Raw genomic sequence first — 144,179 nt, 5'->3', positions numbered from 1 at the left:
AACATAGACAAAGTACGTAGGTAGACTAAACCCATTACGAAGGTGAATTTCGCACCAATATATATATCATACCATATATAAATTCCATGAAGAAGGAAATGCTTTTAAAGCTTGTGGTGGCCTATGACCGTTTAACTCAAATACAATTTACTAGACAAAACGTATTTCAGAAAGAAGAAAATAAATTAGAATTCATGTCGCCAGATGAAACTGACATCAATGACAGCAATATAGGTAGTTTTACATAGCATTCAAGAGCATATTCCAGATGATCTGAGAGGGGAACAATTTTCTTTTCTATATAGAAAATATTAAAATACAATCGGGACACAACTAAGACACAACACAAGACACAACTCGCAGAGAGAAAGCACTGCTGATGTTCAACGCAGTGCAGTTCATAGTAACAGTAAAACCAATACCAGTGTAGAAGACTAATTTAACAACGTTTCGCTAGAAGAAACTAATATATGATATACTGATCATTAATTAACTTTAATATTTCATGACAATGATGCTTTTACTTTTTTCTAATGGGAATTGTTTTGTTTCCGATGGTACTGAAATCAAACTACATTAATTCTACAACGTTACTTTACTTATTTTCTCGTAAAGACAAAGATTCTTCAGAATCTATTCTGGATAAACATTATCAACATTATCAAAAAATTGAAAAAACAACAAAGAAAAGAAAAGAAAAGAAAAGAAATATAGAAAGGTGTGTGCAATCAAAGTTACATCAAAGACATGGAAATAGACTCAGCTTGAAAAAATAGAAGCAATTGATAACCAGGAAAAAGAAAAACAAAGAATGAAAGAAGAACGATTAGAAAAGAAAAAAACAAGCCGAGAAATTAAAAGAAGAAAAGCTATTGAAAAAAGAAAGAAAAACAGAAAAATGAAAAGGAAAAGGAGAAAGAAAAGCAAGACGAAGAGAAGGAGAAATGTAAAACTCAAACTAAAAATAAAAATAAAGTTAAGAACGTGAAAAGAAAATAATAAATAATATTATTGTGTTGTTTTTACAGGGTGAATGTAGTAACTGAACCAGGTGGTTATGACTATGCAACATTTTTATTAGCATCTTTTTCAAACTCCACTTGGAACAACACTGTACGTATGTATGTATGGGATTATCAGGAACCGTGTTTGTTCGTTAATCGGCACACTCGTATTTATTTCGTTAAACACAGTCACACCTACTACGTACTTTTCTTCAATCTTTCTCTCTTCCGTGCTGTCTTTTCTCGCTTTCTGGGTTATTCACCCATCAGCTGTTCGGCCGTACGCTCGCCGCGTGTTGACGGCTTTTTCGGCGGTAACCGTCTTCGCTCGTGCAAGCTCGTGGACAGCGAACGATTCGCTGTTCGACCAAAAATTCGTGCGCGATTTAATAATTTTCAACTGCACGGTTCCCTACATACAGGGTGTTCGGCCATCCATGGGAAAAATTTTAATGGGGGATTCTAGAGGTCAAAATAAGACGAAAATCAAGAATACCAATTTGTTGATGGAGGCACTGTTAAAAAGTTATTAATGTTTAAAGTTCCGCTCGTACTGAATTTTTTTCTCGAAAATGCGCAAGATTACGGGGGTATGTCTATACATAAAAAATGATTGTCACCGACCCTCGCAACTGAAAATAATTTTTCACAGAACGATTTGAAATCTTTCTTTTTCATCGAAAAATATAGGCACCCGATTAGATTTTCGGTAAGGAATTTTTTTCTCGAAAGTGCGTAGGATTTCGGGGGTATGTGTAATGACCAAAAATGATTGTAATTGACCCCTGTAACCGAAAATAATTTTTTTAGAACGATTTGAAAAATTTGTTTTTCGCCGAAAAATATCAACACATACTCGAATTTTTTTCTCGAAACTGAGTAGGATTCCGAATATATGTCTATTCACTAAAAATGCTTGTAATTGACCTCCGCAGCCGAAAATAATTTTTCTGGAACGATTTGAAATTTTTGAATCAAATTGTTAATAACTTTTTAACGAAGCCTCCATCAACAAATTGGTATTCTTGATTTTCGTCTTAGTTTGGCCTCTAGAATATCCTATTAAAATGTTTCTCAGGGCTGGCCGAACACCCTCTATACTACTATGTTTACTAGATCCTGGGTTTTTCTCGGGTTTGAATCACGTAGTAATGTGGTACCACACAGAAACAGTCCATTAAACCCGGATTCGGACAGTATTTTGGAGGATAACACTGGTTAGGCTTGGGTTTCGTCTGGGTTATGTCCGCACCTGGCTCATGATTTTGCCATCTTCGCATACTTGTTGGCCAGATCCTGGGTATTTTCCGTGTTTGAATCACGTAGTAATGTGGTAGCACACTGAAGCAGTCAATTAAACCTGGTTTCGATCAATATTTCAGAGGATAACGCCGGTTAGGTCTGGGTTAGGTCTGGGTTATGCCCGCACCTGGCTCATGATTTTGCCTTCTTCGCATACTTGTTGTCCAGATCCTGGGTTTTTTTCGTGTTTGAATCACGTAGTAATGTGGTAACACACTGAAGCAGTCAATTAAACCTCGTTTCGCTCAGTATTTTAGAGGATAACACCGGTTAGGTCTGGGTTAGGTCTGGGTTATGCCCGCATCTGGCTCATGATTTTGCCTTTTTCGCAAACTTGTTGGCCAGATCCTGGGTTTTTTCCGTGTTTGAATCACGTAGTAATGTTGTAGCACACTGAAGCAGTCAATTCAACCTGGTTTCGATCAATATTTTAGAGGATAACACCGGTTAGGTCTGGGTTAGGTCTGGGATATACGCGCATCTGGCTTATACTTTCGCCTTTTTCGCAAACTTGTTGGCCAGATCCTGGGTTTTTTTCGTGTTGGAATCACGTAGTAATGTGGTAACACACTGAAGCAGTCAATTAAACCTGGTTTCGATCAATATTTTAGAGGATAACACCGGTTAGGTCTGGGTTAGGTCTGGGTTATGCCCGCATCTGGCTCATGATTTTGCCTTGTTCGCATACTTGTTAGCCAGATCCTGGGTTTTTTTCGTGTTTGAATCACGTAGTAATGTTGTACCACACTGAGGCAGTCATTTAAACCTGGTTTCGATCCATATTTCAGAGGATAACACTGGTTAGGTCTGGGATAGGTCCGGGAAATGCACGCATCTGGCTCATGATTTCGCCTTTTTCGCAAACTTGTTGGCCAGATCCTGGGTTTTTTCCGTGTTTGAATCACGTAGTAATGTGGTAATACACTGAAACAGTCAATTAAACCTGGTTCCGATCAATATTTTAGAGGATAACACCGGTTAGGTCTGTGTTAGGTCTGGGATATGCGCGTATCTGGCTTACACTTTCGCCATTTTCGCAAACTTGTTGCCCAGATCCTGGGTTTTTTCCGTGTTTGAATCACGTAGTAATGTGGTAACACAATGAAGCAGTCAATTAAACCTGGTTTCGATTAATATTTTAGAGGATAACACCGGTTAGGTCTGGGTTAGGTCTGGGATATACGCGCATCTGGCTTATACTTTCGCCTTTTTCGCAAACTTGTTGGCCAGATCCTGGGTTTTTTTCGTGTTGGAATGACGTAGTAATGTGGTAACACACTGAAGCAGTCAATTAAACCTGGTTTCGATCCATATTTTAGAGGATAACACCGGTTAGGTCTGGGTTAGGTCTGGGTTATGCCCGCATCTGGCTCATGATTTTGCCTTCTTCGCATACTTGTTGGCCAGATCCTGGGTTTTTTTCGTGTTTGAATCACGTAGTAATGTGGTAACACACTGAAGCAGTCAATTAAACCTGGTTCCGATCAATATTTTAGAGGATAACACCGGTTAGGTCTGGGTTAGGTCTGGGTTATGCCCGCATATGGCAAATGATTTTGCGTTCTTCGCATACTTGTTGGCCAGATCCTGGGTTTTTTTCGTGTTTGAATCACGTAGTAATGTGGTAACACACTGAAGCAGTCAATTGAACCTGGTTTCGATCAATATTTTAGAGGATAACACCGGTTAGGTCTGGGTTAGGTCTGGGATATACGCGCATCTGGCTTATACTTTCGCCTTTTTCGCAAACTTGTTGGCCAGATCCTGGGTTTTTTTCGTGTTGGAATCACGTAGTAATGTGGTAACACACTGAAGCAGTCAATTAAACCTGGTTTCGATCAATATTTTAGAGGATAACACCGGTTAGGTCAGGGTTAGGTCTGGGTTATGCCCGCATCTGGCTCATGATTTTGCCTTCTTCGCATACTTGTTGGCCAGATCCTGGGTTTTTTTCGTGTTAGAATCACGTATTAATGTGGTAACACAATGAAGCAGTCAACTAACCCAGGTTTCGATCAATATTTTGGAGGATAACACCGGTTAGGTCTGGGTTAGGTCTGGGTTATGCCCGCATCTGGCTCATGATTTTGCCTTTTTCGCAAACTTGTTGGCCAGATCCTGGGTTTTTTCCGTGTTTGAATCACGTAGTAATGTTGTAGCACACTGAAGCAGTCAATTAAACCTGGTTTCGATCAATATTTTAGAGGATAACACCGGTTAGGTCTGGGTTAGGTCTGGGTTATGCCCGCATCTGGCTCATGATTTTGCCTTCTTCGCATACTTGTTGGCCAGATCCTGGGTTTTTTCCGTGTTTGAATCACGTAGTAATGTGGTAACACACTGAAGCAGTCAATTAAACCTCGTTTCGATCAATATTTTAGAGGATAACACCGGTTAGGTCTGGGTTAGGTCTGGGTTATGCCCGCATCTGGCTCATGATTTTGCCTTCTTCGCATACTTGTTGGCCAGATCCTGGGTTTTTTTCGTGTTTGAATCACGTAGTAATGTGGTAACACACTGAAGCAGTCAATTAAACCTGGTTTCGATCAATATTTTAGAGGATAACACCGGTTAGGTCTGTGTTAGGTCTGGGATATGCGCGTATCTGGCTTACACTTTCGCCATTTTCGCAAACTTGTTGCCCAGATCCTGGATTTTTTCCGTGTTTGAATCACGTAGTAATGTTGTACCACACTGAGGCAGTCAATTAAACCTGGTTTCGATCCATATTTTAGAGGATAACACCGGTTAGGTCTGGGTTAGGTCTGGGTTATGCCCGCATCTGGCCCATGATTTCGCCTTTTTCGCAAACTTGTTGGCCAGTTCCTGGGTTTTTTCCGTGTTTGAATCACGTAGTAATGTGGTAACACAATGAAGCAGTCAATTAAACCTGGTTTCGATTAATATTTTAGAGGATAACACCGGTTAGGTCTGGGTTAGGTCTGGGATATACGCGCATCTGGCTTATGCTTTCGCCTTTTTCGCAAACTTGTTGGCCAGATCCTGGGTTTTTTGCGTGTTGGAATCACGTAGTAATGTGGTAACACACTGAAGCAGTCAATTAAACCTGGTTTCGATCAATATTTTAGAGGATAACACCGGTTAGGTCTGGGTTAGGTCTGGGTTATGCCCGCATCTGGCTCATGATTTTGCCTTCTTCGCATACTTGTTGGCCAGATCCTGGGTTTTTTTCGTGTTTGAATCACGTAGTAATGTGGTAACACAATGAAGCAGTCAATTAAACCTGGTTTCGATTAATATTTTAGAGGATAACACCGGTTAGGTCTGGGTTAGGTCTGGGATATACGCGCATCTGGCTTATGCTTTCGCCTTTTTCGCAAACTTGTTGGCCAGATCCTGGGTTTTTTGCGTGTTGGAATCACGTAGTAATGTGGTAACACACTGAAGCAGTCAATTAAACCTGGTTTCGATCAATATTTTAGAGGATAACACCGGTTAGGTCTGGGTTAGGTCTGGGTTATGCCCGCATCTGGCCCATGATTTCGCCTTTTTCGCAAACTTGTTGGCCAGTTCCTGGGTTTTTTCCGTGTTTGAATCACGTAGTAATGTGGTAACACAATGAAGCAGTCAATTAAACCTGGTTTCGATTAATATTTTAGAGGATAACACCGGTTAGGTCTGGGTTAGGTCTGGGTTATGCCCGCATATGGCAAATGATTTTGCGTTCTTCGCATACTTGTTGGCCAGATCCTGGGTTTTTTTCGTGTTTGAATCACGTAGTAATGTGGTAACACACTGAAGCAGTCAATTGAACCTGGTTTCGATCAATATTTTAGAGGATAACACCGGTTAGGTCTGGGTTAGGTCTGGGTTATGCCCGCATCTGGCTCATGATTTTGCCTTCTTCGCATACTTGTTGGCCAGATCCTGGGTTTTTTTCGTGTTTGAATCACGTAGTAATGTGGTAACACACTGAAGCAGTCAATTAAACCTGGTTTCGATCAATATTTTAGAGGATAACACAGGTTAGGTCTGGGTTAGGTCTGGGATATGCGCGTATCTGGCTTACACTTTCGCCATTTTCGCAAACTTGTTGCCCAGATCCTGGGTTTTTTCCGTGTTTGAATCACGTAGTAATGTTGTACCACACTGAGGCAGCCAATTAAACCTGGTTTCGATCCATATTTCAGAGGATAACACCGGTTAGGTCTGGGATAGGTCCGGGAAATGCACGCATCTGGCTCATGATTTCGCCTTTTTCGCAAACTTGTTGGCCAGATCCTGGGTTTTTTCCGTGTTTGAATCACGTAGTAATGTGGTAATACACTGAAGCAGTCAATTAAACCTGGTTTCGATCAGTACTTTAGAGGATAACACCGGTTAGGTCTGGGTTAGGTCTGGGTTATGCCCGCATCTGGCGCATGATTTTGCCTTCTTCGCATACTTGTTGGCCAGATCCTGGGTTTTTTTCGTGTTTGAATCACGTAGTAATGTGGTAACACACTGAAGCAGTCAATTAAACCTGGTTTCGATCAATTTTTTTAGAGGATGACACCGGATAGGTCTGGGTTAGGTCTGGGTTATGCGCGCATCTGGCTCATGATTTTGCCTTTTTCGCAAACTTGTTGGCCAGATCCTGGGTTTTTTTTGTGTTTGAATCACGTAGTAATGTTGTAGCACACTGATGCAGTCAATTAAACCTGGTTTCGATCAATATTCTAGAGGATAACACCGGTTAGGTCCGGGTTAGGTCTGGGATATACGCGCATCTGGCTTATACTTTCGCCTTTTTCGCAAACTTGTTAGCCAGATCCTGGGTTTTTTCCGTGTTTGAATCACGTAGTAATGTGGTAACACACTGAAGCAGCCAATTAAACCTGGTTTCGATCAATATTTTAGAGGATAACACCGGTTAGGTCTGGGTTAGGTCTGGGTTATGCCCGCATCTGGCGCATGATTTTGCCTTCTTCGCATACTTGTTGGCCAGATCCTGGGTTTTTTCCGCGTTTGAATCACGTAGTAATGTGGTAATACACTGAAGCAGTCAATTAAACCTGGTTTCGATCAATATTTTAGAGGATAACACCGGTTAGGTCTGGGTTAGGTCCGGGAAACGCACGCATCTGGCTTATACTTTCGCCTTTTTCGCAAACTTGTTAGCCAGATCCTGGGTTTTTTCCGTGTTTGAATCACGTAGTAATGTGGTAACACACTGAAGCAGCCAATTAAACCTGGTTTCGATCAATATTTTAGAGGATAACACCGGTTAGGTCTGGGTTAGGACTGGGATATGCGCGCATCTGGCTTATACTTTCGCCTTTTTCGCAAACTTGTTGGCAAGCTCCTGGGTTTTTTCCGCGTTTGAATCACGTAGCAATGTGGTAATACACTGAAGCAGTCAATTAAACCTGGTTTCGATCAATATTTTAGAGGATAACACCGGTTAGGTCTGGGTTAGGTCCGGGAAACGCACGCATCTGGCTTATGATTTCGCCTTTTTCGCAAACTTGTTGACCAGATCCTGGGTTTTTTCCGTGTTTGAATCACGTAGTAATGTGGTACCACACTGAGGCAGTCAATTAAACCTGGTTTCGATCAATATTTTAGAGTATAACACCGGTTAGGTCTGGGCTAGGTCTGAGTTATGCCCGCATCTGGCTCATGATTTTACCTTCTTCGCATACTTGTGGGCCAGATCCTGGGTTTTTTTCGTGTTTGAATCACGTAGTAATGTGGTAACACACTGAAGCAGTCAATTAAACCTGGTTCCGATCAATATTTTAGAGGATAACACCGGTGAGGTCTGGGTTAGGTCTGGGAAACGCACGCATCTGGCTTATACTTTCGCCTTTTTCGCAAACTTGTTAGCCAGATCCTGGGTTTTTTCCGTGTTTGAATCACGTAGTAATGTGGTAACACACTGAAGCAGCCAATTAAACCTGGTTTCGATCAATATTTTAGAGGATAACACCGGTTAGGTCTGGGTTAGGACTGGGATATGCGCGCATCTGGCTTATACTTTCGCCTTTTTCGCAAACTTGTTGGCAAGCTCCTGGGTTTTTTCCGCGTTTGAATCACGTAGCAATGTGGTAATACACTGAAGCAGTCAATTAAACCTGGTTTCGATCAATATTTTAGAGGATAACACCGGTTAGGTCTGGGTTAGGTCCGGGAAACGCACGCATCTGGCTTATGATTTCGCCTTTTTCGCAAACTTGTTGACCAGATCCTGGGTTTTTTCCGTGTTTGAATCACGTAGTAATGTGGTACCACACTGAGGCAGTCAATTAAACCTGGTTTCGATCAATATTTTAGAGTATAACACCGGTTAGGTCTGGGCTAGGTCTGAGTTATGCCCGCATCTGGCTCATGATTTTACCTTCTTCGCATACTTGTGGGCCAGATCCTGGGTTTTTTTCGTGTTTGAATCACGTAGTAATGTGGTAACACACTGAAGCAGTCAATTAAACCTGGTTCCGATCAATATTTTAGAGGATAACACCGGTGAGGTCTGGGTTAGGTCTGGGCTATGCCCGCATCTGGCTCATGATTTTGCCTTCTTCGCATACTTGTTGGCCAGATCCTGGGTTTTTTTCGTGTTTGAATCACGTAGTAATGTGGTAACACACTGAAGCAGTTAATTAAACCTGGTTTCGATCAATATTTTAGAGGATAACACCGGTTAGGTCTGGGTTAGGTCTGGGATATGCGCGCATCTGGCTTATACTTTCGCCTTTTTCGCAAACTTGTTGGCCAGATCCTGGGTTTTTTCCGTGTTTGAATCACGTAGTAATGTGGTAATACACTGGAGCAGTCAATTAAACCTGGTTTCGATCAATATTTTAGTGGATAACACCGGTTAGGTCTGGGTTAGGTCCGGGAAATGCACGCATCTGGTTTATGATTTCGCCTTTTTCGCACACTTGTTGACCAGATCCTGGGTTTTTTCCGTGTTTGAATCACGTAGTAATGTGGTACCACACTGAGGCAGTCAATTAAACCTGGTTTCGATCAATATTTTAGAGTATAACACCGGTTATGTCTGGGCTAGGTCTGAGTTATGCCCGCATCTGGCTCATGATTTTACCTTCTTCGCATACTTGTTGGCCAGATCCTGGATTTTTTTCGTGTTTGAATCACGTAGTAATGTGGTAACACACTGAAGCAGTCAATTAAACCTGGTTTCGATCAATTTTTTTAGAGGATGACACCGGTTAGGTCTGGGTTAGGTCTGGGTTACGCCCGCATCTGGCTCATGATTTTCCCTTTTTCGCAAACTTGTTGGCCAGATGCTGGGTTTTTCCGTGTTTGAATAACGTAGTAATGTGGTAACACACTGAAGCAGTCAATTAAACCTGGTTTCGATCAATATTTCACAGGATAACACCGGTTAGGTCTGGGTTAGGTCTGGGTTATGCCCGCATCTGGCTCATGATTTTGCCTTTTTCGCAAACTTGTTGGCCAGATCCTGGGTTTTTTCCGTGTTTGAATCACGTAGTAATGTTCAAGCACACTGAAGCAGTCAATTAAACCTGGTTTCGATCAATATTTTAGAGGATAACACCGGTTAGGTCTGGGTTAGGTCTGGGATATACGCGCATCTGGCTTATACTTTCGCCTTTTTCGCAAACTTGTTGGCCAGATCCTGGGTTTTTTGCGTGTTGGAATCACGTAGTAATGTGGTAACACACTGAAGCAGTCAATTAAACCTGGTTTCGATCAATATTTTAGAGGATAACACCGGTTAGGTCTGGGTTAGGTCTGGGTTATGCCCGCATCTGGCTCATGATTTTGCCTTGTTCGCATACTTGTTAGCCAGATCCTGGGTTTTTTTCGTGTTTGAATCACGTAGTAATGTGGTAACACACTGAAGCAGTCAATTAAACCTGGTTTCGATCAATATTTCAGAGGATAACACCGGTTAGGTCTGGGTTAGGTCTGGGTTATGCCCGCATCTGGCTCATGATTGTGCCTCTCTCGCAAACTTGTTGGCCAGATCCTGGGTTTTTTCCGTGTTTGAATCACGTAGTAATGTTGTAGCACACTGAAGCAGTCAATTAAACCTGGTTTCGATCAATATTTTAGAGGATAACACCGGTTAGGTCTGGGTTAGGTCTGGGTTATGCCCGCATCTCGCTCATGATTTTGCCTTCTTCGCATACTTGTTGGCCAGATCCTGGGTTTTTTTCGTGTTTGAATCACGTAGTAATCTGGTAGCACACTGAAGCAGTCAATTAAACCTGGTTTCGATCAATATTTTAGAGGATAACACAGATTAGGTCTGGGTTAGGTCTAAGTTATGCCCGCATCTGGCTCATGATTTCGCCTTTTTCGCAAACTTGTTGGCCAGATCCTGGGTTTTTTCCGTGTTTGAATCACGTAGTAATGTGGTAATACACTGAAGCAGTCAATTAAACCTGGTTTCGATCAGTACTTTAGAGGATAACACCGGTTAGGTCTGGGTTAGGTCTGGGTTATGCCCGCATCTGGCGCATGATTTTGCCTTCTTCGCATACTTGTTGGCCAGATCCTGGGTTTTTTTCGTGTTTGAATCACGTAGTAATGTGGTAACACACTGAAGCAGTCAATTAAACCTGGTTTCGATCAATTTTTTTAGAGGATGACACCGGTTAGGTCTGGGTTAGGTCTGGGTTATGCGCGCATCTGGCTCATGATTTTGCCTTTTTCGCAAACTTGTTAGCCAGATCCTGGGTTTTTTCCGTGTTTGAATCACGTAGTAATGTGGTAACACACTGAAGCAGCCAATTAAACCTGGTTTCGATCAATATTTTAGAGGATAACACCGGTTAGGTCTGGGATAGGTCCGGGAAATGCACGCATCTGGCTCATGATTTCGCCTTTTTCGCAAACTTGTTGGCCAGATCCTGGGTTTTTTCCGTGTTTGAATCACGTAGTAATGTGGTAATACACTGAAACAGTCAATTAAACCTGGTTCCGATCAATATTTTAGAGGATAACACCGGTTAGGTCTGGGTTAGGTCTGGGATATACGCGCATCTGGCTTATACTTTCGCCTTTTTCGCAAACTTGTTGGCCAGATCCTGGGTTTTTTTCGTGTTGGAATCACGTAGTAATGTGGTAACACACTGAAGCAGTCAATTAAACCTGGTTTCTATCAATATTTTAGAGGATAACACCGGTTAGGTCTGGGTTAGGTCTGGGTTATGCCCGCATATGGCTAATGATTTTGCCTTGTTCGCATACTTGTTAGCCAGATCCTGGGTTTTTTTCGTGTTTGAATGACGTAGTAATGTGGTAACACACTGAAGCAGTCAATTAAACCTGGTTTCGATCCATATTTTAGAGGATAACACCGGTTAGGTCTGGGTTAGGTCTGGGTTATGCCCGCATCTGGCTCATGATTTTGCCTTCTTCGCATACTTGTTGGCAGATCCTGGGTTTTTTTCGTGTTTGAATCACGTAGTAATGTGGTAACACACTGAAGCAGTCAATTAAACCTGGTTTCGATCAATATTTCACAGGATAACACCGGTTAGGTCTGGGTTAGGTCTGGGTTATGCCCGCATCTGGCTCATGATTTTGCCTTTTTCGCAAACTTGTTGGCCAGATCCTGGGTTTTTTCCGTGTTTGAATCACGTAGTAATGTTCAAGCACACTGAAGCAGTCAATTAAACCTGGTTTCGATCAATATTTTAGAGGATAACACCGGTTAGGTCTGGGTTAGGTCTGGGATATACGCGCATCTGGCTTATACTTTCGCCTTTTTCGCAAACTTGTTGGCCAGATCCTGGGTTTTTTGCGTGTTGGAATCACGTAGTAATGTGGTAACACACTGAAGCAGTCAATTAAACCTGGTTTCGATCAATATTTTAGAGGATAACACCGGTTAGGTCTGGGTTAGGTCTGGGTTATGCCCGCATCTGGCTCATGATTTTGCCTTGTTCGCATACTTGTTAGCCAGATCCTGGGTTTTTTTCGTGTTTGAATCACGTAGTAATGTGGTAACACACTGAAGCAGTCAATTAAACCTGGTTTCGATCAATATTTCAGAGGATAACACCGGTTAGGTCTGGGTTAGGTCTGGGTTATGCCCGCATCTGGCTCATGATTGTGCCTCTCTCGCAAACTTGTTGGCCAGATCCTGGGTTTTTTCCGTGTTTGAATCACGTAGTAATGTTGTAGCACACTGAAGCAGTCAATTAAACCTGGTTTCGATCAATATTTTAGAGGATAACACCGGTTAGGTCTGTGTTAGGTCTGGGATATGCGCGTATCTGGCTTACACTTTCGCCATTTTCGCAAACTTGTTGCCCAGATCCTGGATTTTTTCCGTGTTTGAATCACGTAGTAATGTTGTACCACACTGAGGCAGTCAATTAAACCTGGTTTCGATCCATATTTTAGAGGATAACACCGGTTAGGTCTGGGTTAGGTCTGGGTTATGCCCGCATCTGGCCCATGATTTCGCCTTTTTCGCAAACTTGTTGGCCAGTTCCTGGGTTTTTTCCGTGTTTGAATCACGTAGTAATGTGGTAACACAATGAAGCAGTCAATTAAACCTGGTTTCGATTAATATTTTAGAGGATAACACCGGTTAGGTCTGGGTTAGGTCTGGGATATACGCGCATCTGGCTTATGCTTTCGCCTTTTTCGCAAACTTGTTGGCCAGATCCTGGGTTTTTTGCGTGTTGGAATCACGTAGTAATGTGGTAACACAATGAAGCAGTCAATTAAACCTGGTTTCGATTAATATTTTAGAGGATAACACCGGTTAGGTCTGGGTTAGGTCTGGGATATACGCGCATCTGGCTTATGCTTTCGCCTTTTTCGCAAACTTGTTGGCCAGATCCTGGGTTTTTTCCGTGTTTGAATCACGTAGTAATGTGGTAACACAATGAAGCAGTCAATTAAACCTGGTTTCGATTAATATTTTAGAGGATAACACCGGTTAGGTCTGGGTTAGGTCTGGGATATACGCGCATCTGGCTTATACTTTCGCCTTTTTCGCAAACTTGTTGGCCAGATCCTGGGTTTTTTTCGTGTTGGAATCACGTAGTAATGTGGTAACACACTGAAGCAGTCAATTAAACCTGGTTTCTATCAATATTTTAGAGGATAACACCGGTTAGGTCTGGGTTAGGTCTGGGTTATGCCCGCATATGGCTAATGATTTTGCCTTGTTCGCATACTTGTTAGCCAGATCCTGGGTTTTTTTCGTGTTTGAATGACGTAGTAATGTGGTAACACACTGAAGCAGTCAATTAAACCTGGTTTCGATCCATATTTTAGAGAATAACACCGGTTAGGTCTGGGTTAGGTCTGGGTTATGCCCGCATCTGGCTCATGATTTTGCCTTCTTCGCATACTTGTTGGCCAGATCCTGGGTTTTTTTCGTGTTTGAATCACGTAGTAATGTGGTAACACACTGAAGCAGTCAATTAAACCTGGTTCCGATCAATATTTTAGAGGATACCACCGGTTAGGTCTGGGTTAGGTCTGGGTTATGCCCGCATATGGCAAATGATTTTGCGTTCTTCGCATACTTGTTGGCCAGATCCTGGGTTTTTTTCGTGTTTGAATCACGTAGTAATGTGGTAACACACTGAAGCAGTCAATTGAACCTGGTTTCGATCAATATTTTAGAGGATAACACCGGTTAGGTCTGGGTTAGGTCTGGGATATACGCGCATCTGGCTTATACTTTCGCCTTTTTCGCAAACTTGTTGGCCAGATCCTGGGTTTTTTTCGTGTTGGAATCACGTAGTAATGTGGTAACACACTGAAGCAGTCAATTAAACCTGGTTTCGATCAATATTTTAGAGGATAACACCGGTTAGGTCAGGGTTAGGTCTGGGTTATGCCCGCATCTGGCTCATGATTTTGCCTTCTTCGCATACTTGTTGGCCAGATCCTGGGCTTTTTCGTGTTAGAATCACGTATTAATGTGGTAACACAATGAAGCAGTCAACTAACCCAGGTTTCGATCAATATTTTGGAGGATAACACCGGTTAGGTCTGGGTTAGGTCTGGGTTATGCCCGCATCTGGCTCATGATTTTGCCTTTTTCGCAAACTTGTTGGCCAGATCCTGGGTTTTTTCCGTGTTTGAATCACGTAGTAATGTTGTAGCACACTGAAGCAGTCAATTAAACCTGGTTTCGATCAATATTTTAGAGGATAACACCGGTTAGGTCTGGGTTAGGTCTGGGTTATGCCCGCATCTGGCTCATGATTTTGCCTTCTTCGCATACTTGTTGGCCAGATCCTGGGTTTTTTCCGTGTTTGAATCACGTAGTAATGTGGTAACACACTGAAGCAGTCAATTAAACCTCGTTTCGATCAATATTTTAGAGGATAACACCGGTTAGGTCTGGGTTAGGTCTGGGTTATGCCCGCATCTGGCTCATGATTTTGCCTTCTTCGCATACTTGTTGGCCAGATCCTGGGTATTTTTCGTGTTTGAATCACGTAGTAATGTGGTAACACACTGAAGCAGTCAATTAAACCTGGTTTCGATCAATATTTTAGAGGATAACACCGGTTAGGTCTGTGTTAGGTCTGGGATATGCGCGTATCTGGCTTACACTTTCGCCATTTTCGCAAACTTGTTGCCCAGATCCTGGATTTTTTCCGTGTTTGAATCACGTAGTAATGTTGTACCACACTGAGGCAGTCAATTAAACCTGGTTTCGATCCATATTTTAGAGGATAACACCGGTTAGGTCTGGGTTAGGTCTGGGTTATGCCCGCATCTGGCCCATGATTTCGCCTTTTTCGCAAACTTGTTGGCCAGTTCCTGGGTTTTTTCCGTGTTTGAATCACGTAGTAATGTGGTAACACAATGAAGCAGTCAATTAAACCTGGTTTCGATTAATATTTTAGAGGATAACACCGGTTAGGTCTGGGTTAGGTCTGGGATATACGCGCATCTGGCTTATGCTTTCGCCTTTTTCGCAAACTTGTTGGCCAGATCCTGGGTTTTTTGCGTGTTGGAATCACGTAGTAATGTGGTAACACACTGAAGCAGTCAATTAAACCTGGTTTCGATCAATATTTTAGAGGATAACACCGGTTAGGTCTGGGTTAGGTCTGGGTTATGCCCGCATCTGGCCCATGATTTCGCCTTTTTCGCAAACTTGTTGGCCAGTTCCTGGGTTTTTTCCGTGTTTGAATCACGTAGTAATGTGGTAACACAATGAAGCAGTCAATTAAACCTGGTTTCGATTAATATTTTAGAGGATAACACCGGTTAGGTCTGGGTTAGGTCTGGGTTATGCCCGCATATGGCAAATGATTTTGCGTTCTTCGCATACTTGTTGGCCAGATCCTGGGTTTTTTTCGTGTTTGAATCACGTAGTAACGTGGTAACACACTGAAGCAGTCAATTGAACCTGGTTTCGATCAATATTTTAGAGGATAACACCGGTTAGGTCTGGGTTAGGTCTGGGTTATGCCCGCATCTGGCTCATGATTTTGCCTTCTTCGCATACTTGTTGGCCAGATCCTGGGTTTTTTTCGTGTTTGAATCACGTAGTAATGTGGTAACACACTGAAGCAGTCAATTAAACCTGGTTTCGATCAATATTTTAGAGGATAACACAGGTTAGGTCTGGGTTAGGTCTGGGATATGCGCGTATCTGGCTTACACTTTCGCCATTTTCGCAAACTTGTTGCCCAGATCCTGGGTTTTTTCCGTGTTTGAATCACGTAGTAATGTTGTACCACACTGAGGCAGCCAATTAAACCTGGTTTCGATCCATATTTCAGAGGATAACACCGGTTAGGTCTGGGATAGGTCCGGGAAATGCACGCATCTGGCTCATGATTTCGCCTTTTTCGCAAACTTGTTGGCCAGATCCTGGGTTTTTTCCGTGTTTGAATCACGTAGTAATGTGGTAATACACTGAAGCAGTCAATTAAACCTGGTTTCGATCAGTACTTTAGAGGATAACACCGGTTAGGTCTGGGTTAGGTCTGGGTTATGCCCGCATCTGGCGCATGATTTTGCCTTCTTCGCATACTTGTTGGCCAGATCCTGGGTTTTTTTCGTGTTTGAATCACGTAGTAATGTGGTAACACACTGAAGCAGTCAATTAAACCTGGTTTCGATCAATTTTTTTAGAGGATGACACCGGTTAGGTCTGGGTTAGGTCTGGGTTATGCCCGCATCTGGCTCATGATTTTGCCTTCTTCGCATACTTGTTGGCCAGATCCTGGGTTTTTTCCGCGTTTGAATCACGTAGTAATGTGGTAATACACTGAAGCAGTCAATTAAACCTGGTTTCGATCAATATTTTAGAGGATAACACCGGTTAGGTCTGGGTTAGGTCCGGGAAACGCACGCATCTGGCTTATACTTTCGCCTTTTTCGCAAACTTGTTAGCCAGATCCTGGGTTTTTTCCGTGTTTGAATCACGTAGTAATGTGGTAACACACTGAAGCAGCCAATTAAACCTGGTTTCGATCAATATTTTAGAGGATAACACCGGTTAGGTCTGGGTTAGGACTGGGATATGCGCGCATCTGGCTTATACTTTCGCCTTTTTCGCAAACTTGTTGGCAAGCTCCTGGGTTTTTTCCGCGTTTGAATCACGTAGCAATGTGGTAATACACTGAAGCAGTCAATTAAACCTGGTTTCGATCAATATTTTAGAGGATAACACCGGTTAGGTCTGGGTTAGGTCCGGGAAACGCACGCATCTGGCTTATGATTTCGCCTTTTTCGCAAACTTGTTGACCAGATCCTGGGTTTTTTCCGTGTTTGAATCACGTAGTAATGTGGTACCACACTGAGGCAGTCAATTAAACCTGGTTTCGATCAATATTTTAGAGTATAACACCGGTTAGGTCTGGGCTAGGTCTGAGTTATGCCCGCATCTGGCTCATGATTTTACCTTCTTCGCATACTTGTGGGCCAGATCCTGGGTTTTTTTCGTGTTTGAATCACGTAGTAATGTGGTAACACACTGAAGCAGTCAATTAAACCTGGTTCCGATCAATATTTTAGAGGATAACACCGGTTAGGTCTGGGTTAGGTCTGGGTTATGCCCGCATATGGCAAATGATTTTGCGTTCTTCGCATACTTGTTGGCCAGATCCTGGGTTTTTTTCGTGTTTGAATCACGTAGTAATGTGGTAACACACTGAAGCAGTCAATTGAACCTGGTTTCGATCAATATTTTAGAGGATAACACCGGTTAGGTCTGGGTTAGGTCTGGGATATACGCGCATCTGGCTTATACTTTCGCCTTTTTCGCAAACTTGTTGGCCAGATCCTGGGTTTTTTTCGTGTTGGAATCACGTAGTAATGTGGTAACACACTGAAGCAGCCAATTAAACCTGGTTTCGATCAATATTTTAGAGGATAACACCGGTTAGGTCAGGGTTAGGTCTGGGTTATGCCCGCATCTGGCGCATGATTTTGCCTTCTTCGCATACTTGTTGGCCAGATCCTGGGTTTTTTTCGTGTTTGAATCACGTAGTAATGTGGTAACACACTGAAGCAGTCAATTAAACCTGGTTTCGATCAATTTTTTTAGAGGATGACACCGGTTATGTCTGGGTTAGGTCTGGGTTATGCGCGCATCTGGCTCATGATTTTGCCTTTTTCGCAAACTTGTTAGCCAGATCCTGGGTTTTTTCCGTGTTTGAATCACGTAGTAATGTGGTAACACACTGAAGCAGCCAATTAAACCTGGTTTCGATCAATATTTTAGAGGATAACACCGGTTAGGTCTGGGATAGGTCCGGGAAATGCACGCATCTGGCTCATGATTTCGCCTTTTTCGCAAACTTGTTGGCCAGATCCTGGGTTTTTTCCGTGTTTGAATCACGTAGTAATGTGGTAATACACTGAAACAGTCAATTAAACCTGGTTCCGATCAATATTTTAGAGGATAACACCGGTTAGGTCTGTGTTAGGTCTGGGATATGCGCGTATCTGGCTTACACTTTCGCCATTTTCGCAAACTTGTTGCCCAGATCCTGGGTTTTTTCCGTGTTTGAATCACGTAGTAATGTGGTAACACAATGAAGCAGTCAATTAAACCTGGTTTCGATTAATATTTTAGAGGATAACACCGGTTAGGTCTGGGTTAGGTCTGGGATATACGCGCATCTGGCTTATACTTTCGCCTTTTTCGCAAACTTGTTGGCCAGATCCTGGGTTTTTTTCGTGTTGGAATCACGTAGTAATGTGGTAACACACTGAAGCAGTCAATTAAACCTGGTTTCTATCAATATTTTAGAGGATAACACCGGTTAGGTCTGGGTTAGGTCTGGGTTATGCCCGCATATGGCTAATGATTTTGCCTTGTTCGCATACTTGTTAGCCAGATCCTGGGTTTTTTTCGTGTTTGAATGACGTAGTAATGTGGTAACACACTGAAGCAGTCAATTAAACCTGGTTTCGATCCATATTTTAGAGGATAACACCGGTTAGGTCTGGGTTAGGTCTGGGTTATGCCCGCATCTGGCTCATGATTTTGCCTTCTTCGCATACTTGTTGGCCAGATCCTGGGTTTTTTTCGTGTTTGAATCACGTAGTAATGTGGTAACACACTGAAGCAGTCAATTAAACCTGGTTCCGATCAATATTTTAGAGGATAACACCGGTTAGGTCTGGGTTAGGTCTGGGTTATGCCCGCATATGGCAAATGATTTTGCGTTCTTCGCATACTTGTTGGCCAGATCCTGGGTTTTTTTCGTGTTTGAATCACGTAGTAATGTGGTAACACACTGAAGCAGTCAATTGAACCTGGTTTCGATCAATATTTTAGAGGATAACACCGGTTAGGTCTGGGTTAGGTCTGGGATATACGCGCATCTGGCTTATACTTTCGCCTTTTTCGCAAACTTGTTGGCCAGATCCTGGGTTTTTTTCGTGTTGGAATCACGTAGTAATGTGGTAACACACTGAAGCAGTCAATTAAACCTGGTTTCGATCAATATTTTAGAGGATAACACCGGTTAGGTCAGGGTTAGGTCTGGGTTATGCCCGCATCTGGCTCATGATTTTGCCTTCTTCGCATACTTGTTGGCCAGATCCTGGGTTTTTTTCGTGTTAGAATCACGTATTAATGTGGTAACACAATGAAGCAGTCAACTAACCCAGGTTTCGATCAATATTTTGGAGGATAACACCGGTTAGGTCTGGGTTAGGTCTGGGTTATGCCCGCATCTGGCTCATGATTTTGCCTTTTTCGCAAACTTGTTGGCCAGATCCTGGGTTTTTTCCGTGTTTGAATCACGTAGTAATGTTGTAGCACACTGAAGCAGTCAATTAAACCTGGTTTCGATCAATATTTTAGAGGATAACACCGGTTAGGTCTGGGTTAGGTCTGGGTTATGCCCGCATCTGGCTCATGATTTTGCCTTCTTCGCATACTTGTTGGCCAGATCCTGGGTTTTTTCCGTGTTTGAATCACGTAGTAATGTGGTAACACACTGAAGCAGTCAATTAAACCTCGTTTCGATCAATATTTTAGAGGATAACACCGGTTAGGTCTGGGTTAGGTCTGGGTTATGCCCGCATCTGGCTCATGATTTTGCCTTCTTCGCATACTTGTTGGCCAGATCCTGGGTTTTTTTCGTGTTTGAATCACGTAGTAATGTGGTAACACACTGAAGCAGTCAATTAAACCTGGTTTCGATCAATATTTTAGAGGATAACACCGGTTAGGTCTGTGTTAGGTCTGGGATATGCGCGTATCTGGCTTACACTTTCGCCATTTTCGCAAACTTGTTGCCCAGATCCTGGATTTTTTCCGTGTTTGAATCACGTAGTAATGTTGTACCACACTGAGGCAGTCAATTAAACCTGGTTTCGATCCATATTTTAGAGGATAACACCGGTTAGGTCTGGGTTAGGTCTGGGTTATGCCCGCATCTGGCCCTTGATTTCGCCTTTTTCGCAAACTTGTTGGCCAGTTCCTGGGTTTTTTCCGTGTTTGAATCACGTAGTAATGTGGTAACACAATGAAGCAGTCAATTAAACCTGGTTTCGATTAATATTTTAGAGGATAACACCGGTTAGGTCTGGGTTAGGTCTGGGATATACGCGCATCTGGCTTATGCTTTCGCCTTTTTCGCAAACTTGTTGGCCAGATCCTGGGTTTTTTGCGTGTTGGAATCACGTAGTAATGTGGTAACACAATGAAGCAGTCAATTAAACCTGGTTTCGATTAATATTTTAGAGGATAACACCGGTTAGGTCTGGGTTAGGTCTGGGATATACGCGCATCTGGCTTATGCTTTCGCCTTTTTCGCAAACTTGTTGGCCAGATCCTGGGTTTTTTGCGTGTTGGAATCACGTAGTAATGTGGTAACACACTGAAGCAGTCAATTAAACCTGGTTTCGATCAATATTTTAGAGGATAACACCGGTTAGGTCTGGGTTAGGTCTGGGTTATGCCCGCATCTGGCCCATGATTTCGCCTTTTTCGCAAACTTGTTGGCCAGTTCCTGGGTTTTTTCCGTGTTTGAATCACGTAGTAATGTGGTAACACAATGAAGAAGTCAATTAAACCTGGTTTCGATTAATATTTTAGAGGATAACACCGGTTAGGTCTGGGTTAGGTCTGGGTTATGCCCGCATATGGCAAATGATTTTGCGTTCTTCGCATACTTGTTGGCCAGATCCTGGGTTTTTTTCGTGTTTGAATCACGTAGTAATGTGGTAACACACTGAAGCAGTCAATTGAACCTGGTTTCGATCAATATTTTAGAGGATAACACCGGTTAGGTCTGGGTTAGGTCTGGGTTATGCCCGCATCTGGCTCATGATTTTGCCTTCTTCGCATACTTGTTGGCCAGATCCTGGGTTTTTTTCGTGTTTGAATCACGTAGTAATGTGGTAACACACTGAAGCAGTCAATTAAACCTGGTTTCGATCAATATTTTAGAGGATAACACAGGTTAGGTCTGGGTTAGGTCTGGGATATGCGCGTATCTGGCTTACACTTTCGCCATTTTCGCAAACTTGTTGCCCAGATCCTGGGTTTTTTCCGTGTTTGAATCACGTAGTAATGTTGTACCACACTGAGGCAGCCAATTAAACCTGGTTTCGATCCATATTTCAGAGGATAACACCGGTTAGGTCTGGTATAGGTCCGGGAAATGCACGCATCTGGCTCATGATTTCGCCTTTTTCGCAAACTTGTTGGCCAGATCCTGGGCTTTTCCGTGTTTGAATCACGTAGTAATGTGGTAATACACTGAAGCAGTCAATTAAACCTGGTTTCGATCAGTACTTTAGAGGATAACACCGGTTAGGTCTGGGTTAGGTCTGGGTTATGCCCGCATCTGGCGCATGATTTTGCCTTCTTCGCATACTTGTTGGCCAGATCCTGGGTTTTTTTCGTGTTTGAATCACGTAGTAATGTGGTAACACACTGAAGCAGTCAATTAAACCTGGTTTCGATCAATTTTTTTAGAGGATGACACCGGTTAGGTCTGGGTTAGGTCTGGGTTATGCGCGCATCTGGCTCATGATTTTGCCTTTTTCGCAAACTTGTTGGCCAGATCCTGGGTTTTTTTTGTGTTTGAATCACGTAGTAATGTTGTAGCACACTGATGCAGTCAATTAAACCTGGTTTCGATCAATATTCTAGAGGATAACACCGGTTAGGTCCGGGTTAGGTCTGGGATATACGCGCATCTGGCTTATACTTTCGCCTTTTTCGCAAACTTGTTAGCCAGATCCTGGGTTTTTTCCGTGTTTGAATCACGTAGTAATGTGGTAACACACTGAAGCAGCCAATTAAACCTGGTTTCGATCAATATTTTAGAGGATAACACCGGTTAGGTCTGGGTTAGGTCTGGGTTATGCCCGCATCTGGCGCATGATTTTGCCTTCTTCGCATACTTGTTGGCCAGATCCTGGGTTTTTTCCGCGTTTGAATCACGTAGTAATGTGGTAATACACTGAAGCAGTCAATTAAACCTGGTTTCGATCAATATTTTAGAGGATAACACCGGTTAGGTCTGGGTTAGGTCCGGGAAACGCACGCATCTGGCTTATACTTTCGCCTTTTTCGCAAACTTGTTAGCCAGATCCTGGGTTTTTTCCGTGTTTGAATCACGTAGTAATGTGGTAACACACTGAAGCAGCCAATTAAACCTGGTTTCGATCAATATTTTAGAGGATAACACCGGTTAGGTCTGGGTTAGGACTGGGATATGCGCGCATCTGGCTTATACTTTCGCCTTTTTCGCAAACTTGTTGGCAAGCTCCTGGGTTTTTTCCGCGTTTGAATCACGTAGCAATGTGGTAATACACTGAAGCAGTCAATTAAACCTGGTTTCGATCAATATTTTAGAGGATAACACCGGTTAGGTCTGGGTTAGGTCCGGGAAACGCACGCATCTGGCCTATGATTTCGCCTTTTTCGCAAACTTGTTGACCAGATCCTGGGTTTTTTCCGTGTTTGAATCACGTAGTAATGTGGTACCACACTGAGGCAGTCAATTAAACCTGGTTTCGATCAATATTTTAGAGTATAACACCGGTTAGGTCTGGGCTAGGTCTGAGTTATGCCCGCATCTGGCTCATGATTTTACCTTCTTCGCATACTTGTGGGCCAGATCCTGGGTTTTTTTCGTGTTTGAATCACGTAGTAATGTGGTAACACACTGAAGCAGTCAATTAAACCTGGTTCCGATCAATATTTTAGAGGATAACACCGGTGAGGTCTGGGTTAGGTCTGGGCTATGCCCGCATCTGGCTCATGATTTTGCCTTCTTCGCATACTTGTTGGCCAGATCCTGGGTTTTTTTCGTGTTTGAATCACGTAGTAATGTGGTAACACACTGAAGCAGTTAATTAAACCTGGTTTCGATCAATATTTTAGAGGATAACACCGGTTAGGTCTGGGTTAGGTCTGGGATATGCGCGCATCTGGCTTATACTTTCGCCTTTTTCGCAAACTTGTTGGCCAGATCCTGGGTTTTTTCCGTGTTTGAATCACGTAGTAATGTGGTAATACACTGGAGCAGTCAATTAAACCTGGTTTCGATCAATATTTTAGTGGATAACACCGGTTAGGTCTGGGTTAGGTCCGGGAAATGCACGCATCTGGTTTATGATTTCGCCTTTTTCGCACACTTGTTGACCAGATCCTGGGTTTTTTCCGTGTTTGAATCACGTAGTAATGTGGTACCACACTGAGGCAGTCAATTAAACCTGGTTTCGATCAATATTTTAGAGTATAACACCGGTTATGTCTGGGCTAGGTCTGAGTTATGCCCGCATCTGGCTCATGATTTTACCTTCTTCGCATACTTGTTGGCCAGATCCTGGATTTTTTTCGTGTTTGAATCACGTAGTAATGTGGTAACACACTGAAGCAGTCAATTAAACCTGGTTTCGATCAATTTTTTTAGAGGATGACACCGGTTAGGTCTGGGTTAGGTCTGGGTTACGCCCGCATCTGGCTCATGATTTTCCCTTTTTCGCAAACTTGTTGGCCAGATGCTGGGTTTTTCCGTGTTTGAATCACGTAGTAATGTGGTAACACACTGAAGCAGTCAATTAAACCTGGTTTCGATCAATATTTCACAGGATAACACCGGTTAGGTCTGGGTTAGGTCTGGGTTATGCCCGCATCTGGCTCATGATTTTGCCTTTTTCGCAAACTTGTTGGCCAGATCCTGGGTTTTTTCCGTGTTTGAATCACGTAGTAATGTTCTAGCACACTGAAGCAGTCAATTAAACCTGGTTTCGATCAATATTTTAGAGGATAACACCGGTTAGGTCTGGGTTAGGTCTGGGATATACGCGCATCTGGCTTATACTTTCGCCTTTTTCGCAAACTTGTTGGCCAGATCCTGGGTTTTTTGCGTGTTGGAATCACGTAGTAATGTGGTAACACACTGAAGCAGTCAATTAAACCTGGTTTCGATCAATATTTTAGAGGATAACACCGGTTAGGTCTGGGTTAGGTCTGGGTTATGCCCGCATCTGGCTCATGATTTTGCCTTGTTCGCATACTTGTTAGCCAGATCCTGGGTTTTTTTCGTGTTTGAATCACGTAGTAATGTGGTAACACACTGAAGCAGTCAATTAAACCTGGTTTCGATCAATATTTCAGAGGATAACACCGGTTAGGTCTGGGTTAGGTCTGGGTTATGCCCGCATCTGGCTCATGATTGTGCCTCTCTCGCAAACTTGTTGGCCAGATCCTGGGTTTTTTCCGTGTTTGAATCACGTAGTAATGTTGTAGCACACTGAAGCAGTCAATTAAACCTGGTTTCGATCAATATTTTAGAGGATAACACCGGTTAGGTCTGGGTTAGGTCTGGGTTATGCCCGCATCTCGCTCATGATTTTGCCTTCTTCGCATACTTGTTGGCCAGATCCTGGGTTTTTTTCGTGTTTGAATCACGTAGTAATCTGGTAGCACACTGAAGCAGTCAATTAAACCTGGTTTCGATCAATATTTTAGAGGATAACACAGATTAGGTCTGGGTTAGGTCTAAGTTATGCCCGCATCTGGCTCATGATTTCGCCTTTTTCGCAAACTTGTTGGCCAGATCCTGGGTTTTTTCCGTGTTTGAATCACGTAGTAATGTGGTAATACACTGAAGCAGTCAATTAAACCTGGTTTCGATCAATATTTTAGAGGATAACACCGGTTAGGTCTGGGTCAGGTCCGGGAAACGCACGCATCTGGCTTATGATTTCGCCTTTTTCGCAAACTTGTTGGCCAGATCCTGGGTTTTTTGCGTGTTGGAATCACGTAGTAATGTGGTAACACACTGAAGCAGTCAATTAAACCTGGTTTCGATCAATATTTTAGAGGATAACACCGGTTAGGTCTGGGTTAGGTCTGGGTTATGCCCGCATCTGGCGCATGATTTTGCCTTCTTCGCATACTTGTTGGCCAGATCCTGGGTTTTTTCCGCGTTTGAATCACGTAGTAATGTGGTAATACACTGAAGCAGTCAATTAAACCTGGTTTCGATCAATATTTTAGAGGATAACACCGGTTAGGTCTGGGTTAGGTCTGGGATATGCGCGCATCTGGCTTATACTTTCGCCTTTTTCGCAAACTTGTTGACCAGATCCTGGGTTTTTTCCGTGTTTGATTCACGTAGTAATGTTGTAGCACACTGAAGCAGCCAATTAAACCTGGTTTCGATTAATATTTTAGAGGATAACACCGGTTAGGTCTGGGTTAGGTCTGGGATATGCGCGCATCTGGCTTATACTTTCGCCTTTTTCGCAAACTTGTTGGCAAGCTCCTGGGTTTTTTCCGCGTTTGAATCACGTAGTAATGTGGTAATACACTGAAGCAGTCAATTAAACCTGGTTTCGATCAATATTTTAGAGGATAACACCGGTTAGGTCTGGGTTAGGTCCGGGAAACGCACGCATCTGGCTTATGATTTCGCCTTTTTCGCAAACTTGTTGGCCAGATCCTGGGTTTTTTTTGTGTTTGAATCACGTAGTAATGTTGTAGCACACTGATGCAGTCAATTAAACCTGGTTTCGATCAATATTCTAGAGGATAACACCGGTTAGGTCTGGGTTAGGTCTGGGTTATGCCCGCATCTGGCGCATGATTTTGCCTTCTTCGCATACTTGTTGGCCAGATCCTGGGTTTTTTTCGTGTTTGAATCACGTAGTAATGTGGTAACACACTGAAGCAGTCAATTAAACCTGGTTTCGATCAATTTTTTTAGAGGATGACACCGGTTAGGTCTGGGTTAGGTCTGGGTTATACGCGCATCTGGCTCATGATATTGCCTTTTTCGCAAACTTGTTGGCCAGATCCTGGGTTTTTTTTGTGTTTGAATCACGTAGTAATGTTGTAGCACACTGAAGCAGCCAATTAAACCTGGTTTCGATTAATATTTTAGAGGATAACACCGGTTAGGTCTGGGTTAGGTCTGGGATATGCGCGCATCTGGCTTATACTTTCGCCTTTTTCGCAAACTTGTTGGCAAGCTCCTGGGTTTTTTCCGCGTTTGAATCACGTAGTAATGTGGTAATACACTGAAGCAGTCAATTAAACCTGGTTTCGATCAATATTTTAGAGGATAACACCGGTTAGGTCTGGGTTAGGTCCGGGAAACGCACGCATCTGGCTTATGATTTCGCCTTTTTCGCAAACTTGTTGACCAGATCCTGGTTTTTTTCCGTGTTTGAATCACGTAGTAATGTGGTACCACACTGAGGCAGTCAATTAAACCTGGTTTCGATCAATATTTTAGAGTATAACACCGGTTAGGTCTGGGCTAGGTCTGAGTTATGCCCGCATCTGGCTCATGATTTTACCTTCTTCGCATACTTGTGGGCCAGATCCTGGGTTTTTTTCGTGTTTGAATCACGTAGTAATGTGGTAACACACTGAAGCAGCCAATTAAACCTGGTTCCGATCAATATTTTAGAGGATAACACCGGTTAGGTCTGGGTTAGGTCTGGGCTATGCCCGCATCTGGCTCATGATTTTGCCTTCTTCGCATACTTGTTGGCCAGATCCTGGGTTTTTTTCGTGTTTGAATCACGTAGTAATGTGGTAACACACTGAAGCAGTCAATTAAACCTGGTTTCGATCAATATTTTAGAGGATAACACCGGTTAGGTCTGGGTTAGGTCTGGGATATGCGCGCATCTGGCTTATACTTTCGCCTTTTTCGCAAACTTGTTGGCCAGATCCTGGGTTTTTTCCGTGTTTGAATCACGTAGTAATGTGGTAATACACTGGAGCAGTCAATTAAACCTGGTTTCGATCAATATTTTAGTGGATAACACCGGTTAGGTCTGGGTTAGGTCCGGGAAATGCACGCATCTGGTTTATGATTTCGCCTTTTTCGCACACTTGTTGACCAGATCCTGGGTTTTTTCCGTGTTTGAATCACGTAGTAATGTGGTACCACACTGAGGCAGTCAATTAAACCTGGTTTCGATCAATATTTTAGAGTATAACACCGGTTATGTCTGGGCTAGGTCTGAGTTATGCCCGCATCTGGCTCATGATTTTACCTTCTTCGCATACTTGTTGGCCAGATCCTGGATTTTTTTCGTGTTTGAATCACGTAGTAATGTGGTAACACACTGAAGCAGTCAATTAAACCTGGTTTCGATCAATTTTTTTAGAGGATGACACCGGTTAGGTCTGGGTTAGGTCTGGGTTACGCCCGCATCTGGCTCATGATTTTCCCTTTTTCGCAAACTTGTTGGCCAGATGCTGGGTTTTTCCGTGTTTGAATCACGTAGTAATGTGGTAACACACTGAAGCAGTCAATTAAACCTGGTTTCGATCAATATTTCACAGGATAACACCGGTTAGGTCTGGGTTAGGTCTGGGTTATGCCCGCATCTCGCTCATGATTTTGCCTTCTTCGCATACTTGTTGGCCAGATCCTGGGTTTTTTTCGTGTTTGAATCACGTAGTAATCTGGTAGCACACTGAAGCAGTCAATTAAACCTGGTTTCGATCAATATTTCAGAGGATAACACCGGTTATGTCTGGGTTAGGTCTGGGTTATGCCCGCATCTGGCTCATGATTTTGCCTTTCTCGCAAACTTGTTGGCCAGATCCCGGGTTTTTTCCGTGTTTGAATCACGTAGTAATGTTGTAGCACACTGAAGCAGTCAATTAAACCTGGTTTCGATCAATATTTTAGAGGATAACACCGGTTAGGTCTGGGTTAGGTCTGGGTTATGCCCGCATCTCGCTCATGATTTTGCCTTCTTCGCATACTTGTTGGCCAGATCCTGGGTTTTTTTCGTGTTTGAATCACGTAGTAATGTGGTAACACACTGAAGCAGTCAATTAAACCTGGTTTCGATCAATATTTTAGAGGATAACACCGGTTAGGTCTGGGTTAGGTCTGGGTTATGCCCGCATCTGGCTCATGATTGTGCCTTTCTCGCAAACTTGTTGGCCAGATCCTGGGTTTTTTCCGTGTTTGAATCACGTAGTAATGTTGTAGCACACTGAAGCAGTCAATTAAACCTGGTTTCGATCAATATTTTAGAGGATAACACCGGTTAGGTCTGGGTTAGGTCTGGGTTATGCCCGCATCTCGCTCATGATTTTGCCATCTTCGCATACTTGTTGGCCAGATCCTGGGTTTTTTTCGTGTTTGAATCACGTAGTAATCTGGTAGCACACTGAAGCAGTCAATTAAACCTGGTTTCGATCAATATTTTAGAGGATAACACAGATTAGGTCTGGGTTAGGTCTGAGTTATGCCCGCATCTGGCTCATGATTTCGCCTTTTTCGCAAACTTGTTGGCCAGATCCTGGGTTTTTTCCGTGTTTGAATCACGTAGTAATGTGGTAATACACTGAAGCAGTCAATTAAACCTGGTTTCGATCAGTACTTTAGAGGATAACACCGGTTAGGTCTGGGTTAGGTCTGGGTTATGCCCGCATCTGGCGCATGATTTTGCCTTCTTCGCATACTTGTTGGCCAGATCCTGGGTTTTTTTCGTGTTTGAATCACGTATTAATGTGGTAACACACTGAAGCAGTCAATTAAACCTGGTTTCGATCAATTTTTTTAGAGGATGACACCGGTTAGGTCTGGGTTAGGTCTGGGTTATGCGCGCATCTGGCTCATGATTTTGCCTTTTTCGCAAACTTGTTGGCCAGATCCTGGGTTTTTTTTGTGTTTGAATCACGTAGTAATGTTGTAGCACACTGATGCAGTCAATTAAACCTGGTTTCGATCAATATTCTAGAGGATAACACCGGTTAGGTCCGGGTTAGGTCTGGGATATACGCGCATCTGGCTTATACTTTCGCCTTTTTCGCAAACTTGTTAGCCAGATCCTGGGTTTTTTCCGTGTTTGAATCACGTAGTAATGTGGTAACACACTGAAGCAGCCAATTAAACCTGGTTTCGATCAATATTTTAGAGGATAACACCGGTTAGGTCTGGGTTAGGTCTGGGTTATGCCCGCATCTGGCGCATGATTTTGCCTTCTTCGCATACTTGTTGGCCAGATCCTGGGTTTTTTCCGTGTTTGAATCACGTAGTAATGTGGTAACACACTGAAGCAGCCAATTAAACCTGGTTTCGATTAATATTTTAGAGGATAACACCGGTTAGGTCTGGGTTAGGTCTGGGATATGCGCGCATCTGGCTTATACTTTCGCCTTTTTCGCAAACTTGTTGGCAAGCTCCTGGGTTTTTTCCGCGTTTGAATCACGTAGTAATGTGGTAATACACTGAAGCAGTCAATTAAACCTGGTTTCGATCAATATTTTAGAGGATAACACCGGTTAGGTCTGGGTTAGGTCCGGGAAACGCACGCATCTGGCTCATGATTTTGCCTTTCTCGCAAACTTGTTGGCCAGATCCCGGGTTTTTTCCGTGTTTGAATCACGTAGTAATGTTGTAGCACACTGAAGCAGTCAATTAAACCTGGTTTCGATCAATATTTTAGAGGATAACACCGGTTAGGTCTGGGTTAGGTCTGGGTTATGCCCGCATCTCGCTCATGATTTTGCCTTCTTCGCATACTTGTTGGCCAGATCCTGGGTTTTTTTCGTGTTTGAATCACGTAGTAATGTGGTACCACACTGAGGCAGTCAATTAAACCTGGTTTCGATCAATATTTTAGAGTATAACACCGGTTAGGTCTGGGCTAGGTCTGAGTTATGCCCGCATCTGGCTCATGATTTTACCTTCTTCGCATACTTGTGGGCCAGATCCTGGGTTTTTTTCGTGTTTGAATCACGTAGTAATGTGGTAACACACTGAAGCAGTCAATTAAACCTGGTTCCGATCAATATTTTAGAGGATAACACCGGTTAGGTCTGGGTTAGGTCTGGGCTATGCCCGCATCTGGCTCATGATTTTGCCTTCTTCGCATACTTGTTGGCCAGATCCTGGGTTTTTTTCGTGTTTGAATCACGTAGTAATGTGGTAACACACTGAAGCAGTCAATTAAACCTGGTTTCGATCAATATTTTAGAGGATAACACCGGTTAGGTCTGGGTTAGGTCTGGGATATGCGCGCATCTGGCTTATACTTTCGCCTTTTTCGCAAACTTGTTGGCCAGATCCTGGGTTTTTTCCGTGTTTGAATCACGTAGTAATGTGGTAATACACTGGAGCAGTCAATTAAACCTGGTTTCGATCAATATTTTATTGGATAACACCGGTTAGTTCTGGGTTAGGTCCGGGAAATGCACGCATCTGGTTTATGATTTCGCCTTTTTCGCACACTTGTTGACCAGATCCTGGCTTTTTCCGTGTTTGAATCACGTAGTAATGTGGTACCACACTGAGGCAGTCAATTAAACCTGGTTTCGATCAATTTTTTTAGAGGATGACACCGGTTAAGTCTGGGTTAGGTCTGGGTTACGCCCGCATCTGGCTCATGATTTTCCCTTTTTCGCAAACTTGTTGGCCAGATGCTGGGTTTTTCCGTGTTTGAATCACGTAGTAATGTGGTAACACACTGAAGCAGTCAATTAAACCTGGTTTCGATCAATATTTCACAGGATAACACCGGTTAGGTCTGGGTTAGGTCTGGGTTATGCCCGCATCTGGCTCATGATTTTGCCTTTTTCGCAAACTTGTTGGCCAGATCCTGGGTTTTTTCCGTGTTTGAATCACGTAGTAATGTTCTAGCACACTGAAGCAGTCAATTAAACCTGGTTTCGATCAATATTTTAGAGGATAACACCGGTTAGGTCTGGGTTAGGTCCGGGAAATGCACGCATCTGGCTCATGATTTCGCCTTTTTCGCAAACTTGTTGGCCAGATCCTGGGTTTTTTCCGTGTTTGAATCACGTAGTAATGTGGTAATTCACTGAAGTAGTCAATTAAACCTGGTTTCGATCAATATTTTCGAGGATAACACCGGTTAGGTCTGGGGTAGGTTTTTGTTATGCCCACATCTGGCTCATGATTTTGCCTTTTTCGCAAACTTGTTGGCCAGATCCTGGGTTTTTTCGCGTTTGAATCACGTAGTAATGTGGTAACACACTGAAGCAGTCAATTAAACCTGGTTTCGATCAATATTTTAGAGGATAACACCGGTTAGGTCTGGGTTAGGTCTGGGATATGCGCGCATCTGGCTTATACATTCGCCTTTTTCGCAAACTTGTTGGCCAGATCCTGGGTTTTTTCCGTGTTTGAATCACGTAGTAATGTGGTAATACACTGGAGCAGTCAATTAAACCTGGTTTCGATCAATATTTTAGAGGATAACACCGGTTAGGTCTGGGTTAGGTCTGGGTTATGCCCGCATCTCGCTCATGATTTTGCCTTCTTTGCATACTTGTTGGCCAGATCCTGGGTTTTTTTCGTGTTTGAATCACGTAGTAATCTGGTAGCACACTGAAGCAGTCAATTAAACCTGGTTTCGATCAATATTTTAGAGGATAACACAGATTAGGTCTGGGTTAGGTCTGAGTTATGCCCGCATCTGGCTCATGATTTTGCCTTCTTCGCATACTTGTTGGCCAGATCCTGGGTTTTTTTCGTGTTTGAATCACGTAGTAATGTGGTAACACACTGAAGGAGTCAATTAAACCAGGTTTCGATCAATATTTTAGAGGATAACACCGGTTAGGTCTGGGTTAGGTCTGGGTTAGGTTTGGGTTATGCCCGCATCTGGCTCATGATTTTGCCTTCTTCGCATACTTGTTGGCCAGATCCTGGGTTTTTTTCGTGTTTGAATCACGTAGTAATGTGGTAACACACTGAAGCAGTCAATTAAACCTGGTTTCGATCAATATTTTAGAGGATAACACCGGTTAGGTCTGGGTTAGGTCTGGGTTAGGTTTGGGTTATGCCCGCATCTGGCTCATGATTTTGCCTTCTTCGCATACTTGTTGGCCAGATCCTGGGTTTTTTTCGTGTTTGAATCACGTAGTAATCTGGTAGCACACTGAAGCAGTCAATTAAACCTGGTTTCGATCAATATTTTAGAGGATAACACCGGTTAGGTCAGGGTTAGGTCTGGGTTATGCCCGCATCTGGCTCATGATTTTGCCTTCTTCGCATACTTGTTGGCCAGATCCTGGGTTTTTTTCGTGTTAGAATCACGTATTAATGTGGTAACACAATGAAGCAGTCAACTAACCCAGGTTTCGATCAATATTTTGGAGGATAACACCGGTTAGGTCTGGGTTAGGTCTGGGTTATGCCCGCATCTGGCTCATGATTTTGCCTTTTTCGCAAACTTGTTGGCCAGATCCTGGGTTTTTTCCGTGTTTGAATCACGTAGTAATGTTGTAGCACACTGAAGCAGTCAATTAAACCTGGTTTCGATCAATATTTTAGAGGATAACACCGGTTAGGTCTGGGTTAGGTCTGGGTTATGCCCGCATCTGGCTCATGATTTTGCCTTCTTCGCATACTTGTTGGCCAGATCCTGGGTTTTTTCCGTGTTTGAATCACGTAGTAATGTGGTAACACACTGAAGCAGTCAATTAAACCTCGTTTCGATCAATATTTTAGAGGATAACACCGGTTAGGTCTGGGTTAGGTCTGGGTTATGCCCGCATCTGGCTCATGATTTTGCCTTCTTCGCATACTTGTTGGCCAGATCCTGGGTTTTTTTCGTGTTTGAATCACGTAGTAATGTGGTAACACACTGAAGCAGTCAATTAAACCTGGTTTCGATCAATATTTTAGAGGATAACACCGGTTAGGTCTGTGTTAGGTCTGGGATATGCGCGTATCTGGCTTACACTTTCGCCATTTTCGCAAACTTGTTGCCCAGATCCTGGATTTTTTCCGTGTTTGAATCACGTAGTAATGTTGTACCACACTGAGGCAGTCAATTAAACCTGGTTTCGATCCATATTTTAGAGGATAACACCGGTTAGGTCTGGGTTAGGTCTGGGTTATGCCCGCATCTGGCCCATGATTTCGCCTTTTTCGCAAACTTGTTGGCCAGTTCCTGGGTTTTTTCCGTGTTTGAATCACGTAGTAATGTGGTAACACAATGAAGCAGTCAATTAAACCTGGTTTCGATTAATATTTTAGAGGATAACACCGGTTAGGTCTGGGTTAGGTCTGGGATATACGCGCATCTGGCTTATGCTTTCGCCTTTTTCGCAAACTTGTTGGCCAGATCCTGGGTTTTTTGCGTGTTGGAATCACGTAGTAATGTGGTAACACACTGAAGCAGTCAATTAAACCTGGTTTCGATCAATATTTTAGAGGATAACACCGGTTAGGTCTGGGTTAGGTCTGGGTTATGCCCGCATCTGGCTCATGATTTTGCCTTCTTCGCATACTTGTTGGCCAGATCCTGGGTTTTTTTCGTGTTTGAATCACGTAGTAATGAGGTAACACAATGAAGCAGTCAATTAAACCTGGTTTCGATTAATATTTTAGAGGATAACACCGGTTAGGTCTGGGTTAGGTCTGGGATATACGCGCATCTGGCTTATGCTTTCGCCTTTTTCGCAAACTTGTTGGCCAGATCCTGGGTTTTTTGCGTGTTGGAATCACGTAGTAATGTGGTAACACACTGAAGCAGTCAATTAAACCTGGTTTCGATCAATATTTTAGAGGATAACACCGGTTAGGTCTGGGTTAGGTCTGGGTTATGCCCGCATCTGGCCCATGATTTCGCCTTTTTCGCAAACTTGTTGGCCAGTTCCTGGGTTTTTTCCGTGTTTGAATCACGTAGTAATGTGGTAACACAATGAAGCAGTCAATTAAACCTGGTTTCGATTAATATTTTAGAGGATAACACCGGTTAGGTCTGGGTTAGGTCTGGGTTATGCCCGCATATGGCAAATGATTTTGCGTTCTTCGCATACTTGTTGGCCAGATCCTGGGTTTTTTTCGTGTTTGAATCACGTAGTAATGTGATAACACACTGAAGCAGTCAATTGAACCTGGTTTCGATCAATATTTTAGAGGATAACACCGGTTAGGTCTGGGTTAGGTCTGGGTTATGCCCGCATCTGGCTCATGATTTTGCCTTCTTCGCATACTTGTTGGCCAGATCCTGGGTTTTTTTCGTGTTTGAATCACGTAGTAATGTGGTAACACACTGAAGCAGTCAATTAAACCTGGTTTCGATCAATATTTTAGAGGATAACACAGGTTAGGTCTGGGTTAGGTCTGGGATATGCGCGTATCTGGCTTACACTTTCGCCATTTTCGCAAACTTGTTGCCCAGATCCTGGGTTTTTTCCGTGTTTGAATCACGTAGTAATGTTGTACCACACTGAGGCAGCCAATTAAACGTGGTTTCGATCCATATTTCAGAGGATAACACCGGTTAGGTCTGGGATAGGTCCGGGAAATGCACGCATCTGGCTCATGATTTCGCCTTTTTCGCAAACTTGTTGGCCAGATCCTGGGTTTTTTCCGTGTTTGAATCACGTAGTAATGTGGTAATACACTGAAGCAGTCAATTAAACCTGGTTTCGATCAGTACTTTAGAGGATAACACCGGTTAGGTCTGGGTTAGGTCTGGGTTATGCCCGTATCTGGCGCATGATTTTGCCTTCTTCGCATACTTGTTGGCCAGATCCTGGGTTTTTTTCGTGTTTGAATCACGTAGTAATGTGGTAACACACTGAAGCAGTCAATTAAACCTGGTTTCGATCAATTTTTTTAGAGGATGACACCGGTTAGGTCTGGGTTAGGTCTGGGTTATGCGCGCATCTGGCTCATGATTTTGCCTTTTTCGCAAACTTGTTGGCCAGATCCTGGGTTTTTTTTGTGTTTGAATCACGTAGTAATGTTGTAGCACACTGATGCAGTCAATTAAACCTGGTTTCGATCAATATTCTAGAGGATAACACCTGTTAGGTCCGGGTTAGGTCTGGGATATACGCGCATCTGGCTTATACTTTCGCCTTTTTCGCAAACTTGTTAGCCAGATCCTGGGTTTTTTCCGTGTTTGAATCACGTAGTAATGTGGTAACACACTGAAGCAGCCAATTAAACCTGGTTTCGATCAATATTTTAGAGGATAACACCGGTTAGGTCTGGGTTAGATCTGGGTTATGCCCGCATCTGGCGCATGATTTTGCCTTCTTCGCATACTTGTTGGCCAGATCCTGGGTTTTTTCCGTGTTTGAATCACGTAGTAATGTGGTAACACACTGAAGCAGCCAATTAAACCTGGTTTCGATCAATATTTTAGAGTATAACACCGGTTAGGTCTGGGCTAGGTCTGAGTTATGCCCGCATCTGGCTCATGATTTTACCTTCTTCGCATACTTGTGGGCCAGATCCTGGGTTTTTTCCGTGTTTGAATCACGTAGTAATGTGGTAACACACTGAAGCAGCCAATTAAACCTGGTTTCGATTAATATTTTAGAGGATAACACCGGTTAGGTCTGGGTTAGGACTGGGATATGCGCGCATCTGGCTTATACTTTCGCCTTTTTCGCAAACTTGTTGGCAAGCTCCTGGGTTTTTTCCGCGTTTGAATCACGTAGTAATGTGGTAATACACTGAAGCAGTCAATTAAACCTGGTTTCGATCAATATTTTAGAGGATAACACCGGTTAGGTCTGGGTTAGGTCCGGGAAACGCACGCATCTGGCTTATGATTTCGCCTTTTTCGCAAACTTGTTGACCAGATCCTGGGTTTTTTCCGTGTTTGAATCACGTAGTAATGTGGTACCACACTGAGGCAGTCAATTAAACCTGGTTTCGATCAATATTTTAGAGTATAACACCGGTTAGGTCTGGGCTAGGTCTGAGTTATGCCCGCATCTGGCTCATGATTTTACCTTCTTCGCATACTTGTGGGCCAGATCCTGGGTTTTTTTCGTGTTTGAATCACGTAGTAATGTGGTAACACACTGAAGCAGTCAATTAAACCTGGTTCCGATCAATATTTTAGAGGATAACACCGGTGAGGTCTGGGTTAGGTCTGGGCTATGCCCGCATCTGGCTCATGATTTTGCCTTCTTCGCATACTTGTTGGCCAGATCCTGGGTTTTTTTCGTGTTTGAATCACGTAGTAATGTGGTAACACACTGAAGCAGTTAATAAAACCTGGTTTCGATCAATATTTTAGAGGATAACACCGGTTAGGTCTGGGTTAGGTCTGGGATATGCGCGCATCTGGCTTATACTTTCGCCTTTTTCGCAAACTTGTTGGCCAGATCCTGGGTTTTTTCCGTGTTTGAATCACGTAGTAATGTGGTAATACACTGGAGCAGTCAATTAAACCTGGTTTCGATCAATATTTTAGTGGATAACACCGGTTAGGTCTGGGTTAGGTCCGGGAAATGCACGCATCTGGTTTATGATTTCGCCTTTTTCGCACACTTGTTGACCAGATCCTGGGTTTTTTCCGTGTTTGATCACGTAGTAATGTGGTACCACACTGAGGCAGTCAATTAAACCTGGTTTCGATCAATATTTTAGAGTATAACACCGGTTATGTCTGGGCTAGGTCTGAGTTATGCCCGCATCTGGCTCATGATTTTACCTTCTTCGCATACTTGTTGGCCAGATCCTGGATTTTTTTCGTGTTTGAATCACGTAGTAATGTGGTAACACACTGAAGCAGTCAATTAAACCTGGTTTCGATCAATTTTTTTTGAGGATGACACCGGTTAGGTCTGGGTTAGGTCTGGGTTACGCCCGCATCTGGCTCATGATTTTCCCTTTTTCGCAAACTTGTTGGCCAGATGCTGGGTTTTTCCGTGTTTGAATCACGTAGTAATGTGGTAACACACTGAAGCAGTCAATTAAACCTGGTTTCGATCAATATTTCACAGGATAACACCGGTTAGGTCTGGGTTAGGTCTGGGTTATGCCCGCATCTGGCTCATGATTTTGCCTTTTTCGCAAACTTGTTGGCCAGATCCTGGGTTTTTTCCGTGTTTGAATCACGTAGTAATGTTCTAGCACACTGAAGCAGTCAATTAAACCTGGTTTCGATCAATATTTTAGAGGATAACACCGGTTAGGTCTGGGTTAGGTCTGGGATATACGCGCATCTGGCTTATACTTTCGCCTTTTTCGCAAACTTGTTGGCCAGATCCTGGGTTTTTTGCGTGTTGGAATCACGTAGTAATGTGGTAACACACTGAAGCAGTCAATTAAACCTGGTTTCGATCAATATTTTAGAGGATAACACCGGTTAGGTCTGGGTTAGGTCTGGGTTATGCCCGCATCTGGCTCATGATTTTGCCTTGTTCACATACTTGTTAGCCAGATCCTGGGTTTTTTTCGTGTTTGAATCACGTAGTAATGTGGTAACACACTGAAGCAGTCAATTAAACCTGGTTTCGATCAATATTTCAGAGGATAACACCGGTTAGGTCTGGGTTAGGTCTGGGTTATGCCCGCATCTGGCTCATGATTGTGCCTCTCTCGCAAACTTGTTGGCCAGATCCTGGGTTTTTTCCGTGTTTGAATCACGTAGTAATGTTGTAGCACACTGAAGCAGTCAATTAAACCTGGTTTCGATCAATATTTTAGAGGATAACACAGATTAGGTCTGGGTTAGGTCTAAGTTATGCCCGCATCTGGCTCATGATTTCGCCTTTTTCGCAAACTTGTTGGCCAGATCCTGGGTTTTTTCCGTGTTTGAATCACGTAGTAATGTGGTAATACACTGAAGCAGTCAATTAAACCTGGTTTCGATCAGTACTTTAGAGGATAACACCGGTTAGGTCTGGGTTAGGTCTGGGTTATGCCCGCATCTGGCGCATGATTTTGCCTTCTTCGCATACTTGTTGGCCAGATCCTGGGTTTTTTTCGTGTTTGAATCACGTAGTAATGTGGTAACACACTGAAGCAGTCAATTAAACCTGGTTTCGATCAATTTTTTTAGAGGATGACACCGGTTAGGTCTGGGTTAGGTCTGGGTTATGCGCGCATCTGGCTCATGATTTTGCCTTTTTCGCAAACTTGTTAGCCAGATCCTGGGTTTTTTCCGTGTTTGAATCACGTAGTAATGTGGTAACACACTGAAGCAGCCAATTAAACCTGGTTTCGATCAATATTTTAGAGGATAACAGCGGTTAGGTCTGGGTTAGGTCTGGGTTATGCCCGCATCTGGCGCATGATTTTGCCTTCTTCGCATACTTGTTGGCCAGATCCTGGGTTTTTTCCGTGTTTGAATCACGTAGTAATGTGGTAACACACTGAAGCAGCCAATTAAACCTGGTTTCGATTAATATTTTAGAGGATAACACCGGTTAGGTCTGGGTTAGGTCTGGGATATGCGCGCATCTGGCTTATACTTTCGCCTTTTTCGCAAACTTGTTGGCCAGATCCTGGGTTTTTTCCGTGTTTGAATCACGTAGTAATGTGGTAACACACTGAAGCAGTCAATTAAACCTGGTTCCGATCAATATTTTAGAGGATAACACCGGTTAGGTCTGGGTTAGGTCTGGGTTATGCCCGCATATGGCAAATGATTTTGCGTTCTTCGCATACTTGTTGGCCAGATCCTGGGTTTTTTTCGTGTTTGAATCACGTAGTAATGTGGTAACACACTGAAGCAGTCAATTGAACCTGGTTTCGATCAATATTTTAGAGGATAACACCGGTTAGGTCTGGGTTAGGTCTGGGTTATGCCCGCATCTGGCTCATGATTTTGCCTTCTTCGCATACTTGTTGGCCAGATCCTGGGTTTTTTTCGTGTTTGAATCACGTAGTAATGTGGTAACACACTGAAGCAGTCAATTAAACCTGGTTTCGATCAATATTTTAGAGGATAACACAGGTTAGGTCTGGGTTAGGTCTGGGATATGCGCGTATCTGGCTTACACTTTCGCCATTTTCGCAAACTTGTTGCCCAGATCCTAGGTTTTTTCCGTGTTTGAATCACGTAGTAATGTTGTACCACACTGAGGCAGCCAATTAAACCTGGTTTCGATCCATATTTCAGAGGATAACACCGGTTAGGTCTGGGATAGGTCCGGGAAATGCACGCATCTGGCTCATGATTTCGCCTTTTTCGCAAACTTGTTGGCCAGATCCTGGGTTTTTTCCGTGTTTGAATCACGTAGTAATGTGGTAATACACTGAAGCAGTCAATTAAACCTGGTTTCGATCAGTACTTTAGAGGATAACACCGGTTAGGTCTGGGTTAGGTCTGGGTTATGCCCGCATCTGGCGCATGATTTTGCCTTCTTCGCATACTTGTTGGCCAGATCCTGGGTTTTTTTCGTGTTTGAATCACGTAGTAATGTGGTAACACACTGAAGCAGTCAATTAAACCTGGTTTCGATCAATTTTTTTAGAGGATGACACCGGTTAGGTCTGGGTTAGGTCTGGGTTATGCGCGCATCTGGCTCATGATTTTGCCTTTTTCGCAAACTTGTTGGCCAGATCCTGGGTTTTTTTTGTGTTTGAATCACGTAGTAATGTGGTAACACACTGAAGCAGTCAATTAAACCTGGTTCCGATCAATATTTTAGAGGATAACACCGGTTAGGTCTGGGTTAGGTCTGGGCTATGCCCGCATCTGGCTCATGATTTTGCCTTCTTCGCATACTTGTTGGCCAGATCCTGGGTTTTTTTCGTGTTTGAATCACGTAGTAATGTGGTAACACACTGAAGCAGTCAATTAAACCTGGTTTCGATCAATATTTTAGAGGATAACACCGGTTAGGTCTGGGTTAGGTCCGGGAAACGCACGCATCTGGCTTATGATTTCGCCTTTTTCGCAAACTTGTTGACCAGATCCTGGGTTTTTTCCGTGTTTGAATCACGTAGTAATGTGGTACCACACTGAGGCAGTCAATTAAACCTGGTTTCGATCAATATTTTAGAGTATAACACCGGTTAGGTCTGGGCTAGGTCTGAGTTATGCCCGCATCTGGCTCATGATTTTACCTTCTTCGCATACTTGTGGGCCAGATCCTGGGTTTTTTTCGTGTTTGAATCACGTAGTAATGTGGTAACACACTGAAGCAGTCAATTAAACCTGGTTCCGATCAATATTTTAGAGGATAACACCGGTTAGGTCTGGGTTAGGTCTGGGCTATGCCCGCATCTGGCTCATGATTTTGCCTTCTTCGCATACTTGTTGGCCAGATCCTGGGTTTTTTTCGTGTTTGAATCACGTAGTAATGTGGTAACACACTGAAGCAGTCAATTAAACCTGGTTTCGATCAATATTTTAGAGGATAACACCGGTTAGGTCTGGGTTAGGTCTGGGATATGCGCGCATCTGGCTTATACTTTCGCCTTTTTCGCAAACTTGTTGGCCAGATCCTGGGTTTTTTCCGTGTTTGAATCACGTAGTAATGTGGTAATACACTGGAGCAGTCAATTAAACCTGGTTTCGATCAATATTTTAGTGGATAACACCGGTTAGGTCTGGGTTAGGTCCGGGAAATGCACGCATCTGGTTTATGATTTCGCCTTTTTCGCACACTTGTTGACCAGATCCTGGGTTTTTTCCGTGTTTGAATCACGTAGTAATGTGGTACCACACTGAGGCAGTCAATTAAACCTGGTTTCGATCAATATTTTAGAGTATAACACCGGCTATGTCTGGGCTAGGTCTGAGTTATGCCAGCATCTGGCTCATGATTTTACCTTCTTCGCATACTTGTTGGCCAGATCCTGGATTTTTTTCGTGTTTGAATCACGTAGTAATGTGGTAACACACTGAAGCAGTCAATTAAACCTGGTTTCGATCAATTTTTTTAGAGGATGACACCGGTTAGGTCTGGGTTAGGTCTGGGTTACGCCCGCATCTGGCTCATGATTTTCCCTTTTTCGCAAACTTGTTGGCCAGATGCTGGGTTTTTCCGTGTTTGAATCACGTAGTAATGTGGTAACACACTGAAGCAGTCAATTAAACCTGGTTTCGATCAATATTTCACAGGATAACACCGGTTAGGTCTGGGTTAGGTCTGGGTTATGCCCGCATCTGGCTCATGATTTTGCCTTTTTCGCAAACTTGTTGGCCAGATCCTGGGTTTTTTCCGTGTTTGAATCACGTAGTAATGTTCTAGCACACTGAAGCAGTCAATTAAACCTGGTTTCGATCAATATTTTAGAGGATAACACCGGTTAGGTCTGGGTTAGGTCTGGGATATACGCGCATCTGGCTTATACTTTCGCCTTTTTCGCAAACTTGTTGGCCAGATCCTGGGTTTTTTGCGTGTTGGAATCACGTAGTAATGTGGTAACACACTGAAGCAGTCAATTAAACCTGGTGTCGATCAATATTTTAGAGGATAACACCGGTTAGGTCTGGGTTAGGTCTGGGTTATGCCCGCATCTGGCTCATGATTTTGCCTTGTTCGCATACTTGTTAGCCAGATCCTGGGTTTTTTTCGTGTTTGAATCACGTAGTAATGTGGTAACACACTGAAGCAGTCAATTAAACCTGGTTTCGATCAATATTTTAGAGGATAACACCGGTTAGGTCTGGGTTAGGTCTGGGTTATGCCCGCATCTGGCTCATGATTGTGCCTTTCTCGCAAACTTGTTGGCCAGATCCTGGGTATTTTTCCGTGTTTGAATCACGTAGTAATGTTGTAGCACACTGAAGCAGTCAATTAAACCTGGTTTCGATCAATATTTTAGAGGATAACACCGGTTAGGTCTGGGTTAGGTCTGGGTTATGCCCGCATCTCGCTCATGATTTTGCCTTCTTCGCATACTTGTTGGCCAGATCCTGGGTTTTTTTCGTGTTTGAATCACGTAGTAATCTGGTAGCACACTGAAGCAGTCAATTAAACCTGGTTTCGATCAATATTTTAGAGGATAACACAGATTAGGTCTGGGTTAGGTCTGAGTTATGCCCGCATCTGGCTCATGATTTCGCCTTTTTCGCAAACTTGTTGGCCAGATCCTGGGTTTTTTCCGTGTATGAATCACGTAGTAATGTGGTAATACACTGAAGCAGTCAATTAAACCTGGTTTCGATCAGTACTTTAGAGGATAACACCGGTTAGGTCTGGGTTAGGTCTGGGTTATGCCCGCATCTGGCGCATGATTTTGCCTTCTTCGCATACTTGTTGGCCAGATCCTGGGTTTTTTTCGTGTTTGAATCACGTAGTAATGTGGTAACACACTGAAGCAGTCAATTAAACCTGGTTTCGATCAATTTTTTTAGAGGATGACACCGGTTAGGTCTGGGTTAGGTCTGGGTTATGCGCGCATCTGGCTCATGATTTTGCCTTTTTCGCAAACTTGTTGGCCAGATCCTGGGTTTTTTTTGTGTTTGAATCACGTAGTAATGTTGTAGCACACTGATGCAGTCAATTAAACCTGGTTTCGATCAATATTCTAGAGGATAACACCGGTTAGGTCCGGGTTAGGTCTGGGATATACGCGCATCTGGCTTATACTTTCGCTTTTTTCGCAAACTTGTTAGCCAGATCCTGGGTTTTTTCCGTGTTTGAATCACGTAGTAATGTGGTAACACACTGAAGCAGCCAATTAAACCTGGTTTCGATCAATATTTTAGAGGATAACACCGGTTAGGTCTGGGTTAGGTCTGGGTTATGCCCGCATCTGGCGCATGATTTTGCCTTCTTCGCATACTTGTTGGCCAGATCCTGGGTTTTTTCCGTGTTTGAATCACGTAGTAATGTGGTAACAGACTGAAGCAGCCAATTAAACCTGGTTTCGATTAATATTTTAGAGGATAACACCGGTTAGGTCTGGGTTAGGTCTGGGATATGCGCGCATCTGGCTTATACTTTCGCCTTTTTCGCAAACTTGTTGGCAAGCTCCTGGGTTTTTTCCGCGTTTGAATCACGTAGTAATGTGGTAATACACTGAAGCAGTCAATTAAACCTGGTTTCGATCAATATTTTAGAGGATAACACCGGTTAGGTCTGGGTTAGGTCCGGGAAACGCACGCATCTGGCTTATGATTTCGCCTTTTTCGCAAACTTGTTGACCAGATCCTGGGTTTTTTCCGTGTTTGAATCACGTAGTAATGTGGTACCACACTGAGGCAGTCAATTAAACCTGGTTTCGATCAATATTTTAGAGTATAACACCGGTTAGGTCTGGGCTAGGTCTGAGTTATGCCCGCATCTGGCTCATGATTTTACCTTCTTCGCATACTTGTGGGCCAGATCCTGGGTTTTTTTCGTGTTTGAATCACGTAGTAATGTGGTAACACACTGAAGCAGTCAATTAAACCTGGTTCCGATCAATATTTTAGAGGATAACACCGGTTAGGTCTGGGTTAGGTCTGGGCTATGCCCGCATCTGGCTCATGATTTTGCCTTCTTCGCATACTTGTTGGCCAGATCCTGGGTTTTTTTCGTGTTTGAATCACGTAGTAATGTGGTAACACACTGAAGCAGTCAATTAAACCTGGTTTCGATCAATATTTTAGAGGATAACACCGGTTAGGTCTGGGTTAGGTCTGGGATACGCGCGCATCTGGCTTATACTTTCGCCTTTTTCGCAAACTTGTTGGCCAGATCCTGGGTTTTTTCCGTGTTTGAATCACGTAGTAATGTGGTAATACACTGGAGCAGTCAATTAAACCTGGTTTCGATCAATATTTTAGTGGATAACACCGGTTAGGTCTGGGTTAGGTCCGGGAAATGCACGCATCTGGTTTATGATTTCGCCTTTTTCGCACACTTGTTGACCAGATCCTGGGTTTTTTCCGTGTTTGAATCACGTAGTAATGTGGTACCACACTGAGGCAGTCAATTAAACCTGGTTTCGATCAATTTTTTTAGAGGATGACACCGGTTAGGTCTGGGTTAGGTCTGGGTTACGCCCGCATCTGGCTCATGATTTTCCCTTTTTCGCAAACTTGTTGGCCAGATGCTGGGTTTTTCCGTGTTTGAATCACGTAGTAATGTGGTAACACACTGAAGCAGTCAATTAAACCTGGTTTCGATCAATATTTCACAGGATAACACCGGTTAGGTCTGGGTTAGGTCTGGGTTATGCCCGCATCTGGCTCATGATTTTGCCTTTTTCGCAAACTTGTTGGCCAGATCCTGGGTTTTTTCCGTGTTTGAATCACGTAGTAATGTTCTAGCACACTGAAGCAGTCAATTAAACCTGGTTTCGATCAATATTTTAGAGGATAACACCGGTTAGGTCTGGGTTAGGTCTGGGATATACGCGCATCTGGCTTATACTTTCGCCTTTTTCGCAAACTTGTTGGCCAGATCCTGGGTTTTTTGCGTGTTGGAATCACGTAGTAATGTGGTAACACACTGAAGCAGTCAATTAAACCTGGATTCGATCAATATTTTAGAGGATAACACCGGTTAGGTCTGGGTTAGGTCTGGGTTATGCCCGCATCTCGCTCATGATTTTGCCTTCTTCGCATACTTGTTGGCCAGATCCTGGGTTTTTTTCGTGTTTGAATCACGTAGTAATCTGGTAGCACACTGAAGCAGTCAATTAAACCTGGTTTCGATCAATATTTCAGAGGATAACACCGGTTAGGTCTGGGTTAGGTCTGGGTTATGCCCGCATCTGGCTCATGATTTTGCCTTTCTCGCAAACTTGTTGGCCAGATCCTGGGTTTTTTCCGTGTTTGAATCACGTAGTAATGTTGTAGCACACTGAAGCAGTCAATTAAACCTGGTTTCGATCAATATTTTAGAGGATAACACCGGTTAGGTCTGGGTTAGGTCTGGGTTATGCCCGCATCTCGCTCATGATTTTGCCTTCTTCGCATACTTGTTGGCCAGATCCTGGGTTTTTTTCGTGTTTGAATCACGTAGTAATCTGGTAGCACACTGAAGCAGTCAATTAAACCTGGTTTCGATCAATATTTTAGAGGATAACACAGATTAGGTCTGGGTTAGGTCTGAGTTATGCCCGCATCTGGCTCATGATTTTGCCTTCTTCGCATACTTGTTGGCCAGATCCTGGGTTTTTTCCGAGTTTGAATCACGTAGTAATGTTCTAGCACACCGAAGCAGTCAATTAAACCTGGTTTCGATCAATATTTTAGAGGATAACACCGTTTAGGTCTGGGTTAGGTTTGGGTTATGCCCGCATCTGGCTCATGATTTCGCCATTTTCGCAAACTTGTTGGCCAGATCCTGGGTTTTTTTCGTGTTTGAATCACGTAGTAATGTTGTACCACACTGAGGCAGTCAATTAAACCTGGTTTCGATCAATATTTCAGAGGATAACACCGGTTAGGTCTGGGTTAGGTCCGGGAAATGCACGCATCTGGCTCATGATTTCGCCTTTTTCGCAAACTTGATGGCCAGATCCTGGGTTTTTTCCGTGTTTGAATCACGTAGTAATGTGGTAATTCACTGAAGTAGTCAATTAAACCTGGTTTCGATCAATATTTTCGAGGATAACACCGGTTAGGTCTGGGGTAGGTTTTTGTTATGCCCACATCTGGCTCATGATTTTGCCTTCTTCGCAAACTTGTTGGCCAGATCCTGGGTTTTTTCGCGTTTGAATCACGTAGTAATGTGGTAACACACTGAAGCAGTCAATTAAACCTGGTTTCGATCAATATTTTAGAGGATAACACAGGTTAGGTCTGGGTTAGGTCTGGGATATGCGCGCATCTGGCTTATACTTTCGCCTTTTTCGCAAACTTGTTGGCCAGATCCTGGGTTTTTTCCGTGTTTGAATCACGTAGTAATGTGGTACCACACTGAGGTAGTCAATTAAACCTGGTTTCGATCAATATTTTGGAGGATAACACCGGTTAGGTCTGGGTTAGGTCTGGGTTATGCCCGCATCTGGCTCATGATTTTGCCTTCTTCGCATACTTGTTGGCCAGATCCTGGGTTTTTTTCGTGTTTGAATCACGTAGTAATGTGGTAACACACTGAAGGAGTCAATTAAACCAGGTTTCGATGAATATTTTAGAGGATAACACCGGTTAGGTCTGGGTTAGGTCTGGGTTAGGTTTGGGTTATGCCCGCATCTGGCTCATGATTTTGCCTTCTTCGCAAACTTGTTGGCCAGATCCTGGGCTTTTTCCGTGTTTGAATCACGTAGTAATGTGGTAATACACTGAAGCAGTCAATCAAACCTGGTTTCGATCAATATTTCAGAGGATAACGCCGGTTAGGTCTGGGTTAGGTCTGGGTTATGCCCGCACCTGGCTCATGATTTTGCCTTCTTCGCATACTTGTTGGCCAGATCCTGGGTTTTTTTCGTGTTTGAATCACGTAGTAATGTGGTACCACACTGAGGTAGTCAATTAAACCTGGTTTCGATCAATATTTTGGAGGATAACACCGGTTAGGTCTGGGTTAGGTCTGGGTTAGGTCTGGGTTATGCCCGCATCTGGCTCATGATTTTGCCTTCTTCGCATACTTGTTGGCCAGATCCTGGGTTTTTTTCGTGTTTGAATCACGTAGTAATGTGGTAACACACTGAAGGAGTCAATTAAACCAGGTTTCGATGAATATTTTAGAGGATAACACCGGTTAGGTCTGGGTTAGGTCTGGGTTAGGTTTGGGTTATGCCCGCATCTGGCTCATGATTTTGCCTTCTTCGCAAACTTGTTGGCCAGATCCTGGGCTTTTTCCGTGTTTGAATCACGTAGTAATGTGGTGATATACTGAAGCAGTCAATCAAACCTGGTTTCGATCAATATTTCAGAGGATAACGCCGGTTGGGTCTGGGTTAGGTCTGGGTTATGCCCGCACCTGGCTCATGATTTTGCCTTCTTCGCATACTTGTTGGCCAGATCCTGGGTTTTTTTCGTGTTTGAATCACGTAGTAATGTGGTAACACACTGAAGCAGTCAATTAAACCACGTTTCGCTCAGTATTTTAGAGGATAACACCGGTTAGGTCTGGGTTAGGTCTGGGTTATGCCCGCATCTGGCTCATGATTTTGCCTTCTTCGCATACTTGTTGGCCAGATCCTGGGTTTTTTCCGTGTTTGAATCACGTAGTAATGTGGTAACACACTGAAGCAGTCAATTAAACCTGGTTTCGATCAATATTTTAGAGGATAACACCGGTTAGGTCTCGGTTTCGTCTGGGTTATGCCCGCATCTGGCTCATGATTTTGCCTTCTTCGCATACTAGTTGGCCAGATCCTGGGTTTTTTTCGTGTTTGAATCACGTAGTAATGTGGTAACATACTGAAGCAGTCAATTAAACCTGGTTTCGATCAATATTTTAGAGGATAACACCGGTTAGGTCTGGGTTAGGTCTGGGTTATGCCCGCATCTGGCTCATGATTTTGCCTTCTTCGCATACTTGTTGGCCAGATCCTGGGTTTTTTTCGTGTTTGAATCACGTAGTAATGTGGTAACACACTGAAGCAGTCAATTAAACCTGGTTTCGACGAATATTTTAGAGGATAACACCGGTTAGGTCTGGGATATGCGCGCTTCTGGCTTATACTTTCGCCTTTTTCGCAAACTTGTTGGCCAGATCCTGGGTTTTTTCCGTGTTTGAATCACGTAGTAATGTGGTAACACACTGAAGCAGTCAATTAAACCTGGTTTCGATCAATATTTCAGAGGATAACGCCGGTTAGGTCTGGGTTAGGTCTGGGTTATGCCCGCATCTGGCTCATGATTTTGCCTTCTTCGCATACTTGTTGGCCAGATCCTCGGTTTTTTTCGTGTTTGAATCACGTAGTAATGTGGTAACACACTGAAGCAGTCAATTAAACCTGGTTTCGACGAATATTTTAGAGGATAACACCGGTTAGGTCTGGGATATGCGCGCTTCTGGCTTATACTTTCGCCTTTTTCGCAAACTTGTTGGCCAGATCCTGGGTTTTTTCCGTGTTTGAATCACGTAGTAATGTGGTAACACACTGAAGCAGTCAATTAAACCTGGTTTCGATCAATATTTCAGAGGATAACGCCGGTTAGGTCTGGGTTAGGTCTGGGTTATGCCCGCATCTGGCTCATGATTTTCCCTTTTTCGCAAACTTGTTGGCCAGATGCTGGGTTTTTCCGTGTTTGAATCACGTAGTAATGTGGTAACACACTGAAGCAGTCAATTAAACCTGGTTTCGATCAATATTTCACAGGATAACACCGGTTAGGTCTGGGTTAGGTCTGGGTTATGCCCGCATCTGGCTCATGATTTTGCCTTTTTCGCAAACTTGTTGGCCAGATCCTGGGTTTTTTCCGTGTTTGAATCACGTAGTAATGTTCTAGCACACTGAAGCAGTCAATTAAACCTGGTTTCGATCAATATTTTAGAGGATAACACCGGTTAGGTCTGGGTTAGGTCTGGGATATACGCGCATCTGGCTTATACTTTCGCCTTTTTCGCAAACTTGTTGGCCAGATCCTGGGTTTTTTGCGTGTTGGAATCACGTAGTAATGTGGTAACACACTGAAGCAGTCAATTAAACCTGGATTCGATCAATATTTTAGAGGATAACACCGGTTAGGTCTGGGTTAGGTCTGGGTTATGCCCGCATCTCGCTCATGATTTTGCCTTCTTCGCATACTTGTTGGCCAGATCCTGGGTTTTTTTCGTGTTTGAATCACGTAGTAATCTGGTAGCACACTGAAGCAGTCAATTAAACCTGGTTTCGATCAATATTTCAGAGGATAACACCGGTTAGGTCTGGGTTAGGTCTGGGTTATGCCCGCATCTGGCTCATGATTTTGCCTTTCTCGCAAACTTGTTGGCCAGATCCTGGGTTTTTTCCGTGTTTGAATCACGTAGTAATGTTGTAGCACACTGAAGCAGTCAATTAAACCTGGTTTCGATCAATATTTTAGAGGATAACACCGGTTAGGTCTGGGTTAGGTCTGGGTTATGCCCGCATCTCGCTCATGATTTTGCCTTCTTCGCATACTTGTTGGCCAGATCCTGGGTTTTTTTCGTGTTTGAATCACGTAGTAATCTGGTAGCACACTGAAGCAGTCAATTAAACCTGGTTTCGATCAATATTTTAGAGGATAACACAGATTAGGTCTGGGTTAGGTCTGAGTTATGCCCGCATCTGGCTCATGATTTTGCCTTCTTCGCATACTTGTTGGCCAGATCCTGGGTTTTTTCCGAGTTTGAATCACGTAGTAATGTTCTAGCACACCGAAGCAGTCAATTAAACCTGGTTTCGATCAATATTTTAGAGGATAACACCGTTTAGGTCTGGGTTAGGTTTGGGTTATGCCCGCATCTGGCTCATGATTTCGCCATTTTCGCAAACTTGTTGGCCAGATCCTGGGTTTTTTTCGTGTTTGAATCACGTAGTAATGTTGTACCACACTGAGGCAGTCAATTAAACCTGGTTTCGATCAATATTTCAGAGGATAACACCGGTTAGGTCTGGGTTAGGTCCGGGAAATGCACGCATCTGGCTCATGATTTCGCCTTTTTCGCAAACTTGTTGGCCAGATCCTGGGTTTTTTCCGTGTTTGAATCACGTAGTAATGTGGTAATTCACTGAAGTAGTCAATTAAACCTGGTTTCGATCAATATTTTCGAGGATAACACCGGTTAGGTCTGGGGTAGGTTTTTGTTATGCCCACATCTGGCTCATGATTTTGCCTTCTTCGCAAACTTGTTGGCCAGATCCTGGGTTTTTTCGCGTTTGAATCACGTAGTAATGTGGTAACACACTGAAGCAGTCAATTAAACCTGGTTTCGATCAATATTTTAGAGGATAACACAGGTTAGGTCTGGGTTAGGTCTGGGATATGCGCGCATCTGGCTTATACTTTCGCCTTTTTCGCAAACTTGTTGGCCAGATCCTGGGTTTTTTCCGTGTTTGAATCACGTAGTAATGTGGTACCACACTGAGGTAGTCAATTAAACCTGGTTTCGATCAATATTTTGGAGGATAACACCGGTTAGGTCTGGGTTAGGTCTGGGTTATGCCCGCATCTGGCTCATGATTTTGCCTTCTTCGCAAACTTGTTGGCCAGATCCTGGGCTTTTTCCGTGTTTGAATCACGTAGTAATGTGGTGATATACTGAAGCAGTCAATCAAACCTGGTTTCGATCAATATTTCAGAGGATAACGCCGGTTGGGTCTGGGTTAGGTCTGGGTTATGCCCGCACCTGGCTCATGATTTTGCCTTCTTCGCATACTTGTTGGCCAGATCCTGGGTTTTTTTCGTGTTTGAATCACGTAGTAATGTGGTAACACACTGAAGCAGTCAATTAAACCACGTTTCGCTCAGTATTTTAGAGGATAACACCGGTTAGGTCTGGGTTAGGTCTGGGTTATGCCCGCATCTGGCTCATGATTTTGCCTTCTTCGCATACTTGTTGGCCAGATCCTGGGTTTTTTCCGTGTTTGAATCACGTAGTAATGTGGTAACACACTGAAGCAGTCAATTAAACCTGGTTTCGATCAATATTTTAGAGGATAACACCGGTTAGGTCTCGGTTTCGTCTGGGTTATGCCCGCATCTGGCTCATGATTTTGCCTTCTTCGCATACTAGTTGGCCAGATCCTGGGTTTTTTTCGTGTTTGAATCACGTAGTAATGTGGTAACATACTGAAGCAGTCAATTAAACCTGGTTTCGATCAATATTTTAGAGGATAACACCGGTTAGGTCTGGGTTAGGTCTGGGTTATGCCCGCATCTGGCTCATGATTTTGCCTTCTTCGCATACTTGTTGGCCAGATCCTGGGTTTTTTTCGTGTTTGAATCACGTAGTAATGTGGTAACACACTGAAGCAGTCAATTAAACCTGGTTTCGACGAATATTTTAGAGGATAACACCGGTTAGGTCTGGGATATGCGCGCTTCTGGCTTATACTTTCGCCTTTTTCGCAAACTTGTTGGCCAGATCCTGGGTTTTTTCCGTGTTTGAATCACGTAGTAATGTGGTAACACACTGAAGCAGTCAATTAAACCTGGTTTCGATCAATATTTCAGAGGATAACGCCGGTTAGGTCTGGGTTAGGTCTGGGTTATGCCCGCATCTGGCTCATGATTTTGCCTTCTTCGCATACTTGTTGGCCAGATCCTGGGTTTTTTTCGTGTTTGAATCACGTAGTAATGTGGTAACACACTGAAGCAGTCAATTAAACCTGGTTTCGATCAATATTTTAGAGGATAACACCGGTTAGGTCTGGGTTAGGTCTGGGTTATGCCCGCATCTGGCTCATGATTTTGCCTTCTTCGCATACGTGTTGGCCACGTGTTGACGATAAAACTGTAAGATATAGGATGAATTAAGTTCCATGTCCCTAAAATTTTCCAAATCATAGATTTAAAAATGATTTAGATATTTAGATGATTTTAGTGTGGGTATTTATACAAGTATGTAAATCTCTATTTATGCATAACATGTTACCCCTAAATGGGCAAGTTAATGAATTATATACATGTTAATTGTATAATAATAACCCTTTGTTCCTCATAAAAATTCATAACTGAATTGCTATCATTCTAAAAAAATCCATCCCAAAATATATTGTCAAAACTAGTAATAAATTATTTGAACAAGGTGATAACAGATTTGAAATATTTAATAAAATTTAGATACCAGTAGTATTAATAAAAGATAATATTAATACTATTTTGACACTGTTATTTGATTTTAATATTAATTATAGATACTTTGATTATTGATTTATTAAAACATAAAGTTAATGAAGTCCCAGTAGATTATAAATATTTTAAAGAGCATGAATTAGCATAGAATTTCATAAAAAATTTGATGAGTGATAGAAGTAACTTGAATAATCTGAATTTTGTAGCTTTTACTATATCTTTGGATATGGAATCACAGATTCATTTTATTAATAAAAATAGAGATAGTACTGATGATTTACTCAGACTCGTTAAAGTAAGTGGGCCAAGTGGGAAGAATATTAAGATAGGTAGATAGATATTGGTAAAAGTATTCCTCTTGTCCTTATATAGGAAATCTTTAATATTACAAATAAACTCTTTCTGTAAAATCTTGAACTTATCATTACAATTTATAGAATTAAAGTCAACGCATCTAATAATGAAAGTAGAAACTGACTTTAAAATCTTGTCTATTGGATAACATAGAGTTAGATTCTTTTATCGATGAATTATGAACAAACTGAACTGAAGTATTTTATAGACTTGTCAAGAACGTTTTTTGGTATATTCCTAGCAAACGACGCGTTCAACGATCGGGATGAGTTATACGTAATTCGATTCGTCTAATTCAGTATATTATTTCATTAGTATATGCATTTCATTATCTGCGGAAATTCGGTATTTTTACAAAGTAACTAAGTATTTTAAATATATTCTGACAGGTTCACAGGTGGAAACAAGTGACTGTCGTTACCTGTGTTCAAAATGCCAGCTAGTCAAATGCTAATTTGTTAACAATAACATTTATTGAATGAAATTTCTGCTATTTCTGCAAATATCTCATTGAATAAATCACCATCTTTCTATTATATATACATTTACTAAATACATAATGGCTCAGGTATCCAATGAAGTTACTCTTATTGAAAATATAAAATATTGATAGTATTATATGTTAGAAAAAAGTGGTTTCTTCAATTTAATTCATGTAAGCATCAGTAATGAGATCTTGAAAATTGACGCTGTGATTAATTTTCAAATGGCCTCTGTGCCATTATTTCTACAACAAAATGTTGATTCATCAGTCTCTATCTACTCTACCCTTCCACAATTGCTGCGCAGTATTTTTATTTAATGTTAGTTATATAATATCACGACATTGCTCATAATTATATGTTAGCATATATGGTAATTTTAAAACAATATCTGTAACTGAGTTTGTTTTTAGAAAACCACGTTCTTTGCTTTTCAAATATCTTTATATAATGCAATGGCTTTTAAAAAATAAGGGTATAAACATCTCACCGTAAACCGTAAATAGTTTACATTTTAAAGATCCAGAAACAGGCGCTCATACGAATAAAACAGAAACTACGTGGAAGCATAGTAAACACTTTTTGCCTGAATATTGTCGGTTAGTATTTGCAGTTCCACACGTTTTTTAATATGTTTTTCTAACATATAATACAAAATAATAAATATTATATTTTCTATTTTCAGCAAAAAAGATAATTTCATTGGGTACTTAAGCCATTACGTGTTTTATAAACCTTCCAAGCAAGGAAAGGATGATTTATTTAATCAGTTCTTAAAAGAAATTTCAGAAATTTCATTTGATGATGATCGATTCTGTAAAAAATCAAAATATACCAGACTTAGATGATAATGAAATTTAATAATAAAAACAAGTTAAACCAACGTACTGCGTACAATAGTAATTTACTATATATTGTAAACACTGTCAGCGACGGGGAGACATTTTTTACTGTTGCTGCATGTACTGTCTACATACCTGGTTTTAATACTGTCCACCTGACCGACTCGTGGAAGTTCTATGCCTAAAAAAATGATTTTTATGCATCATACAAATTCTTCTACAAATTCCCATTTGACAATGTAGAATAGATCCAATTAGATAAATTATTTATAATTTTTAAAATGAACATAGCAACGATGGTCACTAGTTTCTATCTGTGAACCTGTCAAAAAATCTACTTGACCTTACTTTTTTACTGTAACTTTTTATAATAACTGTTAAAATACTGTTTATATTATTTATTATAATGAATCTTGTTACAAAACAAACACACTTATTTTCCATTGTGAAAAGAAAACTTAAAAACTAAAAGAACATTCCTCTACATGTGCTTCTTTCACACACACACACACACACACACCACACTACCCCTCTTATCTGAAACGGTAAACTCCTAAACACTAAAGAAACTAACGAATTTTAAGTCATATTTCTAACACGCCTTCTTGACTTAAAATTTATCAAAACAACAACAAAAATTTTGCCTTTCCTAACGATTTAGTCAGTACATCTGCAATTTGATCGTCCGTAGTCACACTTATTAGTCCCTTTTTTCATAATCATAAACAAAATGATAACTTATATCTATATGCTTGGAATTTTTTGAAAATTTTCCATTTTTTGATAAGGCTATCGCTCCAATATTGTCTTCATATATTTTTACTGGATTGTCATTCTTCACGTCAAAAACAGATAAAATGCCCTTAATTGGAATGATTTCTTCTACACAATCAGCAAGAGCGTAGTATTCAGCATGCGTTGAGGCTCTGGAGACAATTTTTTGTTTTTGCGATTTCCATAGTACTACATTTCCAAAAACTCGTATGATTATCCCTGTAGTCGATTTTCTGTCCGTAGTGTCTGCAGCCCAATCAGCGTCAACAAATGCATCCATTATTTCCTGAGTAGTTGAGTTATAAACAAGATTTATGGAACGAGTGTGATACAAGTATTTTAGAACACGTGTGCTGTCATAGCTATTTTGGAATCGACTTAGGTAATTGACCGCAAATGAAATGTCTGGGCGAGTACCATTTGCAATATACAATAATGCTCCAATTAAATTCCTATATTTCAGTTCTTCATCCACTATATCAGCAGGTTCAATTTTTCGATTCATTTCCATAGGTGTATCGAACCTTTTACTATTTATTATTCCGTACTTATGACTAAGATTTTCAATATATTTTTCTTGATTCAAGTATATTTCCTCTTTACTTTGGTTACGTTGTACTTCAATTCCCAAGTATTGCTTTATTTGTCCCAAGTCTTTCATGCGAAATCGTTTATTAAGCATGATCTTAACTTCATCTATAGCCATTTCATTTATACCACTGATTAATATATCATCCACATATAAAATAATATATATTTTTGTGTCGTTTATCTCTCCAGTATACAGACAGTAATCATAATCAGATCTTTTAAAATGCAAGCTTATCATGTAATTATGAAAACAATCATACCAGTCACGTGGACTTTCTCTCAATCCATAAAGCGCCTTCTTAAGTAAACAAACCTTATCTGACTGTATATTACTACCATCAGGAGGGTAGATGTAAACTTCAGACTTGATATTTCCGTTTAAAAAAGCTGTTTGAACATCCATTTGTTCTATTTTTAAATTTTTAACACATGCAATTGACAGCAACACCTTTAGCGTGCTCATTCTTGCAACCGGTGAATAAACTTCTTCATCGCTTTGGTACAACTGTTGGAAATGCGACTTTGGCGACAATGCGCGCTTTGCATACTCCATCTGTCTTAATTCTATATATCCACTTTACTTCAATTATTTTCTTATTTATTGGAACGTTGACCAAATCCCATGTGTCGTTTTCTTTTAAACCATCAAGTTCTTGTTTCATAGCCGCTTTCCATTTTCTTGACTCTTCGCAGTTCAATGGTTCTTGGTAGTTTTCAGGTATCAAAGCATTGCAATAGTTTGTATATACGACATGATCATCAAATTTCACACATTATGTTACGCTTGGGGCGTGTATCTTATTTAACTTCCTCAGTTTTGCTGCATTGATAATCGTCAGTTTTATTTTCTTTTATTTTCAAAACTCTTTCTTCTTCTTCTTCTTCTTCTTTTGGCGTTTCCCCTTCGTATTTTTCTTCGTTATCAGTATTTCTATAAATGGTATATCTTGCACGTGACGACTTACAACTATTTTGTCATTAACCAATATCTGTATACCCTATTAATATTAATTCCTTTTTCGGCCTTTGGATTTAGCTTTGAATATCTGCATGCCTCGGGAATTCGTACAAAAGCAGTGCTTCCATATAAGTGTAAGTTTGAAACATCAGCCCTTTTATTAAAAAATATTTCATATGGTGTTTTTCTTATTCTTGTGTTTGCTAATAGGCGATTTCCAATGTAGGCAGCCGTGTAAATACATTCTGGCCAATAAAACTTGTCGACATTTGCCTCTGACAGCAAGCAGCGTGCACGATCCATTATCGTTCTGTTGTGCCTTTCGGCGACTCCGTTCAATTCGTGTGTGTATGCTGGTCCTGGTTTCAAATAAATACCTTCTCGTTTCGCTAATTCATCAAAGTTTTTGTTAAGATATGATTCTCTTCCATTGTCACATCGAATTTCTTTAATACTTTTTCCAGTTTGATTTTTTACTAATTTCCTAATATACCTAATGAAGCAATAAAAAACATCACTTTTTTGTTTTATGCAATACACAACAGCAATTTTACTGAAATCATCTATAAAAGACACAAAGTATTTCTCACCATTATGACCTGTCTGAGTTATTGGACCATGGACATCTGTATGGACTATTTGTAACAAATCATTTGCTCTTGTACGTTTGTTTTTAAATTTCAAATTTGTCATTTTATTCTCCGGACAAACTTCGCATTTTATAAATTCGTTTTCGAGTTTCACCGGTGTTCCATTTAGCAGCTGAGCTTCACACAAATATTTTAAATCTCTAAAATTTGTGTGACAAGGTATATATCTATGCCATTTTTCTATATTTGAAATTCCCATTGAACTAGTGTACGTACTTGTTTTCTTATTCTCAAGTCTGGCAACTTCTCCATTTAATTCAAAGAGTTTATTTCTTTTAACAGCAATAGCAATGAGTTTTTCTTTCGAATTACAAATTTTATTGTAATTCATTGTCTTTCTCAAACATTATTTTTAATTGTTTTGATTTACAAATACAAGAGACACTTAGTAAGTTTTGTTTCATTTCTGGTACATAGTATATACATTTTTAATCTTTATTTCCTCCGACTTATCATTAATGTTAATCATTACATTACCAATTTTTCCAGATATTAGTTTAAAACCATCACCAACTTTAATATCAACCGGGTTTTGTAGATTTTTGGATTCATAAAAGTACTCATCTGTGTTTATTATGTGATCTGAGCAACCACTATCTAGTAGCCATTTAATATTTCTACTTCTTCTATTTTGCTACTTTTCATTACTTCAACCTTGAATGAATTGTAATTTCTACTGTCATCTAGACTCGAATTTCCAGCCACTTTTCTATCGTGTCTATTTTGTATATGTTTGAAAAGGTTGCATTTTGTAATAATTATTAAAGTTTTCTGGGCAGTAACGTTGGATGTGCCCTGACTTATTACACTGACTTAACATACCGCTTCAGTAGTCGTTGCACTGCTATGCTGATTATCCTTTGAATTGAGATACTTGTTCTGATTGCGTTGTACGTGTCGAAACCTATGACCTCTAGGATTTTTAGTTAAATTTGAACTAAAAGTGCAAGTGTAATTTCTGCTGTACTCAAAGTAGTAACTCTTACCGTTTCTCTTTTGATACTCTAACAGTAATTTAGATTTTACATACTCAACTGTTTTCTCCTTCGTTGGCAGTGCATCAATAATATCAACAATACGTGAGAAGTTAACGTTAATAACAGATAATTCAATTTATCCTCTTCATTCACAGTCTCACCAGTATTTTTGAGCCTATTTATATGCGTTTCAAATTCGTTAAAGAAGTCACTTGGATTTTCACCTTCTTTCAGTTTTAATTCTAACAATCTTCTTTTACACAATAGCTTTACTGCACTGTTTTTAACTAGATAAATTTCGTCAAGCTTTGCAATCATATTTTTCGCAGTCGTTTCTGATATTATTAATTCTAACTGAGTGTTTGAAATACTGTTTACGATGTAACTTTTTGCTTTAATTTCCTTTTTTATTCCAATCTTCGACTCTTATTTCAGCCGGTCTTTCATCATGTAGAATAACCTCGTTACAGTCTTTCATTTCTAAAAATAAATTTAGCCTGAATTTCCAGTTCCATAAAATATTTGTAACATGAAATCGTCCTTTTTTTCACTTGCCATGCTTCAAACTTAGGTTATCTTCCTTTCACAACTAAATTTCTTTTCTTTACTGTTAACGAACAAACCACGGACCTCTGCTACCATGTTAAAATACTGTTTATATTATTTATTATAATGAATCTTGTTACAAAACAAACACACTTATTTTCCATTGTGAAAAGAAAACTTAGAAACTAAAAGAACATTCCTCGACGTGTGCTTCTCTCACAAACACACACACAAACACACATGCGCGCGCACACACTCCTAAACACTAAAGAAACTAACGAATTTTAAGTCATATTTCTAACAATAACAGTAACAGTTTATAAAAAAATAACGAATTTCCACAGATGCATAGAAATGCATATCAATAATGTACTGAATTAGGCGAATCGAATAATGTATAACTCACCCCGATCCGTGAACGGGCCTAGCGTTTGCTAGGAATATAATGTTCCATAACTTTTCAACAAAGTCTAAAATTTTTCCCAAGGGTTTTTGAATACCTATACACTGTATAGATATCCTGTTTCCTTCAACCGAACGACACGTGTCCCTAAAAAATATATTTATAAAGTAAGTCGGTCAAGTAGGAAGAATATTCAGATATTTAAGAATATGAATATATTGGTAAAAATATCCATTCCTCTTACCTTTATGTCCTGTGTATTGGATAATATAGATTTACATACTTTTACCGCTGAATTCGAAATTCTGAACTAAACATAGGTACAGGACTCGTAAAAACCGTTTTTTATTCTTTTTATAGTTTTATCTGTTTTCCAAAAAACAACCAATTAAATTAAGTTGCAAGAATGCAAAAGCGATAAAACTTACAGAGGCTTTAATAGAAAATTATAAAACAAAATGTTTACTTAAGACTTTACCTTTTGTAAAAACCGGCGATATTGACTGTGTGTGTGTAAATCGTCGTACGTTCGTGCCCGGTGCAGTAAAACACGTGCATCGATCTAGGTTACGTACGTTCCTCACGTGCCACTTTCTCAATCTATACTTTTACATAAAAATTACTTAGAAAATCACTCCTACTCCTCATTTGGACAGAATTTTTACTTTCATGATTTTAGCGAAAAGTCGTTTTCCTGCTCGGGGAACACATATGTACAGGGTGTTCGGCCACCCCTGGGAAAAATTTTAATGGGGGATTCTAGATGCCAAAATACGAAAATACAGACGAAAATCAAGAATACCAATTTGTTGATAGAGGCTACGTTGAAAAGTTATTAACAATTAAACTCAAAAATTTCAAATCGTTCTGGAAAAATTGTTATCGGTTGCGGGGGTCAATTGCAATCATTTTTGGTGAATACACATACCTCCGAAATCTTACCCACTTTCGAGATAAAAATTCGAGAATGTGTGAAATTTTTTCGATGGAAAAGAAAAATTTCAAATCGTTTTGGAAAAATTGTTATCGGTTGCGGGGGTTACTTACAACCATTTTGGGTGAATCGTCATACCCCCCTAATCATGCGCATTTTCGAGAAAGAAATTCAGTACGGGCGGAACTTTAAACGTTAATAACTTTTTAATAAAGCCTCCATTAACAAATTGGTATTCTTGATTTTCGTCTTACTTTGGTCTCTAGAATCCCCTGGGAGAAATTGTAATGGGAGATTCTAGAGGTTAAAGTAGGATGAAAATCAAGAATACCAATTTGTTGATGGAGTAATACGATACTAAACAAGTTATTGACGTTTAAAGTTCCGCTCTTACTTTCGAATGTTTTTCTCGAAAATGCGCAGGATTTCGTATGTGGTATGTCTATTCACCGAAAATAATTGTAATTGACCCCCGAAACCGAAAGTAATTTTTTCAGAACGATTTGAAATTTTCTTTTTCTTTCGTCGAAAAATTTAGGCACTGTCTGTCGATTTTTCTTAAAAATTCCTTTCTGATTTTTATTCAGTTTGTAAAATAGTTGTTTAATAATACTCTTTGTGTAGGTACCCATGAGCTCTACTCGCGAAAAAAAACGTTTCATTGGAATATATTCACTATTCACTATATCAGTAGGAGTTGCGGGGGCTGTTTGAAAATTTGACCAGTTATATGGGATTTTTCTCACTTTACGGGGTCAAGGAACAACTTTTCCAACATCTCTACATATTCTCCATTAAAATATGCGTTGTGTTGCTGTTTGAAACATTAAAATCGTTCAATCCGGCTGTCGACCAAAAAAAAAAAATGCTTGTAACTGACCCCTGCAACGAAAACTAATTCTTCCAAGACGATTCGAAATTCTTTTTTACTTGAATTTTTTTTGTCGAAACTGAGTAGGATTTCGGGGGTACGATTCTAACTGACCTCCGCGACCAAAAATAATTTTTTCAGAACGATTTGAAATTTTTTTATTTAATGTTATTAATAACTACTTTTTAACGAAACCTCAGTCGAAAAATTGATATTCTTAATTTTCGTCTTATTTTGGCTTCTAGAATCTCCCATTAAAATTTTTCCCAGGGGTGGCCAAACACCCTGTATATATTAAATCAATATTAATGAAATTACACCTTGACCGAATTCATTTCAATCCCCCCACACTAATACATATATTGTGTGTAGCCCATAAATGGTTGAGAATGGAGTCACCTTTCCTATACTGGTATTATTAGATGGTCGCAGGTCCTGCATAAATTTCAATTTACATAATTTTTGTTTTGAGTAAACTCATTTTACTTTTTTGTATATTACCTAATGCAACTCATATTTTCCAGCCATGCGATGTAGGAATATTTAGACGATTAAAAGTTGCATGGCGAAAGGTAGTACAGGAACATAGACAAAGTACGTAGGTAGACTAAACCCATTACGAAGGTGAATTTCGCACCAATATATATATCATACCATATATAAATTCCATGAAGAAGGAAATGCTTTTAAAGCTTGTGGTGGCCTATGACCGTTTAACTCAAATACAATTTACTAGACAAAACGTATTTCAGAAAGAAGAAAATAAATTAGAATTCATGTCGCCAGATGAAACTGACATCAATGACAGCAATATAGGTAGTTTTACATAGCATTCAAGAGCATATTCCAGATGATCTGAGAGGGGAACAATTTTCTTTTCTATATAGAAAATATTAAAATACAATCGGGACACAACTAAGACACAACACAAGACACAACTCGCAGAGAGAAAGCACTGCTGATGTTCAACGCAGTGCAGTTCATAGTAACAGTAAAACCAATACCAGTGTAGAAGACTAATTTAACAACGTTTCGCTAGAAGAAACTAATATATGATATACTGATCATTAATTAACTTTAATATTTCATGACAATGATGCTTTTACTTTTTTCTAATGGGAATTGTTTTGTTTCCGATGGTACTGAAATCAAACTACATTAATTCTACAACGTTACTTTACTTATTTTCTCGTAAAGACAAAGATTCTTCAGAATCTATTCTGGATAAACATTATCAACATTATCAAAAAATTGAAAAAACAACAAAGAAAAGAAAAGAAAAGAAAAGTAATATAGAAAGGTGTGTGCAATCAAAATTACATCAAAGACATGGAAATAGACTCAGCTTGAAAAAATAGAAGCAATTGATAACCAGGAAAAAGAAAAACAAAGAATGAAAGAAGAACGATTAGAAAAGAAAAAAACAAGCCGAGAAATTAAAAGAAGAAAAGCTATTGAAAAAAGAAAGAAAAACAGAAAAATGAAAAGGAAAAGGAGAAAGAAAAGCAAGACGAAGAGAAGGAGAAATGTAAAACTCAAACTAAAAATAAAAATAAAGTTAAGAACGTGAAAAGAAAATAATAAATAATATTATTGTGTTGTTTTTACAGGGTGAATGTAGTAACTGAACCAGGTGGTTATGACTATGCAACATTTTTATTAGCATCTTTTTCAAACTCCACTTGGAACAACACTGTACGTATGTATGTATGGGATTATCAGGAACCGTGTTTGTTCGTTAATCGGCACACTCGTATTTATTTCGTTAAACACAGTCACACCTACTACGTACTTTTCTTCAATCTTTCTCTCTTCCGTGCTGTCTTTTCTCGCTTTCTGGGTTATTCACCCATCAGCTGTTCGGCCGTACGCTCGCCGCGTGTTGACGGCTTTTTCGGCGGTAACCGTCTTCGCTCGTGCAAGCTCGTGGACAGCGAACGATTCGCTGTTCGACCAAAAATTCGTGCGCGATTTAATAATTTTCAACTGCACGGTTCCCTACATACAGGGTGTTCGGCCATCCATGGGAAAAATTTTAATGGGGGATTCTAGAGGTCAAAATAAGACGAAAATCAAGAATACCAATTTGTTGATGGAGGCACTGTTAAAAAGTTATTAATGTTTAAAGTTCCGCTCGTACTGAATTTTTTTCTCGAAAATGCGCAAGATTACGGGGGTATGTCTATACATAAAAAATGATTGTCACCGACCCTCGCAACTGAAAATAATTTTTCACAGAACGATTTGAAATCTTTCTTTTTCATCGAAAAATATAGGCACCCGATTAGATTTTCGGTAAGGAATTTTTTTCTCGAAAGTGCGTAGGATTTCGGGGGTATGTGTAATGACCAAAAATGATTGTAATTGACCCCTGTAACCGAAAATAATTTTTTTAGAACGATTTGAAAAATTTGTTTTTCGCCGAAAAATATCAACACATACTCGAATTTTTTTCTCGAAACTGAGTAGGATTCCGAATATATGTCTATTCACTAAAAATGCTTGTAATTGACCTCCGCAGCCGAAAATAATTTTTCTGGAACGATTTGAAATTTTTGAATCAAACTGTTAATAACTTTTTAACGAAGCCTCCATCAACAAATTGGTATTCTTGATTTTCGTCTTAGTTTGGCCTCTAGAATATCCTATTAAAATGTTTCTCAGGGCTGGCCGAACACCCTCTATACTACTATGTTTACTAGATCCTGGGTTTTTCTCGGGTTTGAATCACGTAGTAATGTGGTACCACACAGAAACAGTCCATTAAACCCGGATTCGGACAGTATTTTGGAGGATAACACTGGTGAGGCTTGGGTTTCGTCTGGGTTATGTCCGCACCTGGCTCATGATTTTGCCATCTTCGCATACTTGTTGGCCAGATCCTGGGGTTTTTTCGTGTTTGAATCACGTAGTAATGTGGTAACAAACTGAAGCAGTCAATAAAACCTGGTTTCGATCAATATTTTAGAGGATAACACCGGTTAGGTCTGGGTTAGGTCCGGGATATGCCCGCATCTGGCTCATGATTTTGCCTTCTTCGCATACTTGTTGGCCAGATCCTGGGTTTTTTTCGGGTTTGAATAACGCAGTAATGTGATACCACACTAAAGCAGTCAATAAAACCTGGTTTCGATCAATATTTTAGAGGATAACACCGGTTAGGTCTGGGTTAGGTCTGGGTTATGCCCGCATCTGGCTCATGATTTTGCCTTCTTCGCATACTAGTTGGCCAGATCCTGGGTTTTTTTCGTGTTTGAATCACGTAGTAATGTGGTAACATACTGAAGCAGTCAATTAAACCTGGTTTCGATCAATATTTTAGAGGATAACACCGGTTAGGTCTGGGTTAGGTCTGGGATATGCGCGCATCTGGCTTATACTTTCGCGTTTTTCGCAAACTTTTTGGCCAGATCCTGGGTTTTTTCCGTGTTTGAATCACGTAGTAATGTGGTACCACACTGAGGTAGTCAACTAACCCAGGTTTCGATCAATATTTTAGAGGATAACACCGGTTAGGTCTCGGTTTCGTCTGGGTTATGCCCGCATCTGGCTCATGATTTTGCCTTCTTCGCATACTAGTTGGCCAGATCCTGGGTTTTTTTCGTGTTTGAATCACGTAGTAATGTGGTAACATACTGAAGCAGTCAATTAAACCTGGTTTCGATCAATATTTTAGAGGATAACACCGGTTAGGTCTGGGTTAGGTCTGGGTTATGCCCGCATCTGGCTCATGATTTCGCCTTTTTCGCAAACTTGTTGGCCAGATCCTGGGTTTTTTCCGTGTTAGAATCACGTATTAATGTGGTAACACAATGAAGCAGTCAACTAACCCAGGTTTCGATCAATATTTTGGAGGATAACACCGGTTAGGTCTGGGTTTGGTCTGGGTTATGCCCGCATCTGGCTCATGATTTTGCCTTTTTCGCAAACTTGTTGGCCAGATCCTGGGTTTTTTCCGTGTTTGAATCACGTAGTAATGTGGTACCACACTGAGGTAGTCAACTAACCCAGGTTTCGATCAATATTTTAGAGGATAACACCGGTTAGGTCTCGGTTTCGTCTGGGTTATGCCCGCATCTGGCTCATGATTTTGCCTTCTTCGCATACTAGTTGGCCAGATCCTGGGTTTTTTTCGTGTTTGAATCACGTAGTAATGTGGTAACATACTGAAGCAGTCAATTAAACCTGGTTTCGATCAATATTTTAGAGGATAACACCGGTTAGGTCTGGGTTAGGTCTGGGATATGCGCGCATCTGGCTTATACTTTCGCGTTTTTCGCAAACTTTTTGGCCAGATCCTGGGTTTTTTCCGTGTTTGAATCACGTAGTAATGTGGTACCACACTGAGGTAGTCAACTAACCCAGGTTTCGATCAATATTTTAGAGGATAACACCGGTTAGGTCTCGGTTTCGTCTGGGTTATGCCCGCATCTGGCTCATGATTTTGCCTTCTTCGCGTACTAGTTGGCCAGATCCTGGGTTTTTTTCGTGTTTGAATCACGTAGTAATGTGGTAACATACTGAAGCAGTCAATTAAACCTGTTTTCGATCAATATTTTAGAGGATAACACCGGTTAGGTCTGGGTTAGGTCTGGGTTATGCCCGCATCTGGCTCATGATTTTGCCTTCTTCGCATACTTGTTGGCCAGATCCTGGGTTTTTTCCGTGTTTGAATCACGTAGTAATGTGGTAACACACTGAAGCAGTCAATTAAACCTCGTTTCGATCAATATTTTAGAGGATAACACCGGTTAGGTCTCGGTTTCGTCTGGGTTATGCCCGCATCTGGCTCATGATTTTGCCTTTTTCGCAAACTTGTTGGCCAGATCCTGGGTTTTTTCCGTGTTTGAATCACGTAGTAATGTTGAAGCACACTGAAGCAGTCAATTCAACCTGGTTTCGATCAATATTTTAGAGGATAACACCGGTTAGGTCTGGGTTAGGTCTGGGATATACGCGCATCTGGCTTATACTTTCGCCTTTTTCGCAAACTTGTTGGCCAGATCCTGGGTTTTTTTCGTGTTGGAATCACGTAGTAATGTGGTAACACACTGAAGCAGTCAATTAAACCTGGTTTCGATCAATATTTTAGAGGATAACACCGGTTAGGTCTGGGTTAGGTCTGGGTTATGCCCGCATCTGGCTCATGATTTTGCCTTGTTCGCATACTTGTTAGCCAGATCCTGGGTTTTTTTCGTGTTTGAATCACGTAGTAATGTTGTACCACACTGAGGCAGTCATTTAAACCTGGTTTCGATCCATATTTCAGAGGATGACACCGGTTAGGTCTGGGATAGGTCCGGGAAATGCACGCATCTGGCTCATGATTTCGCCTTTTTCGCAAACTTGTTGGCCAGATCCTGGGTTTTTTCCGTGTTTGAATCACGTAGTAATGTGGTAATACACTGAAACAGTCAATTAAACCTGGTTTCGATCAATATTTTAGAGGATAACACCGGTTAGGTCTGGGTTAGGTCTGGGTTATGCCCGCATCTGGCTCATGATTTTGCCTTCTTCGCATACTTGTTGGCCAGATCCTGGGTTTTTTTCGTGTTTGAATCACGAAGTAATGTGGTAACATACTGAGGCAGTCAATTAAACCTGGTTTCGATCAATATTTTAGAGGATAACACCGGTTAGGTCTGTGTTAGGTCTGGGATATGCGCGTATCTGGCTTACACTTTCGCCATTTTCGCAAACTTGTTGCCCAGATCCTGGATTTTTTCCGTGTTTGAATCACGTAGTAATGTTGTACCACACTGAGGCAGTCAATTAAACCTGGTTTCGATCCATATTTTAGAGGATAACACCGGTTAGGTCTGGGTTAGGTCTGGGTTATGCCCGCATCTGGCTCATGATTTCGCCCTTTTCGCAAACTTGTTGGCCAGTTCCTGGGTTTTTTCCGTGTTTGAATCACGTAGTAATGTGGTAACACAATGAAGCAGTCAATTAAACCTGGTTTCGATTAATATTTTAGAGGATAACACCGGTTAGGTCTGGGTTAGGTCTGGGATATACGCGCATCTGGCTTATACTTTCGCCTTTTTCGCAAACTTGTTGGCCAGATCCTGGGTTTTTTTCGTGTTGGAATCACGTAGTAATGTGGTAACACACTGAAGCAGTCAATTAAACCTGGTTTCTATCAATATTTTAGAGGATAACACCGGTTAGGTCTGGGTTAGGTCTGGGTTATGCCCGCATATGGCTAATGATTTTGCCTTGTTCGCATCCTTGTTAGCCAGATCCTGGGTTTTTTTCGTGTTTGAATGACGTAGTAATGTGGTAACACACTGAAGCAGTCAAGTAAACCTGGTTTCGATCCATATTTTAGAGGATAACACCGGTTAGGTCTGGGTTAGGTCTGGGTTATGCCCGCATCTGGCTCATGATTTTGCCTTCTTCGCATACTTGTTGGCCAGATCCTGGGTTTTTTTCGTGTTTGAATCACGTAGTAATGTGGTAACACACTGAAGCAGTCAATTAAACCTGGTTCCGACCAATATTTTAGAGGATAACACCGGTTAGGTCTGGGTTAGGTCTGGGTTATGCCCGCATATGGCTAATGATTTTGCGTTCTTCGCATACTTGTTGGCCAGATCCTGGGTTTTTTTCGTGTTTGAATCACGTAGTAATGTGGTAACACACTGAAGCAGTCAATTGAACCTGGTTTCGATCAATATTTTAGAGGATAACACCGGTTAGGTCTGGGTTAGGTCTGGGATATACGCGCATCTGGCTTATACTTTCGCCTTTTCCGCAAACTTGTTGGCCAGATCCTGGGTTTTTTTCGTGTTGGAATCACGTAGTAATGTGGTAACACACTGAAGCAGTCAATTAAACCTGGTTTCGATCAATATTTTAGAGGATAACACCGGTTAGGTCTGGGTTAGGTCTGGGTTATGCCCGCATCTGGCTCATGATTTTGCCTTCTTCGCATACTTGTTGGCCAGATCCTGGGTTTTTTCCGTGTTTGAATCACGTAGTAATGTGGTAACACACTGAAGCAGTCAATTAAACCTGGCTTCGATCAATATTTTAGGGGATAACACCGGTTAGGTCTGTGTTAGGTCTGGGATATGCGCGTATCTGGCTTCCACTTTCGCCTTTTTCGCAAACTTGTTGGCCAGATCCTGGGTCTTTTCCGTGTTTGAATCACGTAGTAATGTGGTAACACACTGAAGCAGTCAATTAAACCTGGTTTCGATCAATATTTTAGAGGATAACACCGGTTAGGTCTGGGTTAGGTCTGGGTTATGCCCGCATCTGGCTCATGATTTTGCCTTCTTCGCATACTTGTTGGCCAGATCCTGGGTTTTTTCCGTGTTTGAATCACGTAGTAATGTGGTAACACACTGAAGCAGTCAATTAAACCTGGTTTCGATCAATATTTTAGAGGATAACACCGGTTAGGTCTGGGTTAGGTCTGGGATATACGCGCATCTGGCTTATGCTTTCGCCTTTTTCGCAAACTTGTTGGCCAGATCCTGGGTTTTTTCCGTGTTTGAATCACGTAGTAATGTGGTAACACACTGAAGCAGTCAATTAAACCTGGTTTCTATCAATATTTTAGAGGATAACACCGGTTAGGTCTGGGTTAGGTCTGGGTTATGCCCGCATCTGGCTCATGATTTTGCCTTCTTCGCATACTTGTTGGCCAGATCCTGGGTTTTTTTCGTGTTTGAATCACGTAGTAATGTGGTAACACACTGAAGCAGTCAATTAAACCTGGTTCCGATCAATATTTTAGAGGATAACACCGGTTAGGTCTGGGTTAGGTCTGGGTTATGCCCGCATATGGCAAATGATTTTGCGTTCTTCGCATACTTGTTGGCCAGATCCTGGGTTTTTTTCGTGTTTGAATCACGTAGTAATGTGGTAACACACTGAAGCAGTCAATTGAACCTGGTTTCGATCAGTACTTTAGAGGATAACACCGGTTAGGTCTGGGTTAGGTCTGGGTTATGCCCGCATCTGGCGCATGATTTTGCCTTCTTCGCATACTTATTGGCCAGATCCTGGGTTTTTTTCGTGTTTGAATCACGTAGTAATGTGGTAACACACTGAAGCAGTCAATTAAACCTGGTTTCGATCAATTTTTTTAGAGGATGACACCGGTTAGGTCTGGGTTAGGTCTGGGTTATGCGCGCATCTGGCTCATGATTTTGCCTTTTTCGCAAACTTGTTGGCCAGATCCTGGGTTTTTTTTGTGTTTGAATCACGTAGTAATGTTGTAGCACACTGATGCAGTCAATTAAACCTGGTTTCGATCAATATTCTAGAGGATAACACCGGTTAGGTCCGGGTTAGGTCTGGGATATACGCGCATCTGGCTTATACTTTCGCCTTTTTCGCAAACTTGATGGCCAGATCCTGGGTTTTTTCCGTGTTTGAATCACGTAGTAATGTGGTAACACACTGAAGCAGCCAATTAAACCTGGTTTCGATCAATATTTTAGAGGATAACACCGGTTAGGTCTGGGTTAGGTCTGGGTTATGCCCGCATCTGGCGCATGATTTTGCCTTCTTCGCATACTTGTTGGCCAGATCCTGGGTTTTTTCCGTGTTTGAATCACGTAGTAATGTGGTAACACACTGAAGCAGCCAATTAAACCTGGTTTCGATTAATATTTTAGAGGATAACACCGGTTAGGTCTGGGTTAGGTCTGGGATATGCGCGCATCTGGCTTATACTTTCGCCTTTTTCGCAAACTTGTTGGCAAGCTCCTGGGTTTTTTCCGCGTTTGAATCACGTAGTAATGTGGTAATACACTGAAGCAGTCAATTAAACCTGGTTTCGATCAATATTTTAGAGGATAACACCGGTTAGGTCTGGGTTAGGTCCGGGAAACGCACGCATCTGGCTTATGATTTCGCCTTTTTCGCAAACTTGTTGACCAGATCCTGGGTTTTTTCCGTGTTTGAATCACGTAGTAATGTGGTACCACACTGAGGCAGTCAATTAAACCTGGTTTCGATCAATATTTTAGAGTATAACACCGGTTAGGTCTGGGCTAGGTCTGAGTTATGCCCGCATCTGGCTCATGATTTTACCTTCTTCGCATACTTGTGGGCCAGATCCTGGGTTTTTTTCGTGTTTGTATCACGTAGTAATGTGGTAACACACTGAAGCAGTCAATTAAACCTGGTTCCGATCAATATTTTAGAGGATAACACCGGTTAGGTTTGGGTTAGGTCTGGGCTATGCCCGCATCTGGCTCATGATTTTGCCTTCTTCGCATACTTGTTGGCCAAATCCTGGGTTTTTTTCGCGTTTGAATCACGTAGTAATGTGGTAACACACTGAAGCAGTCAATTAAACCTGGTTTCGATCAATATTTTAGAGGATAACACCGGTTAGGTCTGGGTTAGGTCTGGGATATGCGCGCATCTGGCTTATACTTTCGCCTTTTTCGCAAACTTGTTGGCCAGATCCTGGGTTTTTTCCGTGTTTGAATCACGTAGTAATGTGGTAATACACTGGAGCAGTCAATTAAACCTGGTTTCGATCAATATTTTAGTGGATAACACCGGTTAGGTCTGGGTTAGGTCCGGGAAATGCACGCATCTGGTTTATGATTTCGCCTTTTTCGCACACTTGTTGACCAGATCCTGGGTTTTTTCCGTGTTTGAATCACGTAGTAATGTGGTACCACACTGAGGCAGTCAATTAAACCTGGTTTCGATCAATATTTTAGAGGATAACACAGATTAGGTCTGGGTTAGGTCTGAGTTATGCCCGCATCTGGCTCATGATTTTGCCTTCTTCGCATACTTGTTGGCCAGATCCTGGGTTTTTTCCGAGTTTGAATCACGTAGTAATGTTCTAGCACACTGAAGCAGTCAATTAAACCTGGTTTCGATCAATATTTTAGAGGATAACACCGGTTAGGTCTGGGTTAGGTCTGGGTTATGCCCGCATCTCGCTCATGATTTTGCCTTCTTCGCATACTTGTTGGCCAGATCCTGGGTTTTTTTCGTGTTTGAATCACGTAGTAATCTGGTAGCACACTGAAGCAGTCAATTAAACCTGGTTTCGATCAATATTTTAGGGGATAACACAGATTAGGTCTGGGTTAGGTCTGAGTTATGCCCGCATCTGGCTCATGATTTTGCCTTCTTCGCATACTTGTTGGCCAGATCCTGGGTTTTTTCCGAGTTTGAATCACGTAGTAATGTTCTAGCACACTGAAGCAGTCAATTAAACCTGGTTTCGATCAATATTTTAGAGGATAACACCGGTTAGGTCTGGGTTAGGTTTGGATTATGCCCGCATCTGGCTCATGATTTCGCCATTTTCGCAAACTTGTTGGCCAGATCCTGGGTTTTTTTCGTGTTTGAATCACGTAGTAATGTTGTACCACACTGAGGCAGTCAATTAAACCTGGTTTCGATCAATATTTCAGAGGATAACACCGGTTAGGTCTGGGTTAGGTCCGGGAAATGCACGCATCTGGCTCATGATTTCGCCTTTTTCGCAAACTTGTTGGCCAGATCCTGGGTTTTTTCCGTGTTTGAATCACGTAGTAATGTGGTAATTCACTGAAGTAGTCAATTAAACCTGGTTTCGATCAATATTTTCGAGGATAACACCGGTTAGGTCTGGGGTAGGTTTTTGTTATGCCCACATCTGGCTCATGATTTTGCGCTCTTCGCAAACTTGTTGGCCAGATCCTGGGCTTTTTCCGTGTTTGAATCACGTAGTAATGTGGTAATACACTGAAGCAGTCAATCAAACCTGGTTTCGATCAATATTTTAGAGGATAACACCGGTTAGGTCTGGGTTAGGTCTGGGTTATGCCCGCATCTGGCTCATGATTTTGCCTTCTTCGCATACTTGTTGGCCAGATCCTGGGTTTTTTTCGTGTTGGAATCACGTAGTAATGTGGTAACACACTGAAGCAGTCAATTAAACCTGGTTCCGATCAATATTTTAGAGGATAACACCGGTTAGGTCTGGGTTAGGTCTGGGTTATGCCCGCATCTGGCTCATGATTTTGCCTTCTTCGCATACTTGTTGGCCAGATCCTGGGTTTTTTTCGTGTTTGAATCACGTAGTAATGTGGTAACACACTGAAGCAGTCAATTAAACCTGGTTTCGATCAATATTTTAGAGGATAACACCGGTTAGGTCTGGGTTAGGTCTGGGATATGCGCGCATCTGGCTTATACTTTCGCGTTTTTCGCAAACTTTTTGGCCAGATCCGGGGTTTTTTCCGTGTTTGAATCACGTAGTAATGTGGTACCACACTGAGGTAGTCAATTAAACCTGGTTTCGATCAATATTTTGGAGGATAACACCGGTTAGGTCTGGGTTAGGTCTGGGTTATGCCCGCATCTGGCTCATGATTTTGCCTTCTTCGCAAACTTGTTGGCCAGATCCTGGGCTTTTTCCGTGTTTGAATCACGTAGTAATGTGGTAATACACTGAAGCAGTCAATCAAACCTGGTTTCGATCAATATTTTAGAGGATAACACCGGTTAGGTCTGGGTTAGGTCTGGGATATGCGCGCATCTGGCTTATACTTTCGCGTTTTTCGCAAACTTTTTGGCCAGATCCTGGGTTTTTTCCGTGTTTGAATCACGTAGTAATGTGGTACCACACTGAGGTAGTCAATTAAACCTGGTTTCGATCAATATTTTGGAGGATAACACCGGTTAGGTCTGGGTTAGGTCTGGGTTATGCCCGCATCTGGCTCATGATTTTGCCTTCTCCGCATACTTGTTGGCCAGATCCTGGGTTTTTTTCGTGTTTGAATCACGTAGTAATGTGGTACCACACTGAGGTAGTCAATTAAACCTGGTTTCGATCAATATTTTGGAGGATAACACCGGTTAGGTCTGGGTTAGGTCTGGGTTATGCCCGCATCTGGCTCATGATTTTGCCTTCTTCGCATACTTGTTGGCCAGATCCTGGGTTTTTTTCGTGTTTGAATCACGTAGTAATGTGGTAACACACTGAAGGAGTCACTTAAACCAGGTTTCGATCAATATTTTAGAGGATAACACCGGTTAGGTCTGGGTTAGGTCTGGGTTAGGTTTGGGTTATGCCCGCATCTGGCTCATGATTTTGCCTTCTTCGCAAACTTGTTGGCCAGATCCTGGGCTTTTTCCGTGTTTGAATCACGTAGTAATGTGGTAATACACTGAAGCAGTCAATCAAACCTGGTTTCGATCAATATTTCAGAGGATAACGCCGGTTAGGTCTGGGTTAGGTCTGGGTTATGCCCGCACCTGGCTCATGATTTTGCCTTCTTCGCATACTTGTTGGCCAGATCCTGGGTTTTTTTCGTGTTTGAATCACGTAGTAATGTGGTACCACACTGAGGTAGTCAATTAAACCTGGTTTCGATCAATATTTTGGAGGATAACACCGGTTAGGTCTGGGTTAGGTCTGGGTTAGGTCTGGGTTATGCCCGCATCTGGCTCATGATTTTGCCTTCTTCGCATACTTGTTGGCCAGATCCTGGGTTTTTTTCGTGTTTGAATCACGTAGTAATGTGGTAACACACTGAAGGAGTCAATTAAACCAGGTTTCGATCAATATTTTAGAGGATAACACCGGTTAGGTCTGGGTTAGGTCTGGGTTAGGTTTGGGTTATGCCCGCATCTGGCTCATGATTTTGCCTTCTTCGCAAACTTGTTGGCCAGATCCTGGGCTTTTTCCGTGTTTGAATCACGTAGTAATGTGGTAATACACTGAAGCAGTCAATCAAACCTGGTTTCGATCAATATTTCAGAGGATAACGCCGGTTAGGTCTGGGTTAGGTCTGGGTTATGCCCGCACCTGGCTCATGATTTTGCCTTCTTCGCATACTTGTTGGCCAGATCCTGGGTTTTTTTCGTGTTTGAATCACGTAGTAATGTGGTAACACACTGAAGCAGTCAATTAAACCTCGTTTCGCTCAGTATTTTAGAGGATAACGCCGGTTAGGTCTGGGTTAGGTCTGGGTTATGCCCGCATCTGGCTCATGATTTTGCCTTCTTCGCATACTTGTTGGCCAGATCCTGGGTTTTTTCCGTGTTTGAATCACGTAGTAATGTGGTAACACACTGGAGCAGTCAATTAAACCTGGTTTCGATCAATATTTTAGAGGATAACACCGGTTAGGTCTCGGTTTCGTCTGGGTTATGCCCGCATCTGGCTCATGATTTTGCCTTCTTCGCATACTAGTTGGCCAGATCCTGGGTTTTTTTCGTGTTTGAATCACGTAGTAATGTGGTAACATACTGAAGCAGTCAATTAAACCTGGTTTCGATCAATATTTTAGAGGATAACACCGGTTAGGTCTGGGTTAGGTCTGGGTTATGCCCGCATCTTGCTCATGATTTTGCCTTCTTCGCATACTTGTTGGCCAGATCCTGGGTTTTTTTCGTGTTTGAATCACGTAGTAATGTGGTAACACACTGAAGCAGTCAATTAAACCTGGTTTCGACGAATATTTTAGAGGATAACACCGGTTAGGTCTGGGATATGCGCGCTTCTGGCTTATACTTTCGCCTTTTTCGCAAACTTGTTGGCCAGATCCTGGGTTTTTTCCGTGTTTGAATCACGTAGTAATGTGGTAACACACTGAAGCAGTCAATTAAACCTGGTTTCGATCAATATTTCAGAGGATAACACCGGTTAGGTCTGGGTTAGGTCTGGGTTATGCCCGCATCTGGCTCATGATTTTGCCTTCTTCGCATACTTGTTGGCCAGATCCTGGGTTTTTTCCGTGTTTGAATCACGTAGTAATGTGGTAACACACTGAAGCAGTCAATTAAACCTGGTTTCGATCAATATTTCAGAGGATAACGCCGGTTAGGTCTGGGTTAGGTCTGGGTTATGCCCGCACCTGGCTCATGATTTTGCCTTCTTCGCATACTTGTTGGCCAGATCCTGGGTTTTTTTCGTGTTTGAATCACGTAGTAATGTGGTAACACACTGAAGCAGTCAATTAAACCTCGTTTCGCTCAGTATTTTAGAGGATAACACCGGTTAGGTCTGGGTTAGGTCTGGGTTATGCCCGCATCTGGCTCATGATTTTGCCTTCTTCGCATACTTGTTGGCCAGATCCTGGGCTTTTTCCGTGTTTGAATCACGTAGTAATGTGGTAATACACTGAAGCAGTCAATTAAACCTGGTTTCGATCAATATTTCAGAGGATAACACCGGTTAGGTCTGGGTTAGGTCTGGGTTATGCCCGCATCTGGCTTATACTTTCGCGTTTTTCGCAAACTTTTTGGCCAGATCCTGGGTTTTTTCCGTGTTTGAATCACGTAGTAATGTGGTACCACACTGAGGTAGTCAATTAAACCTGGTTTCGATCAATATTTTGGAGGATAACACCGGTTAGGTCTGGGTTAGGTCTGGGTTATGCCCGCATCTGGCTCATGATTTTGCCTTCTCCGCATACTTGTTGGCCAGATCCTGGGTTTTTTTCGTGTTTGAATCACGTAGTAATGTGGTACCACACTGAGGTAGTCAATTAAACCTGGTTTCGATCAATATTTTGGAGGATAACACCGGTTAGGTCTGGGTTAGGTCTGGGTTATGCCCGCATCTGGCTCATGATTTTGCCTTCTTCGCATACTTGTTGGCCAGATCCTGGGTTTTTTTCGTGTTTGAATCACGTAGTAATGTGGTAACACACTGAAGGAGTCACTTAAACCAGGTTTCGATCAATATTTTAGAGGATAACACCGGTTAGGTCTGGGTTAGGTCTGGGTTAGGTTTGGGTTATGCCCGCATCTGGCTCATGATTTTGCCTTCTTCGCAAACTTGTTGGCCAGATCCTGGGCTTTTTCCGTGTTTGAATCACGTAGTAATGTGGTAATACACTGAAGCAGTCAATCAAACCTGGTTTCGATCAATATTTCAGAGGATAACGCCGGTTAGGTCTGGGTTAGGTCTGGGTTATGCCCGCACCTGGCTCATGATTTTGCCTTCTTCGCATACTTGTTGGCCAGATCCTGGGTTTTTTTCGTGTTTGAATCACGTAGTAATGTGGTACCACACTGAGGTAGTCAATTAAACCTGGTTTCGATCAATATTTTGGAGGATAACACCGGTTAGGTCTGGGTTAGGTCTGGGTTAGGTCTGGGTTATGCCCGCATCTGGCTCATGATTTTGCCTTCTTCGCATACTTGTTGGCCAGATCCTGGGTTTTTTTCGTGTTTGAATCACGTAGTAATGTGGTAACACACTGAAGGAGTCAATTAAACCAGGTTTCGATCAATATTTTAGAGGATAACACCGGTTAGGTCTGGGTTAGGTCTGGGTTAGGTTTGGGTTATGCCCGCATCTGGCTCATGATTTTGCCTTCTTCGCAAACTTGTTGGCCAGATCCTGGGCTTTTTCCGTGTTTGAATCACGTAGTAATGTGGTAATACACTGAAGCAGTCAATCAAACCTGGTTTCGATCAATATTTCAGAGGATAACGCCGGTTAGGTCTGGGTTAGGTCTGGGTTATGCCCGCACCTGGCTCATGATTTTGCCTTCTTCGCATACTTGTTGGCCAGATCCTGGGTTTTTTTCGTGTTTGAATCACGTAGTAATGTGGTAACACACTGAAGCAGTCAATTAAACCTCGTTTCGCTCAGTATTTTAGAGGATAACACCGGTTAGGTCTGGGTTAGGTCTGGGTTATGCCCGCATCTGGCTCATGATTTTGCCTTCTTCGCATACTTGTTGGCCAGATCCTGGGTTTTTTCCGTGTTTGAATCACGTAGTAATGTGGTAACACACTGGAGCAGTCAATTAAACCTGGTTTCGATCAATATTTTAGAGGATAACACCGGTTAGGTCTCGGTTTCGTCTGGGTTATGCCCGCATCTGGCTCATGATTTTGCCTTCTTCGCATACTAGTTGGCCAGATCCTGGGTTTTTTTCGTGTTTGAATCACGTAGTAATGTGGTAACATACTGAAGCAGTCAATTAAACCTGGTTTCGATCAATATTTTAGAGGATAACACCGGTTAGGTCTGGGTTAGGTCTGGGTTATGCCCGCATCTTGCTCATGATTTTGCCTTCTTCGCATACTTGTTGGCCAGATCCTGGGTTTTTTTCGTGTTTGAATCACGTAGTAATGTGGTAACACACTGAAGCAGTCAATTAAACCTGGTTTCGACGAATATTTTAGAGGATAACACCGGTTAGGTCTGGGATATGCGCGCTTCTGGCTTATACTTTCGCCTTTTTCGCAAACTTGTTGGCCAGATCCTGGGTTTTTTCCGTGTTTGAATCACGTAGTAATGTGGTAACACACTGAAGCAGTCAATTAAACCTGGTTTCGATCAATATTTCAGAGGATAACACCGGTTAGGTCTGGGTTAGGTCTGGGTTATGCCCGCATCTGGCTCATGATTTTGCCTTCTTCGCATACTTGTTGGCCAGATCCTGGGTTTTTTCCGTGTTTGAATCACGTAGTAATGTGGTAACACACTGAAGCAGTCAATTAAACCTGGTTTCGATCAATATTTCAGAGGATAACGCCGGTTAGGTCTGGGTTAGGTCTGGGTTATGCCCGCACCTGGCTCATGATTTTGCCTTCTTCGCATACTTGTTGGCCAGATCCTGGGTTTTTTTCGTGTTTGAATCACGTAGTAATGTGGTAACACACTGAAGCAGTCAATTAAACCTCGTTTCGCTCAGTATTTTAGAGGATAACACCGGTTAGGTCTGGGTTAGGTCTGGGTTATGCCCGCATCTGGCTCATGATTTTGCCTTCTTCGCATACTTGTTGGCCAGATCCTGGGCTTTTTCCGTGTTTGAATCACGTAGTAATGTGGTAATACACTGAAGCAGTCAATTAAACCTGGTTTCGATCAATATTTCAGAGGATAACACCGGTTAGGTCTGGGTTAGGTCTGGGTTATGCCCGCATCTGGCTCATGATTTTGCCTTCTTCGCATACGTGTTGGCCACGTGTTGACGATAAAACTGTAAGATATAGGATGAATTAAGTTCCATGGCCCTAAAATTTTCCAAATCATAGATTTAAAAATGATTTAGATATTTAGATGATTTTAGTGTGGGTATTTATACAAGTATGTAAATCTCTATTTATGCATAACATGTTACCCCTAAATGGGCAAGTTAATGAATTATATACATGTTAATTGTATAATAATAACCCTTTGTTCCTCATAAAAATTCACAACTGAATTGCTATCATTCTAAAAAAATCCATCCCAAAATATATTGTCAAAACTAGTAATAAATTATTTGAACAAGGTGATAACAGATTTGAAATATTTAATAAAATTTAGATACCAGTAGTATTAATAAAAGATAATATTAATACTATTTTGACACTGTTATTTGATTTTAATATTAATTATAGATACTTTGATTATTGATTTATTAAAACATAAAGTTAATGAAGTCCCAGTAGATTATAAATATTTTAAAGAGCATGAATTAGCATAGAATTTCATAAAAAATTTGATGAGTGATAGAAGTAACTTGAATAATCTGAATTTTGTAGCTTTTACTATATCTTTGGATATGGAATCACAGATTCATTTTATTAATAAAAATAGAGATAGTACTGATGATTTACTCAGACTCGTTAAAGTAAGTGGGCCAAGTGGGAAGAATATTAAGATAGGTAGATAGATATTGGTAAAAGTATTCCTCTTGTCCTTATATAGGAAATCTTTAATATTACAAATAAACTCTTTCTGTAAAATCTTGAACTTATCATTACAATTTATAGAATTAAAGTCAACGCATCTAATAATGAAAGTAGAAACTGACTTTAAAATCTTGTCTATTGGATAACATAGAGTTAGATTCTTTTATCGATGAATTATGAACAAACTGAACTGAAGTATTTTATAGACTTGTCAAGAACGTTTTTTGGTATATTCCTAGCAAACGACGCGTTCAACGATCGGGATGAGTTATACGTAATTCGATTCGTCTAATTCAGTATATTATTTCATTAGTATATGCATTTCATTATCTGCGGAAATTCGGTATTTTTACAAAGTAACTAAGTATTTTAAATATATTCTGACAGGTTCACAGGTGGAAACAAGTGACTGTCGTTACCTGTGTTCAAAATGCCAGCTAGTCAAATGCTAATTTGTTAACAATAACATTTATTGAATGAAATTTCTGCTATTTCTGCAAATATCTCATTGAATAAATCACCATCTTTCTATTATATATACATTTACTAAATACATAATGGCTCAGGTATCCAATGAAGTTACTCTTATTGAAAATATAAAATATTGATAGTATTATATGTTAGAAAAAAGTGGTTTCTTCAATTTAATTCATGTAAGCATCAGTAATGAGATCTTGAAAATTGACGCTGTGATTAATTTTCAAATGGCCTCTGTGCCATTATTTCTACAACAAAATGTTGATTCATCAGTCTCTATCTACTCTACCCTTCCACAATTGCTGCGCAGTATTTTTATTTAATGTTAGTTATATAATATCACGACATTGCTCATAATTATATGTTAGCATATATGGTAATTTTAAAACAATATCTGTAACTGAGTTTGTTTTTAGAAAACCACGTTCTTTGCTTTTCAAATATCTTTATATAATGCAATGGCTTTTAAAAAATAAGGGTATAAACATCTCACCGTAAACCGTAAATAGTTTACATTTTAAAGATCCAGAAACAGGCGCTCATACGAATAAAACAGAAACTACGTGGAAGCATAGTAAACACTTTTTGCCTGAATATTGTCGGTTAGTATTTGCAGTTCCACACGTTTTTTAATATGTTTTTCTAACATATAATACAAAATAATAAATATTATATTTTCTATTTTCAGCAAAAAAGATAATTTCATTGGGTACTTAAGCCATTACGTGTTTTATAAACCTTCCAAGCAAGGAAAGGATGATTTATTTAATCAGTTCTTAAAAGAAATTTCAGAAATTTCATTTGATGATGATCGATTCTGTAAAAAATCAAAATATACCAGACTTAGATGATAATGAAATTTAATAATAAAAACAAGTTAAACCAACGTACTGCGTACAATAGTAATTTACTATATATTGTAAACACTGTCAGCGACGGGGAGACATTTTTTACTGTTGCTGCATGTACTGTCTACATACCTGGTTTTAATACTGTCCACCTGACCGACTCGTGGAAGTTCTATGCCTAAAAAAATGATTTTTATGCATCATACAAATTCTTCTACAAATTCCCATTTGACAATGTAGAATAGATCCAATTAGATAAATTATTTATAATTTTTAAAATGAACATAGCAACGATGGTCACTAGTTTCTATCTGTGAACCTGTCAAAAAATCTACTTGACCTTACTTTTTTACTGTAACTTTTTATAATAACTGTTAAAATACTGTTTATATTATTTATTATAATGAATCTTGTTACAAAACAAACACACTTATTTTCCATTGTGAAAAGAAAACTTAAAAACTAAAAGAACATTCCTCTACATGTGCTTCTTTCACACACACACACACACACACACCACACTACCCCTCTTATCTGAAACGGTAAACTCCTAAACACTAAAGAAACTAACGAATTTTAAGTCATATTTCTAACACGCCTTCTTGACTTAAAATTTATCAAAACAACAACAAAAATTTTGCCTTTCCTAACGATTTAGTCAGTACATCTGCAATTTGATCGTCCGTAGTCACACTTATTAGTCCCTTTTTTCATAATCATAAACAAAATGATAACTTATATCTATATGCTTGGAATTTTTTGAAAATTTTCCATTTTTTGATAAGGCTATCGCTCCAATATTGTCTTCATATATTTTTACTGGATTGTCATTCTTCACGTCAAAAACAGATAAAATGCCCTTAATTGGAATGATTTCTTCTACACAATCAGCAAGAGCGTAGTATTCAGCATGCGTTGAGGCTCTGGAGACAATTTTTTGTTTTTGCGATTTCCATAGTACTACATTTCCAAAAACTCGTATGATTATCCCTGTAGTCGATTTTCTGTCCGTAGTGTCTGCAGCCCAATCAGCGTCAACAAATGCATCCATTATTTCCTGAGTAGTTGAGTTATAAACAAGATTTATGGAACGAGTGTGATACAAGTATTTTAGAACACGTGTGCTGTCATAGCTATTTTGGAATCGACTTAGGTAATTGACCGCAAATGAAATGTCTGGGCGAGTACCATTTGCAATATACAATAATGCTCCAATTAAATTCCTATATTTCAGTTCTTCATCCACTATATCAGCAGGTTCAATTTTTCGATTCATTTCCATAGGTGTATCGAACCTTTTACTATTTATTATTCCGTACTTATGACTAAGATTTTCAATATATTTTTCTTGATTCAAGTATATTTCCTCTTTACTTTGGTTACGTTGTACTTCAATTCCCAAGTATTGCTTTATTTATTTTCCGGGCATGGCAGCTTCGGAAGATACCTGTGCCGGATAGGGAAGGAGCCGACGGCGCGTTGCTGCCACTGCGACGCTGAGCAGGACACGGCGGATCATACCCTGGAGGTATGCCCCGCGTGGGAGGGGGAGCGCCGTGTCCTGGTCGGCGTCGTCGGGCGGGATGTCTCGCTGCCGGGCGTGGTGCGCGCCATGCTCGGCAGCGAGGAGAAGTGGAGGGCCGTGGCCTCCTTCTGCGAGAACGTAATGTTGCAGAAGGAGGCCGCGGGGAGGGAGCGCGAGCTTCAGCGGCGCGCTGAAGCTCGCGCTCGTGCGGTGGCCCGAGGTCGTCGCCCGGTCGCGAGGCGTCGCGGGCGGCCGCCTCGGCGTGGCGGATGACCTAGGCTGGGAGGGGGGTCCTGAGGGGACCCTCCTCCCACCAGGCGGCGCCGGGTCGGACCGGTTGGGGGTAGAAGTGCCTCCCCCTACCGGTCCGACGCAAGGGGAGGCACCCTCGGCGGTCTGGTGCGGCCATGAACGCCCGGCCGCCGAGGGGTGGAAACGGGGTCGCGGGCGGTTGCGAGTTGGGGCTCGCAGCCGCCACTAAACGCGGCCCCGGGACGGATAGCGGCGGGATGGAGTGGCCCTGTCCCGCCGCTATGAGGCAGTGTGTCTACTGGGGGGACCGATTGTCCCCCCGGGGGATGGGCGCGAAAGCGCGGGCACGGGGAGGATACCGGAAGAATGCTTCGAGCGATTCCCGGTATCCTCCCAAAGCGTGCCGAAGGGTCACCGTGGGGTTTTTAGTGGGTAGGTCCCGCGCCTGTCGTTGTACGGGCGCGGGGAATCCCACACACCCCTCCCACCTCTCCCCAAGGAGGTGGGAGGGAGTCTTTCGAAGATTTTCCCCACGACAAAAAAAAAAAAAAAAAAAAAAAAAAAAAAAGTATTGCTTTATTTGTCCCAAGTCTTTCATGCGAAATCGTTTATTAAGCATGATCTTAACTTCATCTATAGCCATTTCATTTATACCACTGATTAATATATCATCCACATATAAAATAATATATATTTTTGTGTCGTTTATCTCTCCAGTATACAGACAGTAATCATAATCAGATCTTTTAAAATGCAAGCTTATCATGTAATTATGAAAACAATCATACCAGTCACGTGGACTTTCTCTCAATCCATAAAGCGCCTTCTTAAGTAAACAAACCTTATCTGACTGTATATTACTACCATCAGGAGGGTAGATGTAAACTTCAGACTTGATATTTCCGTTTAAAAAAGCTGTTTGAACATCCATTTGTTCTATTTTTAAATTTTTAACACATGCAATTGACAGCAACACCTTTAGCGTGCTCATTCTTGCAACCGGTGAATAAACTTCTTCATCGCTTTGGTACAACTGTTGGAAATGCGACTTTGGCGACAATGCGCGCTTTGCATACTCCATCTGTCTTAATTCTATATATCCACTTTACTTCAATTATTTTCTTATTTATTGGAACGTTGACCAAATCCCATGTGTCGTTTTCTTTTAAACCATCAAGTTCTTGTTTCATAGCCGCTTTCCATTTTCTTGACTCTTCGCAGTTCAATGGTTCTTGGTAGTTTTCAGGTATCAAAGCATTGCAATAGTTTGTATATACGACATGATCATCAAATTTCACACATTATGTTACGCTTGGGGCGTGTATCTTATTTAACTTCCTCAGTTTTGCTGCATTGATAATCGTCAGTTTTATTTTCTTTTATTTTCAAAACTCTTTCTTCTTCTTCTTCTTCTTCTTTTGGCGTTTCCCCTTCGTATTTTTCTTCGTTATCAGTATTTCTATAAATGGTATATCTTGCACGTGACGACTTACAACTATTTTGTCATTAACCAATATCTGTATACCCTATTAATATTAATTCCTTTTTCGGCCTTTGGATTTAGCTTTGAATATCTGCATGCCTCGGGAATTCGTACAAAAGCAGTGCTTCCATATAAGTGTAAGTTTGAAACATCAGCCCTTTTATTAAAAAATATTTCATATGGTGTTTTTCTTATTCTTGTGTTTGCTAATAGGCGATTTCCAATGTAGGCAGCCGTGTAAATACATTCTGGCCAATAAAACTTGTCGACATTTGCCTCTGACAGCAAGCAGCGTGCACGATCCATTATCGTTCTGTTGTGCCTTTCGGCGACTCCGTTCAATTCGTGTGTGTATGCTGGTCCTGGTTTCAAATAAATACCTTCTCGTTTCGCTAATTCATCAAAGTTTTTGTTAAGATATGATTCTCTTCCATTGTCACATCGAATTTCTTTAATACTTTTTCCAGTTTGATTTTTTACTAATTTCCTAATATACCTAATGAAGCAATAAAAAACATCACTTTTTTGTTTTATGCAATACACAACAGCAATTTTACTGAAATCATCTATAAAAGACACAAAGTATTTCTCACCATTATGACCTGTCTGAGTTATTGGACCATGGACATCTGTATGGACTATTTGTAACAAATCATTTGCTCTTGTACGTTTGTTTTTAAATTTCAAATTTGTCATTTTATTCTCCGGACAAACTTCGCATTTTATAAATTCGTTTTCGAGTTTCACCGGTGTTCCATTTAGCAGCTGAGCTTCACACAAATATTTTAAATCTCTAAAATTTGTGTGACAAGGTATATATCTATGCCATTTTTCTATATTTGAAATTCCCATTGAACTAGTGTACGTACTTGTTTTCTTATTCTCAAGTCTGGCAACTTCTCCATTTAATTCAAAGAGTTTATTTCTTTTAACAGCAATAGCAATGAGTTTTTCTTTCGAATTACAAATTTTATTGTAATTCATTGTCTTTCTCAAACATTATTTTTAATTGTTTTGATTTACAAATACAAGAGACACTTAGTAAGTTTTGTTTCATTTCTGGTACATAGTATATACATTTTTAATCTTTATTTCCTCCGACTTATCATAAATGTTAATCATTACATTACCAATTTTTCCAGATATTAGTTTAAAACCATCACCAACTTTAATATCAACCGGGTTTTGTAGATTTTTGGATTCATAAAAGTACTCATCTGTGTTTATTATGTGATCTGAGCAACCACTATCTAGTAGCCATTTAATATTTCTACTTCTTCTATTTTGCTACTTTTCATTACTTCAACCTTGAATGAATTGTAATTTCTACTGTCATCTAGACTCGAATTTCCAGCCACTTTTCTATCGTGTCTATTTTGTATATGTTTGAAAAGGTTGCATTTTGTAATAATTATTAAAGTTTTCTGGGCAGTAACGTTGGATGTGCCCTGACTTATTACACTGACTTAACATACCGCTTCAGTAGTCGTTGCACTGCTATGCTGATTATCCTTTGAATTGAGATACTTGTTCTGATTGCGTTGTACGTGTCGAAACCTATGACCTCTAGGATTTTTAGTTAAATTTGAACTAAAAGTGCAAGTGTAATTTCTGCTGTACTCAAAGTAGTAACTCTTACCGTTTCTCTTTTGATACTCTAACAGTAATTTAGATTTTACATACTCAACTGTTTTCTCCTTCGTTGGCAGTGCATCAATAATATCAACAATACGTGAGAAGTTAACGTTAATAACAGATAATTCAATTTATCCTCTTCATTCACAGTCTCACCAGTATTTTTGAGCCTATTTATATGCGTTTCAAATTCGTTAAAGAAGTCACTTGGATTTTCACCTTCTTTCAGTTTTAATTCTAACAATCTTCTTTTACACAATAGCTTTACTGCACTGTTTTTAACTAGATAAATTTCGTCAAGCTTTGCAATCATATTTTTCGCAGTCGTTTCTGATATTATTAATTCTAACTGAGTGTTTGAAATACTGTTTACGATGTAACTTTTTGCTTTAATTTCCTTTTTTATTCCAATCTTCGACTCTTATTTCAGCCGGTCTTTCATCATGTAGAATAACCTCGTTACAGTCTTTCATTTCTAAAAATAAATTTAGCCTGAATTTCCAGTTCCATAAAATATTTGTAACATGAAATCGTCCTTTTTTTCACTTGCCATGCTTCAAACTTAGGTTATCTTCCTTTCACAACTAAATTTCTTTTCTTTACTGTTAACGAACAAACCACGGACCTCTGCTACCATGTTAAAATACCGTTTATATTATTTATTATAATGAATCTTGTTACAAAACAAACACACTTATTTTCCATTGTGAAAAGAAAACTTAAAAACTAAAAGAACATTCCTCGACGTGTGCTTCTCTCACAAACACACACACACTCCTAAACACTAAAGAAACTAACGAATTTTAAGTCATATTTCTAACAATAACAGTAACAGTTTATAAAAAAATAACGAATTTCCACAGATGCATAGAAATGCATATCAATAATGTACTGAATTAGGCGAATCGAATAATGTATAACTCACCCCGATCCGTGAACGGGCCTAGCGTTTGCTAGGAATGTTCCATAACTTTTCAACAAAGTCTAAAATTTTTCCCAAGGATTTTTGAATACCTATACACTGTATAGATATCCTGTTTCCTTCAACCGAACGACACGTGTCCCTAAAAAATATATTTATAAAGTAAGTCGGTCAAGTAGGAAGAATATTCAGATATTTAAGAATATGAATATATTGGTAAAAATATCCATTCCTCTTACCTTTATGTCCTGTGTATTGGATAATATAGATTTACATACTTTTACCGCTGAATTCGAAATTCTGAACTAAACATAGGTACAGGACTCGTCAAAACCGTTTTTCATTCTTTTTATAGTTTTATCTGTTTTCCAAAAAACAACCAATTAAATTAAGTTGCAAGAATGCAAAAGCGATAAAACTTACAGAGGCTTTAATAGAAAATTATAAAACAAAATGTTTACTTAAGACTTTACCTTTTGTAAAAACCGGCGATATTGACTGTGTGTGTGTAAATCGTCGTACGTTCGTGCCCGGTGCAGTAAAACACGTGCATCGATCTAGGTTACGTACGTTCCTCACGTGCCACTTTCTCAATCTATACTTTTACATAAAAATTACTTAGAAAATCACTCCTACTCCTCATTTGGACAGAATTTTTACTTTCATGATTTTAGCGAAAAGTCGTTTTCCTGCTCGGGGAACACATATGTACAGGGTGTTCGGCCACCCCTGGGAAAAATTTTAATGGGGGATTCTAGATGCCAAAATACGAAAATACAGACGAAAATCAAGAATACCAATTTGTTGATAGAGGCTACGTTGAAAAGTTATTAACAATTAAACTCAAAAATTTCAAATCGTTCTGGAAAAATTGTTATCGGTTGCGGGGGTCAATTGCAATCATTTTTGGTGAATACACATACCTCCGAAATCTTACCCACTTTCGAGATAAAAATTCGAGAATGTGTGAAATTTTTTCGATGGAAAAGAAAAATTTCAAATCGTTTTGGAAAAATTGTTATCGGTTGCGGGGGTTACTTACAACCATTTTGGGTGAATCGTCATACCCCCCTAATCATGCGCATTTTCGAGAAAGAAATTCAGTACGGGCGGAACTTTAAACGTTAATAACTTTTTAATAAAGCCTCCATTAACAAATTGGTATTCTTGATTTTCGTCTTACTTTGGTCTCTAGAATCCCCTGGGAGAAATTGTAATGGGAGATTCTAGAGGTTAAAGTAGGATGAAAATCAAGAATACCAATTTGTTGATGGAGTAATACGATACTAAACAAGTTATTGACGTTTAAAGTTCCGCTCTTACTTTCGAATGTTTTTCTCGAAAATGCGCAGGATTTCGTATGTGGTATGTCTATTCACCGAAAATAATTGTAATTGACCCCCGAAACCGAAAGTAATTTTTTCAGAACGATTTGAAATTTTCTTTTTCTTTCGTCGAAAAATTTAGGCACTGCCTGTCGATTTTTCTTAAAAATTCCTTTCTGATTTTTATTCAGTTTGTAAAATAGTTGTTTAATAATACTCTTTGTGTAGGTACCCATGAGCTCTACTCGCGAAAAAAAACGTTTCATTGGAATATATTCACTATTCACTATATCAGTAGGAGTTGCGGGGGCTGTTTGAAAATTTGACCAGTTATATGGGATTTTTCTCACTTTACGGGGTCAAGGAACAACTTTTCCAACATCTCTACATATTCTCCATTAAAATATGCGTTGTGTTGCTGTTTGAAACATTAAAATCGTTCAATCCGGCTGTCGACCAAAAAAAAAAAATGCTTGTAACTGACCCCTGCAACGAAAACTAATTCTTCCAAGACGATTCGAAATTCTTTTTTACTTGAATTTTTTTTGTCGAAACTGAGTAGGATTTCGGGGGTACGATTCTAACTGACCTCCGCGACCAAAAATAATTTTTTCAGAACGATTTGAAATTTTTTTATTTAATGTTATTAATAACTACTTTTTAACGAAACCTCAGTCGAAAAATTGATATTCTTAATTTTCGTCTTATTTTGGCTTCTAGAATCTCCCATTAAAATTTTTCCCAGGGGTGGCCAAACACCCTGTATATATTAAATCAATATTAATGAAATTACACCTTGACCGAATTCATTTCAATCCCCCCACACTAATACATATATTGTGTGTAGCCCATAAATGGTTGAGAATGGAGTCACCTTTCCTATACTGGTATTATTAGATGGTCGCAGGTCCTGCATAAATTTCAATTTACATAATTTTTGTTTTGAGTAAACTCATTTTACTTTTTTGTATATTACCTCATGCAACTCATATTTTCCAGCCATGCGATGTAGGAATATTTAGACGATTAAAAGTTGCATGGCGAAAGGTAGTACAGGAACATAGACAAAGTACGTAGGTAGACTAAACCCATTACGAAGGTGAATTTCGCACCAATATATATATCATACCATATATAAATTCCATGAAGAAGGAAATGCTTTTAAAGCTTGTGGTGGCCTATGACCGTTTAACTCAAATACAATTTACTAGACAAAACGTATTTCAGAAAGAAGAAAATAAATTAGAATTCATGTCGCCAGATGAAACTGACATCAATGACAGCAATATAGGTAGTTTTACATAGCATTCAAGAGCATATTCCAGATGATCTGAGAGGGGAACAATTTTCTTTTCTATATAGAAAATATTAAAATACAATCGGGACACAACTAAGACACAACACAAGACACAACTCGCAGAGAGAAAGCACTGCTGATGTTCAACGCAGTGCAGTTCATAGTAACAGTAAAACCAATACCAGTGTAGAAGACTAATTTAACAACGTTTCGCTAGAAGAAACTAATATATGATATACTGATCATTAATTAACTTTAATATTTCATGACAATGATGCTTTTACTTTTTTCTAATGGGAATTGTTTTGTTTCCGATGGTACTGAAATCAAACTACATTAATTCTACAACGTTACTTTACTTATTTTCTCGTAAAGACAAAGATTCTTCAGAATCTATTCTGGATAAACATTATCAACATTATCAAAAAATTGAAAAAACAACAAAGAAAAGAAAAGAAAAGAAAAGAAATATAGAAAGGTGTGTGCAATCAAAGTTACATCAAAGACATGGAAATAGACTCAGCTTGAAAAAATAGAAGCAATTGATAACCAGGAAAAAGAAAAACAAAGAATGAAAGAAGAACGATTAGAAAAGAAAAAAACAAGCCGAGAAATTAAAAGAAGAAAAGCTATTGAAAAAAGAAAGAAAAACAGAAAAATGAAAAGGAAAAGGAGAAAGAAAAGCAAGACGAAGAGAAGGAGAAATGTAAAACTCAAACTAAAAATAAAAATAAAGTTAAGAACGTGAAAAGAAAATAATAAATAATATTATTGTGTTGTTTTTACAGGGTGAATGTAGTAACTGAACCAGGTGGTTATGACTATGCAACATTTTTATTAGCATCTTTTTCAAACTCCACTTGGAACAACACTGTACGTATGTATGTATGGGATTATCAGGAACCGTGTTTGTTCGTTAATCGGCACACTCGTATTTATTTCGTTAAACACAGTCACACCTACTACGTACTTTTCTTCAATCTTTCTCTCTTCCGTGCTGTCTTTTCTCGCTTTCTGGGTTATTCACCCATCAGCTGTTCGGCCGTACGCTCGCCGCGTGTTGACGGCTTTTTCGGCGGTAACCGTCTTCGCTCGTGCAAGCTCGTGGACAGCGAACGATTCGCTGTACGGCCAAAAATTCGTGCGCGATTTAATAATTTTCAACTGCACGGTTCCCTACATACAGGGTGTTCGGCCATCCATGGGAAAAATTTTAATGGGGGATTCTAGAGGTAAAAATAAGACGAAAATCAAGAATACCAATTTGTTGATGGAGGCACTGTTAAAAAGTTATTAATGTTTAAAGTTCCGCTCGTACTGAATTTTTTTCTCGAAAATGCGCAAGATTTCGGGGGTATGTCTATACATAAAAAATGATTGTCACCGACCCTCGCAACTGAAAATAATTTTTCACAGAACGATTTGAAATCTTTTTTTTTCATCGAAAAATATAGGCACCCGATTAGATTTTCGGTAAGGAATTTTTTCCTCGAAAGTGCGTAGGATTTCGGGGGTATGTGTAATGACCAAAAATGATTGTAATTGACCCCTGTAACCGAAAATAATTTTTTTAGAAAAATTTTTGAAAAATTTGTTTTTCGCCGAAAAATATCAACACATACTCGAATTTTTTTCTCGAAACTGAGTAGGATTTCGAATATATGTCTATTCACTGAAAATGCTTGTAATTGACCTCCGCAGCCGAAAATAATTTTTCCGGAACGATTTGAAATTTTTGAATTTAATTGTTAATAACTTTTTAACGAAGCCTCCATCAACAAATTGGTATTCTTGATTTTCGTCTTAGTTTGGCCTCTAGAATATCCTATTAAAATGTTTCTCAGGGCTGGCCGAACACCCTCTATACTACTATGTTTACTAGATCTTGGGTTTTTTTCGGGTTTGAATCACGTAGTAATGTGGTACCACACAGAAACAGTCCATTAAACCTGGATTCGGACAGTATTTTGGAGGATAACACTGGTTAGGCTTGGGTTTCGTCTGGGTTATGTCCGCACCTGGCTCATGATTTTGCCTTCTTCGCATACTTGTTGGCCAGATCCTGGGTTTTTTTCGAGTTTGAATGACGTAGTAATGTGGTAACAAACTGAAGCAGTCAATAAAACCTGGTTTCGATCAATATTTTAGAGGATAACACCGGTTAGGTCTGGGTTAGGTCTGGGTTATGCCCGCATCTGGCTCATGATTTTGCCTTCTTCGCATACTTGTTGGCCAGATCCTGGGTTTTTTCCGTGTTTGAATCACGTAGTAATGTGGTAACACACTGAAGCAGTCAATTAAACCTGGTTTCGATCAATATTTTAGAGGATAACACCGGTTAGGTCTGGGTTAGGTCTGGGTTATGCCCGCATCTGGCTCATGATTTTGCCTTCTTCGCATACTTGTTGGCCAGATCCTGGGTTTTTTCCGTGTTTGAATCACGTAGTAATGTGGTACCACACTGAGGCAGTCAATTAAACCTGGTTTCGATCAATATTTCAGAGGATAACACCGGTTAGGTCTGGGTTAGGTCCGGGATATGCCCGCATCTGCCTCATGATTTTGCCTTCTTCGCATACTTGTTGGCCAGATCCTGGGTTTTTTCCGTGTTTGAAACACGTAGTAATGTGGTACCACACTGAGGTAGTCAATTAAACCTGGTTTCGATCAATATTTTAGAGGATAACACCGGTTAGGTCTGGGTTAGGTCCGGGAAATGCACGCATCTGGCTTATGATTTCGCCTTTTTCGCAAACTTGTTGACCAGATCCTGGGTTTTTTCCGTGTTTGAATCACGTAGTAATGTGGTACCACACTGAGGCAGTCAATTAAACCTGGTTTCGATCAATATTTTAGAGGATAACACCGGTTAGGTCTGGGTTAGGTCTGGGATATGCGCGCATCTGGCTTGTACTTTCGCCTTTTTCGCAAACTTGTTGGCCAGATCCTGGGTTTTTTCCGTGTTTGAATCACGTAGTAATGTGATAATACACTGAAGCAGTCAATTAAACCTGGTTTCGATCAATATTTTAGAGGATAACACCGGTTAGGTCTGGGTTAGGTCTGGGTTATGCCCGCATCTGCCTCATGATTTTGCCTTCTTCGCATACTTGTTGGCCAGATCCTGGGTTTTTTTCGTGTTTGAATCACGTAGTAATGTGGTAACACACTGAAGCAGTCAATTAAACCAGGTTGCGATCAATATTTTAGAGGATAACACCGGTTAGGTCTGGGTTAGGTCTGGGATATGCGCGCATCTGGCTTATACTTTCGCCTTTTTCGCAAACTTGTTGGCCAGATCCTGGTTTTTTTCCGTGTTTGAAACACGTAGTAATGTGGTACCACACTGAGGCAGTCAATTAAACCTGCTTTCGATCAATATTTCACAGGATAACACCGGTTAGGTCTGGGTTAGGTCCGGGATATGCCCGCATCTGGCTCATGATTTTGCCTTCTTCGCATTGTTACGTATGTCGAACGTTTCGTTCCTCAAATTTTTCTTGTCTCTTGCGTGCATTATGAAATCGCCCTGCTACTTATCTAACCTTTGAAATGGGGGTCACTTCCGTCGCGATGCAGCAGCCCGTTAATTAATACAATTCGGAGAATAGAGCAGCCCGTTAATTAATACAATTCGGAGAATAGTGCACACGGTGATTTCTAACGTACTTTTGAATCCGCCCCACACAGATTTTTTGGTATATAAACCCTGTGATTTCATTACTCGGGGGATCATAATCGTACCGTCACGTTAGAGTCAACGTCACGTCTCTTGTCACGCGTATACGATTTGATAGTCAGTTGTATCTTGCGAGATCGGGCTACCGTACCCTTTAGTATCAAACCATATAGAATCCGTGAACCGGCATAAATTCTATTGCGGCCTTTATTTCCAACTGACATACCCCCGCATCGCCAGTGCGTCAACACCGTGCAAGGTCATTTTAGGTAAATATACTCATTCTTTGATCGCGACATAAGATACACGAAACAATTGTATTTTATTTGTTGATTTAAGAATATATCTACTTTTATTATCAAATCAGAGTTACCCAACTTCTTTAACCCACAATTATATAAAGCGATTATTATTAGTTAAACGTTCCCATAATAATATAACCTTACCGCTCGGGTTATATTATATTTAATAATTCACAGTTACGAGTTCAATTAACACATCCCCAAATCCAAATACAACCTCTTACAACCTAGTGGCTCCTCGATTACGCATCGAGTTCGTCCACGCAATCTATTACCATCCTAGCGGCTCCCTGGTTTCGCACCAGGTTCGTCCGTACGTGACTCCATCCCAGAGGCTCCCTGATTTCGCATCAGGTTCGTCCTCGTTATCAACTATCCTAGCGGCTCCCCGATTTCGCATCGGGTTCGTCCGTGTACCTAACTAACAAATTGATACCGTATTCCATACTCTCTCTCGCACTCGCAGGCCACGCGCGCTGCACGGCCCTGGCTCGTAACAGAAACTGGTGACAGCGGTGGGATTTAACTATTTTAGAATCGCTACGTAATTTTTGGGTTTCTTGAGAAGTTGAAATTTCTCTTCTTGAATTTAGACGATATACTAGTTTTCGCTAGTTAAGTCAACCAGTTAACTCTTGTTAAGAATATACTAGTTTTCGCTAGTTAATACACATTGTTAATTGGATTTAAATATACTAGTTTTCTCTAGTTGAATTAAAATAAATTATTAAAAATGACAAGTTCACAAGCAAATATTTCGTCGAACGATATTATGAACTTGACATTATCGCTTGCAAATTCAATGTCACTTTTGACACAAAAGACATGCATACAAAACGTTACATCGACGATACCGACTTTCGACGGAGAAACTCCATCTTTATCGCGTTTTGCACAAAGTGTGGAGGATGGGTTAACATTGATACCTGAGGGTTCGGAAGCCGATTATCTGGCGATTGTTCTGACTAAACTCATAGGTCCCGCACGAAGGTGCACCTTAGAGCATAAATTCGTGAGTGTTAGCGAATTGATTAAACATTTAAAAAAGAGATTCGCGCCGGGAAAAAGTTTGTCGTATTTCCAAGTAGACATCGCGAGTTTACGTATTCGCGAGGGTGAAAGTTTGCGACAGTACGTCGACAGGACTAGTCACCTGGTTTATTGCGCGCGCGGAGCCATTCGAGAAAGATACCGGGACAACGCCGAAGATTTCATCAAGGAGATGGAACGAGATGTTTTGGAAAATTTCATCGAAGGCTTACCGGATCGTATTTCTTGGAAGGTGTCGGCACAATTTAGAGACATACGGACTCTTGAAGATGCTTACGACGCCGTGCTGCATATAGACAGGAAACTAAGGAATCGAAGACAAATGCCCCGGAACGAATCACCTGCACGGTGGTCACGAAAGGATCGTGGAACCGAAGATTATCGCCACCGCGACAATCAAGTGTCGTACCCTGGCTCGCCGAGTCGTTATGACCGAGGGCGGCATGCTAGAACATACGAAGGTCAAGAGGATCGAGAGGAACAACCACATGCGTCGGCATGGCCCGTGCGACAAAGGAGCCCCTCGATTTCCCCTTCGAGGCGTTCTTACGATTTTGCTAAGGATGAAGGAAATCATTATTCCATATTAAAAAATTCCGAAAGATATCGCGAACCGAAATTATATTGTTGGTATTGTGAAACTACGGGACACGACGGGAAATCCTGTAGGAAAAATCCGCGTAATCCAAAAACCCGACGCGACTCGCGGGACTCGTCAGCCGAATCGAACGGGTCTTTAAACTTCAATCGCGCTCACCGTACCGGCGACACGATGAGCGGCAACGAAACCCGTCGTCAAAGAACAGTACACTTCGAAAACGACTCCTTATCAAAGAAACACCTGCCCCACGTCTCGAAACCAAAGTCCCAGAACTGGAATTAGGAAAGGGAACATTTTTAATCGATTGCGGTGCAGCCATCAACTTAGTACGTCTCGATGTTTTAGGAACAAAAGCAATAATAAATTCTCGCGAAGAAATAGAAATAACAGGATTAACCACAACTCCAATTTACACGTTAGGAACCACAATTCTCCATATTCACGATACACCCGCATTTTTCTATATAGTAAGAACTCTTGCAATAGACGCTGATGGACTCATCGGAAGCCCATTTTTAATGCAAGAGGGTGCCGAAATTTCTTATTATCATGGGACCATGGTATTAAGGGACAAACCTATTAGACCATTACGTTTTTCAAACCGCAATGATTTGTTTTCATCTTTAAACTCGCAAACTCCGACTAAACACAGGCTCGAAGCTCGTACGATACAACAAATCGCGGTAAAAATAGCAAACCCGACAGTAAAGGAAGGATATTTACCACGTATTAAAACTCACGATCAACTGTACGTAGGGGAAGCAGCTGTAACAAATAACAACGGAAAATGTCACGTCTTAGCAACGAACACCAGCAGCGAAGACCTCGATGTAGAGATAGAACCACAGATAATAGAACCGTACGATTTTCTAAGCACATCGGACGAAGACCTTTGCTCATATGCAGAACAGCCAACAAAATTCAGGACCACCGAAGATAGGATAGAAAAACTCGTAAATACACTAAATACCAATCATTTAAACAGGGAAGAACGAGCATCCGTCACTGATTTAATAAAAGAATTTCCAGACCGATTTTTTCTGCTTGGAGACAAATTAGGAAAAGCAGCCGATTTTAATCATTCGATTCACACCATAGACGAAATACCAGTAAACACAAGACAATATCGATATCCGCCTGTGCATCAGGACGAAATACAAAAACAGGTTAGCGCATTATTATCACAAGGCATAATTACTCCGTCAAAATCACCCTACAACTCACCTTTATGGATCGTACCGAAGAAAGCTGACTCACAGGGAAACAAACGTTGGCGCATGGTAATAGACTTTCGCGCATTAAACGAAAAGACAATCTCCGACAAATATCCATTACCACAAATCACAGAAATTTTTGACCGATTAGGAGGAGCAAAATATTTTTCCGTTTTTGATCTCGCCAGTGGATTTCACCAGATAGAAATGAATCCAAGGGATAAGCAAAAAACAGCATTCACCACACCGCATGGACATTACGAATTTTCAAGAATGCCTTTTGGCTTAAAGAACGCTCCACCTACATTTCAACGCCTCATGGATCAAGTTCTCACCGGATTACAAGGAACAGACCTCTTCGTTTACCTGGACGACATTGTCGTTTACGCTTCATCATTGCAAGAACATAATATCAAAGTTAAAAAATTATTGAACCGCCTTCGGGAACAGGGCTTAACCCTTCAAACTGACAAATGCGAATTTCTACGCAAAGAAGTTGCATATTTAGGACATATAATTTCCGAAAAGGGGGTAAGACCGGATCCAAGAAAATTAAAAGCTGTGCAAGACTTTCCCACACCGAAAACGCAGAAGAATATTCAACAATTTTTGGGCTTAGCAGGATATTACAGAAGATTTATACCAGATTTCACCGTGAAGTCAAAACCATTGATCAATTTACTAGGAAAGGGCATTAAATTTAAATGGACAGAAGAACAAGATCAAAGTTTTAATCAATTACGTAAAGAACTTTGTCAACAACCTATATTGCAGTATCCGGATTTCACCAAACCCTTCATCGTGACTACAGACGCATCCGAATACGCCATAGGAGCTGTACTTAGCCAGGGGGAAATAGGAAAGGATTTACCGATAGCATATGCATCTCGAAGCCTTAATAAACCTGAAAAGAATTATTCGGCAACAGAGAAGGAATGTCTCGCAATGGTTTACGCAGTAAAGTATTTCCGACCCTATATTTATGGAACAAAATTCACCCTTGTCACAGATCACCGTCCCTTAGTCTGGCTACATTCAGTTAAGGACCCGACCTCCAGGCTAATAAAATGGAAATTACGACTTTCGGAATACGAGTATCAGGTTATCCACAAGTGTGGAAAAACGAACATGAACGCGGACGCGTTATCGCGCAACCCTCCATCAGTCTGTCTACCGCTCATTCCGCGGGAGTCAAAAGACGATCCCGACTTCCGGGCTCAAGTACCACCGACTACCGATAAGCAATTCATAGGTCACCGTATACAACAGTTACGTCGAGATAGGGAAAACCGACCCAAATACCGGGAGGCTAGTAGTAGCTCGGACGAAGAACAAGGCCCCTCTTATGGAAAAATTCAACACTCGCCGATAATAGCTAGACACCGAACTCTACCCAGCTTATCGCACGAAGTAACATTGCCAGACGAATCTCAGGAAATCATAAACAACTTACTGCCAGCAGCAAACTCCACAAGGAACACACTACCGGAGGAAGATAACAATTTACCCGATGACCTAATGTCCTTTGAAGAACCACTTGAAATTACCAATAATGAAAATACAATTATGGAAAATCCTCGTAAAAATGTATTCAGTACTCCACAGGTAACACCGCATGTTACAGACGAAATTTTACAACCAGCCATAATTCATCCACCTGCAAGGGTTGCAACCGAAGCAAGTGCAGAACGGCTACCTGACGCCTTTGACCACACGCCTGACCCTTACCTACCATACGCATCCGACACAGATGTTTTAACCGACGAAAACGAGCACCGATACACTGCGTCAAAACAATCTTATAAAATAACTGTTTCTTCGAACACCCTCGCTGCGGAAAACGGACATTACGCGCACTTCATATCAGCAGATTGCAACCTAATATCCACCGTAGGAAAAGTATTACTGGACACCGAAATAATTAATAAACCGGATCTTTTGGCAGCGCAACCGAAAAAGGGACACGTATTGACTTCAGACAATGGATTGTTTAAAACCTTCAGTATAGTAATTTCTGACAATTTTTACGACAATATTACGGCAAAAGATGTATCCCATGGGTTAAAGACTCTCAGACATACCCTGGACCAAAATCAAATAAATTCCTTTCGAATCTCTGTAACAGGAGATTTACACAAATTACCAGCTAACAAATTTTACAAAATATTAGAAGAAGTTTTTACCGAAACAGATCAACAAATTACTCTATGCAGCTGTGCTATCACCACACCGTCTGAATCGGATAGATTGGACATAATTCGCGAAGCCCATGATAGTTTAATTAGAGGGCATAAAGGGATAACAAAAACGTACAAACGCATTCGATCAAAATTCCATTGGCCAAAAATGCGCAACGAAATTCAAGAGTACATCAGGACATGCCAAAGTTGCCAAGAACAAAAATTAGTTCGAGCAAAGACTCGCCAACCCATGTTGATCACCGACACACCGCTGGATGCATTTGACAAAATATCACTGGACACCGTGGGACCTCTTCCAATCACGCCTAATGGAAATAGACATATTCTTACCATACAGGACAATCTGACGAAATACTGCGTGGCAGTTGCAATACCTAATATCCGAGCCGCGACCATTGCAGATGCCTTCGCACGACACTTTATCGCAATCTACGGTACACCTCGCGCAATATTAACAGATAAAGGAACTAGTTTCATTGGAAATTTAATGACGAATTTGGCAGAAATATTTAAAATCAAACAAATAACAACTTCCGGATACAGACCACAAACTAATGGATCATTGGAAAGAAGTCACATCGTGCTCACTGAATACCTCAAACATTACATGGATAATTACGAAGATTGGGATTTATTAATTCCTTTTGCAATGTTCTCATATAACACATCCGTTCACGAAGCAACAAATTTCACACCATACGAGTTAATTTTTGGAAAAGTAGCTCGAGAACCCAGTTCCTTCCCAGATAAAGAGAAATTAAAATCATATGGAGATTATTTACAGGACTTGATTTCACACATAACTAAAATCCGTAACATTACTTCAGAGAATTTAAATAAAGCGAAAATTCGTTCAAAAGATTATTACGATAGACGGTCAAACCCAGTAAATTTCAACGTAGGCGATTTTGTTTACGTACTCCTCGAACCTCGTATAAATAAATTCGACCCACACTACATTGGACCATACAAAATTCTAGACGTAACAGACCGAAACAACGTTGTCATTCAAACCGACAGTAAAATAATTACAAAGCACCAAGACAAATTAAAACCTGCTTATTTCCCATCTTCAGTGGAATCAAATCACTCAGTGGATCATGATGTTCATCTGGATGCTTCTGATACCACTGACCACTGGCCAGTAAATAACTAAGAACGGTTCAACAATAACGCCGCTGGTGAACGATGCCGGATTGTTCTACGAGAGACTGCCAGAAATTAGGATTTTCCGCACACAATGGCGCTTAGTCACATCATTAGACGTTAACCGATCCCTCAATCATGCTCCACCTGTAAAGGAATTTATCAAAGCTATCAATCAACTCTGTGACCGTCACGATTCTCTTCATTGCATCAGCAAAGAATGGGGACCCCGATTAATCAAGAAAGAAGAAAACACGTTCCAGTACATCAAGTTAATAAAAACTGCAATGGGTGATATTCCAATTACTAAATCATCGCGTCGCAGTGTACCTTTTGGATTCATCGGCAGCCTAAGCAAAACATTATTTGGAACCTTGACACAAGAAGATGCGGAATATTATAATCAAGAGTTAAATAAAATTTATAATGACCAACATGAAATAACAGAGATCATAGAAAAACAAACCCATATAATTAGAGCCGAATTTTCTTCCACTCATGACAGAATTGTTAACCTAACAAAATTCACTACTCAATTAATGAAAACTATGGCTGAACACTCATTAATGTTCCGTGAAACAGAATCCAACATAAGTAAATTACGTTTCGAAGCAGCAGCAAGGGACGCGGTATTTGAGATTGAAAAAGGACTGGATGACTACAATGCCAATCTGTTATTATTAATAGATTCCATACTTTTGGCAAAACAGGGAATTCTGCATCCGGCAATTTTTTCACTGCAGCAGTTATTACGATCTGCCCAGAGAATCAAACAAACATCGAAGCATGAATTTCCTCTGACGCCGGAAGAACTACTTACGGAGCAAATTGAAAGAATTACGAAGTTAAACGTCATTTTTAAAAGGGGAAGAATACTTTTTGAACTCTCGATACCCTTACTTGAAACAAGAGCCTACAGTCTATATAAGATATATCCTTGCCCATCCATACATAAAATTGGGAAAAAATCTGTAGTTTCATACATCAAATCAAAAATTCAATTCCTTGCTGTATCATCAGACAAACAACAATATATTATTCCAACTGAGGACTACCTGAACCACTGTCATTTCCATCGCGGACAATTTGTGGGACCATCAACACTACCAATATACCAAACGGACCGCCACGCTATCTGCGAATCTACGGCGTTACTGAACCCTTCTGCAATAAAATGGTCGACCTGCGACATAAGAATAACCTCTTCTATAAAACCATATTGGCAAACTCTAAACAGACCGTCTACATGGTTGTACTTCATGCCCGAACAACAAAAGGCGCGGATCTACTGCCAGGGAGACAAAGGAGTAATCAAAAATATGTCAAACACAGGAATTTTTGAACTCAAACCTGGATGCCGTGCAACGATTAATTCCATACAATTCGAAGCCGTAGAAACAATGAAAACAACTGAGAACATCATTTACTACCCTTCAAACGTGTATAATTTGTCAATAATATTACCAGAACCCGCAACGCATCACCTAGAAGTTTTGGAGAGAGACACCTTTGACGCAAACCATACTACTTCTACCTGGGATAAGCTACCTGCAGCAGTGTCACTTACCGAAATAGAACAACGAGCAAGAGAACTATCAAATCATCGAACCAGTTTTCGCAACCAGAATATCATTAACTTCACGTTCATCGGAACCGTATTCATAACATTAACTGTGGCAGGCATAATAATAATTGGAAAAATCTGGGTCAACAAACTATCCAGAAATACAAATCCTCCAGAGGAACCGAATAAAATTACAATAAATATACCTAATACCCTGGAAACAGATAAAAAAATCGAAAGGCCGAGCGCAACAATTTTCTAGAGACGCCTGCACCCTTAGCGGCTCCCCTCCACCTACACGCAGGGAAGTTGGAGTGGGGTTTGGGGCCTTTAAAAGCAAGATGCTGGACCGTATCGAAATCAGTATCAGTCACAGATGCAATCGAAAACCATTGGAACACAAACAACGTCTTACCCGGAACAAGGAACACCCCTATCTGCCAGGAAATACCAACTCTGTTCGGCCGGACCAGTGTGTAAAGGCCGCGCTACTCAAACCAGGAAAAGGCGTCAACCACCGCAACCTTCAAAAGACTGGACCGGTCTTAAAATCATAACGGACAAGAACATTCGCCTCTTTACACCGGGAACCAATTAAGAAGAACGCTACACAATGGAAACCATCTCAACCGGAACCCTGGGAACCGAGGCCAGAATCGTGACTACCCACGTGGAAGGCATGACGACGGTATGGGTGGTGTTAGAAAGGGACCTGCCGAACCTCCGGACCATGGGGTATGAACTTCACCACCGCATGCAATGCCAAGGAGAAATGTACGCAATGCCGCTAGACGCCCTGACGCCAGAGCGGCTGGTGGCCGTACGTCACAAGGGCATGTGGCGAAGGGGCCAACTAAAACAAACCACTTTGCATGGGTGCGAAGTCTTCCTTGGGGATTACGGACAAACTGTAGATGTACCGGCAACTGAAATCAGATCCCTGCCGCCCCATTACCGGAAAACTCTATGGATGGCGGTGAGGATTCAGCTGAGGGGGGTCCAACCCAGAAACATAACCCCGCTCAACGCAAGGACGAGGATTGCAGTCCTCGCATTGAGCAATCGAAGAGGCCGAATATCCCGGATCGGTAACGCGGAAGACGGAGTCGTTGCCGATCTCCACCTGGACCGACTACAGGGGCAGCCACCTGTGAACGTAGCCGAGTACTGGTTGGAGGTGGGCTACGTCGTGCCCAAGGTTTAAACCCAGAACACAACGCACCAGTATCGATAAGTACACACCACAACATGATACTACACACCCCGACACATTTAGCTTTCAATTATTCTACTTTTCGCGACTTTTATTATTTTCTTTTGTAAATAAATAACCGGGCGCTTTCCGTCTAATATGAAAGCATCACGCATAACGCGATGTTTCATCTTGGGGGGGGGGAGATGTTACGTATGTCGAACGTTTCGTTCCTCAAATTTTTCTTGTCACTTGCGTGCATTATGAAATCGCCCTGCTACTTATCTAACCTTTGAAATGGGGGTCACTTCCGTCGCGATGCAGCAGCCCGTTAATTAATACAATTCGGAGAATAGAGCAGCCCGTTAATTAATACAATTCGGAGAATAGTGCACACGGTGATTTCTAACGTACTTTTGAATCCGCCCCACACAGATTTTTTGGTATATAAACCCTGTGATTTCATTACTCGGGGGATCATAATCGTACCGTCACGTTAGAGTCAACGTCACGTCTCTTGTCACGCGTATACGATTTGATAGTCAGTTGTATCTTGCGAGATCGGGCTACCGTACCCTTTAGTATCAAACCATATAGAATCCGTGAACCGGCATAAATTCTATTGCGGCCTTTATTTCCAACTGACATACCCCCGCATCGCCAGTGCGTCAACACCGTGCAAGGTCATTTTAGGTAAATATACTCATTCTTTGATCGCGACATAAGATACACGAAACAATTGTATTTTATTTGTTGATTTAAGAATATATCTACTTTTATTATCAAATCAGAGTTACCCAACTTCTTTAACCCACAATTATATAAAGCGATTATTATTAGTTAAACGTTCCCATAATAATATAACCTTACCGCTCGGGTTATATTATATTTAATAATTCACAGTTACGAGTTCAATTAACACATCCCCAAATCCAAATACAACCTCTTACAACCTAGTGGCTCCTCGATTACGCATCGAGTTCGTCCACGCAATCTATTACCATCCTAGCGGCTCCCCGATTTCGCATCAGGTTCGTCCGCATCCTACAGCTCCCTGATTTCGCATCAGGTTCGTCTGTGATTTATCCAACCTCCCAGCAGCTCCTCGATTTCGCATTGAGTTCGTCTGCGTTTCTTCCAACCTCCTAGCAGCTCCCCGATTTCGCATTGGGTTCGTCTGCGTCGTTATCAACAATCCTAGTGACTCCCCGATTTCGCATCGGGTTCGTTCACGACGTTTCACCCTCCTACGGCTCCCTGGTTTCGCACCAGGTTCGTCCGTACGTGACTCCATCCCAGAGGCTCCCTGATTTCGCATCAGGTTCGTCCTCGTTATCAACTATCCTAGCGGCTCCCCGATTTCGCATCGGGTTCGTCCGTGTACCTAACTAACAAATTGATACCATATTCCATATTCTTTCTCGCACTCGCAGGCCACGCGCGCTGCACGGCCCTGGCTCGTAACACATACTCGAATTTTTTTCTCGAAACTGAGTAGGATTCCGAATATATGTCTATTCACTAAAAATGCTTGTAATTGACCTCCGCAGCCGAAAATAATTTTTCTGGAACGATTTGAAATTTTTGAATCAAATTGTTAATAACTTTTTAACGAAGCCTCCATCAACAAATTGGTATTCTTGATTTTCGTCTTAGTTTGGCCTCTAGAATATCCTATTAAAATGTTTCTCAGGGCTGGCCGAACACCCTCTATACTACTATGTTTACTAGATCCTGGGTTTTTTTCGGGTTTGAATCACGTAATAATGTGGTAACACACTGAAGCAGTCAATTAAACCTGGTTTCGATCAATATTTCAGAGGATAACACCGGTTAGGCCTGGGTTAGGTCTGGGATATGCGCGCATCTGGCTTATACTTTCGCCTTTTTCGCAAACTTGTTGGCTAGATCCTGGGTTTTTCCGTGTTTGAATCACGTAGTAATGTGGTAACACACTGAAGCAGTCAATTAAACCTGGTTTCGATCAATATTTTAGAGGATAACACCGGTTAGGTCTGGGATAGGTCTGGGATATGCCCGCATCTGGCTCATGATTTTGCCTTCTTCGCATACTTGTTGGCCAGATCCTGGGTTTTTTTCGTGTTTGAATCACGTAGTAATGTGGTAACACACTGAAGCAGTCAATTAAACCTGGTTTCGATCAATATTTCAGAGGATAACACCAGTTTGGTCTGGGTTAGGTCTGGGATATGCGCGCATCTGGCTTATACTTTCGCCTTTTTCGCAAACTTGTTGGCTAGATCCTGGGTTTTTTTCGGGTTTGAATAACGCAGTAATGTGGTACCACACTGAAGCAGTCAATTAAACCTGGTTTCGATCAATATTTTAGAGGATAACGCCGGTTAGGTCTGGGTTAGGTCTGGGAAATGCGCGCATCTGGCTTACACTTTCGCCTTTTTCGCAAACTTGTTGGCCAGATCGTGGGGTTTTTCCGTGTTTGAATCACGTAGTAATGTGGTAACACACTGAAGCAGTCAATTAAACCTGGTTTCGATCAATATTTCAGAGGATAACACCGGTTAGGTCTGGGTTAGGTCCGGGATATGCCCGCATCTGGCTCATGATTTTGCCTTCTTCGCATACTTGTTGGCCAGATCCTGGGTTTTTTTCGTGTTTGAATCACGTAGTAATGTGGTAACACACTGAAGCAGTCAATTAAACCTGGTTTCGATCAATATTTCAGAGGATAACACCGGTTAGGTCTGGGTTAGGTCTGGGATATGCGCGCATCTGGCTTATACTTTCGCCTTTTTCGCAAACTTGTTGGCCAGATCCTGGGTTTTTTTCGTGTTTGAATCACGTAGTAATGTGGTAACACACTGAAGCAGTCAATTAAACCTGGTTTCGATCAATATTTCAGAGGATAACACCGGTTAGGTCTGGGTTAGGTCTGGGATATGCGCGCATCTGGCTTATACTTTCACCCTTTCGCAAACTTGTTGGCCAGATCCTGGGGTTTTTCCGTGTTTGAATCACGTAGTAATGTGGTAACACACTGAAGCAGTCAATTAAACCTGGTTTCGATCAATATTTCAGAGTATAACAACGGTTAGGTCTGGGTTAGGTCTGGGATATGCGCGCATCTGGCTTATACTTTCGCCTTTTTCGCAAACTTGTTGGCCAGTTCCTGGGTATTTTCCGTGTTTGAAACACGTAGTAATGTGGTAACACACTGAAGCAGTCAATTAAACCTGGTTTCGATCAATATTTCAGAGTATAACACCGGTTAGGTCTGGGTTAGGTCTGGGATATGCGCGCATCTGGCTTATACTTTCGCCTTTTTCGCAAACTTGTTGGCCAGATCCTGGGTTTTTTTCGGGTTTGAATCACGTTGTAATGTGGTACCACACAGTAACAGTCAATTAAACCTGGATTCGGTCAGTATTTTAGAGGATAACACCGGTTAGGTCTGGGTTAGGTCTGGGTTATGCCCGCATCTGGCTCTTGATTATGCCTTCTTCGCATACTTGTTGGCCAGATCCTGGGTTTTTTTCGTGTTTGAATCACGTAGTAATGTGGTAACACACTGAAGCAGTCAATTAAACCTGGTTTCGATGAATATTTTAGAGGATAACACCGGTTAGGTCTGGGTTAGGTCTGGGATATGCGCGCATCTGCCTTATACTTTCGCCTTTTTCGCAAACTTGTTGGCTAGATCCTGGGTTTTTTTCGGGTTTGAATCACGTAGTAATGTGGTAACACACTGAAGCAGTCAATTAAATCTGGTTTCGATCAATATTTTAGAGGATAACACCGGTTAGGTCTGGGTTAGGTCTGGGATATGCGCGCATCTGGCTTATACTTTCGCCTTTTTCGCAAACTTGTTGGCTAGATCCTGGGTTTTTTTCGGGTTTGAATCACGTAGTAATGTGGTACCACACAGTAACAGTCAATTAAACCTGGATTCGGTCAGTATTTTAGAGGATAACACCGGTTAGGTCTGGGTTAGGTCTGGGTTATGCCCGCATCTGGCTCATGATTATGCCTTCTTCGCATACTTGTTGGCCAGATCCTGGGTTTTTTTCGTGTTTGAATCACGTAGTAATGTGGTAACACACTGAAGCAGTCAATTAAACCTGGTTTCGATCAATATTTTAGAGGATAACACCGGTTAGGTCTGGGATATGCGCGCATCTGGCTTATACTTTCGCCTTTTTCGCAAACTTGTTGGCTAGATCCTGGGTTTTTTTCGTGTTTGAATCACGTAGTAATGTGGTAACACACTGAAGCAGTCAATTAAACCTGGTTTCGATCAATATTTCAGAGGATAACACCGGTTAGGTCTGGGTTAGGTCTGGGATATGCGCGCATCTGGCTTATACTTTCACCCTTTCGCAAACTTGTTGGCCAGATCCTGGGTTTTTTTCGGGTTTGAATCACGTAGTAATGTGGTATCACACAGAAACAGTCCATTAAACCTGGATTCGGACAGTATTTTAGAGGATAACACCGGTTAGGTCTGGGTTAGGTCTGGGTTATGCCCGCATCTGGCTCATGATTTCGCCTTCTTCGCATACGTGTTGGCCACGTGTTGGCGATAAAACTGTAAGATAAAGGATGAATTAAGTTCCAAGTCCCTAAAATTTTCCAAATCATAGATTTAAAAATGATTTAGATATTTACATGATTTTAGTGTGGGTATTTATACAAGTATGTAAATCTCTATTTATGCATAACATGTTACCCCTAAATGGGCAAGTTAATGAATTATATACATGTTAATTGTATAATAATAACCCTTTGTTCCTCATAAAAATTCACAACTGAATTGCTATCATTCTAAAAAAATCCATCCCAAAATATATTATCAAAACTAGTAATAAATTATTTGAACAAGGTGATAACAGATTTGAAATATTTAATAAAATTTAAATACCAGATATTGATAGTATTAATAAAATATAATATTAATACTATTTTGACACTGTTAGTTGATTTTAATATTAATTATAGATACTTTGATTATTGATTTATTAAAACATAAAGTTAATGAAGTCCCAGTAGATTATAAATATTTTAAAGAGCATGAATTAGCATAGAATTTCATAAAGAATTTGATGAGTGATAGAAGTAACTTGAATAATCTGAATTTTGTAGCTTTTACTATATCTTTGGATATGGAATCACAGATTCATTTTATTAATAAAAATAGAGATAGTACTGATGATTTACTCAGACTCGTTAAAGTAAGTGGGCCAAGTGGGAAGAATATTAAGATAGATGGATAGATATTGGTAAAAGTATACTTCTTGTCCTTATATAGGAAATCTTTAATATTACAAATAAACTCTTTCTGTAAAATCTTGAACTTATCATTATAATTTATAGAATTAAAGTCAACGCATCTAATAATGAAAGTGAACTGAAGTATTTTATAGACTTGTCAAGAACGTTTTTTGGTATATTCCTAGCAAACGACCCGTTCAACGATCGGGATGAGTTATACGTAATTCGATTCGTCTAATTCAGTATATTATTTCATTAGTATATGCATTTCATTATCTGCGGAAATTCGGTATTTTTACAAAGTAACTAAGTATTTTAAATATATTCTGATAGGTTCACAGGTGGAAACAAGTGACTGTCGTTACCTGTGTTCAAAATGCCAGCTAGTAAAATGCTAATTTGTTAACAATAACATTTGTTGAATGAAATTTCTGCTATTTCTGCAAATATCTCATTGAATAAATCACCATCTTTCTATTATATATACATTTACTAAATACATAATGGCTCAGGTATCCAATGAAGTTACTCTTATTGGAAATATAAAATATTGATAGTATTATATGTTAGAAAAAAGTGGTGTCTTCAATTTAATTCATGTAAGCATCAGTAATGAGATCTTGAAAATTGACGCTGTGATTAATTTTCAAATGGCCTCTGTGCCATTATTTCTACAACAAAATGTTGATTCATCAGTCTCTATCTACTCTACCCTTCCACAATTGCTGCGCAGTATTTTTATTTAATGTTAGTTATATAATATCACGACATTGCTCATAATTATATGTTAGCATATATGGTAATTTTAAAACAATATCTGTAACTGAGTTTGTTTTTAGAAAACCACGTTCTTTGCTTTTCAAATATCTTTATATAATGCAATGGCTTTTAAAAAATAAGGGTATAAACATCTCACCGTAAACCGTAAATAGTTTACATTTTAAAGATCCAGAAACAGGCGCTCATACGAATAAAACAGAAACTACGTGGAAGCATAGTAAACACTTTTTGCCTGAATATTGTCGGTTAGTATTTGCAGTTCCACACGTTTTTTAATATGTTTTTCTAACATATAATACAAAATAATAAATATTATATTTTCTATTTTCAGCAAAAAAGATAATTTCATTGGGTACTTAAGCCATTACGTGTTTTATAAACCTTCCAAGCAAGGAAAGGATGATTTATTTAATCAGTTCTTAAAAGAAATTTCAGAAATTTCATTTGATGATGATTGATTCTGTAAAAAATCAAAATATACCAGACTTAGATGATAATGAAATTTAATAATAAAAACAAGTTAAACCAACGTACTGCGTGCAATAGTAATTTACTATATATTGTAAACACTGTCAGCGGCGGGGAGACATTTTTTACTGTTGCTGCATGTACTGTCTACATACCTGGTTTTAATACTGTCCACCTGACCGACTCGTGGAAGTTCTATGCCTAAAAAAATGATTTTTATGCATCATACAAATTCTTCTACAAATTCCCATTTGACAATGTAGAATAGATCCAATTAGATAAATTATTTATAATTTTTAAAATGAACATAGCAACGATTTAATGTTAATCATTACATTACCAATCTTTCCAGATATTAGTTTAAAACCATCACCAACTTTAATATCAACCGGGTTTTGTAGATTTTTGGATTCATAAAAGTACTCATCTGTGTTTATTATGTGATCTGAGCAACCACTATCTAGTAGCCATTTAATATTTCTACTTCTTCTATTTTGCTACTTTTCATTACTTCAACCTTGAATGAATTGTAATTTCTACTGTCATCTAGACTCGAATTTCCAGCCACTTTTGTATCGTGTCTATTTTGTATATGTTTGAAAAGGTTGCATTTTGTAATAATTATTAAAGTTTTCTGGGCAGTAACGTTGGATGTGCCCTGACTTATTACACTTGTAACGTACCGCTTCAGTAGTCGTTGCACTGCTATGCTGATTATCCTTTGAATTGAGATACTTGTTCTGATTGCGTTGTACGTGTCGAAACCTATGACCTCTAGGATTTTTAGTTAAATTTGAACTAAACGTGCGAGTGTAATTTCTGCTGTACTCAAAGTAGTAACTTTTACCGTTTCTCTTTTGATACTCTAACAGTAATTTAGATTTTACATACTCAACTGTTTTCTCCTTCGTTGGCAGTGCATCAATAATATCAACAATACGTGAGAAGTTAACGTTAATAACAGATAATTCAATTTATCCTCTTCATTCACAGTCTCACCAGTATTTTTGAGCCTATTTATATGCGTTTCAAATTCGTTAAAGAAGTCACTTGGATTTTCACCTTCTTTCAGTTTTAATTCTAACAATCTTCTTTTACACAATAGCTTTACTGCACTGTTTTTAACTAGATAAATTTCGTCAAGCTTTGCAATCATATTTTTCGCAGTCGTTTCTGATATTATTAATTCTAACTGAGTGTTTGAAATACTGTTTACGATGTAACTTTTTGCTTTAATTTCCTTTTTTATTCCAATCTTCGACTCTTATTTCAGCCGGTCTTTCATCATGTAGAATAACCTCGTTACAGTCTTTCATTTCTAAAAATAAATTTAGCCTGAATTTCCAGTTCCATAAAATATTTGTAACATGAAATCGTCCTTTTTTTCACTTGCCATGCTTCAAACTTAGGTTATCTTCCTTTCACAACTAAATTTCTTTTCTTTACTGTTAACGAACAAACCACGGACCTCTGCTACCATGTTAAAATACTGTTTATATTATTTATTATAATGAATCTTGTTACAAAACAAACACACTTATTTTCCATTGTGAAAAGAAAACTTAAAAACTAAAAGAACATTCCTCGACGTGTGCTTCTCTCACAAACACACACACACTCCTAAACACTAAAGAAACTAACGAATTTTAAGTCATATTTCTAACAATAACAGTAACAGTTTATAAAAAAATAACGAATTTCCACAGATGCATAGAAATGCATATCAATAATGTACTGAATTAGGCGAATCGAATAATGTATAACTCACCCCGATCCGTGAACGGGCCTAGCGTTTGCTAGGAATGTTCCATAACTTTTCAACAAAGTCTAAAATTTTTCCCAAGGATTTTTGAATACCTATACACTGTATAGATATCCTGTTTCCTTCAACCGAACGACACGTGTCCCTAAAAAATATATTTATAAAGTAAGTCGGTCAAGTAGGAAGAATATTCAGATATTTAAGAATATGAATATATTGGTAAAAATATCCATTCCTCTTACCTTTATGTCCTGTGTATTGGATAATATAGATTTACATACTTTTACCGCTGAATTCGAAATTCTGAACTAAACATAGGTACAGGACTCGTCAAAACCGTTTTTCATTCTTTTTATAGTTTTATCTGTTTTCCAAAAAACAACCAATTAAATTAAGTTGCAAGAATGCAAAAGCGATAAAACTTACAGAGGCTTTAAATGTTTACTTAAGACTTTGCCTTTTGTAAAAACCGGCGATATTGGCTGTGTGTGTGTGTGTGTAAATCGTCGTACGTTCGTGCCCGGTGCAGTAAAACACGTGCATCGATCTAGGTTACGTACGTTCCTCACGTGCCACTTTCTCAATCTATACTTTTAAATAAAAATTTTCGATGAGGTGCATTTGTAGCTATTACGTGTAGCATCATGAGCAAACTCTTAGAAAATCACTCCTACTCCTCGTTTGGACAGAATTTTTACTTTCATGATTTTAGCGAAAAGTCGTTTTCCTGCTCGGGGAACACATATGTACAGGGTGTTCGGCCACCCCTGGGAAAAATTTTAATGGGGGATTCTAGATGCCAAAATACGAAAATACAGACGAAAATCAAGAATACCAATTTGTTGATAGAGGCTACGTTAAAAAGTTATTAACAATTAAACTCAAAAATTTCAAATCGTTCTGGAAAAATTGTTATCGGTTGCGGGGGTCAATTACAATCATTTTTGGTGAATACACATACCTCCGAAATCTTACCCACTTTCGAGATAAAAATTCGAGAATGTGTGAAATTTGTTCGATGGAAAAGAAAAATTTCAAATCGTTTTGGAAAAATTATCTTCGGTTGCGGGGGTTACTTACAACCATTTTGGGTGAATCGTCATACCCCCCTAATCATGCGCATTTTCGAGAAAGAAATTCAGTACGGGCGGAACTTTAAACGTTAATAACTTTTTAATAAAGCCTCCATTAACAAATTGGTATTCTTGATTTTCGTCTTACTTTGGTCTCTAGAATCCCCCGGGAGAAATTGTAATGGGAGATTCTAGAGGTTAAAGTAGAACGAAAATCAAGAATACCAATTTGTTGATGGGGTAATACGATACTAAACAAGTTATTGACGTTTAAAGTTCCGCTCTTACTTTCGAATTTTTTTCTCGAAAATGCGCAGGATTTCGTATGTGGTATGTCTATTCACCGAAAATAATTGTAATTGACCCCCGAAACCGAAAGTAATTTTTTCAGAACGATTTGAAATTTTCTTTTTCTTTCGTCGAAAAATTTAGGCACTGCCTGTCGATTTTTCTTAAAAATTCCTTTCTGATTTTTATTCAGTTTGTAAAATAGTTGTTTAATAATACTCTTTGTGTAGGTACCCATGAGCTCTACTCGCGAAAAAAAAACGTTTCATTGGAATATATTCACTATTCACTATATCAGTAGGAGTTGCGGGGGCTGTTTGAAAATTTGACCAGTTATATGGGATTTTTCTCACTTTACGGGGTCAAGGAACAACTTTTCCAACATCTCTACATATTCTCCATTAAAATATGCGTTGTGTTGCTGTTTGAAACATTAAAATCGTTCGATCCGGCTGTCGACCAAAAAAAAAAAATGCTTGTTACTGACCCCTGCAACGAAAACTAATTCTTCCAAGACGATTCGAAATTCTTTTTTACTTGAATTTTTTTTGTCGAAACTGAGTAGGATTTCGGGGGTACGATTCTAACTGACCTCCGCGACCAAAAATAATTTTTTCAGAACGATTTGAAATTTTTTTATTTAATGTTATTAATAACTACTTTTTAACGAAACCTCAGTCGAAAAATTGATATTCTTAATTTTCGTCTTATTTTGGCTTCTAGAATCTCCCATTAAAATTTTTCCCAGGTGTGGCCAAACACCCTGTATATATTAAATCAATATTAATGAAATTACACCTTGACCGAATTCATTTCAATCCCCACACTAATACATATATTGTGTGTATGTACCATAAATGGTCGAGAATGGAGTCACCTTTCCTATACTGGTATTATTAGATGGTCGCAGGTCCTGCATAAATTTCAATTTACATAATTTTTGTTTTGAGTAAACTCATTTTACTTTTTTGTATATTATTACCTAATGCAACTCATATTTTCCAGCCATGCGATGTAGGAATATTTAGACGATTAAAAGTTGCATGGCGAAGGGTAGTGCAGGAACATAGACAAAGTACGTAGGTAGACTAAACCCATTACGAAGGTGAATTTCGCACCAATATATCATACCATATATAAATTCCATGAAGAAGGAAATGCTTTTAAAGCTTGTGGTGGCCTATGACCGTTTAACTCAAATACAATTTACTACACAAAACGTATTTCAGAAAGAAGAAAATAAATTAGAATTCATGTCGCCAGATGAAACTGACATCAATGACAGCAATATAGGTAGTTTTACATAGCATTCAAGAGCATATTCCAGATGATCTGAGAGGGGAACAATTTTCTTTTCTATATAGAAAATATTAAAATACAATCGGGACACAACTAAGACACAACACAAGACACAACTCGCAGAGAGAAAGCACTGCTGATGTTCAACGCAGTGCAGTTCATAGTAACAGTAAAACCAATACCAGTGTAGAAGACTAATTTAACAACGTTTCGCTAGAAGAAACTAATATATGATATACTGATCATTAATTAACTTTAATATTTCATGACAATGATGCTTTTACTTTTTTCTAATGGGAATTGTTTTGTTTCCGATGGTACTGAAATCAAACTACATTAATTCTACAACGTTACTTTACTTATTTTCTCGTAAAGACAAAGATTCTTCAGAATCTATTCTGGATAAACATTATCAACATTATCAAAAGATTGAAAAAACAACAAAGAAAAGAAAAGAAAAGAAAAGAAATATAGAAAGAGTGTGTGCAATCAAAGTTACATCAAAGACATGAAAATAGGCTCAGCTTGAAAAAATAGAAGCAATTGATAACCAGGAAAAAGAAAAACAAAGAATGAAAGAAGAACGATTAGAAAAGAAAAAAACAAGCCGAGAAATTAAAAGAAGAAAAGCTATTGAAAAAAGAAAGAAAAACAGAAAAATGAAAAGGAAAAGGAGAAAGAAAAGCAAGACGAAGAGAAGGAGAAATGTAAAACTCAAACTAAAAATAAAAATAAAGTTAAGAACGTGAAAAGAAAATAATAAATAATATTATTGTGTTGTTTTTACAGGGTGAATGTAGTAACTGAACCAGGTGGTTATGACTATGCAACATTTTTATTAGCATCTTTTTCAAACTCCACTTGGAACAACACTGTACGTATGTATGTATGGGATTATCAGGAACCGTGTTTGTTCGTTAATCGGCACACTCGTATTTATTTCGTTAAACACAGTCACACCTACTACGTACTTTTCTTCAATCTTTCTCTCTTCCGTGCTGTCTTTTCTCGCTTTCTGGGTTATTCACCCATCAGCTGTTCGGCCGTACGCTCGCCGCGTGTTGACGGCTTTTTCGGCGGTAACCGTCTTCGCTCGTGCAAGCTCGTGGACAGCGAACGATTCGCTGTACGGCCAAAAATTCGTGCGCGATTTAATAATTTTCAACTGCACGGTTCCCTACATACAGGGTGTTCGGCCATCCATGGGAAAAATTTTAATGGGGGATTCTAGAGGTAAAAATAAGACGAAAATCAAGAATACCAATTTGTTGATGGAGGCACTGTTAAAAAGTTATTAATGTTTAAAGTTCCGCTCGTACTGAATTTTTTTCTCGAAAATGCGCAAGATTTCGGGGGTATGTCTATACATAAAAAATGATTGTCACCGACCCTCGCAACTGAAAATAATTTTTCACAGAACGATTTGAAATCTTTTTTTTTCATCGAAAAATATAGGCACCCGATTAGATTTTCGGTAAGGAATTTTTTCCTCGAAAGTGCGTAGGATTTCGGGGGTATGTGTAATGACCAAAAATGATTGTAATTGACCCCTGCAACCGAAAATAATTTTTTTAGAAAAATTTTTGAAAAATTTGTTTTTCGCCGAAAAATATCAACACATACTCGAATTTTTTTCTCGAAACTGAGTAGGATTTCGAATATATGTCTATTCACTGAAAATGCTTGTAATTGACCTCCGCAGCCGAAAATAATTTTTCCGGAACGATTTGAAATTTTTGAATTTAATTGTTAATAACTTTTTAACGAAGCCTCCATCAACAAATTGGTATTCTTGATTTTCGTCTTAGTTTGGCCTCTAGAATCTCCTATTAAAATGTTTCTCAGGGCTGGCCGAACACCCTGTATACTACTATGTTGGTCAGATACATGGTTTGTTCCGGTTTGAATCACGCAGTAATGTGGGCCCACAAAGAAGCAGTCAATTAAACCTGATTTCGATCAATATTTAAGAGGATAACACCGGTTAGGTCTGGGTCAGGTCTGGGTTATGCCCGCATCTGGCTCATGATTATGCCTTCTTCGCATACTTGTTGGCCAGATCCTGGGTTTTTTTCGGGTTTGAATCACGTAGTAATGTGGTACCACACAGTAACAGTCAATTAAACCTGGATTCGGTCAGTATTTTAGAGGATAACACCGGTTAGGTCTGGGTTAGGTCTGGGTTATGCCCGCATCTGGCTCATGATTATGCCTTCTTCGCATACTTGTTGGCCAGATCCTGGGTTTTTTTCGTGTTTGAATCACGTAGTAATGTGGTAACACACTGAAGCAGTCAATTAAACCTGGTTTCGATCAATATTTTAGAGGATAACACCGGTTAGGTCTGGGTTAGGTCTGGGATATGCGCGCATCTGCCTTATACTTTCGCCTTTTTCGCAAACTTGTTGGCTAGATCCTGGGTTTTTTTCGTGTTTGAATCACGTAGTAATGTGGTAACACACTGAAGCAGTCAATTAAACCTGGAATCGGACAGTATTTTAGAGGATAACACCGGTTAGGTCTGGGTTAGGTCTGGGATATGCGCGCATCTGGCTTATACTTTCGCCTTTTTCGCAAACTTGTTGGCTAGATCCTGGGTTTTTTTCGTGTTTGAATCACGTAGTAATGTGGTAACACACTGAAGCAGTCAATTAAACCTGGATTCGGACAGTATTTTAGCGGATAACACCGGTTAGGTCTGGGTTAGGTCTGGGTTATGCCCGCATCTGGCTCATGATTATGCCTTCTTCGCATACTTGTTGGACAGATCCTGGGTTTTTTTCGGGTTTGAATCACGTAGTAATGTGGTACCACACAGTAACAGTCAATTAAACCTGGATTCGGTCAGTATTTTAGAGGATAACACCGGTTAGGTCTGGGTTAGGTCTGGGTTATGCCCGCATCTGGCTCATGATTATGCCTTCTTCGCATACTTGTTGGCCAGATCCTGGGTTTTTTTCGTGTTTGAATCACGTAGTAATGTGGTAACACACTGAAGCAGTCAATTAAACCTGGTTTCGATCAATGTTTTAGAGGATAACACCGGTTAGGTCTGGGTTAGGTCTGGGATATGCGCGCATCTGCCTTATACTTTCGCCTTTTTCGCAAACTTGTTGGCTAGATCCTGGGTTTTTTTCGTGTTTGAATCACGTAGTAATGTGGTAACACACTGAAGCAGTCAATTAAATCTGGTTTCGATCAATATTTTAGAGGATAACACCGGTTAGGTCTGGATTAGGTCTGGGTTATGCCCGCATCTGGCTCATGATTTTGCCTTCTTCGCATACTTGTTGGCCAGATCCTGGGTTTTTTTCGGGTTTGAATCACGTAGTAATGTGGTATCACACAGAAACAGTCCATTAAACCTGGATTCGGACAGTATTTTAGAGGATAACACCGGTTAGGTCTGGGTTAGGTCTGGGTTATGCCCGCATCTGGCTCATGATTTCGCCTTCTTCGCATACGTGTTGGCCACGTGTTGGCGATAAAACTGTAAGATAAAGGATGAATTAAGTTCCAAGTCCCTAAAATTTTCCAAATCATAGATTTAAAAATGATTTAGATATTTACATGATTTTAGTGTGGGTATTTATACAAGTATGTAAATCTCTATTTATGCATAACATGTTACCCCTAAATGGGCAAGTTAATGAATTATATACATGTTAATTGTATAATAATAACCCTTTGTTCCTCATAAAAATTCACAACTGAATTGCTATCATTCTAAAAAAATCCATCCCAAAATATATTATCAAAACTAGTAATAAATTATTTGAACAAGGTGATAACAGATTTGAAATATTTAATAAAATTTAAATACCAGATATTGATAGTATTAATAAAATATAATATTAATACTATTTTGACACTGTTAGTTGATTTTAATATTAATTATAGATACTTTGATTATTGATTTATTAAAACATAAAGTTAATGAAGTCCCAGTAGATTATAAATATTTTAAAGAGCATGAATTAGCATAGAATTTCATAAAGAATTTGATGAGTGATAGAAGTAACTTGAATAATCTGAATTTTGTAGCTTTTACTATATCTTTGGATATGGAATCACAGATTCATTTTATTAATAAAAATAGAGATAGTACTGATGATTTACTCAGACTCGTTAAAGTAAGTGGGCCAAGTGGGAAGAATATTAAGATAGATGGATAGATATTGGTAAAAGTATACTTCTTGTCCTTATATAGGAAATCTTTAATATTACAAATAAACTCTTTCTGTAAAATCTTGAACTTATCATTATAATTTATAGAATTAAAGTCAACGCATCTAATAATGAAAGTGAACTGAAGTATTTTATAGACTTGTCAAGAACGTTTTTTGGTATATTCCTAGCAAACGACCCGTTCAACGATCGGGATGAGTTATACGTAATTCGATTCGTCTAATTCAGTATATTATTTCATTAGTATATGCATTTCATTATCTGCGGAAATTCGGTATTTTTACAAAGTAACTAAGTATTTTAAATATATTCTGATAGGTTCACAGGTGGAAACAAGTGACTGTCGTTACCTGTGTTCAAAATGCCAGCTAGTAAAATGCTAATTTGTTAACAATAACATTTGTTGAATGAAATTTCTGCTATTTCTGCAAATATCTCATTGAATAAATCACCATCTTTCTATTATATATACATTTACTAAATACATAATGGCTCAGGTATCCAATGAAGTTACTCTTATTGGAAATATAAAATATTGATAGTATTATATGTTAGAAAAAAGTGGTGTCTTCAATTTAATTCATGTAAGCATCAGTAATGAGATCTTGAAAATTGACGCTGTGATTAATTTTCAAATGGCCTCTGTGCCATTATTTCTACAACAAAATGTTGATTCATCAGTCTCTATCTACTCTACCCTTCCACAATTGCTGCGCAGTATTTTTATTTAATGTTAGTTATATAATATCACGACATTGCTCATAATTATATGTTAGCATATATGGTAATTTTAAAACAATATCTGTAACTGAGTTTGTTTTTAGAAAACCACGTTCTTTGCTTTTCAAATATCTTTATATAATGCAATGGCTTTTAAAAACTAAGGGTATAAACATCTCACCGTAAACCGTAAATAGTTTACATTTTAAAGATCCAGAAACAGGCGCTCATACGAATAAAACAGAAACTACGTGGAAGCATAGTAAACACTTTTTGCCTGAATATTGTCGGTTAGTATTTGCAGTTCCACACGTTTTTTAATATGTTTTTCTAACATATAATACAAAATAATAAATATTATATTTTCTATTTTCAGCAAAAAAGATAATTTCATTGGGTACTTAAGCCATTACGTGTTTTATAAACCTTCCAAGCAAGGAAAGGATGATTTATTTAATCAGTTCTTAAAAGAAATTTCAGAAATTTCATTTGATGATGATTGATTCTGTAAAAAATCAAAATATACCAGACTTAGATGATAATGAAATTTAATAATAAAAACAAGTTAAACCAACGTACTGCGTGCAATAGTAATTTACTATATATTGTAAACACTGTCAGCGGCGGGGAGACATTTTTTACTGTTGCTGCATGTACTGTCTACATACCTGGTTTTAATACTGTCCACCTGACCGACTCGTGGAAGTTCTATGCCTAAAAAAATGATTTTTATGCATCATACAAATTCTTCTACAAATTCCCATTTGACAATGTAGAATAGATCCAATTAGATAAATTATTTATAATTTTTAAAATGAACATAGCAACGATTTAATGTTAATCATTACATTACCAATCTTTCCAGATATTAGTTTAAAACCATCACCAACTTTAATATCAACCGGGTTTTGTAGATTTTTGGATTCATAAAAGTACTCATCTGTGTTTATTATGTGATCTGAGCAACCACTATCTAGTAGCCATTTAATATTTCTACTTCTTCTATTTTGCTACTTTTCATTACTTCAACCTTGAATGAATTGTAATTTCTACTGTCATCTAGACTCGAATTTCCAGCCACTTTTGTATCGTGTCTATTTTGTATATGTTTGAAAAGGTTGCCTTTTGTAATAATTATTAAAGTTTTCTGGGCAGTAACGTTGGATGTGCCCTGACTTATTACACTTGTAACGTACCGCTTCAGTAGTCGTTGCACTGCTATGCTGATTATCCTTTGAATTGAGATACTTGTTCTGATTGCGTTGTACGTGTCGAAACCTATGACCTCTAGGATTTTTAGTTAAATTTGAACTAAACGTGCGAGTGTAATTTCTGCTGTACTCAAAGTAGTAACTTTTACCGTTTCTCTTTTGATACTCTAACAGTAATTTAGATTTTACATACTCAACTGTTTTCTCCTTCGTTGGCAGTGCATCAATAATATCAACAATACGTGAGAAGTTAACGTTAATAACAGATAATTCAATTTATCCTCTTCATTCACAGTCTCACCAGTATTTTTGAGCCTATTTATATGCGTTTCAAATTCGTTAAAGAAGTCACTTGGATTTTCACCTTCTTTCATTTTTAATTCTAACAATCTTCTTTTACACAATAGCTTTACTGCACTGTTTTTAACTAGATAAATTTCGTCAAGCTTTGCAATCATATTTTTCGCAGTCGTTTCTGATATTATTAATTCTAACTGAGTGTTTGAAATACTGTTTACGATGTAACTTTTTGCTTTAATTTCCTTTTTTATTCCAATCTTCGACTCTTATTTCAGCCGGTCTTTCATCATGTAGAATAACCTCGTTACAGTCTTTCATTTCTAAAAATAAATTTAGCCTGAATTTCCAGTTCCATAAAATATTTGTAACATGAAATCGTCCTTTTTTTCACTTGCCATGCTTCAAACTTAGGTTATCTTCCTTTCACAACTAAATTTCTTTTCTTTACTGTTAACGAACAAACCACGGACCTCTGCTACCATGTTAAAATACTGTTTATATTATTTATTATAATGAATCTTGTTACAAAACAAACACACTTATTTTCCATTGTGAAAAGAAAACTTAAAAACTAAAAGAACATTCCTCGACGTGTGCTTCTCTCACAAACACACACACACTCCTAAACACTAAAGAAACTAACGAATTTTAAGTCATATTTCTAACAATAACAGTAACAGTTTATAAAAACATAACGAATTTCCACAGATGCATAGAAATGCATATCAATAATGTACTGAATTAGGCGAATCGAATAATGTATAACTCACCCCGATCCGTGAACGGGCCTAGCGTTTGCTAGGAATGTTCCATAACTTTTCAACAAAGTCTAAAATTTTTCCCAAGGATTTTTGAATACCTATACACTGTATAGATATCCTGTTTCCTTCAACCGAACGACACGTGTCCCTAAAAAATATATTTATAAAGTAAGTCGGTCAAGTAGGAAGAATATTCAGATATTTAAGAATATGAATATATTGGTAAAAATATCCATTCCTCTTACCTTTATGTCCTGTGTATTGGATAATATAGATTTACATACTTTTACCGCTGAATTCGAAATTCTGAACTAAACATAGGTACAGGACTCGTCAAAACCGTTTTTCATTCTTTTTATAGTTTTATCTGTTTTCCAAAAAACAACCAATTAAATTAAGTTGCAAGAATGCAAAAGCGATAAAACTTACAGAGGCTTTAAATGTTTACTTAAGACTTTGCCTTTTGTAAAAACCGGCGATATTGGCTGTGTGTGTGTGTGTGTGTAAATCGTCGTACGTTCGTGCCCGGTGCAGTAAAACACGTGCATCGATCTAGGTTACGTACGTTCCTCACGTGCCACTTTCTCAATCTATACTTTTAAATAAAAATTTTCGATGAGGTGCATTTGTAGCTATTATGTGTAGCATCATGAGCAAACTCTTAGAAAATCACTCCTACTCCTCGTTTGGACAGAATTTTTACTTTCATGATTTTAGCGAAAAGTCGTTTTCCTGCTCGGGGAACACATATGTACAGGGTGTTCGGCCACCCCTGGGAAAAATTTTAATGGGGGATTCTAGATGCCAAAATACGAAAATACAGACGAAAATCAAGAATACCAATTTGTTGATAGAGGCTACGTTAAAAAGTTATTAACAATTAAACTCAAAAATTTCAAATCGTTCTGGAAAAATTGTTATCGGTTGCGGGGGTCAATTACAATCATTTTTGGTGAATACACATACCTCCGAAATCTTACCCACTTTCGAGATAAAAATTCGAGAATGTGTGAAACTTGTTCGATGGAAAAGAAAAATTTCAAATCGTTTTGGAAAAATTATCTTCGGTTGCGGGGGTTACTTACAACCATTTTGGGTGAATCGTCATACCCCCCTAATCATGCGCATTTTCGAGAAAGAAATTCAGTACGGGCGGAACTTTAAACGTTAATAACTTTTTAATAAAGCCTCCATTAACAAATTGGTATTCTTGATTTTCGTCTTACTTTGGTCTCTAGAATCCCCCGGGAGAAATTGTAATGGGAGATTCTAGAGGTTAAAGTAGAACGAAAATCAAGAATACCAATTTGTTGATGGGGTAATACGATACTAAACAAGTTATTGACGTTTAAAGTTCCGCTCTTACTTTCGAATTTTTTTCTCGAAAATGCGCAGGATTTCGTATGTGGTATGTCTATTCACCGAAAATAATTGTAATTGACCCCCGAAACCGAAAGTAATTTTTTCAGAACGATTTGAAATTTTCTTTTTCTTTCGTCGAAAAATTTAGGCACTGCCTGTCGATTTTTCTTAAAAATTCCTTTCTGATTTTTATTCAGTTTGTAAAATAGTTGTTTAATAATACTCTTTGTGTAGGTACCCATGAGCTCTACTCGCGAAAAAAAAACGTTTCATTGGAATATATTCACTATTCACTATATCAGTAGGAGTTGCGGGGGCTGTTTGAAAATTTGACCAGTTATATGGGATTTTTCTCACTTTACGGGGTCAAGGAACAACTTTTCCAACATCTCTACATATTCTCCATTAAAATATGCGTTGTGTTGCTGTTTGAAACATTAAAATCGTTCGATCCGGCTGTCGACCAAAAAAAAAAAATGCTTGTTACTGACCCCTGCAACGAAAACTAATTCTTCCAAGACGATTCGAAATTCTTTTTTACTTGAATTTTTTTTGTCGAAACTGAGTAGGATTTCGGGGGTACGATTCTAACTGACCTCCGCGACCAAAAATAATTTTTTCAGAACGATTTGAAATTTTTTTATTTAATGTTATTAATAACTACTTTTTAACGAAACCTCAGTCGAAAAATTGATATTCTTAATTTTCGTCTTATTTTGGCTTCTAGAATCTCCCATTAAAATTTTTCCCAGGTGTGGCCAAACACCCTGTATATATTAAATCAATATTAATGAAATTACACCTTGACCGAATTCATTTCAATCCCCACACTAATACATATATTGTGTGTATGTACCATAAATGGTCGAGAATGGAGTCACCTTTCCTATACTGGTATTATTAGATGGTCGCAGGTCCTGCATAAATTTCAATTTACATAATTTTTGTTTTGAGTAAACTCATTTTACTTTTTTGTATATTATTACCTAATGCAACTCATATTTTCCAGCCATGCGATGTAGGAATATTTAGACGATTAAAAGTTGCATGGCGAAGGGTAGTGCAGGAACATAGACAAAGTACGTAGGTAGACTAAACCCATTACGAAGGTGAATTTCGCACCAATATATCATACCATATATAAATTCCATGAAGAAGGAAATGCTTTTAAAGCTTGTGGTGGCCTATGACCGTTTAACTCAAATACAATTTACTACACAAAACGTATTTCAGAAAGAAGAAAATAAATTAGAATTCATGTCGCCAGATGAAACTGACATCAATGACAGCAATATAGGTAGTTTTACATAGCATTCAAGAGCATATTCCAGATGATCTGAGAGGGGAACAATTTTCTTTTCTATATAGAAAATATTAAAATACAATCGGGACACAACTAAGACACAACACAAGACACAACTCGCAGAGAGAAAGCACTGCTGATGTTCAACGCAGTGCAGTTCATAGTAACAGTAAAACCAATACCAGTGTAGAAGACTAATTTAACAACGTTTCGCTAGAAGAAACTAATATATGATATACTGATCATTAATTAACTTTAATATTTCATGACAATGATGCTTTTACTTTTTTCTAATGGGAATTGTTTTGTTTCCGATGGTACTGAAATCAAACTACATTAATTCTACAACGTTACTTTACTTATTTTCTCGTAAAGACAAAGATTCTTCAGAATCTATTCTGGATAAACATTATCAACATTATCAAAAGATTGAAAAAACAACAAAGAAAAGAAAAGAAAAGAAAAGAAATATAGAAAGAGTGTGTGCAATCAAAGTTACATCAAAGACATGAAAATAGGCTCAGCTTGAAAAAATAGAAGCAATTGATAACCAGGAAAAAGAAAAACAAAGAATGAAAGAAGAACGATTAGAAAAGAAAAAAACAAGCCGAGAAATTAAAAGAAGAAAAGCTATTGAAAAAAGAAAGAAAAACAGAAAAATGAAAAGGAAAAGGAGAAAGAAAAGCAAGACGAAGAGAAGGAGAAATGTAAAACTCAAACTAAAAATAAAAATAAAGTTAAGAACGTGAAAAGAAAATAATAAATAATATTATTGTGTTGTTTTTACAGGGTGAATGTAGTAACTGAACCAGGTGGTTATGACTATGCAACATTTTTATTAGCATCTTTTTCAAACTCCACTTGGAACAACACTGTACGTATGTATGTATGGGATTATCAGGAACCGTGTTTGTTCGTTAATCGGCACACTCGTATTTATTTCGTTAAACACAGTCACACCTACTACGTACTTTTCTTCAATCTTTCTCTCTTCCGTGCTGTCTTTTCTCGCTTTCTGGGTTATTCACCCATCAGCTGTTCGGCCGTACGCTCGCCGCGTGTTGACGGCTTTTTCGGCGGTAACCGTCTTCGCTCGTGCAAGCTCGTGGACAGCGAACGATTCGCTGTACGGCCAAAAATTCGTGCGCGATTTAATAATTTTCAACTGCACGGTTCCCTACATACAGGGTGTTCGGCCATCCATGGGAAAAATTTTAATGGGGGATTCTAGAGGTAAAAATAAGACGAAAATCAAGAATACCAATTTGTTGATGGAGGCACTGTTAAAAAGTTATTAATGTTTAAAGTTCCGCTCGTACTGAATTTTTTTCTCGAAAATGCGCAAGATTTCGGGGGTATGTCTATACATAAAAAATGATTGTCACCGACCCTCGCAACTGAAAATAATTTTTCACAGAACGATTTGAAATCTTTTTTTTTCATCGAAAAATATAGGCACCCGATTAGATTTTCGGTAAGGAATTTTTTCCTCGAAAGTGCGTAGGATTTCGGGGGTATGTGTAATGACCAAAAATGATTGTAATTGACCCCTGCAACCGAAAATAATTTTTTTAGAAAAATTTTTGAAAAATTTGTTTTTCGCCGAAAAATATCAACACATACTCGAATTTTTTTCTCGAAACTGAGTAGGATTTCGAATATATGTCTATTCACTGAAAATGCTTGTAATTGACCTCCGCAGCCGAAAATAATTTTTCCGGAACGATTTGAAATTTTTGAATTTAATTGTTAATAACTTTTTAACGAAGCCTCCATCAACAAATTGGTATTCTTGATTTTCGTCTTAGTTTGGCCTCTAGAATCTCCTATTAAAATGTTTCTCAGGGCTGGCCGAACACCCTGTATACTACTATGTTGGTCAGATACATGGTTTGTTCCGGTTTGAATCACGCAGTAATGTGGGCCCACAAAGAAGCAGTCAATTAAACCTGATTTCGATCAATATTTAAGAGGATAACACCGGTTAGGTCTGGGTCAGGTCTGGGTTATGCCAGCATCTGGCTCATGATTATGCCTTCTTCGCATACTTGTTGGCCAGATCCTGGGTTTTTTTCGGGTTTGAATCACGTAGTAATGTGGTACCACACAGTAACAGTCAATTAAACCTGGATTCGGTCAGTATTTTAGAGGATAACACCGGTTAGGTCTGGGTTAGGTCTGGGTTATGCCCGCATCTGGCTCATGATTATGCCTTCTTCGCATACTTGTTGGCCAGATCCTGGGTTTTTTTCGTGTTTGAATCACGTAGTAATGTGGTAACACACTGAAGCAGTCAATTAAACCTGGTTTCGATCAATATTTTAGAGGATAACACCGGTTAGGTCTGGGTTAGGTCTGGGATATGCGCGCATCTGCCTTATACTTTCGCCTTTTTCGCAAACTTGTTGGCTAGATCCTGGGTTTTTTTCGTGTTTGAATCACGTAGTAATGTGGTAACACACTGAAGCAGTCAATTAAACCTGGAATCGGACAGTATTTTAGAGGATAACACCGGTTAGGTCTGGGTTAGGTCTGGGATATGCGCGCATCTGGCTTATACTTTCGCCTTTTTCGCAAACTTGTTGGCTAGATCCTGGGTTTTTTTCGTGTTTGAATCACGTAGTAATGTGGTAACACACTGAAGCAGTCAATTAAACCTGGATTCGGACAGTATTTTAGCGGATAACACCGGTTAGGTCTGGGTTAGGTCTGGGTTATGCCCGCATCTGGCTCATGATTATGCCTTCTTCGCATACTTGTTGGCCAGATCCTGGGTTTTTTTCGGGTTTGAATCACGTAGTAATGTGGTACCACACAGTAACAGTCAATTAAACCTGGATTCGGTCAGTATTTTAGAGGATAACACCGGTTAGGTCTGGGTTAGGTCTGGGTTATGCCCGCATCTGGCTCATGATTATGCCTTCTTCGCATACTTGTTGGCCAGATCCTGGGTTTTTTTCGTGTTTGAATCACGTAGTAATGTGGTAACACACTGAAGCAGTCAATTAAACCTGGTTTCGATCAATATTTTAGAGGATAACACCGGTTAGGTCTGGGTTAGGTCTGGGATATGCGCGCATCTGGCTTATACTTTCGCCTTTTTCGCAAACTTGTTGGCTAGATCCTGGGTTTTTTTCGGGTTTGAATAACGCAGTAATGTGGTACCACACTGAAGCAGTCAATTAAACCTGGTTTCGATCAATATTTTAGAGGATAACGCCGGTTAGGTCTGGGTTAGGTCTGGGAAATGCGCGCATCTGGCTTACACTTTCGCCTTTTTCGCAAACTTGTTGGCCAGATCGTGGGGTTTTTCCGTGTTTGAATCACGTAGTAATGTGGTAACACACTGAAGCAGTCAATTAAACCTGGTTTCGATCAATATTTCAGAGGATAACACCGGTTAGGTCTGGGTTAGGTCCGGGATATGCCCGCATCTGGCTCATGATTTTGCCTTCTTCGCATACTTGTTGGCCAGATCCTGGGTTTTTTTCGTGTTTGAATCACGTAGTAATGTGGTAACACACTGAAGCAGTCAATTAAACCTGGTTTCGATCAATATTTCAGAGGATAACACCGGTTAGGTCTGGGTTAGGTCTGGGATATGCGCGCATCTGGCTTATACTTTCGCCTTTTTCGCAAACTTGTTGGCCAGATCCTGGGTTTTTTTCGTGTTTGAATCACGTAGTAATGTGGTAACACACTGAAGCAGTCAATTAAACCTGGTTTCGATCAATATTTCAGAGGATAACACCGGTTAGGTCTGGGTTAGGTCTGGGATATGCGCGCATCTGGCTTATACTTTCACCCTTTCGCAAACTTGTTGGCCAGATCCTGGGGTTTTTCCGTGTTTGAATCACGTAGTAATGTGGTAACACACTGAAGCAGTCAATTAAACCTGGTTTCGATCAATATTTCAGAGTATAACAACGGTTAGGTCTGGGTTAGGTCTGGGATATGCGCGCATCTGGCTTATACTTTCGCCTTTTTCGCAAACTTGTTGGCCAGTTCCTGGGTATTTTCCGTGTTTGAAACACGTAGTAATGTGGTAACACACTGAAGCAGTCAATTAAACCTGGTTTCGATCAATATTTCAGAGTATAACACCGGTTAGGTCTGGGTTAGGTCTGGGATATGCGCGCATCTGGCTTATACTTTCGCCTTTTTCGCAAACTTGTTGGCCAGATCCTGGGTTTTTTTCGGGTTTGAATCACGTTGTAATGTGGTACCACACAGTAACAGTCAATTAAACCTGGATTCGGTCAGTATTTTAGAGGATAACACCGGTTAGGTCTGGGTTAGGTCTGGGTTATGCCCGCATCTGGCTCTTGATTATGCCTTCTTCGCATACTTGTTGGCCAGATCCTGGGTTTTTTTCGTGTTTGAATCACGTAGTAATGTGGTAACACACTGAAGCAGTCAATTAAACCTGGTTTCGATGAATATTTTAGAGGATAACACCGGTTAGGTCTGGGTTAGGTCTGGGATATGCGCGCATCTGCCTTATACTTTCGCCTTTTTCGCAAACTTGTTGGCTAGATCCTGGGTTTTTTTCGGGTTTGAATCACGTAGTAATGTGGTAACACACTGAAGCAGTCAATTAAATCTGGTTTCGATCAATATTTTAGAGGATAACACCGGTTAGGTCTGGGTTAGGTCTGGGATATGCGCGCATCTGGCTTATACTTTCGCCTTTTTCGCAAACTTGTTGGCTAGATCCTGGGTTTTTTTCGGGTTTGAATCACGTAGTAATGTGGTACCACACAGTAACAGTCAATTAAACCTGGATTCGGTCAGTATTTTAGAGGATAACACCGGTTAGGTCTGGGTTAGGTCTGGGTTATGCCCGCATCTGGCTCATGATTATGCCTTCTTCGCATACTTGTTGGCCAGATCCTGGGTTTTTTTCGTGTTTGAATCACGTAGTAATGTGGTAACACACTGAAGCAGTCAATTAAACCTGGTTTCGATCAATATTTTAGAGGATAACACCGGTTAGGTCTGGGATATGCGCGCATCTGGCTTATACTTTCGCCTTTTTCGCAAACTTGTTGGCTAGATCCTGGGTTTTTTTCGTGTTTGAATCACGTAGTAATGTGGTAACACACTGAAGCAGTCAATTAAACCTGGTTTCGATCAATATTTCAGAGGATAACACCGGTTAGGTCTGGGTTAGGTCTGGGATATGCGCGCATCTGGCTTATACTTTCACCCTTTCGCAAACTTGTTGGCCAGATCCTGGGTTTTTTTCGGGTTTGAATCACGTAGTAATGTGGTATCACACAGAAACAGTCCATTAAACCTGGATTCGGACAGTATTTTAGAGGATAACACCGGTTAGGTCTGGGTTAGGTCTGGGTTATGCCCGCATCTGGCTCATGATTTCGCCTTCTTCGCATACGTGTTGGCCACGTGTTGGCGATAAAACTGTAAGATAAAGGATGAATTAAGTTCCAAGTCCCTAAAATTTTCCAAATCATAGATTTAAAAATGATTTAGATATTTACATGATTTTAGTGTGGGTATTTATACAAGTATGTAAATCTCTATTTATGCATAACATGTTACCCCTAAATGGGCAAGTTAATGAATTATATACATGTTAATTGTATAATAATAACCCTTTGTTCCTCATAAAAATTCACAACTGAATTGCTATCATTCTAAAAAAATCCATCCCAAAATATATTATCAAAACTAGTAATAAATTATTTGAACAAGGTGATAACAGATTTGAAATATTTAATAAAATTTAAATACCAGATATTGATAGTATTAATAAAATATAATATTAATACTATTTTGACACTGTTAGTTGATTTTAATATTAATTATAGATACTTTGATTATTGATTTATTAAAACATAAAGTTAATGAAGTCCCAGTAGATTATAAATATTTTAAAGAGCATGAATTAGCATAGAATTTCATAAAGAATTTGATGAGTGATAGAAGTAACTTGAATAATCTGAATTTTGTAGCTTTTACTATATCTTTGGATATGGAATCACAGATTCATTTTATTAATAAAAATAGAGATAGTACTGATGATTTACTCAGACTCGTTAAAGTAAGTGGGCCAAGTGGGAAGAATATTAAGATAGATGGATAGATATTGGTAAAAGTATACTTCTTGTCCTTATATAGGAAATCTTTAATATTACAAATAAACTCTTTCTGTAAAATCTTGAACTTATCATTATAATTTATAGAATTAAAGTCAACGCATCTAATAATGAAAGTGAACTGAAGTATTTTATAGACTTGTCAAGAACGTTTTTTGGTATATTCCTAGCAAACGACCCGTTCAACGATCGGGATGAGTTATACGTAATTCGATTCGTCTAATTCAGTATATTATTTCATTAGTATATGCATTTCATTATCTGCGGAAATTCGGTATTTTTACAAAGTAACTAAGTATTTTAAATATATTCTGATAGGTTCACAGGTGGAAACAAGTGACTGTCGTTACCTGTGTTCAAAATGCCAGCTAGTAAAATGCTAATTTGTTAACAATAACATTTGTTGAATGAAATTTCTGCTATTTCTGCAAATATCTCATTGAATAAATCACCATCTTTCTATTATATATACATTTACTAAATACATAATGGCTCAGGTATCCAATGAAGTTACTCTTATTGGAAATATAAAATATTGATAGTATTATATGTTAGAAAAAAGTGGTGTCTTCAATTTAATTCATGTAAGCATCAGTAATGAGATCTTGAAAATTGACGCTGTGATTAATTTTCAAATGGCCTCTGTGCCATTATTTCTACAACAAAATGTTGATTCATCAGTCTCTATCTACTCTACCCTTCCACAATTGCTGCGCAGTATTTTTATTTAATGTTAGTTATATAATATCACGACATTGCTCATAATTATATGTTAGCATATATGGTAATTTTAAAACAATATCTGTAACTGAGTTTGTTTTTAGAAAACCACGTTCTTTGCTTTTCAAATATCTTTATATAATGCAATGGCTTTTAAAAACTAAGGGTATAAACATCTCACCGTAAACCGTAAATAGTTTACATTTTAAAGATCCAGAAACAGGCGCTCATACGAATAAAACAGAAACTACGTGGAAGCATAGTAAACACTTTTTGCCTGAATATTGTCGGTTAGTATTTGCAGTTCCACACGTTTTTTAATATGTTTTTCTAACATATAATACAAAATAATAAATATTATATTTTCTATTTTCAGCAAAAAAGATAATTTCATTGGGTACTTAAGCCATTACGTGTTTTATAAACCTTCCAAGCAAGGAAAGGATGATTTATTTAATCAGTTCTTAAAAGAAATTTCAGAAATTTCATTTGATGATGATTGATTCTGTAAAAAATCAAAATATACCAGACTTAGATGATAATGAAATTTAATAATAAAAACAAGTTAAACCAACGTACTGCGTGCAATAGTAATTTAGTATATATTGTAAACACTGTCAGCGGCGGGGAGACATTTTTTACTGTTGCTGCATGTACTGTCTACATACCTGGTTTTAATACTGTCCACCTGACCGACTCGTGGAAGTTCTATGCCTAAAAAAATGATTTTTATGCATCATACAAATTCTTCTACAAATTCCCATTTGACAATGTAGAATAGATCCAATTAGATAAATTATTTATAATTTTTAAAATGAACATAGCAACGATTTAATGTTAATCATTACATTACCAATCTTTCCAGATATTAGTTTAAAACCATCACCAACTTTAATATCAACCGGGTTTTGTAGATTTTTGGATTCATAAAAGTACTCATCTGTGTTTATTATGTGATCTGAGCAACCACTATCTAGTAGCCATTTAATATTTCTACTTCTTCTATTTTGCTACTTTTCATTACTTCAACCTTGAATGAATTGTAATTTCTACTGTCATCTAGACTCGAATTTCCAGCCACTTTTGTATCGTGTCTATTTTGTATATGTTTGAAAAGGTTGCATTTTGTAATAATTATTAAAGTTTTCTGGGCAGTAACGTTGGATGTGCCCTGACTTATTACACTTGTAACGTACCGCTTCAGTAGTCGTTGCACTGCTATGCTGATTATCCTTTGAATTGAGATACTTGTTCTGATTGCGTTGTACGTGTCGAAACCTATGACCTCTAGGATTTTTAGTTAAATTTGAACTAAACGTGCGAGTGTAATTTCTGCTGTACTCAAAGTAGTAACTTTTACCGTTTCTCTTTTGATACTCTAACAGTAATTTAGATTTTACATACTCAACTGTTTTCTCCTTCGTTGGCAGTGCATCAATAATATCAACAATACGTGAGAAGTTAACGTTAATAACAGATAATTCAATTTATCCTCTTCATTCACAGTCTCACCAGTATTTTTGAGCCTATTTATATGCGTTTCAAATTCGTTAAAGAAGTCACTTGGATTTTCACCTTCTTTCATTTTTAATTCTAACAATCTTCTTTTACACAATAGCTTTACTGCACTGTTTTTAACTAGATAAATTTCGTCAAGCTTTGCAATCATATTTTTCGCAGTCGTTTCTGATATTATTAATTCTAACTGAGTGTTTGAAATACTGTTTACGATGTAACTTTTTGCTTTAATTTCCTTTTTTATTCCAATCTTCGACTCTTATTTCAGCCGGTCTTTCATCATGTAGAATAACCTCGTTACAGTCTTTCATTTCTAAAAATAAATTTAGCCTGAATTTCCAGTTCCATAAAATATTTGTAACATGAAATCGTCCTTTTTTTCACTTGCCATGCTTCAAACTTAGGTTATCTTCCTTTCACAACTAAATTTCTTTTCTTTACTGTTAACGAACAAACCACGGACCTCTGCTACCATGTTAAAATACTGTTTATATTATTTATTATAATGAATCTTGTTACAAAACAAACACACTTATTTTCCATTGTGAAAAGAAAACTTAAAAACTAAAAGAACATTCCTCGACGTGTGCTTCTCTCACAAACACACACACACTCCTAAACACTAAAGAAACTAACGAATTTTAAGTCATATTTCTAACAATAACAGTAACAGTTTATAAAAAAATAACGAATTTCCACAGATGCATAGAAATGCATATCAATAATGTACTGAATTAGGCGAATCGAATAATGTATAACTCACCCCGATCCGTGAACGGGCCTAGCGTTTGCTAGGAATGTTCCATAACTTTTCAACAAAGTCTAAAATTTTTCCCAAGGATTTTTGAATACCTATACACTGTATAGATATCCTGTTTCCTTCAACCGAACGACACGTGTCCCTAAAAAATATATTTATAAAGTAAGTCGGTCAAGTAGGAAGAATATTCAGATATTTAAGAATATGAATATATTGGTAAAAATATCCATTCCTCTTACCTTTATGTCCTGTGTATTGGATAATATAGATTTACATACTTTTACCGCTGAATTCGAAATTCTGAACTAAACATAGGTACAGGACTCGTCAAAACCGTTTTTCATTCTTTTTATAGTTTTATCTGTTTTCCAAAAAACAACCAATTAAATTAAGTTGCAAGAATGCAAAAGCGATAAAACTTACAGAGGCTTTAAATGTTTACTTAAGACTTTGCCTTTTGTAAAAACCGGCGATATTGGCTGTGTGTGTGTGTGTGTAAATCGTCGTACGTTCGTGCCCGGTGCAGTAAAACACGTGCATCGATCTAGGTTACGTACGTTCCTCACGTGCCACTTTCTCAATCTATACTTTTAAATAAAAATTTTCGATGAGGTGCATTTGTAGCTATTACGTGTAGCATCATGAGCAAACTCTTAGAAAATCACTCCTACTCCTCGTTTGGACAGAATTTTTACTTTCATGATTTTAGCGAAAAGTCGTTTTCCTGCTCGGGGAACACATATGTACAGGGTGTTCGGCCACCCCTGGGAAAAATTTTAATGGGGGATTCTAGATGCCAAAATACGAAAATACAGACGAAAATCAAGAATACCAATTTGTTGATAGAGGCTACGTTAAAAAGTTATTAACAATTAAACTCAAAAATTTCAAATCGTTCTGGAAAAATTGTTATCGGTTGCGGGGGTCAATTACAATCATTTTTGGTGAATACACATACCTCCGAAATCTTACCCACTTTCGAGATAAAAATTCGAGAATGTGTGAAATTTGTTCGATGGAAAAGAAAAATTTCAAATCGTTTTGGAAAAATTATCTTCGGTTGCGGGGGTTACTTACAACCATTTTGGGTGAATCGTCATACCCCCCTAATCATGCGCATTTTCGAGAAAGAAATTCAGTACGGGCGGAACTTTAAACGTTAATAACTTTTTAATAAAGCCTCCATTAACAAATTGGTATTCTTGATTTTCGTCTTACTTTGGTCTCTAGAATCCCCCGGGAGAAATTGTAATGGGAGATTCTAGAGGTTAAAGTAGAACGAAAATCAAGAATACCAATTTGTTGATGGGGTAATACGATACTAAACAAGTTATTGACGTTTAAAGTTCCGCTCTTACTTTCGAATTTTTTTCTCGAAAATGCGCAGGATTTCGTATGTGGTATGTCTATTCACCGAAAATAATTGTAATTGACCCCCGAAACCGAAAGTAATTTTTTCAGAACGATTTGAAATTTTCTTTTTCTTTCGTCGAAAAATTTAGGCACTGCCTGTCGATTTTTCTTAAAAATTCCTTTCTGATTTTTATTCAGTTTGTAAAATAGTTGTTTAATAATACTCTTTGTGTAGGTACCCATGAGCTCTACTCGCGAAAAAAAAACGTTTCATTGGAATATATTCACTATTCACTATATCAGTAGGAGTTGCGGGGGCTGTTTGAAAATTTGACCAGTTATATGGGATTTTTCTCACTTTACGGGGTCAAGGAACAACTTTTCCAACATCTCTACATATTCTCCATTAAAATATGCGTTGTGTTGCTGTTTGAAACATTAAAATCGTTCGATCCGGCTGTCGACCAAAAAAAAAAAATGCTTGTTACTGACCCCTGCAACGAAAACTAATTCTTCCAAGACGATTCGAAATTCTTTTTTACTTGAATTTTTTTTGTCGAAACTGAGTAGGATTTCGGGGGTACGATTCTAACTGACCTCCGCGACCAAAAATAATTTTTTCAGAACGATTTGAAATTTTTTTATTTAATGTTATTAATAACTACTTTTTAACGAAACCTCAGTCGAAAAATTGATATTCTTAATTTTCGTCTTATTTTGGCTTCTAGAATCTCCCATTAAAATTTTTCCCAGGTGTGGCCAAACACCCTGTATATATTAAATCAATATTAATGAAATTACACCTTGACCGAATTCATTTCAATCCCCACACTAATACATATATTGTGTGTATGTACCATAAATGGTCGAGAATGGAGTCACCTTTCCTATACTGGTATTATTAGATGGTCGCAGGTCCTGCATAAATTTCAATTTACATAATTTTTGTTTTGAGTAAACTCATTTTACTTTTTTGTATATTATTACCTAATGCAACTCATATTTTCCAGCCATGCGATGTAGGAATATTTAGACGATTAAAAGTTGCATGGCGAAGGGTAGTGCAGGAACATAGACAAAGTACGTAGGTAGACTAAACCCATTACGAAGGTGAATTTCGCACCAATATATCATACCATATATAAATTCCATGAAGAAGGAAATGCTTTTAAAGCTTGTGGTGGCCTATGACCGTTTAACTCAAATACAATTTACTACACAAAACGTATTTCAGAAAGAAGAAAATAAATTAGAATTCATGTCGCCAGATGAAACTGACATCAATGACAGCAATATAGGTAGTTTTACATAGCATTCAAGAGCATATTCCAGATGATCTGAGAGGGGAACAATTTTCTTTTCTATATAGAAAATATTAAAATACAATCGGGACACAACTAAGACACAACACAAGACACAACTCGCAGAGAGAAAGCACTGCTGATGTTCAACGCAGTGCAGTTCATAGTAACAGTAAAACCAATACCAGTGTAGAAGACTAATTTAACAACGTTTCGCTAGAAGAAACTAATATATGATATACTGATCATTAATTAACTTTAATATTTCATGACAATGATGCTTTTACTTTTTTCTAATGGGAATTGTTTTGTTTCCGATGGTACTGAAATCAAACTACATTAATTCTACAACGTTACTTTACTTATTTTCTCGTAAAGACAAAGATTCTTCAGAATCTATTCTGGATAAACATTATCAACATTATCAAAAGATTGAAAAAACAACAAAGAAAAGAAAAGAAAAGAAAAGAAATATAGAAAGAGTGTGTGCAATCAAAGTTACATCAAAGACATGAAAATAGGCTCAGCTTGAAAAAATAGAAGCAATTGATAACCAGGAAAAAGAAAAACAAAGAATGAAAGAAGAACGATTAGAAAAGAAAAAAACAAGCCGAGAAATTAAAAGAAGAAAAGCTATTGAAAAAAGAAAGAAAAACAGAAAAATGAAAAGGAAAAGGAGAAAGAAAAGCAAGACGAAGAGAAGGAGAAATGTAAAACTCAAACTAAAAATAAAAATAAAGTTAAGAACGTGAAAAGAAAATAATAAATAATATTATTGTGTTGTTTTTACAGGGTGAATGTAGTAACTGAACCAGGTGGTTATGACTATGCAACATTTTTATTAGCATCTTTTTCAAACTCCACTTGGAACAACACTGTACGTATGTATGTATGGGATTATCAGGAACCGTGTTTGTTCGTTAATCGGCACACTCGTATTTATTTCGTTAAACACAGTCACACCTACTACGTACTTTTCTTCAATCTTTCTCTCTTCCGTGCTGTCTTTTCTCGCTTTCTGGGTTATTCACCCATCAGCTGTTCGGCCGTACGCTCGCCGCGTGTTGACGGCTTTTTCGGCGGTAACCGTCTTCGCTCGTGCAAGCTCGTGGACAGCGAACGATTCGCTGTACGGCCAAAAATTCGTGCGCGATTTAATAATTTTCAACTGCACGGTTCCCTACATACAGGGTGTTCGGCCATCCATGGGAAAAATTTTAATGGGGGATTCTAGAGGTAAAAATAAGACGAAAATCAAGAATACCAATTTGTTGATGGAGGCACTGTTAAAAAGTTATTAATGTTTAAAGTTCCGCTCGTACTGAATTTTTTTCTCGAAAATGCGCAAGATTTCGGGGGTATGTCTATACATAAAAAATGATTGTCACCGACCCTCGCAACTGAAAATAATTTTTCACAGAACGATTTGAAATCTTTTTTTTTCATCGAAAAATATAGGCACCCGATTAGATTTTCGGTAAGGAATTTTTTCCTCGAAAGTGCGTAGGATTTCGGGGGTATGTGTAATGACCAAAAATGATTGTAATTGACCCCTGCAACCGAAAATAATTTTTTTAGAAAAATTTTTGAAAAATTTGTTTTTCGCCGAAAAATATCAACACATACTCGAATTTTTTTCTCGAAACTGAGTAGGATTTCGAATATATGTCTATTCACTGAAAATGCTTGTAATTGACCTCCGCAGCCGAAAATAATTTTTCCGGAACGATTTGAAATTTTTGAATTTAATTGTTAATAACTTTTTAACGAAGCCTCCATCAACAAATTGGTATTCTTGATTTTCGTCTTAGTTTGGCCTCTAGAATCTCCTATTAAAATGTTTCTCAGGGCTGGCCGAACACCCTGTATACTACTATGTTGGTCAGATACATGGTTTGTTCCGGTTTGAATCACGCAGTAATGTGGGCCCACAAAGAAGCAGTCAATTAAACCTGATTTCGATCAATATTTAAGAGGATAACACCGGTTAGGTCTGGGTCAGGTCTGGGTTATGCCAGCATCTGGCTCATGATTATGCCTTCTTCGCATACTTGTTGGCCAGATCCTGGGTTTTTTTCGGGTTTGAATCACGTAGTAATGTGGTACCACACAGTAACAGTCAATTAAACCTGGATTCGGTCAGTATTTTAGAGGATAACACCGGTTAGGTCTGGGTTAGGTCTGGGTTATGCCCGCATCTGGCTCATGATTATGCCTTCTTCGCATACTTGTTGGCCAGATCCTGGGTTTTTTTCGTGTTTGAATCACGTAGTAATGTGGTAACACACTGAAGCAGTCAATTAAACCTGGTTTCGATCAATATTTTAGAGGATAACACCGGTTAGGTCTGGGTTAGGTCTGGGATATGCGCGCATCTGCCTTATACTTTCGCCTTTTTCGCAAACTTGTTGGCTAGATCCTGGGTTTTTTTCGTGTTTGAATCACGTAGTAATGTGGTAACACACTGAAGCAGTCAATTAAACCTGGAATCGGACAGTATTTTAGAGGATAACACCGGTTAGGTCTGGGTTAGGTCTGGGATATGCGCGCATCTGGCTTATACTTTCGCCTTTTTCGCAAACTTGTTGGCTAGATCCTGGGTTTTTTTCGTGTTTGAATCACGTAGTAATGTGGTAACACACTGAAGCAGTCAATTAAACCTGGATTCGGACAGTATTTTAGCGGATAACACCGGTTAGGTCTGGGTTAGGTCTGGGTTATGCCCGCATCTGGCTCATGATTATGCCTTCTTCGCATACTTGTTGGCCAGATCCTGGGTTTTTTTCGGGTTTGAATCACGTAGTAATGTGGTACCACACAGTAACAGTCAATTAAACCTGGATTCGGTCAGTATTTTAGAGGATAACACCGGTTAGGTCTGGGTTAGGTCTGGGTTATGCCCGCATCTGGCTCATGATTATGCCTTCTTCGCATACTTGTTGGCCAGATCCTGGGTTTTTTTCGTGTTTGAATCACGTAGTAATGTGGTAACACACTGAAGCAGTCAATTAAACCTGGTTTCGATCAATGTTTTAGAGGATAACACCGGTTAGGTCTGGGTTAGGTCTGGGATATGCGCGCATCTGCCTTATACTTTCGCCTTTTTCGCAAACTTGTTGGCTAGATCCTGGGTTTTTTTCGTGTTTGAATCACGTAGTAATGTGGTAACACACTGAAGCAGTCAATTAAATCTGGTTTCGATCAATATTTTAGAGGATAACACCGGTTAGGTCTGGATTAGGTCTGGGTTATGCCCGCATCTGGCTCATGATTTTGCCTTCTTCGCATACTTGTTGGCCAGATCCTGGGTTTTTTTCGGGTTTGAATCACGTAGTAATGTGGTATCACACAGAAACAGTCCATTAAACCTGGATTCGGACAGTATTTTAGAGGATAACACCGGTTAGGTCTGGGTTAGGTCTGGGTTATGCCCGCATCTGGCTCATGATTTCGCCTTCTTCGCATACGTGTTGGCCACGTGTTGGCGATAAAACTGTAAGATAAAGGATGAATTAAGTTCCAAGTCCCTAAAATTTTCCAAATCATAGATTTAAAAATGATTTAGATATTTACATGATTTTAGTGTGGGTATTTATACAAGTATGTAAATCTCTATTTATGCATAACATGTTACCCCTAAATGGGCAAGTTAATGAATTATATACATGTTAATTGTATAATAATAACCCTTTGTTCCTCATAAAAATTCACAACTGAATTGCTATCATTCTAAAAAAATCCATCCCAAAATATATTATCAAAACTAGTAATAAATTATTTGAACAAGGTGATAACAGATTTGAAATATTTAATAAAATTTAAATACCAGATATTGATAGTATTAATAAAATATAATATTAATACTATTTTGACACTGTTAGTTGATTTTAATATTAATTATAGATACTTTGATTATTGATTTATTAAAACATAAAGTTAATGAAGTCCCAGTAGATTATAAATATTTTAAAGAGCATGAATTAGCATAGAATTTCATAAAGAATTTGATGAGTGATAGAAGTAACTTGAATAATCTGAATTTTGTAGCTTTTACTATATCTTTGGATATGGAATCACAGATTCATTTTATTAATAAAAATAGAGATAGTACTGATGATTTACTCAGACTCGTTAAAGTAAGTGGGCCAAGTGGGAAGAATATTAAGATAGATGGATAGATATTGGTAAAAGTATACTTCTTGTCCTTATATAGGAAATCTTTAATATTACAAATAAACTCTTTCTGTAAAATCTTGAACTTATCATTATAATTTATAGAATTAAAGTCAACGCATCTAATAATGAAAGTGAACTGAAGTATTTTATAGACTTGTCAAGAACGTTTTTTGGTATATTCCTAGCAAACGACCCGTTCAACGATCGGGATGAGTTATACGTAATTCGATTCGTCTAATTCAGTATATTATTTCATTAGTATATGCATTTCATTATCTGCGGAAATTCGGTATTTTTACAAAGTAACTAAGTATTTTAAATATATTCTGATAGGTTCACAGGTGGAAACAAGTGACTGTCGTTACCTGTGTTCAAAATGCCAGCTAGTAAAATGCTAATTTGTTAACAATAACATTTGTTGAATGAAATTTCTGCTATTTCTGCAAATATCTCATTGAATAAATCACCATCTTTCTATTATATATACATTTACTAAATACATAATGGCTCAGGTATCCAATGAAGTTACTCTTATTGGAAATATAAAATATTGATAGTATTATATGTTAGAAAAAAGTGGTGTCTTCAATTTAATTCATGTAAGCATCAGTAATGAGATCTTGAAAATTGACGCTGTGATTAATTTTCAAATGGCCTCTGTGCCATTATTTCTACAACAAAATGTTGATTCATCAGTCTCTATCTACTCTACCCTTCCACAATTGCTGCGCAGTATTTTTATTTAATGTTAGTTATATAATATCACGACATTGCTCATAATTATATGTTAGCATATATGGTAATTTTAAAACAATATCTGTAACTGAGTTTGTTTTTAGAAAACCACGTTCTTTGCTTTTCAAATATCTTTATATAATGCAATGGCTTTTAAAAACTAAGGGTATAAACATCTCACCGTAAACCGTAAATAGTTTACATTTTAAAGATCCAGAAACAGGCGCTCATACGAATAAAACAGAAACTACGTGGAAGCATAGTAAACACTTTTTGCCTGAATATTGTCGGTTAGTATTTGCAGTTCCACACGTTTTTTAATATGTTTTTCTAACATATAATACAAAATAATAAATATTATATTTTCTATTTTCAGCAAAAAAGATAATTTCATTGGGTACTTAAGCCATTACGTGTTTTATAAACCTTCCAAGCAAGGAAAGGATGATTTATTTAATCAGTTCTTAAAAGAAATTTCAGAAATTTCATTTGATGATGATTGATTCTGTAAAAAATCAAAATATACCAGACTTAGATGATAATGAAATTTAATAATAAAAACAAGTTAAACCAACGTACTGCGTGCAATAGTAATTTAGTATATATTGTAAACACTGTCAGCGGCGGGGAGACATTTTTTACTGTTGCTGCATGTACTGTCTACATACCTGGTTTTAATACTGTCCACCTGACCGACTCGTGGAAGTTCTATGCCTAAAAAAATGATTTTTATGCATCATACAAATTCTTCTACAAATTCCCATTTGACAATGTAGAATAGATCCAATTAGATAAATTATTTATAATTTTTAAAATGAACATAGCAACGATTTAATGTTAATCATTACATTACCAATCTTTCCAGATATTAGTTTAAAACCATCACCAACTTTAATATCAACCGGGTTTTGTAGATTTTTGGATTCATAAAAGTACTCATCTGTGTTTATTATGTGATCTGAGCAACCACTATCTAGTAGCCATTTAATATTTCTACTTCTTCTATTTTGCTACTTTTCATTACTTCAACCTTGAATGAATTGTAATTTCTACTGTCATCTAGACTCGAATTTCCAGCCACTTTTGTATCGTGTCTATTTTGTATATGTTTGAAAAGGTTGCATTTTGTAATAATTATTAAAGTTTTCTGGGCAGTAACGTTGGATGTGCCCTGACTTATTACACTTGTAACGTACCGCTTCAGTAGTCGTTGCACTGCTATGCTGATTATCCTTTGAATTGAGATACTTGTTCTGATTGCGTTGTACGTGTCGAAACCTATGACCTCTAGGATTTTTAGTTAAATTTGAACTAAACGTGCGAGTGTAATTTCTGCTGTACTCAAAGTAGTAACTTTTACCGTTTCTCTTTTGATACTCTAACAGTAATTTAGATTTTACATACTCAACTGTTTTCTCCTTCGTTGGCAGTGCATCAATAATATCAACAATACGTGAGAAGTTAACGTTAATAACAGATAATTCAATTTATCCTCTTCATTCACAGTCTCACCAGTATTTTTGAGCCTATTTATATGCGTTTCAAATTCGTTAAAGAAGTCACTTGGATTTTCACCTTCTTTCAGTTTTAATTCTAACAATCTTCTTTTACACAATAGCTTTACTGCACTGTTTTTAACTAGATAAATTTCGTCAAGCTTTGCAATCATATTTTTCGCAGTCGTTTCTGATATTATTAATTCTAACTGAGTGTTTGAAATACTGTTTACGATGTAACTTTTTGCTTTAATTTCCTTTTTTATTCCAATCTTCGACTCTTATTTCAGCCGGTCTTTCATCATGTAGAATAACCTCGTTACAGTCTTTCATTTCTAAAAATAAATTTAGCCTGAATTTCCAGTTCCATAAAATATTTGTAACATGAAATCGTCCTTTTTTTCACTTGCCATGCTTCAAACTTAGGTTATCTTCCTTTCACAACTAAATTTCTTTTCTTTACTGTTAACGAACAAACCACGGACCTCTGCTACCATGTTAAAATACTGTTTATATTATTTATTATAATGAATCTTGTTACAAAACAAACACACTTATTTTCCATTGTGAAAAGAAAACTTAAAAACTAAAAGAACATTCCTCGACGTGTGCTTCTCTCACAAACACACACACACTCCTAAACACTAAAGAAACTAACGAATTTTAAGTCATATTTCTAACAATAACAGTAACAGTTTATAAAAAAATAACGAATTTCCACAGATGCATAGAAATGCATATCAATAATGTACTGAATTAGGCGAATCGAATAATGTATAACTCACCCCGATCCGTGAACGGGCCTAGCGTTTGCTAGGAATGTTCCATAACTTTTCAACAAAGTCTAAAATTTTTCCCAAGGATTTTTGAATACCTATACACTGTATAGATATCCTGTTTCCTTCAACCGAACGACACGTGTCCCTAAAAAATATATTTATAAAGTAAGTCGGTCAAGTAGGAAGAATATTCAGATATTTAAGAATATGAATATATTGGTAAAAATATCCATTCCTCTTACCTTTATGTCCTGTGTATTGGATAATATAGATTTACATACTTTTACCGCTGAATTCGAAATTCTGAACTAAACATAGGTACAGGACTCGTCAAAACCGTTTTTCATTCTTTTTATAGTTTTATCTGTTTTCCAAAAAACAACCAATTAAATTAAGTTGCAAGAATGCAAAAGCGATAAAACTTACAGAGGCTTTAAATGTTTACTTAAGACTTTGCCTTTTGTAAAAACCGGCGATATTGGCTGTGTGTGTGTGTGTGTAAATCGTCGTACGTTCGTGCCCGGTGCAGTAAAACACGTGCATCGATCTAGGTTACGTACGTTCCTCACGTGCCACTTTCTCAATCTATACTTTTAAATAAAAATTTTCGATGAGGTGCATTTGTAGCTATTACGTGTAGCATCATGAGCAAACTCTTAGAAAATCACTCCTACTCCTCGTTTGGACAGAATTTTTACTTTCATGATTTTAGCGAAAAGTCGTTTTCCTGCTCGGGGAACACATATGTACAGGGTGTTCGGCCACCCCTGGGAAAAATTTTAATGGGGGATTCTAGATGCCAAAATACGAAAATACAGACGAAAATCAAGAATACCAATTTGTTGATAGAGGCTACGTTAAAAAGTTATTAACAATTAAACTCAAAAATTTCAAATCGTTCTGGAAAAATTGTTATCGGTTGCGGGGGTCAATTACAATCATTTTTGGTGAATACACATACCTCCGAAATCTTACCCACTTTCGAGATAAAAATTCGAGAATGTGTGAAATTTGTTCGATGGAAAAGAAAAATTTCAAATCGTTTTGGAAAAATTATCTTCGGTTGCGGGGGTTACTTACAACCATTTTGGGTGAATCGTCATACCCCCCTAATCATGCGCATTTTCGAGAAAGAAATTCAGTACGGGCGGAACTTTAAACGTTAATAACTTTTTAATAAAGCCTCCATTAACAAATTGGTATTCTTGATTTTCGTCTTACTTTGGTCTCTAGAATCCCCCGGGAGAAATTGTAATGGGAGATTCTAGAGGTTAAAGTAGAACGAAAATCAAGAATACCAATTTGTTGATGGGGTAATACGATACTAAACAAGTTATTGACGTTTAAAGTTCCGCTCTTACTTTCGAATTTTTTTCTCGAAAATGCGCAGGATTTCGTATGTGGTATGTCTATTCACCGAAAATAATTGTAATTGACCCCCGAAACCGAAAGTAATTTTTTCAGAACGATTTGAAATTTTCTTTTTCTTTCGTCGAAAAATTTAGGCACTGCCTGTCGATTTTTCTTAAAAATTCCTTTCTGATTTTTATTCAGTTTGTAAAATAGTTGTTTAATAATACTCTTTGTGTAGGTACCCATGAGCTCTACTCGCGAAAAAAAAACGTTTCATTGGAATATATTCACTATTCACTATATCAGTAGGAGTTGCGGGGGCTGTTTGAAAATTTGACCAGTTATATGGGATTTTTCTCACTTTACGGGGTCAAGGAACAACTTTTCCAACATCTCTACATATTCTCCATTAAAATATGCGTTGTGTTGCTGTTTGAAACATTAAAATCGTTCGATCCGGCTGTCGACCAAAAAAAAAAATGCTTGTTACTGACCCCTGCAACGAAAACTAATTCTTCCAAGACGATTCGAAATTCTTTTTTACTTGAATTTTTTTTGTCGAAACTGAGTAGGATTTCGGGGGTACGATTCTAACTGACCTCCGCGACCAAAAATAATTTTTTCAGAACGATTTGAAATTTTTTTATTTAATGTTATTAATAACTACTTTTTAACGAAACCTCAGTCGAAAAATTGATATTCTTAATTTTCGTCTTATTTTGGCTTCTAGAATCTCCCATTAAAATTTTTCCCAGGTGTGGCCAAACACCCTGTATATATTAAATCAATATTAATGAAATTACACCTTGACCGAATTCATTTCAATCCCCACACTAATACATATATTGTGTGTATGTACCATAAATGGTCGAGAATGGAGTCACCTTTCCTATACTGGTATTATTAGATGGTCGCAGGTCCTGCATAAATTTCAATTTACATAATTTTTGTTTTGAGTAAACTCATTTTACTTTTTTGTATATTATTACCTAATGCAACTCATATTTTCCAGCCATGCGATGTAGGAATATTTAGACGATTAAAAGTTGCATGGCGAAGGGTAGTGCAGGAACATAGACAAAGTACGTAGGTAGACTAAACCCATTACGAAGGTGAATTTCGCACCAATATATCATACCATATATAAATTCCATGAAGAAGGAAATGCTTTTAAAGCTTGTGGTGGCCTATGACCGTTTAACTCAAATACAATTTACTACACAAAACGTATTTCAGAAAGAAGAAAATAAATTAGAATTCATGTCGCCAGATGAAACTGACATCAATGACAGCAATATAGGTAGTTTTACATAGCATTCAAGAGCATATTCCAGATGATCTGAGAGGGGAACAATTTTCTTTTCTATATAGAAAATATTAAAATACAATCGGGACACAACTAAGACACAACACAAGACACAACTCGCAGAGAGAAAGCACTGCTGATGTTCAACGCAGTGCAGTTCATAGTAACAGTAAAACCAATACCAGTGTAGAAGACTAATTTAACAACGTTTCGCTAGAAGAAACTAATATATGATATACTGATCATTAATTAACTTTAATATTTCATGACAATGATGCTTTTACTTTTTTCTAATGGGAATTGTTTTGTTTCCGATGGTACTGAAATCAAACTACATTAATTCTACAACGTTACTTTACTTATTTTCTCGTAAAGACAAAGATTCTTCAGAATCTATTCTGGATAAACATTATCAACATTATCAAAAGATTGAAAAAACAACAAAGAAAAGAAAAGAAAAGAAAAGAAATATAGAAAGAGTGTGTGCAATCAAAGTTACATCAAAGACATGAAAATAGGCTCAGCTTGAAAAAATAGAAGCAATTGATAACCAGGAAAAAGAAAAACAAAGAATGAAAGAAGAACGATTAGAAAAGAAAAAAACAAGCCGAGAAATTAAAAGAAGAAAAGCTATTGAAAAAAGAAAGAAAAACAGAAAAATGAAAAGGAAAAGGAGAAAGAAAAGCAAGACGAAGAGAAGGAGAAATGTAAAACTCAAACTAAAAATAAAAATAAAGTTAAGAACGTGAAAAGAAAATAATAAATAATATTATTGTGTTGTTTTTACAGGGTGAATGTAGTAACTGAACCAGGTGGTTATGACTATGCAACATTTTTATTAGCATCTTTTTCAAACTCCACTTGGAACAACACTGTACGTATGTATGTATGGGATTATCAGGAACCGTGTTTGTTCGTTAATCGGCACACTCGTATTTATTTCGTTAAACACAGTCACACCTACTACGTACTTTTCTTCAATCTTTCTCTCTTCCGTGCTGTCTTTTCTCGCTTTCTGGGTTATTCACCCATCAGCTGTTCGGCCGTACGCTCGCCGCGTGTTGACGGCTTTTTCGGCGGTAACCGTCTTCGCTCGTGCAAGCTCGTGGACAGCGAACGATTCGCTGTACGGCCAAAAATTCGTGCGCGATTTAATAATTTTCAACTGCACGGTTCCCTACATACAGGGTGTTCGGCCATCCATGGGAAAAATTTTAATGGGGGATTCTAGAGGTAAAAATAAGACGAAAATCAAGAATACCAATTTGTTGATGGAGGCACTGTTAAAAAGTTATTAATGTTTAAAGTTCCGCTCGTACTGAATTTTTTTCTCGAAAATGCGCAAGATTTCGGGGGTATGTCTATACATAAAAAATGATTGTCACCGACCCTCGCAACTGAAAATAATTTTTCACAGAACGATTTGAAATCTTTTTTTTTCATCGAAAAATATAGGCACCCGATTAGATTTTCGGTAAGGAATTTTTTCCTCGAAAGTGCGTAGGATTTCGGGGGTATGTGTAATGACCAAAAATGATTGTAATTGACCCCTGC

The sequence above is a fragment of the Colletes latitarsis genome, unplaced genomic scaffold (genome assembly GCF_051014445.1).
Source record: "Colletes latitarsis isolate SP2378_abdomen unplaced genomic scaffold, iyColLati1 scaffold0023, whole genome shotgun sequence".
NCBI classification, from domain to species: Eukaryota; Metazoa; Arthropoda; class Insecta; order Hymenoptera; family Colletidae; genus Colletes; species Colletes latitarsis.
The sequence above is the reverse complement of the archived record's forward strand: the minus strand, read 5'-3'. Positions refer to the sequence as shown.